At 43.3% G+C, this 144,179-nt stretch overlaps 1 protein-coding gene across 1 annotated transcript; it reads right to left on the bottom strand.

Moving 5' to 3' along the window:
- Positions 1-44,939: 44,939 nt before the first annotated feature.
- Positions 44,940-124,455, bottom strand: LOC145351779 (organic cation/carnitine transporter 2-like). Its single transcript, XM_080201403.1, has 10 exons — positions 123,333-124,455; positions 101,767-101,870; positions 89,172-89,326; positions 83,067-83,238; positions 67,953-68,079; positions 63,590-63,690; positions 60,894-61,108; positions 54,845-55,027; positions 52,365-52,500; positions 44,940-46,787 (listed from the first exon to the last, which is right to left on the bottom strand). The coding sequence occupies exons 1-10, from the start codon at positions 123,720-123,722 to the stop codon at positions 46,703-46,705; spliced, it is 1,668 nt and encodes a 555-aa protein (XP_080057529.1). The 5' UTR covers positions 123,723-124,455; the 3' UTR covers positions 44,940-46,702.
- Between the last annotated feature and the right edge of the window lie 19,724 nt (positions 124,456-144,179).

The following is a 144,179-nucleotide window of genomic DNA, read 5'->3' as shown; positions in this document are numbered from 1 at the left end:
GCTGTGGTAAATGACCTGTACTAATAATGTTTGGTTCTTGCCTGGCTGGGGTGAGCTGGGAAGGGGGCGGGAGGAGGGTGGGGAGATGGTTGGGTGGGGGGGTGGTGGCGGGGCGGGATGCAGAATGGCTTTTGAAAAATGTATAATTATAATGTTGAAAGTGATGTAACTTCAGAGTAGATTTTGGACTGCCCAAGGTCTCTCTCCCAGCCTACATTGGTTAACAAAATAACATTTTGATCTAGAATACTGTCCTGGTTTTAGCTGAGCCAGCTCAATACTTAATCTCTGAAAAAAAAGCTCCAACAAAGATGAAGGCATGTAAAATTGTCGACACTATTGCATGCCTCCCCGATGAGCTCAATGCCTTCTATGCCTGTTTTGAGTAAGAGGCCAGTGAGAGAATGCTCTCTACTCCAGAAGCCTTGGACGAACCTGTATCTGAGATACCATCGCAGACACCTGAGCAGATTTCTTGAAAGTCAACCTACGGAAAGCAACTGGCCTGGATGGAATACCTGGATAAGCACAAAGATCCTGTGGGGACCAGCTGGTGGTGGTATTCGCAGATATCTTTAACCTCTCTTTACACCAATCTACTTCAAGAAGACAACCATCACCCCTATACCAAAGAAAAGCCAGACAGCATGTCTCAATGACTATCGCTCAGTGACATCCATCATTATGAAGTGCTTCAAAAGGTTAGTCATGGCACAAATCAATGAGAGGATGGGCTTTGCTGGAAGGGGTTCACCCTTCCATGGACGGGGGTTGGGGGGTAGGCTCAGTGGGGGGGCACTGCCAGCAGCAGTGGTTCCTTACTGTATCATTGGTGTGGGAGAGTCATAGCACTGCCATTCTCGCACTCCACACTGAGTGAGCATGGTGGTTTCCCCAAGCTTGGGAGCATGAACATAGGGTGGAGGCTCTGTGGGTGAACAAAGTGAATTTTAATGCCACGCATTCAATACAAAGTGGTGACCTCTCGACAGTAGTGCCTATATTCACCCATGCCCACTAATTTCCTAGTGATTCTTAATCTTCCTCACCCTCACACTACGTCTAGGTGGATCCACAACTGAGGTTGTGGTGGCCCACTGACTTCCACAACTTTTTTTCTGAAATGACTTTGCCGGGCGTTCCCCTGAGGGTCCTGGGACTCGGAGGGTCCAGGCCTGCTTTCAGGCAGTTTGGATGTTTGACTGCTGCCCCCTCTGAGGCTGGAGATGTGTCGCTCACAGGGAGGGGGTTGTCAGCTGGGCTGGAGATGCCTGGGGTCCCCTGGCTGGAGGTCCCTGGGCTTTACTGCTCTTGATCCTCTTCCCTTCAGATTCCCAGAGGCCCCTCCGTGGGATGGAGGGGCAGCTGGAATGAAGTCCAGAAGTCCTGCTACCCTCTGCTGCTGACACTCGTGGATTTCCATCAGTGCTTACACCATGTAGTTAAACTCCTGCTCCATGGAGTTATGCCCTTAGATATAGAGGTCATGAGCTGAATCACAGTGCAGACATCTCCTGCCATGGAGTGCTCATCCTGTGCTGAAACCTCTGCTGCAGAGGCCACCCTCGCAGTGTTGGCCTCATTGTGCTGCAGTGAAGGCAGAGGGTGATGGGATTCAGTCTTGTAATCCAAGAATATAGAACATAGAACATTACAGCACAGTACAGGCCCTTCGGCCCTCGATGTTGCGCCGACCAGTGGAACCAATCTAATGACCCTCTAACCTAAACTATTCCAATGTTATCCATATGCCTATCCACTGACCATTTGAATGCCCTTAAAGTTGGCGAATCCACAACTGCTGCAGGCAGAGCATTCCACGCCCTTACTACCCTCTGAGTAAAGAACCTGCCCCTGACATCTGTCCTATAACTCCTACCCCCTAATTTAAAGCTATGTCCCCTCATGTTAGCCATCTCCATCCGAGGAAAAAGGCTCTCACTATCCACCCTATCTAACCCTCTGTTCATCTTGTATGCCTCAATTAGGTCACCTCGTAACCTTCTTCTCTCTAAAGAAAATAACCTCAAATCCCTCAGCCTTTCCTCAAAAGACCTTCCCACCATACCAGGTAACATCCTGGTAAACCTCCTCTGCACCCTTTCCAATGCCTCCACATCTTTCTTATAATGCGGCGACCAGAACTGTATGCAATACTCCAAGTGCGGCCGCACTAGAGTTTTGTATAGTTGCAGCATGACCTCACGGCTCCGAAATTCAATCCCTCTACCAATAAAAGCTAATACACCGTACGCCTTCTTAACAACCTTATCAATCTGGGTGCCAACTTTCAGGGAGCTATGCACATGTACACCAAGATCTCTCTGCTCGTTAACACTACTAAGAGTCCTTCCATTAGCCCTATATTCTGTACTCCTGTTACTCTTATCAAAGTGAATCACCTCACACTTTTCCGCATTAAACTCCATTTGCCACCTCTCAGCCCAGCTCTGCAGCTTATCTATGTCCCTCTGCAAACTGTAACATCCATCCTCACTGTCTCCAACTTCTCCGACTTTGGTGTCGTCAGCAAATTTACTAACCCATCCTTCTACATCCTCATCTAGGTCATTTATAAAAATGACAAACAGCAGTGGCCCCAAAACAGATCCCTGAGGTACACCACTAGTAACTGAACTCCAGGTTGAATATTTCCCATCAACCACCACCCTCTGTCTTCTATCAGCCAGCCAATTCCTGATCCAAACTGCTAAGTCACCCTCAAACCCATGCATCTGCATTTTCTGCAGTAGCCTACCATGGGGAACCTTATCAAATGCTTTACTAACATCCATATATACCACATCAACTGCCTTACCCTTATCCACCTCTTTGGTCACCTTCCCAAAGAACTCGATAAGGTTTGTGAGGCACGACCTACCCTTCACAAAACCGTGTTGACTATCCCTAATCAATTTGTTTCTCTCTAGACGATTACAAATCCTATCCCTTATAATTCTTTCCAAAACTTTGCCCATACCAGAAGTAAGGCTCACCGGTCTATAATTCCCAGGATGGTCTCTACTCCCCTTCTTGAACAAGGGGACAACATTTGCTATCCTCCAGTCTTCCAGCACTATACCTGTAGCCAATGATGACATGAAGATCAAAGCCAAAGGCTCTGCAATCTCCTCCCTAGCCTCCCAGGGAATCCTAGGGTAAATTCCATCTGGCCCAAGGAACTTATCTATTTTCATACTCTCAAGAATTGCTAACACCTCCTCCTTATGTACCTCAATCCCGTCTAGTCTACAACCCTGTATTGCAGTATTCTCCTTGACTACACACTTTTTCCCGCGTGAATACTGATGAAAAATACTCATTCAGTTCCTCTCCTATCTCTTCAGGCTCCACGCACAACTTCCCACTGCTGTCTCTGACTGGCCCTAATCTTGCCCTAACCAATCTTTTATTTTGACATACCTATAGAAAGCTTTAGGGTTCTCCTTGATCCTATTCGCCAAAGTCTTCTCATGCCCTCTTCTAGCTCTTCTTAACTCTCTCTTTATCTCCATCCTGGCTAATTTATAACTCTCCAGTGCCCTAACTGAGCCTTCACGTCTCATCTTTACATAAGCCTCCTTTTTCCTCTTCACCAGAGATTCAACTTCCTTAGTATACCACGGTTCCCTCGCTCAACCACTTCCTCCCTGCCTGACAGGTACATATTTGTCAAGGACTTGCAGTAGCTGCTCCTTGAATAAGCTCCACATTTCAGATGTTCCCAGCCCCTGCAGTTTCCTACTCCAACCTATGTATCCTAAATCTCGCCTAATAGCCTCATAATTACCTTTCCCCCAGCTATAACTTCTGCCCTTCAGTATATACCTATCCCTTTCCATCACTAAGGTAAACGTAACCGAATTGTGGTCACTATCACCAAAGTGCTCACCTACCTCCAAGTCTAACACCTGGTCTGGTTCATTACCCAGTACCAAATCCAATGTAGCCTCACCTCTTGTTGACCTTTTTACATACTGTGTCATGAAACCTTCCTGCATTGGACAAAAACTGACCCCTCTAACGTGCTTGAACTATAGTTTTTCCAATCGATATTTGTAAAGTTAAAGCCCCCATAACAACTACTCTGTTACTTTCGCTCCTATCCAGGATCATCTTTGCAATCCTTTCCTCTACATCTCTGGAACTTTTTGGAGGCCTATAAAAAACTCTCAACAGGGTGACCTCTCCTTTCCTGTTTCTAATCTCAGCCCATACTACCTCAATAGACAGGTCCACATCAAACGTCCTTTCTGCCACCGTAATACTGTCCTTGACTAACAATGCCATGCCTCCCCTACCACCTTCTCTGCTCTGACTGAAACATTTGAACCCCGGAACCTGCAACAACCATTCCTGTCCCTGCCCTATCCATGAAATGGCCACAACATCGAAGTCTCAGGCACCAATCCAGGCTGCAAATTCATCCACCTTATTGCGTATGCTCCTCTCATTATTACACACTTCAAACCACCCTCCCACCTGCCAATACACTGCTATGACCTAGAAACCTTATCCATGACCTCCCTTTTCTCATCCTCCTGTATATTGGAGCTACAACTCAGGTTCCCATCCCCCCTCTGAATCAGTTTAAACCCCCCCAGAATAGCATTGGCAAATTTCCCCCCCAAGATATTCGTACCCCTCTGGTTCAGGTGCAGACCACCCCTCTTGTAGAGGTCCCACTGACCCCAGAATGAGCCCCAATTGTCCAAGTATCTGAACCCTTCCCTCCTGCACCATCCCTTTAGCCACTAGTTCAAATGTTCTCTCTCTCTATTCTTCTCCATGCTATCCTCCGGCAAGGTAACAAACCAGAGATAACCACTCTGTTTTAGCCCAAAGCTTCCACCCTAACTCCCTGGATTTCTGTTTTTTATCCCCGTCCCTTTTCCTACCTGTGTCATCTGTACCACAACTTGGGGCTGGTTCCCCTCCCCCTTAAGGATCTTGAACACACGATCAGAGACACCACAGACCCTGGCACCTGGGAGGCAACATACCAACCGCGAGTCTCGCTCGTTCCCACAGACTCTCCTATCTATCCCCTTAACTGTGGAATCCCCAATCACTAATCCTGTTCTTTTCTTCCCCCTTCCCACCTGAGCATCAAGGACAAGCTCTGCTCCCGAGACCTGTACTCCATGGCTTACCCCGGTTGAGTCTTCCTCCCCAAGAAAAATGCTGTCATCTCTTCCTGATGCTCGTGGCTCTGCCTTTGCTGTTCCAGTAGCTGTGGGATGACTGGGCCCAGGGGCAACATCACTGACAAGAGGCTCAGCAGAGCCCTGGGCCCCAGCAGCCCACCAAGTGCCGATTCCCTGGGATGTCCTCGCCATGGATCATCAGCTGTGCTCACTGGTGATTGACCCCCCCAAACCCGTCTACTTAGTGATATTACCAAAGTGTGAATATCTGGTGCCAGGTGCAGGTGACAGCGGTGGCACCTCTTCCATGGTGAAGTTGGAGAAGTTTCTCCCAGAGATTATGTAATATACATAAATGACTTGGAAGAGGCAGTAAGTGGTGTGATCAGCAAATTTGCAGATGACACTAAGATGGCTGGATTGGCGCGGACAGTGAGGAGCAGTGTCTGGCAATACAACGGGATGTAGATAGGCTGGTATATTGGGCAGATAAATGGCAGATGGACTTTAATCCTGATAAATGTGAGGTGATGCATTTTGGCAGAAATAATGTGGGGGGAGTTATATGATAAACGGTAGACCTATAAAGAGTATAGAAACACAACGGGACCTGGGGGTGCAAGTGCACAAGTCTTTGAAGATGGCAATACAAGTGGAGAAGGTTGTGAAGAAAGCTTATGGTATGTTAGCCTTTATAAGAAAGGGTATAGAGTATGAGAGCTGGAGTCTAATGTTGCAGCTGTATAGAACATTGGTTAGGCTGCATTTGGAGTACTGCTTCCAGTTCTGGTTGCCTTACTACCGGAAAGACGTGGAGACCCTGGAAAGAGTGCAGAGGAGGTTTACCAGGATGTTGCCTGGTATAGAAGGACTGGGTTATGAGGAAAGATTGGGCAAATTGGGGCTGCTTTCCCTTGAAAGATGGCGACTGAGGGGGGATCTAATAGACGTATATAAGATTATGAAGGGTATGGATAGAGTAAACAGAGGTAAGCTATTTCCTATGATAGAGACACATAGGACAAGGGGCCATGGGCTTAAGGTGAAGGGGGAGAGGTATAACACGGATATTAGAGGGAGGTTTTTCACACAGAGGGTAGTGGGGATATGGAATGCTCTGCCAAGTGAGGTGGTGGAGGCAAACACACTAGAGTCATTTAAGAGTAACTTAGACAGGCACATGAGTGGGTTGGAGATGGGTGGATATAGGAGATTGTTCTAAATAAGGGTCATTAACATTGGGGTGTTCCTGGTAAGGCAAATGGATATGGTACAACAATAATGTTTTTTTTTCTCTTTTCATTCACAGGTTTTAAGTCGGTCCGCCTTGTGTCCAGCGAGGGGCATACACGCGATGGGTTGTACTTGGGCAGCTCTTGGTTGTTCAAGATTGGCCTAGTGCTTCATGTCGTTAGTGTGTGCCTAAACTGGACAAGATACTGGGCAAGACGACAGCTCAGTGACTATCACTGTTTGCTGTGCAGACACATGGATTTGAGCCGGTGTCTGTGGGAGTTTGCGCATTCTCCCCGTGCTTGCGTGGGTTTTCTCCGGGTGCTCCAGTTTCCTCCCACACCCCAAAGATGTGCTGTTAGGCTGATTGGTGTAACAAACTGTCCCTAAATTAATCTTCCCTCAATGTGGAAGGGTCATGGGTGGAGAGGGGACTCATAATGTTAAAATGGCGGCGTGGGCTCGTTGGGCCGAAGGGCCTGTTTCCTGTGCTGTGTTGTTCTTTGTTCTTAGCTGCTTGTGTCCAGTGGGTCCAGAGGATGCAAGGATGGTCTGACCTGTTCAGCTGCTCAGAGATGGGAGATGTCTGCTGCCCCCATTTCACTAGCAGTACAAGCATGGCTTCCTCCCCCTGGCCAGCTCGAGGACACACACCTCAAAACCTGTGAGGCATGATTCCAGATGGTTGTGCACACACTCACGCTTGTTGTGGTTGAGTTTGTCCTGCAATAGGGAAAGTGTAGGCGGGAGTGGTGAGTTTGAAGATGGTGATGAGGTGTGGCAGGCATTGGGGCTCGAGTGGGAGCTGCAGTTTGAGAAGCATAGCAGCTGCTGGGAGGAACATGGTGATAGTGGGAGAGGGGGAGGAGATCCTCATGCCCAGTGTTGGTAACTTTTGAGGTGAGAGATGGGGTTGAAGTTGTGAGGGGTGTCCAAAGGGGTTTAGAGAAAGACTGGGAATGGCTTACTTACCTTGCCTGAGCAAAGATCATTTATCTTCTTCCAACGCCGCTGCCCTGTGCTCTTCTGGAGTGTGCTTGCACTGACCAGAGCTGCCACTGCATCCCAGCGGGGAGGCGACCCTGCTGGAAGCCAAATCCTGGAGCGGGCATAGAGTGTGACCCACCCCTGCTGCAATCCATCCAACATCCTGGCAAGGGCTCCCTCTGAAAAGCGTGGTGTGGACTTGGCTGCCGTCCCCTGTAGTTATTATGGAACAAGTACTGGAAAGTTCTGGGGAGCCACATAATCATAGAATCCTGTTGTTGTTCGTCCATGAGGACCACAACACTATTAGTCATTTTGAAGCTGAATGCGGTGCGTCCGCAGATGACTGATCAGGCCAACTCAGGCATGGAATGTCCTGGCACATATTGGACAGAACTTGTGTAGACACTGTAGTTGTTGTGCTGGTGGCTCTGGACTTGCGCAGCTCGCGCTTCAGCAATACGCCTTGCTTCGGAAGCTTGACAGCCCTTGTGGATGAAGCAGTGCCAGGTAGGGCGGTTTTGTGCCAGCGTTTCCCAGTTGGTCGTGTCAATGTCATGCGACTTCAGGGAGGCCTTGAGTGTGTCTTTGTAACGTTTCTTTTGCCCTCCATGCGAGCATCTTTCGGCAGAGAGTTGCCCAAAAAGGAGTTGCTTGGGTATGCGCTCGTCTGGCACGCGGTTGAGATGACCTGCCCACTAGGTCTGTGCTTTCATCAGCAGCGTGTGGACTGATGGTAGACACGCTCTAGAGAGAACTTCAATGCCTGGTACTTTGTCTTGCCATCTGATGCATAATATTCTGCACTGTAGGATTCATAGAATTTGGCCCATCGAGTCTGCACCAACAACAATCTCACACAGCCCCTATCCCCATAGCTCCACCAATTTACCCTGCTACTCCCCTTGACATTAAGGGGCAATTTAGCATGGCCAATTAATTTAACTTTGGACTGTGGGAGGAAACCAGAGCACCCGGAGGACATGGGGAGAATGCGTAGACTCCACACAGGCAGTGACTCAAACTAGGAATTGAACCCAGGTCCCCAGTGCTGTGAGGCAGCAATGCTTAACCACTGTGTCACCAATGCTGCTCCCCAGTGAGTGATTAAGTTGTTGTGGGGTGTGCGAATCAGAGAGAACATGCTGCATCTCGTGGGCATAAAAAGTTTCACTAATGAGGCATAAGATCGCACAGGTGCCATCAACAGTATTCACTCTGATTTTTCAAGTTGGCACCAACATTGCCATTTTTTGGCAAGATTTCACAGTACATAGTTATTTGTTGAGGATTGAGTTTCCTCCAGTGTAACAATAATCAAAAATCTCCCTGAGGCTGATTTCTACAATTGCTTTCACAATGAATGTCAAACCTTGAATGCTGATTCATAATATCAATTGGGTTTACCTTTTAGAATCATTTCATTGTTATCTGATCGCTATTTAGGCATGGCTAATATGCTGACTATCAATTCTTTATTTGCCTTTAGTTTTAAAATTCATATTGCAGATAAATAACATTGCATCTGCAATTAAAATTCGCCCTTAAAGCCAACATGATCAGATGGGGGTAAAAAAATAAGGTTATTTTAGTCTTCGCTTGAGATGAACATTATGAGATCATATATTTTCCTCACCCACTTTGTGATTAACTATAATGTCGCCATTCCTTCATCATTTCCTGTCGCACAATCTCACCTTTTGTGTGTCTGTGAATGTGCTGCTGCTAACATTAACAACCTGTACTCATTTCTCAAAGAGCTAGACGTAGTATCTGTTACTTAAGATTCCAAGATGGGGCAGAATCTTACAAGAATCTGGCGCAGCACCAGTTCTCGTGAGAAAACAGGCACGGAAATTTCCAGCTTCACTGGCCAGTTTTCTCTCCACTTCTTGTCCCTTTCACTCCCAAACAAAAAGAGTGGTTGTGGTTTGTGTCGTCACTCTGGCAAGCTGGGGTCTCTCAGAGCTGGGAATGGGTTCCACTTGGATTGTGGTGGCGTGGTTTGAAAATCTCATGAACAGGGTGAAGATCTGGTCGGGGGGGATCTTTAGTTAGATTCAACTTTATTGAAATGAATGGAAATCAGCTCATGGGAGTGAACCTGATTACATCGCCTGTGAGGGGATGCTGCAAACTGGAAATTGCAATTTCACTGGCGAGGTTTGCGATTGTCAGGTTTCACCAGATCTTGAGTCCCATCGGTGGTCTAGTGGACAGAGGGTGTGGCCTTGCGAGCCCACCCATACATGGCTGTCGCCAAGCTGCTGGTTCTAGCCTGAAAAACAGAGTGATTCCCATTGATGGCGCCAGTGTGATCTTATGCCTCATAAGTGAAACTTTTTATACCCATGAAATGTATCTCTTGACCTGAGCGGTAGAGGCCAGTGGGCTGTCGAGGTACTGATTGCCAGCCCACCTCAGATGAAAGTGAAAACCTGGCCACAGATTAGAGGAACATGCGGTGCCTGAGACCATCATTCCAGCTTTTATGAACACCCCAGGATCTGGCCGTTCATTGGCAGGGCACACGCCGCTGTCTGTTAGGCAGGAGTTAGACATATCGCTGAGGATGAGAGAAGCATCGCTTTGTCCTCACTCCAAGTCATCATCATTCTCCGGCAGGCTGACTCCTCCTCCTCTCCCTCCTGCTCGTCCTCGGAAGATCCCGTTCACAAGCTGCTTCCATGATGAGGTCAAGGCTGACAGTAGGGAAATTGAGATGCAGCTGAATACAATCCAAGGCACTTAAAAGTAACTCCAAAAAGTTGAACTTGACATGACTTGAGACTGACATCGTTCACTGTGGCTGTGAACACGACAATGGGGGATCTCAGGCTTTAAAGTCAAGTTCAGTATGCAATCATCTCCCGGTGTGTTGTCACCTCAAAGGTGCAGAGAGCTCAGGCAACCTGAGTGTTGGCTCAGGTTAAAGCTTTAAGTGAGATTCCTGACTTCTTTGAATATTTAAATGGCTTCCTGATGGTTCCAAACACACCCATGTCAAATCTGGAAGTGGTGGGATGATGTCTGGTTCCCATTCTGCCCTCTGCCTGTGCTCATGTCCACCTCTTCTTGCCAGTTGAATTTCTGCCTCCAGACATTTCTCTGCAGTAAGTGCATATTCAAGTGGTTCCTTATCTTTAAACACTCCTTTGCACTCTCTGCTGTGAGAGCGAGGCAACCATGAGAGAAGTTCTGTTCCTCAGTTTTATCAGCACGAAATAAGCTTTTTAGATTCAAAGTTGCTATTCTCTGTAGTTTGCCTCATTGTCCTTGTACACATGCATCAGCAGACATTTCAGCTTTTGTGGTTATCTTGTTTATGGGATGAGAATTAGGGGATTGTGCAAAAGTTGAGAGGAGCTCCTAGCTTGGGTAAGCAGTGAAATCTGGCAGCATGCTGCTTTCAAAGTAACCTCAGAGTTCCAGTTTACAATGAATGATTTAATATATGTAAGACATAGAAAATTAGAATGGTTTTACAGCAAACTGGACATGGGAACATGTTTTATCACAGAATCCCTACAGTGCAGAAAGGGTCCATTTGACCCATCGAATCTGCACCAACCACAATTCTACCCATGCCCTATTGCCTAAACCCCTCATATTTACCCTGATAATCCCCTGGCACTAGGGTCAATTTAGTATGGCCAATCCACTTAACCAGCACACCTTTGGATTGTGGGAGGAAATCGGAGAACCCGGAGGAAACCCATGCAGACACGGAGAGAATGTGCAAACTCTGCACAGACAGTAACCCCAGGTCTGAATCGAACCCGAGTCCCTGGCGCTGTGAGGCAGCAGTGCTGACCACTGTGCCACTGTGCCACCCTAGTGGTGGCAGTGACCAGGAAATTATTTGATCGTTTTGAAACGTTGTAGACGTGAGCAGGTTGTATCACTCTTTGTATTTAACACTCAGGTTGGGATTTTCCGGCCACGCTCGCCCCAAGGCTGGAAATTCCCATCTGAGGTCAGCGGACATAATCATGGTCCGTCCCCCTCCCGCTACAATTCCTGCGGCAGACAGGACGGGAAAATTCTGCCTTTTACCTCTTTCACTGGGGCTTCTGTTTTATAACTAATGAAACATGCAGGGGAGAAATTAGTGTAAATTACTGCTGCACAGAACAGAGTTGATTCTCCAGCAGCAAGTAGTGCTGTGGGCTGTTACGTGTGTGGCTCATGTGGCTTTCTTCATTGGTGAAGCACTCTAGACAGGCTGTGCAGACCGTGGACCCTGGTGTTGCCTGCCTCACTGAATAAAGGCTAATGGCACTACACAAATTATTCTGTCCCCTATAAACCTGGTATTGATTCCTTCAAGTTGTTGAATACGAAATGCTATGGTGGACAAGAGGGGGGATCTCAGCCTGGGAATTTGCTTCCACAATGGTTAATTCACATAACCATGCCCGAGACCCCGAAGCAACGTGATTTTATCAATGTTTTCAGTAAGTACAACATAAGGGAGTGATCACGCCAAATCTAAAGCTCAGCCTTAACTGAGTGGAGTGTCACTTGATGCTCCCCATTGGGCAGCAGGCTGGCAGACTTGCTATGCGGCACTCTATTATGCTACTCTGGTGCAACAGAAGTCTAGCTCCTCTACCTGTTTTCTGACCACATACTGGCATTTGGGCCCCCGTCTGAGTGAGGGTCGGTGGGGGGCACCACTATGCGGTGGGGGTGGGGGGTTGAGAGAGAGTAAGCAGGTGTAGGAGGTCCTAAGGTTTGGTGGATGATGAGGATGCCATCCCAGGCTACGAGTCACTGTGGGGCTTCAGCACCCCACTGCTAGGACTGCTTGGGTGGCCGGCAGGTATTGGGGCAGAGGAACTCAGATCATTGGTTGCTGTGCCAATGGTGGGGACTGGTGACCTCGTAATCCTAATGGCGTTTTTGGCTGAGTGCTTGGAGTGCCACAGTAGCCAGGGATCTGGCACTGGTGCTTGGCACTGGGGGCCACACAAATCAGGTGATAGGTATTGTCAGTGAATAGTCGGTGGGTCAAAGGGCCTATCTTGCACAGAATGAAGCTCTGTACCTCTGCGGCTGTGGTCGGGATACAGACCTCCCTGTGGGAGGCAGATCATAGACCGAGGAGTCACAGTTGCGGGGTGCAAGAACATTTAACAGTGATTATTTACAGTGCATATTAGCTTATCGTTAACTACACTGTCTGTCTTCATCTGTGCCCTCTTGGTGACCCTACAACTTTTTAAGCTTATGTGGCTTACCACTTTGTCTAAATGACCCCCTGAGTGCATATCAGAGGTGGAGGTGGTCAACTCTGTTCCACAACCCGTGGCCTTGGTGAGTGCCTGTTGGAGGCCAGAACCTGAAGGGCCCAGGCAACATTCGGGTGTCACAGATGTAGACATGCCACCCTGTTCAGCCCAGTGCCCATTAGATTTATTGGCGTGAGGAAGGGGGGATGCGGAAGGGCTGGGGATGGCCGAACCCAGCATGGTCTCCAGCACTTGCTCCTCCCCTGGGATGCCCGTGGGCTCCTGGAACACTCCATGAGATAGAGAAGCAGTGGGAGTGAGCTCCAGAAGCATCTGGATCTCCTGGCGCTGTGAAGGGAAAATCATTTGAGAGAGTAGATATGATTTGTATAGTGCATTATTGGAAAGCAGAGTTCTTCCGTTTACATTGATCTTAAACTTGTCCTTACACTAGTACTTCTGGAAGTTCCCTTAGGGATTCGCATCACTTGGTGCAAACCAAAAATTTTCTTCTTTACGCGATGATTTCTCAGAGAGTTTGATTTTTATTTGTGCTAGAATTCAAAATCAGCAAGCACTATCATTTCATTAATTACAGCTATCTCACTGATTTCTGCCATGATACAAAATTACCAGAAAGAGTAGACAGCAATTACAACAATATCGGGTGGAATTCTTCTAAAAGGTTATTGAAAGTGCCTGCAGCTTCACATAAAGCGACATCTTATTACTCAATATAGACTTTGCAGCAGCTCTGTCACTGAGAACTTGGTAGTGGTAAAAACACTTCCAATTATGTAAATCCTTTGACAGTATTCTGCCTGCTCCTAGGGCCCTGTCCACATTCTGACTCCAGTTCTACTGTGATATCTCCACACTGGTTCTACTGTGTCAAGTCAATGAACAGGCTCGTTTGAATCCTGCTCGCCTTATCTGTTCAGTTGGGTAAGTCACTTGTTCCAATTGTTTTTCCATCACATGCTTTTGACAAGGTGAGCATTTGTTTTAACACATTGCGCTTTTAGATTACAATATCATGTTAACACATAGGATCTCAGAATGAGCTTTACTAAATGCTTGTACTTACTGTTAACAAACCGACCTGATGCTACTTTAATTCAGGGAATTGCTGTTATCTTGCTAAATGTTTCCCATACTATGCAGACACTTTCAGCTAATTTGATCTTATTTCAACCATTTCTGCGTAAATATATATATACATATATATATAAATGGGGGCAGCACTGTGGCACAATGGTTAGCGCTGCTGCCTCGCAGCACCAGGGACCTGGGTTCAATCCTAATCCCGGATGACTGTGTGGAGTTTGCACGTTCTCCCTGTGTCTGTGTGGGTTTCCTCTGGGTGCTCTGGTTTCTTTCCACACCTGATGCTATTTTAATTTAGAGAATTGCAGTTATCTCACTAAAATCTCTCCATACTATGCAGATGTTTTCAGCTAATTGGGGCAGTACGGTGGCACAGTGGTTAGTACTGCTGCCTCACAGCGCCAGGGACCTGGGTTCAATTCCAGTCCCAGGTAACTGTCTGTGTGGACTTCGCATGTTCTCCCTGTGTCAGCACTAGTTATGAAGAATGCACTTAAAGGGCAGAATCTTCCCCATCTATTAGAGATAGGGAATACGGGAGGGATTCGGGAAATCCCGTTGGGGTGGCACCCCAATGTTGTCCCGCCTTTGGGTGAGTTACAAAGGGCAGGCTGCCAGGGGAATTGGCAGCCTGCTCCATGGTGTTGGGAACAGGGTGAACAACAATGACTATGCGTTTGGGAGAGAGGTGGTGCTGGTGAGATCAACGGGGCTGATGGCAAGACAAAGGGAGTGCTGTCATGATAGGGTAGTGGAGGGGTAAGGTTGATGAGACAGGGGCTTGAAAGTGCCTCTAGACAAGGGCGGGGCAAGATTGAAGGAGGAGATGCTGGTGAGTCCTGGGTTGCTGCCAAACCCAGGGTGGGATGAGGAAGCAGGGGTATTGGTGGTGTTATAAAATGCCTTTAAGATATCAGCATGAAATCTCTGGAAGGGAAATGTGTCATGTGATTGAGTCTTTATTTCACTTTTGCTTTTACGCAGAGTGTGCACACAACGCTGATGAACCAAAAGATACACACAAAATCATAAGAAACACATAGCCCTGATGCCTGCAAGCTTTATACATATGTGCAACTCTTCTCATGTATCCTCGCTTAACATGTGAAGCCATGCTGTGTTTGCCCAGCCCAAATGAGTGATTGGTATCTTGTATTTGTACATTAAATAATCCCATGTATTATAATATTACATTAACATAACAGGTTGATCTGTGGTGGTCAGGCAGGTGGCAGCAAGATTAAGTACAGGCACAACATGGTGAATAGCCTAAGATCATGCTACAGACACGAGAAGACTTTTGATGCTTTGCTTCGACCACAACAAACTCACAGTGTTAGAGAGCATTGGAAACACGGCATGGTGACTGTGAAGCAAAGCTTTGGAGCCACAGTGCTCAGCTAGTGCTAGAGTGAAGTGCTGGTAAGCAGACAGATCCCTCATGGTGAGATTGCAGTGGGTAACCTGTTAGTTTCATGCACAGGACAACGCACTAAAAGAACCAGCACTGAGTTACCTCAATCTGGGAAGGTGAGTGACCAGGGTGTGGGCCAATCAACAGCGAGCAAATGAGAGTTGAAAACAAAACCGTCATAAAAATTAGACTGGAGAAGGTTGAAATTAAAATGGGTGGCTTATTGTCTGAGTATCCACAAAATTCCCAAGTTTGAATTGGAATGTATTTGGCCAACTTTTCAAATTCAAAAGGTCTAAACAACACAGAATGATGGTTTCTTGATTCTGTTGCAATGTTTTTGTTTCCAAAGCATATCAGTTAAGAAACTCTTTGTAGCCTTCATATGTTAACAGCAAGTCTTTCATAACTACTTTATAGATAAGTTCATGTCTAGATCTTAACATATGTCTGCTCAATACCACACTGACCCTACGTCTGGGTCATGACCCTTCATATAGCATTGTGTGGGCTGTACTCAATACCACATTAACCCTGAGCTTACCATATATTATGTTTGCCCCTAAATCTTTGTCCCATGAATAAGTAGTTACATTAGATTGTTTCAGGTCTTACATTGTTAAGCATTTACCTTATTATTACAACCTTGATGCGATTCTAACATTATTGTGATAAGAGCATTGACAACATTCCCACTGTCCTTGAAGTAAGAGTTTCAGGCAGTTTAAAAGCCTTAAAAACTTTCCACACCTTGTTGGTCATTCTTTTGGATGAGTGCCTTTCTCTACTGATTCTGCTTCTTGCTGTTGGTTTTCAGGTGGGATTGGTATTCAGGTAGTCACAATATATATTAATGATTTTGATGAGGGAACTGAATTTAATACCTCCAAATTTGCAGATGAGACAAAGTGGGAGGGTGAGCTGTGAGGACGATGCGACAATGTATCAGTGTGATTTGGACAAGCTGAGTAAGTGGGCAAATGCATAGCAGGTACACTATAATATGAATGAATGTGAGATTATCCACTTTGGTAGTAAAAACAGGAATCACAGAATCATAGAAGACTAATTGCAGACGAGGCCTTCAGCCTGTCGAGTCTGCACTGGTGCATGAAATGGCCTGACCTGCCCACCTAATCCCAGTTGCCAGCATTTGACCCATGCCAAGTACTCATCCAGGTAATTTTTAAAGGATGTGAGGCATCCTGTCTCCACCACCCTCCCAGGCTGCGCATTCCAGACCATCACCACCCTCTGAGTAAAAAGGTTTCTTTCTCAAATCCCCCCTAAACTTCCCACCCCTCACTTTTAACTTGTGTCCCCTTGTAACTGACCCTTCAACTAATGGGAACAGCTACTCCCTATACTCCTGTTTGTACAGGGCACTGGTGAGGCTGCAGCTGGAGTACTGTATGCAGTTTTGGTTGCCGCACTTACGGAAGGATGTATTGGCCTCGGAGGCAGTGCAGAGGAGGTTCACTGGGCTGATACCAGAGATGAGGGGGTTGGACTATGAAGAGAGACTAAATAGACTGGGTCTGTACCTGTTGGAGTTTAGAAGGATGAGGGGGGATCTTATAGAGACGTATAACATAATGAAGGGGATGGATAGGGTAGAGGTAGAGAGATTCTTCCTGCTTAGAAAGGACAGCAGGACTAGAGGGCACAGCCTCAAGATAAAGGGGGGGTGGTTTAGAATGGAGTTGAGGAGGAACTTCTTCACTCAAAGGGTGGTGAATCTCTGGAATTCTCTTCCTGTTGAAGTGGTGGAGGCTACCTTGCTAAATGCATTTAAGTCGCGGGTAGATAGGTTTCTGATAGACAGGGGAATTAAGGGTTATGGGGAGAAAGTGGGGAAGTGGAACTAATCCACTTCAGATCAGCCATAATCTTATTGAATGGCGGGGCAGGCTCTAAGGGCTAGATGGCCTCCTCCTGCTCCTATTTCTTATGTTCTTATGTTCCTCATAATCTTTAACATGGAAGGCAGATATAATCTGAATGGCTATGAACTAGGAGAGGGGAATGTGCAACAAGGTCTGGGTGTCCTTGTACACTAGTCACTGAAGGTAAGCATGGAGGTGCAACATACAGTAAAGAAGGCAAATGATATGTTGGCTTTCATTGTGAATGGATTCGAGTACAGGTAAACAAGGCTGTTTTGCTGCAATTTAAAACAAAGTGCCCCCATCTCTTTGCCCCACCTCACCAGTTGGCTGTTTGATCCTTGCCAACATTTTGAGGCTGGAAAAGGTTTCTGTGAAGCCAGTGAGTTTCACACAACTTTTCTCACCTAATCCAGCACTCTGTGCAATTTTTGGAAAATTCCACTCGTGGACTACATTGGAAGATTGGTTCAGAATCAGGTTAAACTTCTGTATTCATCAACTAGAATTCATGTCACTTCAACAAGAGTCTACAGAACCCATAGACACTTCATCCGCAGTCACAAAGAAAAGGGTACAACCCTGTGATTTTTCAAATGCAGTGCTACCAGACAAAATTGCTGAGTTGGCCCTTGCATCCACTCCCATGGAAGATATCCATGTACAACAGTTCACTAATTCCATGTGCAGGATCCATAGTCCTGGCGTGCAAATATAATCAATCCTCCTGGTGTCCACAGATGCCCTCCACTGGAAAATAAAAAGCCAGCAATGACAGGTCTACCAGCATGTTGTGACCTCATGCTGCTAATAATCCACTGAATCAGTAAGACATCATAAGATATATCAACCTCTGAAACTACTATCACCAAAGTTCATGACCTAACATCAAAATGTCCTGAATGTTTTCATAAAATTAGCAGTTTCTAGGGAGCTGCAGCAATGCAGTTGTAGGAGGATGCAAGTCCATTCATTGATCCATCTCATAAGTGATCCATCCAAAGACAAGACAAATTAAAAATTGAATTGTACATTGTTAGAACAGCATAAGAACACTCAGATTAGTACAGCTCAATCATATGTGTCATAAAGCGGACAGGTTATTGAGAGTATGAATGGGAATTTATAGCTGCCCTCATCCCAAAATCATAAACCCCGCCCCCCACAAGATCAACAGACTTTCCATGGTCCGAACCTTGCCCGCTCTGATTCCCAGTGTGGCTGAAAGGTAAAATTCGCCCCTGTGTTTTGATCCATGATGCGTAAATGCTGCTTTGAAATATTGTCCTTATAAGATATCCTTTTTAGAAGAGTTAAATCTGAGATCTGGAGGTGCAAAACAATTCTGCAAGCTTGTTGCTTCGCATGGCTTCCGGTCATTACATCTCACAGGGAAGTCTCAAGAACTTGTGACATTTCATACTTCATTCAGATCACACTGTTTTACAATGATTTCCCGTTCTACTTTCAGAAATAGGGGAGCAACTTTTAAAATGACAAAAAAATGACCAATGTGCACGATGAAAAAGCAGTTATGGAATTGCAGTTAGGAAAATAAGTTCACATTCAACATCCAACAGAAGGTTTGTGGCAACCAGCTGAGTTGTCAAGAATTTATTCAGAACCACGGTCCTACAAAGTCATTATACACAATGGAGCAATGGTAAGGTGCAACAAAGGACAAATCAAATCCATTCCAGCTTCTCAACCAGCGAAACATCCGATTTTATCCAGCTCATGATTCTAAATGTAACCAAGAACAAAATCCAAAAATGACAATCCCACAGGGCACCGTGTGAAACTAAAAAAAACTCTTGACATTGTTATTTATGGATCTGAGCAAACTAGCGGATTATCTTTATACTTAGAGGCTCATGGATTTGTCATTTATGTGCGCTTATGAAATGGTAACTGAAAGTGAACATGCATTGTAAATACTTATAGTTCTTTGGAATGGAGAAAATATCTTTAAACATAATGGGGGATGTTGTAGTTTTCCTTGGAGGGAAATCAGCCATGCCAACACTAGAAGGGAAATGCATCATTTAATTCCGTCTTAGTTTTACTTTTGCTTTGAGCAGAGCACACACACAGCTCTGAGGCCTTCAAGATTTATATGTATGTTTAACTGTTCTAATGTGCCAAGTCTTAATAAATGAATGCACAGAGTGTTTACCAACTCTCTTATGAGTGATTGATGGTTTGTACCTTGTACAGTAAATAAGCCCAAGGTATTATTATATTGTTATATGAACATGATAGTTGATGCTGGCAAGACCAAAGGTAGAGGGGTGCTGGCGACTGGAATTGTGATCTGTGGGACTTGAATCCTCCCCAAAAACTGTTACTTGGATTCTTGCCCCTCCAAAACTGTTAGGAGTCCCCTCCCCAATTGTGACAGGCCAGGCCTAATGCACAAGATAATATTATCTCTGATTTTATCTTCATAAGAAAGCTGTTGAATATCTGCAAACCCCTCCTAGGCATATTTAAGAGCAGATATGCTTATCTATTGGTCGTGTTTGAACTTGTCTCCAGCATAATCTGGCTTTGAAAAGCTACAGTGCCAATGCATTTCAGATTTTAAACAATTACAGTGTTCATTATCAGAAAATATTGGACAGACCGACAGATAGAACTTTGGAAAAAGTTTAATGATTAATGTTAGCATTGTTCAGTCAATTTATGGTGATTCCTGCTTGATCCTTTGCTTGGAGAAGCAAATTGCCACTTACACAAAAGATTCTAAAATTATCAAAGGTACACTCTGACTGTCAAGCCCGGGGGATCTGAGGCCGGGGGTGGAGTTGGGATTGGTGGCTGGAACAGAAGCCTGAGCAGGGCTGGGGTCTAAGCAGGGGAGGAGATCAGTTAGCACAGACTGGGGACCAGAGCTGGGGCTGGGATTAGTCAGGGCAGGACTAGGTCTTGGGCTGGGATTAGTCAGAGAATGGCCAGGGGTTGTGTGAGGCTGCTTCGACTGACACCAGTCAGAGCAGAAGGCTGGAGCTGAGGCAAGAGCCTCAACAGAGTGAGTTAATTAAAATTTTATTTGAATAAAATTTTAGATAGTCAAAAACAATATTTTAACTCCTGTTTCTGTTCACGTTTTACTAAAGTTGTTATTTTAAATGTTGTTTTCCTCAGTCACTGCTGCCTGGTCACCACAGTCAATGTTCTCCTCCTTGTGGCTGAGAGGGCCAATAGGAGAGTCTCCCAGTCAGTGTCCCAGATTTATGGACAATTGGCACCCCAGGAGGAATCAATACAAGACAGGCTAACTTACAGGAAGCTCCTACTAAATGTGGGGTGGTTGGTTACCCTGGGCACTCAGCCATTTGTTTCATTTAAGGCCCCAATGAAGGGCCATTAATCAAATCTGACTGAACTTTCCCAACATCAGTCATGCCCCCCACTGGCAAACACATGGAGACAGGCAACAGAACCCCCTTCCAAAGCCTTAATGATGGAGTTGCAAGGTTGAAACAGCTACAGCTGCAACAACGCTCATTCTTGTGGTGGAGTTCTCCCATCACAATGATGACCCTAACAGGCCTGGGCCCACTTTTTCACAAAGGTTCCACAGCCATCCGAGAGTGCCGCTGTTTTGAGCTTGCTTACCTGTATCTCACCTGTGCCCCATGATTGGATGGCAAATACAGTCAATAAGATTGTTAGTCATGGTCAATAAGATTGTGTGGTTATGTGAGTTGTATTCACCAGCATGTTCAAGAATGGGAAATGGTGCCAATACTCGATTATTTTCTATACTGGCAAGACTCCATCCAATATATGTGCTCTGTCTGATCTGATTTGAACCCATTGGTATCAGTGGGTTCAGACCATTCAGCCCTCTGCCTGTGGTAGCAAGATGTGCCAATGGTCACGTGTCTCAGCAAATGGTGAGTCTTTAATTATTTTGTAGGTCCCAGAGGAGAGGGAGTGCACTTCTGGAATGTACACGAATAGCCTGTATCACTGCCACCTCAAGAAATATCTCTACGCTCTGCACAAATTAGCTTCCTAACTGACTTTGATGTGGGCAATGAATACAAATGCTTGATTTGTTTTAATAAGTCCTCCAATGAAATATTTGTTTTTATGTTGGAAGGAACCTAAACATTGTAAAATTAATTAGAGTGTGTTTTTTTGAAATAAAAAATAAGATCTGCAATAAAAGTTCATTTAATTTTACCTCAGGAGGGCCCTTAGGCCTGCCCATGGTAGATACTGGATGAGTTGGCATGGAAGATGAAAGGTAAAGAGGTGGTGGGTGGTTGACATGGGTTGGCACTAAATTGCCAGAGAGACTATAAAGGGCCATGGGGGTAGCGAGAAGGACATAGATGGGCATAGGGGCTATAAAGGACCATGGCAGTGAACAGAGGAGCCATGGGAGGTGAGTGAAAGGGATGGAGTGGCATGAGTTTGCGTGGCTGAAGCATGGGGGGTGTTGAGGGCAGAAGGAGGTGTGAGGAATGGAGGGTTTTGTTTTTTTTTCTGTTTTTCAGCTACAACAAAGTCCCAGATCTCCCGGACCATTCATTTCCAAGCTAAGTTTGTAAAGCTGGGAATTTTCCCAACTCTGCACTTTGAGCACTCTGCACTCTGAATTTTCCCAACTTTGAGCAAAAATTCAGGCCTAGCGAAATAACATTTATTGCTTCTGATTCTGACCATTTACAATGGAGACACTATGCTCTGTTCCCCCAAATTATTTGCTGTATTTGGTGCTCAGGCTATCATCTGATTTACAATAACTAATGCCCTGGAAATCCACCAATAAAAACAATTTATGGGGTCAGACATTTCTGATGAAACTGACTACTGGAGCATCTCTCTACTTCTACTCCTCATCCAAAAGGCAGATGCGTATACTGGAATAGGTCTTTCTGTGTGTTTATTATGATATATTCCCTGGAAGCATCATCCGATTCGAGTTACCGGTACATCGGGTTCATCTCCAGCTTTGTGTAAGATTGACCTTCTGCCAGCATCACATTCTTGGGATTGGCTATTTATCCAGCTTGGTGGCCCGATGAAGATTATAATCGTATAAAACACAGATGGTCTTGTCTGGTTCCAAAACGGGGACTATCGGTGCTGCCCATTTTGAGAACTGAACTGGATCAAGGATGCCCAATTCCTCCAGCCTGTTTTACTCGGTATCCACATTCTCTATATGATACTTGTCTTGCCCTAAAGAATGGGGAATTTCCTCTGGACCAACGTAAATCTTAGCTTTTAGCCCTTTGATTCTACCTAATTCATTGCTCACATTGCCATATTTTCTTAACACTTCTGGCTGTTACGCCTTCCAACACTTGAAAAATCTCAGCTCAATTCAATTTGATTTCTTTAAGACAATCTGAGCTGAAAAAGCTTGGATATTTCCCTGTCGGTATTATCACTAGGATCTGGGTAGATTGTTGTCCATGGTTTATAGTTACCATTGTGGTGTCTTTTGATTACTTCTCCCATCACAGTGTAATAATCATCTGGGGAGATGAAGAATGGAACAACATGGTGGCACAGTGGATAGCACTGCTGCCTCACAGCTCCAGGGACCTGGGTTTGATTCCCGGCTCGGGTCACTGTCTGTGTGGAGTTTGCACGTTCTCCCCATGTCTGCGAGGGTTTCCTCCAGGTGCTCCAGTTTCCTCCCACTGTCCAAAGATGTGCAGTTAGGTTGATTGGTCATGCTAAATTGCCCCTTAGAGTTCTGGGATGTGTAGGTTAGAGGGATTAATGGATACATATGTAGAGTTATGGGGATAGGCCCTGGTTGGGATTGTTGTCAGTGTAGACTTGATGGGCTGAATGGCTTCCTCCTGCATTGTAGCATTTCTATGATTTCTATGACATCTTCAACTTGGCAGATATGCTCTCCAAGTTCAATGGCTGGACTCCCTCTCTCGGTACTGTTATATATGCTTGCCCATCACAGTGATTGATGCCCCTGTATCCATTTCCATCTTAAGAGGTTTCTCATTCACTCAAAGCAGGTGCAAGAATAGGGCCTGGCTTGCCTGTTTTTAGATTATAGAGAGATTGAATACCAGAATCACTGGTGCCAGGCTCATCTAAGCTATCTACTTGTAACATTTTGGTTGATTGATTACTCGGCCACATTGACTGAGCTCTGCAATGTTTTATCACTTGTCCTCTTTTGTGATAAAGAAAACACTCAACTCCCACTAAACCTGCATGATTCAGAAGCATGATTATCTCCACATCAATAACATTCCCCTTTAAGCATCAATGTTTGATCTCCTCTGCTGTAGCTTCTTGTTCAGTCAGTGGCTGAAATTATTTCCTGCCTTGCATCTGCTTTCCATGTTGACAATTTTCCTGATTAACTGAATCTTGTCCCTGACATTTGTCATAAACTTCTACTTTCTGTTTTATTTTAGCTTTCATTTCATCTGAAATTGAGGGTCATTAGTTTTAGATGGTCTATTTATTCCCTTCAAAAGAATATGCTTACTGGTTGTACCTGGACCATCTTTTCCTTCATTACTGCAATATTTTGCAGTCCCTTGTCCTAGCCTACTTGTGGCAGGTCCCTTCTGTGCCCATCCCAGTCCAATGCCAGCAATTCCACATCATGGCTTCCACAGATGCTATCAGACCAGATTGCACATGACAACAGCAACAACCTTGCCATAACTGGAAAATGCATTGAGAAGGGGAGAAAGTGGCAGATTTACAGAGGACATCTTGAAAAGGCTTTTTTCCAGGGAGAGTAGGGAACATAATTTAAAAACAGCTTCTGGTCTGCTGTAAACTAAAAGTGCCATAGCTGCAGACCAGAAGTAACGAGCCTTCTCTCCATTGTGTAAACTCTAATTCTAACTATAAGCTCACCTTTCAAAGCCAGCTTTGGAAATTCAACAGCAGAAGCCACCACAACTTGTAGACATCTCTATAAGTTCAATACCTTCAGACAATGCAACAGGTATCAGGCTAGCACCAAATATGGACTAAGCTTGACTTAAACTTATGAATTTGTTTCAATTTCATTTGTAACTGACTTTGTGTGTGTGTATGCATTAATAACTGTGAGAGCGATTCTCCCAAAAATATTCTAAATGTCAAATTCACGGGAAAACTGGAGTGATTCATGCTTTTTTTTTCAGTGGGAGTTCACACCAGAATCTCCCACACTGGGAGATGGGCTGGGAGATGTGCATGTGGCGGGAATGCATGTGTGAATCCCACGCATGCCGGATACAAGATTCTCTGGAATCTGTAACAAAACCAGAAAATGCTGGAAAATCTCAGCAGGTCTGACAGCATCTGTGGAGAGAGAATAGAGCCAACATTTCGAGCCTGGATGATCTTTTGTCACAGCTGAAGACAAAGAAAATAGGACAAGACTTGCTTTGGCCAAAGTGAAAAATGATTCATACAATACTTACAATACATTTAAAATATCAGCACATACGTTTCAAAATCATAGTTCCTTGTTTAAAGGTAGAGGTTGGAGGCTGGGGTGCGGGGGTGGGGGTGGGTTGTGTAATTGACCAAGATGTCATAGATGAAAAGGCAAAGGGAATGTAAGTGATGCTGATGAAGGTGCTAATAGTGTCCATTAAGTGATTGGAATGTGTAAATGGCAGAACAGAGGTGCAGAGTATCAAAAGACAACTGGGGCCAAATGGCAGATGGTCCTAGTGGGTTGGGGGGAAGGGGTGGGGTAAATAAGCTGCAAAGTGAGATTTGGAAGCGGACAAATAAAACAATCGAAGAAATTAAAATTAAGAATAATAATACAAATATATAGTAATAAAAATGGATTAAGATAAAAAGAAATGAAATAAAATAAAATAAATGGAAATGGAGTGGAGATGGAGGAGAGAGTTCATGCTCTGAAGTTGTTGAACTCAATCTGGGAGGCTACGAAGTGTCTAATCAGAAGATGCATTGCTGTTCTCCAGTTTACGTTGGGCTTTACTGGAACATTGCAGGAGGTCAAGTATGGACAAGTAAAAAAGACAGCAGGATGTTGTGTTGAAATGGCAAGCAACGGGAAGGTCTGGGTCCTGCTTATGGATGGACTAAAGGTGTTCTGCAAAGTGGTCACCCAGTCTGCGTTTGGTTGCTCTGATGTAGAGTGGATGAATTGGGAGCAGTGAATGCAATAGACCACATTAAAGGATGTGCACATGAAACACTGCTTCACTTGAAAAGAATGTTTGGACCTTGGGTTGGTGAGTAGGGAGGAGGTAAAGGGACAGTGTTGCACCTTCTGCAATTGCATGGGAAGATACGTAAGTGGGGTTTTCAACAAGGTGGCAATTAGACTCAGAAAACCAATGTCACACTATAACATATAAAAATTTATCAAAGACCAGTGATTGATGGGAGAAGTTATCTCGATGGTCACAGATACAGAATATGCGGATCTCTCAGACACATTCTGAAGTTATCAGTAAAAACAGAATAGTTATACATTTTCTTTATCAGATTCCCTGCCCTTCATTAGTCTAAAATTAATTTCCTTTAGCATACACGTTAATACAAATCCCTGTCAAGGACCTCAGTCAACAGTCTTATGCCTACCAGCTTGATGGTGTCTCATTCGTCCATTAAACTCAGATGCTAACTCCCTTTTTGGCGAAAGCTACTTCCCTGTTGCCAGGTTACGGTAGATGCTACTGTAAAGATCAAAGTGGATGTTCCCACCCATTCTGTGCCAAGCTGAACAGACACGTACTCCTGCGTCCAGCAGTATATCTATTATGTGTCCGGACAGTGACTGAACCTACTCATTATTGTTGCAAAATATGTTCCCTCATAAGAATTTTCCAGATATGGGTTTTGCTAGCTAATGAGTTCCAAGACCTTTGGCCCTCAACTATTTACCTTGCCCATTACATCTTTCAGTCATTTGCTTTGGCCAAAGTGAAAAATGATTCATATAACACTTAAAATACATTTAAAATATCAGCATATGTTTTAAAACCATAGTTCCTTGTTTAACTCTCTTATTGCATTCACATATGTGTAAGGTACCTTCTTGCTTTATGAATCATTTGACTTTTTACTGTTAGCTCTGTCAATGTCTTATGTGTGCTGTCTAAAGATGAACAAAAATATAAAATAATCACTTTCAATTCCCCCTTCTGGCTGTTTGGCCAGTCCAATACTAGGTCAGCAATAAATGCATCTAAATAACTATTCTTAATTCTGTAATTGATCTGGCTCTACTATGATTGTCATTGACAATGCTGTGTTAGCTGTGTATTAGATTAGCTGCTCACACAAATTGAATTAAAAAATCCCTGCTAATTTAGAAAATCATAAGGAATAAGTAATAGTAATCTCTCAAATAGGTGATTGCCAGTACATATTCTCACATATTGGGGGTGGGGTGGGGGGGCGGGCTGGGGGGTGCTGGGGGGCGGGGGGGGCAGGGGGTGGGGTGCGGGTGCACGTGGGATTCTGGTTAACTCATCTTCCATTTGAAATGATGCAACTGCTACTACACCTCCCACGTACTTCACTGCTAAAGAACAGCAACATCTTATTCCTTGTACAACCAGGAAGAAAATCAAAATGATTACCATGAAAATCACTATCCCTTGAACTATATTTGTTCTCAGTGAACCCATCCAGCTAGTTGCCCAATACTAAGAAATACTGAGAAAAAGACATTGTTGTTTCAGTTTAAGTACGGGCGGCATAGAGGCACAATGGTTAGCACTGCTGCCTCACAGCGCCAGGGACCTGGGTTCAATTCCCAGTTTGGGTCACTGTCTGTGCACATTCTTCCTTGTGTCTGTGTGGGTTTCTTCCGGGTGCTTCGGTTTCCTCCCACATTCCAAAAATGTGCAGGTTTGGTTAATTGGGCATGGTAAATTGCCCTTTAGTGTCAGGGGGATTAATAGAATAAATGTGTGGGATTATGGAGATAGGGCCTGGATGGGATTGTGGTTGGTGCAGACTCGATGGGCCAAATGGCCTCCTTCTGCACTGTAGGATTCTTTGAGGATTCTATAAGAGGTTTCTCAACTTCCTTCCAAATATGTGCAATCAAATTAGTTATGTTCTCCAAAGTGTCAGGTATGTATGTGCAACCTTTGACCCAATTAAAGCACATGTTCCAACTCTAGCTGCCAAGATGAAGTCTAATGCCATCCGATTCTGTAACACATCATGCGCATTGCAACCATCTCATCACTGATCTCTGCAAGGGTTGTAGCAGTGACACTGGCAACTTGTTCCAAAATCAAGATAAAGGCTTCAGTCTTACATCCGAATATGGGGGACATGATATATGGGAGGTTCCACTATCTGTACCATGTGTTTGTGAAAAATGGCTGGACTGCTATGGAATCCTTGTGGCAGGTGAGTCCTGGTGTATTGCTGATTTCTGACTATAAATGTAAACTTGTACTGATATTCTTTGGCTGTAGGAATTGACCAAAAACCATTAGCTAGGTCCAGCAGACTTGCATTCCAACCATTGTTCTGTAAATTGAATTTGTGTCTTTATATGCCCTGTTTGTGAACAGAACTCCCACTTACCTGACCAAGGAGCAGCGCTCCAAAAGCTAGTGGCTTTTGCTCCCAAATAAACCTGTTGGACTTTAACCTGGTGTTGTGAGACTTCTTACTGTGCTTACCCCAGTCCAACGCCAGAATCTCCACAGCAGTTTAAGCCATGGAACAGTGTTCTGCTCCAATGGTGTTTAGATTACTGGCTGGATTTGCTACAAGAGGGTACTCTTGAGTAGCGTATAGATTTAATGCGGTTAAATCTATAGTTAATTGATAACTTTTGTCAGGTTTCTTTAGTGGCAAATTGGTTGGTCTGAGAGGACATTTTGGTTACTACCCACTGTTTTTCTAACTCTGCAATGAGGTTTTTAACTGCCTGTATTGCCTATGGTTTGAGCAGGTACTGTCTGTGTGGAGGGTGAATATTCCCAGGAATGTTTATTGGAGAGACATCTAAATACCCACAATCCTGCTTATGTTTTGGCCAAACCTGAGGGTGCTGTCCAGCGAGATTTCCCCATATCGTTCCCTCGTCCTAATTTGGTTGAAGAGCTTCTATTCTAAGAATATTGCATCCCTTTTTCTGACCCCATCGATTGCACTTGTATGACCTTTGCCAATTGATTTTGGCTGCTCTGGTATCAATTATAGCACCTAATTATTCCAACAAATTTATATCCAAAAAACTTCCTTCTGTTGAGTATATCCAAATCTGGACCCTACCTTCTAGCTCCAATATAGTCAGCTCACTCAAAAATGTTGCAAATGTATAGTCTGATCAGTTGCTGGTATTTTTATTTCGGTGATAGATATAGATGCCCTGGTGTCTCATCAGTCTGTTACAGTGTTGGCCACCTAACACTGCTTCCACATATATTCAGGGACCTGTATTCCTGAAAGCTGCTAATTGTCACTTCCGATCCAACAATTTCTATAAATCCTCTCCTGTCATTTGAATTGCAATCTGTGGTAGTTGCTGTGGGATTTTGGGCTTGAAATAAGGCTTAAGAGTGAACCCCAAGGGGTGGATTCACTCTGTTGGGACTTTGTCCTTCTTTCCCTTGCCCCCAGCGACCAACAGTTGGGAATATCATAACCCGTTCTCTGACAATTGCTGTATTGTTTCCAATTTCTGTTTCGGCAGTTTCCAGCAATATGTCCTTTTTTCCCCCACATGCAAGGCATGTTTTAGCCCTGGGTTGTTGCTGTTGAGTTTGTGGCTGATCTATGTGTACTGGAGTCATTTTAAGAATTTTCTTCTGACTTGCTTTTGTTCTCGTGGCCCAATTCATTACATCTCCATAAGTGCTTCCTATCGGAATTCCCATATCCATGATTCTGGTCAGAGCTGGATTAAATCCCTCTTTGAGCATATTCAAAAGCATATCATCTCTATTAGGGTCCGAAATCCCTCCGTTGTCTATACAGGCTCTAAACTTTCTCTCCCCATCGTCCTTGATAGATTAGTCTGTTCCCTACTTAACTAAAGTTACTTTAGTCCAGTTTGTCTGACCTTTATCTAACACTCTTCCAATTCCCCAATTATAATGCTCACATCTCTCAGCCTCGTTTGAAAATGTCCAATCTCTTGTTCTGAAATTCTCTGGTAACATCTTCCACACTGGTCCTACTAACTTTGCCTTTACTAAAACCGTTATGTTGTCCAGAGTAAAATGATGAACCTCTTCTAACTCCTCCATAGCCTCCCAAAAAGCCACGTTTTGGTGATTTCTGCATAAGGACCTAAATTGTCCATAAACGTTTCTTTTTCAGTGGCTGTTAAAAATTAAAGTTTATTTATTAGTCCCAAGTAAGGCTTACATTAACACTGCAATGAAGTTACTGTGAAATTCCTCTAGTCATCACACTCCAGCACCTGTTTGGGTCAATGCACCTAACCAGCAGGTCTTTCAGATTGCGGGAGGAAACCGGAGCACCCAGAGAAAACCCAAGCAGACTCAGGGAGAAGTGCAAACTCCACACAGAGAGTGACCCAAACCAGGAATCGAACCCAGGTCCCTGATGCTGTGAGGCAGCAGTGTTAATCACTATACTACTGTGGTTAACGGTATCTCTTGAGAACCAGCAGTAGTTCCTGCATGTCTCCCCCTACCAATGTTTTATGTAGTATGTACTGGTGCCAATTTTAACAGATGATTCCAGTTTTTCCTGATGAAGGAACAACGCTCCGAAAGCTCGTGATTCCAAATAAACCTGTTGGACTTCAACCTGGTATTGTGAGACTTCTTACTGTTCCTATCCCAGTCCAATGCCAGCATCTCCACACCAATTTCCCATGCAGAGGGGGACCTCTATCTTTCTCTGACTCGAGTGTCCTTCCCTAACTTTATGTCCTTCATCTGAATTGCCTGGGAGTTGCGGATACAACCTTGGTGTTATTAACCTTCCCACAGGCACATCTTTAGGTTCTTCCTAAGCAGCTTTCACTAGGGCTAACTGCTTATTTGCTGTTTCTTTCAGCATTATGGCTGTCTGAATTACACTGGCCATTTCATTTTTATGCTAAGACTGTCCTACCCATCATGACTTCCGTTCTGAATCTGAAGCTTCTGAATTGTACCCTTTCTTTATTATTTTCTTGAGTACTTTACTGTTTCTGTGATGACTCCTGAATCAGTGATTCGATTGGACCCCATTTGAAAATGGTACCATCTGTCATACTTTATTTTCCCCATGATGTGGAGATGACAGCATTGGGCTGTGGTGGTCACAGTAAGGAGTCTCACAACACCAGGTTAAAGTCCAACATCTTTATTTGGAATCACGAGCTTTCGGAGTGCTGTTCCTTCATCAGGAGAATGGAGAGGTGGATCCACAAACACTACATTTACAGACAGAGACACAATTGCAAGATAATGGTTGGAATGCTAGTCTTTACAGGTAATCAAATTTTTACAGGTACAGACAATGAAAGTGGAGAGAGGGATAATCACAGGTTAAAGAGCTACATGAATTGTCTCAAACCAGGTCAGTTAGTCAGATTTTGCAAGCCCAGGCAAAATGGTGGGGGTGACATGAACCCAAGATCCCGGTTGAGGCCGTCTTCATGCATGCAGAACTTGGCTATTAGCTTCTGCTTGGTGATTCTGCATTGTTGTGTGTCTTGAAGATCACCTTGGAGAATGCTTACCTGAAGATCGGAGGTTGAATGCCTTTTAGTTTCTCCACAAGATGGCGGTGTAGTCTATGTCATTCCTCCTTTGGGCCATTTCTTTATTCTATCCGGTTCTAACTAACTGTTTTCACTCATTTTGATTAAAAAAATCATTAAAGTTGGATTGGTAAAGGTTTTTCCAGGAGCTGTTAGATTAAAATCTTCAGTCCCTGCTAACAATAAGTACCCCCTAAAAATAATAAAAATTAATCCCTTAACTCACTCACTGGGATTTCTCAATAAGCCTCAGTCTCCTCAAAAATTAAAACTTTACCACAGAGGCCTAGAATGAATTCTGCAAACCCTCCGGTTTTTCTGGTCATATGTCCCAAGCGTGCAACTTCCACATACTCTGCTGAGTCGGACAATACCAGGACTCTGGCCCTGGTTTTCCCATTAGCGTGCCTACACTCATAATTTTATATTTCTCAACCACCTAAAGAGGTGGTTCTGCTGAACAGGCAAATGTTAAAATGATGTTATTGCGTCCCCACATTAAGCGCGACCATTTCGCGTGGTGTCAATGCTCTTGCAAACCCTTTCATTGTTTTGATTGGTCAGCTTATGGATCCAGCAACCAGACACATTACTCCTTTCTAAATACGGATGGTAATACCCATCCAAAGAGATGCATCCAGCTGTCAGACTCTGGTGACTCAATCCCATCATGCATTGTCACAAAAGCTGTTAATGGGGGTTTCAACAAGGTGGCAATTAAACTCAGGAAACCAATGTCATACTATAAAAGGTAAAAATTTGATTAAAGACCAGTGACAAGTGGGAGAAGTCATCTTGATAGTCACTAATACAGAATATCAAGACCTCTCGGACAAGTTCTGAAGTTATCAGTAAAAACAGAACAGTTGTACTTTTTTTTATCGATTCCCCATTCTTCATTAGTTTAAAATTAATTTCATTTAGAATACACACATCAATACAAATCTCTGTCAAGTACCTCAGCCAACTGCATTGTACCTACTCATTCGTCCATTAAACTCGGATGCTGACTCTCTTTTTGGCTAAAACTACTTCCCTGTTGCCAGGTTACAGTAGATGCTACTGTAAAGGATAAAGTGGATGTTCCCACCGGCTCAGTGCCAAGCTGAATAGACATGTGTTCTTGTGTTCAGGGGCATATCTATTCTGTGTCTGGGCAGTGATTGAACCTACTCATCACTGTTGCAAAATATGTTGCCGCATAAGAATATTCCAGATATGAGTTTTGCTAGCTAATGGGTTAGAAATATAAAAATCTTACAGTGCAAAAGGAGACCATTCGGCCCATTGAGTCTGTATCAACAACAATCCCACCCCAGGCCCTTATCCCCATAACATTTAACCTGCTAATCCCTCTAATCTATGCATCCTGGGACACCAAGGAACAATTTAGCATGGCCAATCCACCTAACCCCACATCGTGGACTGTGGGAGGAAAGTGGAACACCCGAAGGAAACCCATGCCTTTCCCAGACCTTTGGCTCTCAACCATTTACCTTTCCCATCATGCCTTTTAGTAACTTGCTTTGACCAAAGTGAACAATGATTTATACAATATTTGGGGTGGCACGGGGACACAGTGCTTAGCACTGCTGCCTCACAGCTTCAGGGCCTGGGCTTGATTCCCGGCTTGGGTCACTGTCTGTATGGAGTTTGCATGTTCTCCCCGTGTCTGCGCGGGTTTCCTCCAGGTGCTCCCGTTTCCTCCCAAGTCCAAAGACATACAGGTTAGGTACATTGGCCATGCTAAATTGTGTCCCGGGATGCATGGCAAAATGAATTAGCAGAGTAAATATGTGGGGTTATGGAATAGGGCCTGAGTGGTTTTGTGGTCAGTGCAGACTCAATGGGCTGAATGGCCTCTGTCTGCACTGTAGGGTTTTTATAAATAAAATACATTTAAAATATCAGCAAATGTGTTTTAAAATCATAGTGACTGCATTCACATATATGTAAGCTATTCTATTGTTTTAAGAATCATTTAACTCTGTTAGCTCTGTCAGTGGCTTATGTATATGTCTAAAAACTAAGAAGAATGTGAAATAATCGCTTTCAATCCCATGGGCATGGGGTGAGGTGTTGGATATGATGGAGGAATGGACCAGAGTGTCCTGGAGGGAATGGTCCCTGTGAAATGCTGACAGGAGGAGTGAGGGGAAGATGTGTTTGGTGGTGACAGCATGCTGGAGTTGGCGGAAATGGCGAAGGATGATCGATTGAATGCGGAGGCTGGAGGGATGAAAAGTGAGGGCAAAGGGGACCTATCTTGATGCTGGGAGGGAGGGGGGAGGTGAGAGCAATAGTGCAGGAAATATGTCAGATGCGGTTGAGAGCCCTGTCCATCATAGTGGGTGGAAAACTACGATCAAGGAAAACATATCAGCAATTTTGTAATGGAAAATGGCATAGTCAGATGCAGCAGAGGCGAAGGAACTGAGAGAAAATGATGGATTCCTGACAGGGAGCGAGGTGTAAAGAGCTGTAATCAAGGTAGTTGTGGGAGTCGGTGGGCTTGTAATGGGTACATTATAATTTATTATCAAAAATTAAGAAAGAGAGGTCAAAGAAGGGAAGAAATGTTTCAGTGATGGACCATATGAAGATGATAGATGGATGGAAATTGAAAGTAAAATTGATAAACTTTTCCAGGTCCAGATGAGAGCATGGTCCAGGTCCAGACGAAACAAAACGAAGGAGATTGTCATCGACTTCATGAAGCGTGGTGAAGGACATGGCCCTGTCTACACCAATAGGGACAAAGTGGAAATTGTCATGAACTTCAGGTTTCTAGTTGTCCAAATCACCAACAAACTGTCCTGATTCCCCCCCATGCCAATGCTATGAGCTAAGAAAGCCGACCAATCCACTTTCTCAGGATGCTAAGGAAGTTCCATATGTCTGTTACAACTCATCAATTTTTACAGATGTAACAAAGAAAGCATCCTTTCCAGATGTATCACAGCTTGGTATGACTCTTGCTCTGATCAAGACCTCAAGAAACTATGAAGGGTTGTGAACGTAGCCCAGTACATCATGCAAACCAACCTCATATCCATTGACACTGCCTAAACTTCCTGCTGCCGGCTTAATTAAGAATTCCATGCACCCCATACATACTCTCTTCCACCTTAATCCATTGGGAAAATGATGCTGAAAGGGTTAATAGTCACACAAGTTTAAAAATCACACAGATTGAAAAACAAAGGTCTTCTCATAAGAGCCTTGATTGAAGAGCAAGCTGTTTCGCCTTTCCATTCCTCGAGAAATGCCTTGGTCAGAGCACAGACAGACACAAAGGCCATTAGACTGGCAAAGCACAGAAATCAGACATCAGTAACTGAGGAGCTCGTCTAAACCCCACTGGAGTGAACTACCCTGACGGGGTGGGAGAGACTAGCGGGCCAGGAGAATTACACTAATTCATTACATTAACTAAATTAAGATCATATGTAAACAGGGATTTAAATTACTTACTGTCTTTCCATCAGTTTCCAGCGCAGATTTTATGGCACTGGAAGATGCGCGTGCGACAGAAATGCATGTGCAAATCTTGTGCATGTCCGGCTGCGAGATTCTTCCATCCTGCTGCGCTAGAAAATTAGCGGCAGGGTGGGAGAATCACCCACAAAGTTTTTGGGGATAAGATAGGCACTTGACATTTGAAAGGCCACAACATTGTTGTTTGAATTTGGGACAATTATGACATAAGAAAAACGTGCTGTTAGCAAGTTACCTTTAAAATGATGCTATTCAAGACACAGACTGAACAATCAAAATAGATTACTGCCTGGAATCAAATAGAAAGATTTAATTTCTGTCTTAAAGATGTTATGAAGCAAACTGAATAAGATTAAGTAATTGAGAAGATACAGACAGGAAATGAAATAGTAAATGGGAATTGGGGTATTGAGTGCAATTCAATTCATTGGAATATTTTGACTTGGCACTGATGTATATCCTAGTGAAAGGTAAGTATAGATGGTCTAGTAAATTGATAGCTTTCTCTTGGTGATATTTGTGTCCTTGTCTGTGATTTTAAGAGAGCAGAATTTGATACTCTGACTGCCACCGAAGGCATCTGGACCATACGTGGAGAGATGGGCAAAGACTTCAAAATTTTTTCGGAAGGTCACCTGAGAGTCAAGAAGGTGTTGACATGATACTGAGGTACTGTACAGGTATGCACGAGTTACATATGAAGTAACTAATATACAAGAAGCCAGTCCAAAATAGATCCATTCAATCGTTTGGATGTACTTGCTATTATACATTTAAGAACACGTCTCAGACATGCACAATACTTGATCAACAACATGGCAATGAAATGGGAAATGGGGCCAAAGGGAAGGTGATCACCCCAAGAAGCAACAGAAGATTCTTACTGGGGATTCACCATGGGACACAGTATATGGACAGAAAAATGTGTTAGATATTATGGGCCGGTGCTAATGGTGAAAGGGAATGGGAAGAAAAACGGCACAATTTTGCCAGCAGTGCACTGTGTGTGCCCAGTACAACCTTGGAAAAGCAATAAAAATAAAACCACATCACCAGCCTCTTCCAGAGAACCTTGGGAACAGATACAGATTGATTTTATAAGTCCGTTACCCCCATCAAAAAGGAAAGGAATATTGCCTAGTAATCATGGATGAATTTATTAGGTGGGTGGAAGCATTCCACATTAGAGATTATGCTGCTTTAATGAATCACAGAGGGGGGAACCAATGCACTGACATTTGGAGGCAGGTACCGACGGTACATTAGAGAATTGAGTGAACAATTTGGTTAAGAAAGAAGTTAGAGACTGATAGGCAGTGCAGGATCTGGAGAAGGGTCAGCAAGTTGAAAAATCAAGAGTACTACAAGTGGCCCATAGGGTGATAGTAAAGGTGGGACTGGAGTGCAGTGATCTCCAACTGCAGTGGCATGGACGATACGAGGTAATTATAACCGATTGTGCACTTGTAAATACAAGGATAGGAAATGGATGCAAGCATTACACTCCGTTAAAAATGTATGAGGGCCCCATAACAAACCTGATGACCACCCAACTAATGGGAAACAACATTAATGTTTTCACAAGTTTCTATTTACTCTGATGACTGTCATGGAATTGTGCATGTCAGCAACACAATGGGGGAACGGGAGTGTGGATAAAGAAACCCAACATCTGGATATCCGATGTTTTTGTTCCCCGAGAAAGGCCAGGCATGACAATCTGAATCTCTGATCCAGACTGTGGATAGTCTGAGATGGGGCTCAGAGATGAAGACTCACAGAGGGCAATTTAAGTATTTAACAGATATACGATTCAAATATTGAGTTTGTGGAAGTATTTATTCAATGTCACGGAACATTGCTTTGAGTCCATATTGTCAAGAATTACGTGAACATGTAATAGATAAGACTTGATTGTAGAGATATTAGATGCTACCAGCTTAATACCTGTGGATATCAAAAACCTACCCCATGCCCAAACACGGGAGAGCTCCCCAGATGGGTTAGGATTGGGAAAGCTGAACTTTACAACGTGGTGTGACAAAGATATCTCTAGAATGTTTTGGGTTATTAGCAACATTACATTTCAGCACGCCACGGTCATCCTAACGCGATTAAATGGGCGGAAATGAAGTTGCAGGGCATCACTGATGATTGTACTTAGTTTTACCCCTGAACAATGAGATAAAGGAGCACACTGGGAAGTATTGGGGAATTGTTTGGAATACAAACTCAGTAGTTAATTCAATACAATCTTCTGAACTGAAAAGCTATTCTTGTCTGGGTTAGAAAGGGACTACAGTATTGAGCCTGTGGAACTGAGTGTGCACTCACCTAAGTAGACCTACGGGGTGAGGGACACCCAGAAATATTTAATCACATAATTGAAGGATAATTAAGACCACTGAGGCCCAAGACAAAGGGTAGGTGTGTAATAATCTCGCCGGTAATCTAATAGGTGAGGTTAGGTCTGACACTGAAGATTTGAGATTTGGAACTATTACCCTGACATTTATTTGTCTGCTTCTACAAAAATAACATATCTCAACCTTCACGGGACAGACGTAAATTAATAGTCACTCAATCAGGAGGTGGTCCAGTGAAGGGGGCTATAATATTCATTATGACACTACCGCAGGAAAATACGTCCAATGAGATCTTTAAGGATAGCTACAGATTCGAATCAAATAATCGGGACAGAACAAAGGGACTGGGTTCACTGAGCTGGATCTAAAGGATACATGACCCATAAAGAGGGCTTGGCATATGTGAGGATAACAGAATGCTGTTCAGAATTAGAGCATTACATAGTATGTGCTTGTCGGACCCTCAAGCCTCTAGGGAACACCAGCAAGGTAATCATCAATATCCGACCATTGAAGGAGGCATTTAAAGCAGTGCAGGTAGACCCCACGCAGTGATGCATAATCACCTTGGAAACACAGATTATACTGGGGGGGGGGGTTGATTTTGTGAAAGTAATCACAGTTTTTCTCTGTAAGTGACTGACTCATTGACTGTGAGACGGTAACGCTTGTCGGGAAAATTGTCGGAATTGGTGCCTGATGAGATGACTCGTTGTAGACTGACAAGACTCTGGGGAAAGTGGTCTGACAGGCCATGACAGAGGCTAAGGAAATTACCCATGAATATGTCAGGGGCTTCAAAGAACAGACCCATAAGGGATGTAAAGAGGTGAACCTAGCCACCCAGACTGCCAACAGATTGATTCAATCAGGAACACACCATTGGTTTGTTCAGGGTATTGCCTAACCAATTGATGGGAAGTATTCAGGACTGGAATGACTCTAGGTATAGGGGTAGTGTCCCATGGCACTCTGAGTAAAAGGGGAGAATTAAAAGCTGAAATTTACAGCAGAATAATTTAGGATGCCTCTCAACGTCTGGATGGCTGGCCACCTGAAGGATTGAGAACGGTATTCTCAACATCATATTGGCCATTTTTGGTGGTCACCCAATGGCCAAAGGGGGGACTGAAAGGGTTAATAGTCACACAAGTTAAAAATCACATAGACTGAAAGACAAAGATCTTCTTATAAGAGCCTTCACAGACAGACACCAAGGCCATTAGTTTGGCAAAGCACGTAAATCAGACATCAATAACTGGAAAACGGGAGTGAGCCACAGATACGAGCTATGAGGTTTTCACGCTGCTTGGATATTATAACGAAGCAAGCATAAAGTGATTGTGATTGGTTTGTGCTAATTACTTGTAATAGATTTTGAAAACTTCAATTGTCTTTTTATCTTGGAATATGCCACTCTGACTAGCTACAGGGATGTGAACTGTAGCTTCCCAGTGTCCTTGTAGCTTTTATTAAAACACCTGTTTAAGAAAACTCTGGTACTTGTCTGGTTACTCAGAGTAAAGTTGTGATCAATGAAAAGGCTGACATCAAAGTCTGCAATAATACAAAAGTCTGAGATTCTTAGGCACAGGATTTACTTACATTTGGAAACAAACAGACTTATTAGTGACAGATGGCATGCTTTTGTGAAGAGGAGGTTGTGCCTCGCTAACTTGATCTGAGATTTTTGAGGTAGTGATGAAGATGATAGACCAGGGAAAGACAGTGGATGTTCAGGGAATCATAGAATCCCTACAGTGCAGGAGGCCATTCATCCCATTGAGTCTGCACCAATCCCACCCAGGCCCTTTTCCGGTAACCTATTTACCTTGCTAATCCCCTGACACTAGGGTCAACTTAGCATGGCCAGTCAACGTAATCCGCACATTTCTGGACTGTGGAGGAAACTGGAGCATGTGGAGGAAATCCATGCACACAGGGAGACAGTTTGTTCTCACTGGAACAACAGAGGTTGAGGAATGACCTGATAGAGGTTACAAGATTATGAATGGCATGGACAGAGTGGATAGTCAGATGCCAAGTCAAGTACTAGGGGTTTAAGGTGCATGGGGAAAAGCTTAGAGGAGATATGTGAGGCAGGTTTTTTACACAGAGGGTAGTGAATGTCTGGAATGCGCTGCCTGGGGAGGTGCTGGGAGCAGGTATGATAGTGACATTAAAGGGGCAACTAGACATACACATGAAAAGGATGGGAATGGAAGGATACGAACTCCATAAGTTTAGAAAGCATCATGATTGGCACAGGCTTAAACAGCTGTACTTTTCTTTGTTCTTTGACACATACTAGCCAACTCAAGAACAGCTTCTTCCCTGCTGTCATCAGACTTTTGAATGGACCTACCTTGTATTGAGTTGATCTTTCTCTACACCCTAGCTATGACTGTAACACTACATTCTGCACTCTCTCCTTTCCTGCTATATACGGTATGCTTTGTGTCATGTGTCAGAAACAATGCTTGTATAACGTATATTAATACATGTGACAATAATAAAGCAGATCAAAGCAAAATAGTCATTGATATATTGGTAAAAGAGTTGTGGGAGGGGCTGGAGTAAGACTGGAAGAAGGAATGTTTCAGATATCCCATAAAGAGACCGGCATAACTGGGACCCATATTCACACCTTTTATTTGGAGGAAGTGAGTGAAAGGGAACCAGGTGGAAGAGTAGGAGGACAGTGCTGAATAAGAAACAATTCAGTGAGACAAGAAGGAATGTCACTGAACCAGGCTAGGACTAGGCTTACATTGGCCATGGGCTGTGTCTCAGAAAAATTACATTTCACAGGAACAGAGGAATTAAAGGTAGAAGTAGGCAAATTCAGTCCTTTGTTCTTGCTCTGCCATTCCTTCAGATCATGGCCGATCTCTTTCTGGTCTCAACTCCACTTCCCTACCTGTTCCCAATATCCCTTTAACCTTTTTTTTATATATTAGAGATATATCTACCTCCTTCTTGAAACCATTTAATGATTCAGATTCCATCGCGCTATGGGGCAATGTGTTCCACAAGTTTACCACCCTCTGCAAGAAGTAGTTCCTCGTCACCTCAGTTTTAAATCTCCAATCTCTCAATCTATATCTGTGATCCCAGTCCCCTGCATAGAAATAATTCATATCCACAACATTTGTCTAGAGAACACATCACTGAAATCAATGTTTCCATCCTCAAAAAAATGAGCATTTTGGAGAAAATGTTGTCCTGAAATATACAAAAAATGCAGGGTGATGACATAAATGTGAGTTGTTTGCCTGGAAAAAAATCCCTTCTTAAAATTTCACAGATCATCTCAGATTAACAAGAGCAACAAGGACTTTGGTGATGCTATTACGACAGATGAAGTTGTTGAGGCAGTCAGAGATTTGTCTTCAGAACAAGTATGTGTGAGAATGATTCAGGCACAGATACTAACATGGATCCTGGAGCCACTGTTCCCATCAGGGTATCTGATTCAAACTCTGATCACTGACCCGCTTATCACACTGCACTGGCACTGAGGTGGCTCTCATTTCAAACTAAGTCTCATATATAATGGCCACTAAGTGCCAAGGTCCAAGATGCAGCAAAGGATTTAGTGCCTGATGATCTGTTTAATTTCCTTCCATGGACACCAATAATAACAAGTGGGCTGGCAAATGACAACCCTCAGGTCCCAGTGGGTGATATCAACAGTCGCTAGGCTGTTTTCTTGTGCCAAGATATCATGAACCTTGGCTGGAAGAGAGGAGGCCCATGTCAAAACATTTGGCTCTGGCAACCATCTAGTTGCTTGGTGAGGATATTCAGAGGATAAAAACCATATGTATATCCAAGAAGGATGCACACAGCTTGGATAATACATGCTTCCTCAGCAGGTTGCTAGAAATGAATAATGATATTTTGTCTGAATGAACTGGTTTCAATACATTGCTTTAGAGAATTTCAATTTTATAGAAGTCAAACATTGATTTCCAGTTATTAATGCAGTTCCTACTGAGCTCAATACAGAGAGCAAATCTTTAAAAAAGTGTTGATATTGCAGACAAACTCAGAATGGATGAGATTTTTATAGTATTAGACCAGGCAATTTGTACGAAGGCCCAGGAGATTCACTGTAGGAACATATTCTTCATGCAGAGGCTAATTTTTTGCATGGGACATTTATAGCTTGCATTAAGAGAAGATTTTCAGATTCTGGTCTTCAGAACATAGTCATCATCTTATGTTAATGATGAGGGGGATAAAGTGGACGTTCAGAGACTACTTCCTCGGGTGAATGTAGCTGTTACTAGGGGGCATAACTATAACGTTCATGGTGGGAGATATAGGAGGGATGTGAGAGGTAGGTTCTTTACTCAGAGAGTGGTTGCAGTGTGGAATGCACTGCCTGCTGTGATAGTGGAGTCGGACACTTCAGGAACTTTCAAGTGGTTATTGGATAGGCACATAGAACACACCAGAATGATAGGGGGTGGGATAGTTTGATCTTGGGTTCGGACATGGCTCGGCACAACATCGAGGGCCAAAGAACCTGTACTGTTCTATATTCTATCTGCACTGGACTGCTGCTTTGGACTGTAGTAGAGTGCCTAAGTAGCAGTTTGGTGACTGAGGAAGTTCAGGGAGAACAAGGTAGTCTTTTCCTTCTCTAGTTTTCCTCAGAAAGAAGAGCAGCAGTCTTGATAAGTAGGACTTGGTGAGTATTTCTATTATCCTTAAGAATCATAGAAACCCTACAGTGCAGAAAGAGGCCATTTGGCCCATTGGGTCTGCACAGACCACAATCCCACCTAGGCCCTACCTCCATATCTGTACCTATTTACCTGCTAACCCCTCTAATTTATGCATCTCAGGGCACTAAGGGGCAATTTTAGCATGGCCATTCAACTTAACCCGCACATCTTTGGACTGTGGGAGGAAACCGGAGCACCAGGAGGAAACCCACGCAGACACAAGAAAAATGTGCGAAGTCCACACAGACAGTGACCCAAGCCGGGAATCGAACCCAGGTCCCCGGAGCTGTGAAGCAGCAGTGCTAACCACTATGCTACCGTGCCACAGTAATTTAAGGGTAAGTCATGACAGAACAGTTCAGCCATGTAGAATGCTCCTGTGCAATTTGGGAAGTCAGGGACACTTCAAATGTTCAAGGTGACAACATGTGCAGGACATGTCTGCATTTTGAAGCTGAAGCTGGGGGATGGGGGCAGTCTGTGGATTAAACACAAGTTAGAGATCTTTGTGAAAAGCACATACAGTGAGGTGGTCACACCACAGGTAAAAAGTGCAGAGGCAAGAACAGTGACTGCCAGTCAGAGCAAACACACAAGGCAAGTAGTGCAGGACAACCTTGGGTCCAAATGTTGTTTTGAATACTGCTGGTTTCTCAGGGCAATGCAGCAAGAACTGGGTCTGTACGATCGCGAGTGGCCCAACTGCACTGGGTTGATAGAGCCGGGTGGTCAGGATGAGGGGAAATGAGTGGGATAGCAGTAGTGATGGGTATTCTGTTGTAAGAGGAAAATATACACATTTCTGTGGCCACAGATGTGACACCAGGATGGAATGTTGCCTCCCTGGTGCCAAGATCAAGCATATCATTGAGCAGCTGCAGGACATTCTGAAGGGATGGCAGGAGTTGCGGAGTTGCAGGTGAATGTATCAGTACCAAAAACACATCTAAAAAGAGGGATGAGGTCCTGGAAGTAGAATATAGGGAGCTAGTTAAAAAGCAGGGCCTCAAAGATAGTAACTGCAGTACAACCTTTGTAAAAAAGAGAAAACTGGATTTCTGTAACAAAGGAATCCTTTACCATTTTCCATTATTTTCTTATTAATTCTTAAACTTCACCATGCAATTAAAACCTCAACCTATGTCATTTTTATTCCTTCATCCTCAACAAATAAACATGCCATTGCTAATTAAAGTGTACTGTTTCTGAGAACAATGTGTTGTGGATCCAACCAGGGATTAGGCTGTTTTGGAAGTGGTAATGAGGTAGAGTAAAAGATCCCTTAGGAAATATGACCACAACAGTGGCATTTAGCATTCAGTTTGAGAGTGATAAACTTGGGTCAGAAACAACTGTGCTAAACTTAAATAATTGTAATTGCAAAGGAATGAGGGGAGAGATGGCTGGAGTGGATTAGCAGAAAGGATGATTAATCCTTGGAATGCAACAGTTGCTCACCATCAACTTCTCAAAGGCAATTAGGGATGGACAATAGATGCTAGTCTAGTCAGCAAGGCTGATATTCCTTGAATGAATAAAAATTTAAAAAATGTTCAGGAATAAGAACTAAATATAGCGAATGATATCAGATAATAAAGAGCTACAAAATGGGACTATGAAAAAACTCTTAAGGATATCAAAATCAACAGAAATAGCTTTTACAACTATGTTAGGAGAACGAGGTAGTCAGAAGAAATGCGGATTCCTTAAACTAATAACTATGATGTTGTAAATAGTAATTAGGAAATGGGGGCACGCTGAATAATTACTTTGAGTAGCATTCACATTGGAGGAAGAGGTCAGCGTAACTGACACGTGAAGGAAATGATTACTGAATCAGGAACAGGGACTCAACAGTGTGACTGTAACAAGATAATAATGTCATTAAAGAGCAATAAATCTCAACAACATGATGCAGTCCATCCCAGTGATTAAAAGTAGGTGAGAACATTTTATACGCCCTGACTGTAATCTCTGAGATTTCTCTTGATTCACGCATGTTCATGTAAAGCTATGTAAAGATGGTGACAGAGAGAAACCAGAGAATTATAAACCCCCGTTAGCCAGTCTCACATCTGTTGCCAGGAATTTATTAGAGTCTATAAAGATAGGGTGACTGAACCAGCATGAATTTTAAAACTGTGTCATGCTGATAAAGGTGATTATACTTTTTGAGGAGGTTATTAACATAGTGAATAGAGGAATATCTGTAATGTTATTGATATGGACTTCCAGATGGCGAATCTTTCATGAGACACTGTAAAATTTGAAGGTCATGGAACTGAAAGCAAATTATTGACCTGGTAGGGAACTTAGCCAAGTGGAATGAGACAGAGTTGGGATAATGGATAGGTACTCTAATTGGCAGGAAGTGGCAAAAGATTTTCAACATGGATCTGTCTTGGGGCCCCAAATATTCACTGTAAATGACTCAGGTAATGGATGGAACAACACATCCAAATTTGTCAACATCACAAATGTAGATGCCATTGTCAGCATTGTAGAGACATAAAATTGTAGATTTCAGTGTTTGGACTCCTAAATTGTTTCTCTTTTCCAGTTTACTGCCAGTTAGCAAACATTCCAATTGATTTCTCATGCCCCTCACATTGCCCCTCAACACTGAACTCCATTTGCCACATCTTTCTCACTCACTAATTCAGTATGTTTGATCATTTCTGCTTCAAACTCCAGTGTGCCATCTAACTTAGGATCATTAATTAGCCAACTTGGACATTTGGTTCTCTATTACATATAAACATAAAAAGACTGTTACATAAACCTATTTTTGGACCAACTTGTGAATTGTATAATTTCATTAATTTAAGAAGTCCATGAGGTCTGCCATAAATGTTAGCTCAATTTGCTTCATGTTATTGATATCTCAATAACAAGAACTGAAAGGGTTTCAGTGAATTCCAAAAATCACACCTAAATTTTGTAACTTATTTTAACAACCATGTGCCTCAGTTGGGGTTGGTTAGCTCAGAGCTAGGCAGCTGGTCTGTGGTTCAGGTTAATGCCAAAACCATGGCTTCAGCCTCAACTTGCATTTCAGGAGCATGTGAAGACATTAGAGAGAGTGCAGAATAAAATTTGCAAAAATGGCACTAGGGCGAAAGATACATTTTCATACTGCAAGTAGTAAAGATTTGGAATACATTTTATGAGAGTGTGGCAGAGGCAGGTTCAATCGAGACAATCAAAAGAGAACTGGATTGTCTGAAAATGAAGAATGTGCAAGGTTAAGGGGAGGAGGTAGGGGGAGTTGCATTGCTCGTTTAAAGAGCTTGCACAGACATGATAGGTCGAATGGCCTCCTGTGCTTTAACAATTTTATGATTCTGTTTGATTCTCATTCAAATGGAGACAGGCTTTTGACCTGCCTCCATGTCCTGACCTTGAGACTGGAATATAATGGCAAGCAAACGTGACAAAAACTCAAGAAAATAGCTCAGGATGAAGCATCAGCAAAGAACAAGGCAAGGATCTGTGTTCAGACAGAGCACACATGAATAAATGAATGAACGAATCCTCCATTACAATCTTATTCCTCACAATCATCAATCGCTTAGCAATCCACAATGAATACCCACACTTCCTAATAAGGTGAATAATTGTAATCCAGAGATCAACAAACAAAAAAGAAATCATTTCAGGAAAATGGTATTGCAGTATAATTGAATTGAACATCATTAATGAATGCATTCACAATTCGCAATCGAACTACGGCTTCAGATAAATGTCCACATCTTGCTCCAGAGGATGATTTTTGTTTAAAAAGACATCGTAAATGTTAATTTGTAATTTGTATCATATGTAATCCCAATAACGCCACCCAGAGTAGATAAAATTGCAATATTTTCTTCCCATCTAAATTCTCATTGACATATCATCAGCCACAAATACAATATTTCCTACCCTTTATCATTCCAATCAGAATATTTGTATCACTTATTACTCCATTTCTTCAATAGTAAAGGATAACTTTTCCTTTTAAATTTAGTTCAGGACCCTGTTGCTGATTTTAAATCTCTTCTCCCTGTATCTAATCTGATGATCTATTTTTTAAAATTTATTTTTGGGTCATGGGCATCATTGGCTGGCCAGCATTTACTGCCCATCCCTAGCTGTCCTTGAGAAGGAATGCCTTGCCAGGCCATTTCAGGGGGCAGTTGAGTCAAGCACACTGCTGCAGCTCTGGAGTCAGATGGCAGATTTCCTTCCCTAAAGCTCATTAGTGAACCAGGGTTTTTTTCACAATCAACAATGGTTTCATGGTCATCAGTAGATTCTTAATTCCAGATGTTTTTATTGAATTAAAATTCCACCATCTGCCATGATGGGATTCGAACCCTGGTCCCCATGGTGTAGCTGAATTTCAGGATTATTGGCCTAGTGATAAGATCACTGGGCCATCATTTCCACATTTGCCCTAATGTTGAGAATTTGGACTGAAGTTGAATGAATGAAGCAGGAGGAACAGTTAACAGGAATAGCAATCAGCTGAAAGGAAAACACTGGTTTGATGTTGCTGTTTCTTTCATGGTCTTTGGCAAAATTGTTCCTTCCAGAAGAAGAAACCAGAGAGAGGATGTGACCCAAATAAGGTTGACATTCGCTTCTATTGCCTGGCAATAATAGGGTACTGAGGACTCAAATGGAGTTGGTAACCTGACTGTCCTATTGACTTCAATGAGGAGGCTGGTGACATTTTGAAGAGTGTTTCTTATTGGGCATACTAATTTCCTGCATGTTTTCAGTGTATGCTCCTGTTAGGAAGCCATTTTAGATTCAAACCTGTAAAAGTATGTGCCAGAGGAGATAGGAACTGATTAGGTACATTGACAGTAATTTTAAGATTATTTTTGTCAGATTCATAGGAACAGGAATACTCCTTTAGTTTCCACAAAAATAATCTGAGCTGCTATTGCCTTACTTACACTCCCTGTCTTTGCTTTCATGTGAGACAGCCCAATATAGCAAGGCCTTAAACCACAGAGCTTGCATCGGAATTTTGCTTGGTGCCCTGCGATATACAAACTGGTTGTAATGAAAGTCAAAATTGTAGCCAATTCTTCATTGCAGAAGTAGATGACCAACTGGCCAGCGAGCTCCACTGATCCTTTGACCAAATATTAAAATTGAGTACATAGCACACTTTTAGCCCAATCTGAAGTACAAAGTTTTGTGTTACATAATAATACATTATTCTTTCTAAACATAAGTGAGAAAATTTAAGAAACATAAAATACTTCAAATTCCTGTCAATGAGTATTTGCCAATGGTCCCTGAGTATATCAATTTCATTGCTAAATATATTTCACAGGAGATAATGTTAGTCCATTATATTAGCTGGAAATAAAGGATTGATTGTCCATTTTTCCATTGCTACTGATCTGTGACCAGGACTGCCTTAAATTTCCTCCTTTTTGCAGACCATTGTAGCGTTTTCTCCATTTCTATAATAGTGATTTCTGTGAGTATCTCTAATTTTGAACCTGCAATCAAATCAAATGAAAATCAATGAAATCATTCCTGTCCTGTTTCACTGGGTAGATATAGTTGCTTTTTTCAAGCAGAATATTCTTATTTCAATACTGCAAAAAGATTAAAGGGTCAGGTAATTTGATAATGGACTTTGCTGAAGTGTGTCATTACTATGTCATCGACTGCTAAATACAAAACACATTAGGATGTTAGGCAAACTGGTAATGCAAATTTTCTTGCCGAAAATCTCCATCCTTGTTCATGGCTGGGGCTCTCCAATGCTGCTGAAAGTGAATGGAGTTTTAGCTGGAATGCCGAAATCTCCGTTTTCATTTGCAACAGGACGGCCATGGATAAGATTGTAGAATCCCGCTTTCTGCTTGTCAGATTGGCACCTTTTATCAAGTTCAGGCTGATCCGAAAAATTAATCTCAATTGGTAGGCGAAACAAGTACAAATTAGCTATGTTCAACAATAAATGAGCAGGAGGAATGAAAAAATATGTCACACGCTAAGTTCATACAGATGTTAGGCTTATTTTCCTTGTTAGAACTGTTGATATGGTATGAAATCAATGTCACTGGAATTCCAGATGACATCTTAATTCTTCTAACGCCCATTGCAAGTTTTGCAAGTAAATCTGCTGTAACTTGTCATATTAACCTACAGATCATGAGATAGTAAGTTCACTGCGAGATCAGTGGTGGGCTGCATGATTAGAAACTTGAGTGAAGGTTCTGCAATTAACCTCAGAAGTTCCTAAGGTCGCCAACCCTTTTGGAATGAAATAAGTTACATGTTGGGTGACTGCTGTGATCATCATGGGTGAAAATCAGAGAGGAATTTATAAAAAGAAATCATAAAAGAACAATTTGTATAGCACTTTTCATGACTTCAAATCATCTGAGTGTTTTCTAGCTAGTGAGGTATGTCTGAGGTATAATCACTATGCTTGAAATGCAGCAGCCAATTTGTGCCCATAATTAGCAGTATGATGATAACCCGACATTCTATTGAGTGTGTGGGGTGCGACCTGAACTCATCCTTCTGATTCAAAGATGAGAGCACAATCAACTGAACCATCGCTGGCATTTTATAATGAGCAATGCTGAAGAAACAAGGAAACTGCTGGTGGTGTAGCAGAGTGTTTAGAACATAGAACATAGAACATTACAGCGCAGAACAGGCCCTTCGGCCCACGATGTTGCGCCGACCAGTTAAAAAACAATGACCCACTAACCTAAACCAATCCCTTTTCGTCCATAAACCTATCCACGGATCTCTTAAACGCCCCCAAACTAGGCGCATTTACAACTGCAGCAGGCAGGGCATTCCAATCCCTCACCACCCTCTGGGTAAAGAACCTACCCCTGACATCCGTCCTATAACTACCCCCCCTTAATTTAAAGCCATGCCCCCTCGTGCTAGATTTCTCCATCAGAGGAAAAAGGCTATCACTATCCACCCTATCTAAACCTCTAATCATCTTATATGTTTCAATAAGATCCCCTCTTAGCCGCCTTCTTTCCAGCGAAAACAACCCCAAATCCCTCAGCCTCTCCTCATAGGACCTCCCCTCCATACCAGGCAACATCCTGGTAAACCTCCTCTGCACCCTCTCCAAAGCCTCCACATCCTTCCTGTGTACTCGTTAGAGTTTAGAAGAATGAGGGGAGATCTCATTGAGACGTATAAGATGATGAATGGGATGGATAGGATAGAGGTGGAAAGACTCTTCCCGCTCAAAAAAGACAGTAGGACTAGGGGGCACAGCCTCAAGATAAAGGAGGGGCGGTTCAGAACGGAGTTGAGGAGGAACTTCTTCACTCAAAGGGTGGTGAATCTCTGGAATTCTCTGCCCGTTGAAGTGGTGGAGGCTGCCTCGCTAAATATTTTTAAGAAGCGGGTTGATGGGTTTTTGATAAGAGAGGGGATTAAGGGTTATGGGGAGAGGGCGGGAAAGTGGAACTGAGCCACGACAGATCAGCCATGATCTTATTGAATGGCGGGGCAGGCTCGAAGGGCCAGATGGCCTACTCCTGCTCCTATTTCTTATGTTCTTATGTTCTTATGTTCTAATGTGGGGACCAGAACTGCACACAGTACTCCAAGTGCGGCCGCACCAGAGTTGTGTACAGTTGCAACATAACGCTGCGACTCCTAAATTCAATCCCCCTACCAATAAACGCCAAGACACCGTATGCCTTCTTAACAACCTTATCTACTTGATTCCCAACTTTCAGGGATCTATGTACACATACACCTAGATCCCTCTGCTCATCCACACTATTCAAAGTCCTCCCGTTAGCCCTATACTCAACACATCTGTTATTCCTACCAAAGTGAATTACCTCACACTTCTCCGCATTAAACTCCATCCGCCACCTCTCGGCCCAGCTCTGCAACCTGTCTAAGTCTTCCTGCAAACTATGACACCCTTCATCACTATCTACCACACCTCCGACTTTGGTGTCATCAGCAAATTTACTAATCCACCCAACTATACCCTCATCCAGATCATTAATAAAAATTACAAACAGCAGTGGCCCCAAAACAGATCCCTGAAGCACACCACTCGTAACCGAACTCCATGATGAATATTTACCATCAACCACCACCCTCTGTCTCCTATCCGCTAGCCAATTCCTGATCCAATTCCCTAGATCACCCCCAATCCCATACATCTGCATTTTCTGCAGAAGCCTACCATGGTGAACCTTATCAAACGCCTTACTAAAATCCATATACACCACGTCCACTCCTTACCCCCATCCACCTCTTTGGTCACTTTCTCAAAAAACTCAATAAGGTTAGTAAGGCACGACCTACCCGCCACAAAACCATGCTGACTATCTCCAATCAATTCATTACTCTCCAAATAACTATAAATCCTACCTCTAATAATTTTTTCTAAAACCTTGCCCACAACAGAAGTGAGACTCACCGGTCTATAATTCCTGGGGAAGTCTCTGTTCCCCTTCTTAAACAATGGGACAACATTCGCTAACCTCCAATCTTCCGGTACTATACCAGAGGCCAACGACGACCTGAAGATCAGAGCCAGAGGCTCTGCAATCACTTCTCTTGCCTCCCAGAGAATCCTGGGGTAAATCCCATCCGGACCATGGGACTTATCTATTTTCAAACCCTCCAGAATATCCAGCACATCCTCCTTATCAACTGTAATACTGTCAATTCTATTCCCCTGCAACCCAGTGTCCTCCTCAGCTATATCCATGTCCCCCTGCGTGAACACCAAAGAGAAATGTTGGTTCAATGCCTCTCCAATCTCCTCCGGTTCCACACATAACTTCCCTCTGCTGTCTATAACTGGCCCTAATCTTGCCCTAACCAACCTTCTGTTCTTGACATACCTATAGAACGCCTTAGGATTCTCCTTAACCCTATCAGCCGAAGTCTTCTCATGTCCTCTTTTAGCCCTTCTTAGCTCACTCTTCAACTCCCTCCTACCCAATCGAAAGCTTTCTAGTGCACTACCCGAGCCCTCACGTCTCATCCGAACATAAGCCTCCTTTTTCCAGATGGGTCCTTTAACCAGATGGGTTGGGTGGAGGCAGGAGGTCACATGATGAAACTTCTGGATTATGTCTGAAGAGAATTAGCACCTTAGTGGTAGCCGGGAGGTAGCACCAGGCACAGAGCTGTGTGTGTAATATTGGGGCTCTCCAGGCATCTCTGCTGGGAAGTGGAAGTATGGAATTCAAAGCTCCAAAAGTCAAATATCTCATCATTGCTTAACATCTTGACCACTTAGCTCTGAAACTAGAGATGATATACAGTAAAATAATATGCTGACAGGAATTACAATGAACTGAGTCTCATGGATTCCAATAAGACATATCTTCTGCCCTTTCGATCCTTTTCTTCCTGCTCCTGACCACCATCCTTCCTAATGCCAATGCTCTTCAACAGTTCATAGTTCACGCTATATAAAAAAAATTACTGCAGACGCTGGAATCTGAAACCAAAAGAGAAAACGCTGCAAAATCTCAGCGGGTCTGGCAGCATCTGTAAGGAGAGAAAAGAGCTCTTTTCTCTCCTTACAGATGCTGACAGACCTGCTGAGATTTTCTAGCATTTTATCTTTTGGCACTAATTCACTTTGTCCTTTCAAAGTTATCATCACAAAAAATCAAGCCTTGATCTATCTATTTCCTTCAACCTCTGATTTAATCTGTTCCCCTCACCCAAGCTCCTTGAACATTTTGTTATTTCTGAGTAATGGCGACTCCCTTTCCCACAATTCCCTATCTGACTCCTTTTTCGGTATGTTTCTGCACTGTAAAGCCCCGGTCAAAGGCACTGTTTCTGTGACTGTGATCATAAGGCATTATCCTTCCTGTCCTCCTTAACGTCACTTCAGCATTTGACATACTAAATCATGTCATCTCCCTCATTATATTCATTGCCCATCTCCAATTCATTCTCCAGTGATGTGCTTTCTTACCAGTTATGACACATTTGATTCATCTTTAACAATTGTTTCACCTTCAACTGCTCCTCAGTCACCTCAGTTCAACTATGGTTCCCAAATTTGGGTTCCTGAAGGATGTGAAGGGAAAGGTTAAAGGGGTTGGGGGTTGCAAAGATAACTGGCTTGGGAGAAGCACCATGGCCCATGATTTCTCTCCGTGTTCCTTGGTGGTAGCTTGAAAGTCCAACCATGTCACTGGGAATGATGTCTTCTGCTGAAACTATAAGCAGTCAGGCATGGCCCAGTGGGATGGGCAGGAAGGTTGGATCTTCCTGCTGGGGTGCACCTCTGCTGCAGGTTGGTCCCTCTGTAGGGTAAAGGGACTGAGCAGGAGCAACTCAATTCTGGGCAGCTATCAGGTTCACCAGGGATACCTGGCAGCTTTACCACATGGTGTGGCCAACTCACACTACCCACCCACCCCTGCCCTTCCTCAATCCCCACAGATACCAACATGAGGTCCTTAACTGGCTATCAATCCTTCCCCCTCTGGACTTAATTGGGTGAAAGGTGATGCGTTTTTTATCCTGTGGCTATTCTTGCCTCCTAGCCATTACAAGGGATAGGAAGGTGCCTAAATTTTCCAGAACACCTTTGCCAGCCTCTCATTCTCCATACACTGCCATTAAATCCAGTTCTAACTAAATCCCACTCACCCATAGCTTCCATTCTTGCTGGGCTCTTATATTCCACGATAAATTGAAATTAAAATTCTCATTCTTGTCAACAAATTTCTGCAAAACCTAACTTCTCCTCACCTCTACAGCCTTCTCCACTCTTTCGTCCTTTGAACCTGGTCTCCACACTATTCCCAACACAACCTGCTCAATCTTCCCTTGCAGAAAATTCAGCAATCCTCTTCGGAATCCCCTCTCCAAGTACTCTCAGCTCTTTATTTCTCTTGCCCAGTTCAAAACACATATCTTCAACCAGGTTTTTGATCATCTCTTCTAATGCTGTCACTTGGGAAAGACGTTCGCTCCTTTTCGCCTCTGTTGGGACCTCTTTTACATTAAAAGCATTACAGAAATATAAGTTGATCAGAGCAGAAATTGAGAAAAAAGACTAAATCATAAACATTATTTACACTTACATCTTAACTTTCTGCATCTGGTCAATTGTTTCTGGGAGAGGAACATTGCGCGTTTCGGGCAGAAACAAGACCAGAATTGATGAAAACACTGTCAAGCCTCCCATCAGAATAAAGGGGAGAAACTCATGATGAATGCCTGTGAAAATATAAACCATAAATTATAAGATGAAAACTGGCATATCAACATTAAATCATAGGCGATACATGTAAACACGTCTTGTGTTCAATAACCACCGTTTAATGTTTATTCAATGTAAATATGTTTAAACAATATGAGGCTATTTCCATTTCCATTTTTTCCTCTGCTTGTTTTTGATTCTTTGTCAAGCAGCATCTCCTAATGAAGAGGTAGGAAACTGGAGAACTGGGTTGGAATTATTTGGTTTTTTCTTGTACTTTCAGGTGGAAGCAACATGGATAGATTAGGAATTTAATCCTTGATTTGTTACAAGTTCTAACTCATGAACCTTCCTTTCTGTGATGCAGTGCATTAAGACACCAACATGCTGCACCATGGTTTTAACTATTTTGTGTGCATATTTCAGAATGTCCTGCACACCTGGGCCAATGCAATAATTGTCAAGTTCTTAGTTTCAGCCTAAAGTAAAGAGTATTGTCAGAGATGAAAATGAGCTGGTAATCCATTGGCAGGATAGGTGCACCAACATCAGTGTTCTCATTCAGGTCAACATCACCAGCACAAAGTGTTGGCCATACTTGATCAGCTCTGCTGAGTGGGACACATCGTCCACATGTCTGACATGAGATTTTCCATACAAACACTCTATTGGAAACTTCGATATGTCAAGCAAGCTCCAGGAGGGCAGAGGAAATACTTCAAAAACTCCCTCAAAGCCTCCTTGAAAAATGTAACATTGCTATAGATACCTTGGAATTGCTGATTGTTGCCTTAAATAGGGAAAAAGCATCGGGATGAAGTTGAACATCTTGAGTTTCTTTGCCAAGACCAAGCTGAAGCCAAGTGTTGAATGTGAAAGGAACATATGACAGTCCAGGAAGCCACCCACCCATTCCTCTAACCAATTTCTGCCCCACCTATGACAGGGGCTGTTGGTCGCACATTGTACACTGGACTCTGCAGTCACTTGAGAAGTTATTTTTAACGTGGAATCAAGTCATCTTCAATTCTGAGGAGCTATCCAAGAGAATATATACATATTCACCCAGATTTGAACACATTGAAATTCACAGAAATGCTCACTCATAAATGCATATGCAGAAAACATGGTCATCAGACATTTGGAGATGAAATATCATTTTATATAATACCTTTGTTGACTACAGAGTGCCCGATCAGGTGGGCCTCCTCCAACACTGAGTGTGCAAAACTAAGCAGGTCACCTGATTTTACCAGGCAGTATCCTGCTGTGGTGTAGTGCTGCCCTGATCTGCGCGTGTGGAGCAGGACTCCTCAATTGGCCTCTGGCTGGAAAGGCTAAATTCTACCTTTCCCACACCTGAATAACTTAGATGTTGGGAAGACGATGGACACTCCATCCTGCTGCCTTGACTTCCAACTCTATGGTGCATCCAACCTCCCAGATGGCCATAGAAGGCGGAATCATTAAATTATGCCTATTGAGTCACTGAGCATGAGTGGACTATAGCCAACCCAGAATGATATCACTGTTAAGTTCTTCTGTCAGGATTCAGGTGAGAACTTCACTGGAATGGCATATAGGATGCTGATGGGCATGTTCACAGAGATATTTGATACTTTGACAGACTTGCCACAGAGACTGTTTCCACTGTAAAGGAGCATGGAGAGTCTGGCTTAACCTTGAAACAGGGATTTGTGCAGAGCTTGGAGCTTATCCCTTCTAGTGTGGAAACAGTGGTGAACTCAATGATCGAACTTGTAGACCCAGCTGTGATGCAGCGTCTGATGGGTGATGTCTCAGTTTCCATTACAGCACAGACATATGCCAGCCAATGTGAGTGCTGAACTGGGAGCTCAGACTGTAATCATCCATTCTTTTTGTCATGAAAGTCTACTGCTAATGAGGTTGTGAATCTCCATACACAAAGGGGCCTACAGGCTCTCACAGCAGTCCAGCAATCAATGCTCCAGCAGATAATTTAGCTTTCTGAGACATCACCAATTTAATAGTGACAGTTCTGTGAAGCATAATCCTGCTGTCCTGTCTCAGGATTATAGCATTTATCCTCCCATCACTGCCATACTACACCATCAGTGGCCTTGCTGTTGCCTGTCAGCCAGCCAGCTCAGACTACTGCCTCCCGTGTTGAGGATGTGTCTGTTGTCTGAAACCATGCTTTCTGGGCCCAGAATGTCCCAAGACCAATATGCTTTAATGACTCTCTCATTCATTCATGGGTTATATACTCGAATAGTATGAATTTGAGAATGGTCAGTTGGTTTGAGTTAAAACAAGAAAATGTGTTAGTTTCCATACATAATTCATAAATTACATATAGAAGTTAAACTGATAACTTACCAAGATAAAAAATGTAAGGTGAGATGATGCTGCCCACCCTGGAGGCTGTGGAGCCCACTCCAACACCCATGTTCCTTACCGCGGTTGGGTACAGCTCAGCAGTGTGAACATAAACCATGGAGAAGGCACTTGAGGTCCCAAATTTTCCAATCATCACCAACATGGTGGCAAGTGCTGAAAGGTCTAGAAAAAAATACAGACTGATAAATTTACGGAAAGCGGACTAGTTTACAAGTACCTGTCTGTAAATTTCAATACACTTAATATATGGACAGATTTTCCAAAGACGTGCTATTGGCTCAGACCATAAGACGTGGGAGCAAAAGTAGGTAATTCCATCCATCGAGTCTGCTCTGCCATTCAATGAGGTCATGGCTGCTTTGGTGTATTCCTTATCTCCACTTTTCCGCCTTATCTCCAAAACCCTTAATTTCCTTACTGATTAAAAATCTGTCTAGCTTTGAACATTCTTAATGACCCTCAGCAGTTAGGTATTCAGATTAGGAATTCTTGATGGTGCTTCCAAATATACATCCACAATTTTCCAACATATGTCCCTAATGGATGAGGTTCTGCACTGAAGGCACGCAGTCATAAAGTTGGCCCCTTAATCCTGATATTATAATTACTGAGTTGAAAGGAAAAGACGCCTCAACCATTTGGCTTAAATTCCAATAACTTGAATATATATATATATATATTTATAGCATCTTTTAAAGGAGATAAGAAGTTTCCAGCTGCTGTATGGAGATGGAGCAAACAAATAAACACTGAGAAGAGATTCGAAAGGGTAACCCCATGCTTGCTCCCCATTGGGTGATCAGGTCACATGACCCTTCTAATGTACGCTTCTAAAGGGGGCCAACTACTGCACATGTCAAAGACTGAAAATAGATGGACTAGAAGGGAAATTTTATCGTAGTTACAGCCTCATAAGATGTCATTTGTGAATTAATGAGATCCACTTCGGTGCCTTGGCAGGGGTAGAAACCTGACTGGGAAAATTCAAACAAGCAGTTCTAAGAAAAGTGGGGACAAATTTGGGACCCAGCAACACAACTGGGGGACTTTTGGAGAGGAAAGGGAAGTAGGAGATGGGAAAGTAAGTTGCAAGGATGGAAGGGCAACTGTTAAGTGTTTGAGGAATGATGATAGAAGATTTAAAACAGATATCTGCAGGAAGACTAGGACATGTTCAGATGTCAGGTGATAAGTAGAAAATCACACTCACGTCACCCAGAAATAACCCAAAAAGACAGAATCTAACCATCTCCCTCTGACATATATTATTTCTGAATGCACAACCAAAAACAATATGTGAATCAACATTGTCTAGACATGTAATTGGACCATCCACGTAAGTACTGTGAAAACAAGAGCAAGTCAGAAGCTAGAATTCTGCGGGTAGTACCTCACCTTCTGACTCCCCAAAGCCTGTCCACCACCTACAAGGAACAAATCAGTGGTACGATGGAAAACTCTCCATTGTCTGGATGAAGGCAGCTCCAACAATACTCAATAAACTCGATTCCATCCATAACAAAAGTAGCCCACCTGATCATTACCTGAACCACCACGTTAAATTTACTCCCTGTACAACTGGCATGCCGTGGCAGCAGTTGTACCTAAAAGGTGCACTGCAGCAACTCATCAACGCTCCTTCAAAAGAACCTTCCTAACCCATGCCACTTAACTTCTAGAAGAACATGAGTAAAATCACTACCTGCGCATTATCCTCCAAGTCACATAATGCACTGACTCAGAACTACATCACCTTTCCTTCAATGTTGTTTGGACAAAACCAGGTAAACAAAAACCTGGAACTCTCACCCTAACAGCATTGTTTTTGTACCTACACTATATGGACTGCAACAGATTAAGACGGCTTGCCACCACCTTCTCGAGGGTGAATAGGGATGGGCAACAATTTCTGACCTTGCCAGTGACACTCACAAACCAAGAACAAATAGAATGGAAATTCTTTGTTTAGACCTCATGCTGTTCACTTCATGAACCTTCAGTTTGTTTGGTTAAGGAGATGCACAGTTGTTCACTCAGTTTCCAGGTGCCCTGTAGAGGGCACTGTCCCATTTCAATCTTCCATTTGAAACTACTTGTACACAAAATATAATGGAATTTAACCAGGATGAATGTTTTGAAATAGGACATCATTGCGGATGAACTAGAAATGGTCGAGAGCTTCAAGCTTTTAGGTGTCCAGATCACCAACAACCTGTTCTGGCTCCCCCCCATGCCTACACTACAGTTAAGAAAGCCCACCACCTTTCTTAGAAGATTAAAGAACCTTCAGTTTGTTAACTTTCTCAGAAGACTAAAGAAATTTGGTATATCACCTACGACTCTCACCAACTTTTATAGGTGCATCATAGAAAGCATTCTTTTTGGTTGTATCACAGCTTGCTATGGCTCCTGCTCTGACCAAGACCACAAGAAACTACAAAAGGTCGTGAATGTAGCCCAATCCATCATGCAAACCAGCCTTTTATCCGTTGACTCTGCCTACACTTCCCACTGCCTTGGAAAAACAGAATTTAAAAACCCCATGTACCCTGGACATATTCTCTTCAACTTTCTTCCATCAGGAAAAACATACAAAAGTCTGAGGTCAAATACCAACCAACTGAAGAACAGCTTCTTCCCTGCTGCCATCAGACTTTTGAATGGACCTACCTCACACTTTCTCTACACCCTAGCTATGATTGTGACACTACATTCTGCACTCTCTCCTTTTCTTCTCTATGAACAGTATGTTTTGTCTATATAGCATGCAAGAAACAATTCTTTTCATTGTATACTAATACATGTGATAATAATAAATCAGATCAAATCAAAGCTTTGTGTAAGAAAGAAGCTGTAGACATAAGAAAGTTGGTGTTGTGGTATGCCTTTAAGTGCATATGTCCATAAACTGTATATATCAGTAGAGAAGATATAATGGGACCCAGCACTTGTATTTGTCAATTGACCATGTAAGATATGTTTGTAAGAACCCTCAAGTAGCATGTATATACTACTGTAATCTTTGAATAAAGAACACGCAATATAGTTTACCAATGCTACTTGAGTGATTGGTGAATTTGTTTTAGAAGGACAGAAGGAAATACGTTTGCAAAATACAGTGATGCACATATGTGATGACTCCTAGAGTTCATCAGCTTTCAGGAATATACTGTGCAAATGGTACTTCATATTTATAAATGCTTAAGTGCAAGGACATTACACAGGTGCAATAAAATTCATGGGGGAAAACTAAGAAATAGGAGTGAGTTAGAGCAGATTTGTCACAAAGTAGTAATAAGAAAGGATGCAAAGGGACAGGATCTCCAGTTAGATGGGAGCTTCAACAAACATTTTATAGAGATGTTTGTGGCAAAAACAAAGATGAATTTAAAAAATACACTTTTAGTTATGTTTTAACATGACCGATTATTTTGAGGATCGTTGTAAGCTGGCCGAGAATTTAGTTTTTAGTTTTGGGGGATTTAGGTGGCTGCTTAACTTCCTATTTTAAGGGGCTAACAAAGTCAAGTTGCCATTTTGTAATAATACCTTTTCTAATTAGTCATTTTTTGATTTGAACCAATGTTGTCAAACTACGCAATATTTCAGTACACCAACCACTGTATTGTAAAGTGGCAGGGGACCAACAACAGATGACAATAGAAGACCTACTCCAATTTCTCTGTAATTGATAAATTTAGCTATTAATCAGACAGTTAATAAAAGTAGGATTATTTTTCTTTTTCTATTAACATTCTTACGTTAAAATTTAAGTCTGAGGCTTAAACATGCAGTAACAGAAAGGAAGCTGCAGTGTAGCAGTCCTATGAAATGATCATTCTAAAAGGAAAATAGATAATCCGCAGTAAAAATAATTAATGGGGGACAGCAATGATTTCACTGGGGCAAGAGCGGAGCTGGGCTGGTTAGACTGGAACAAGATGTTAGCGGGAAACACAGTGGGCAGGATTTTCTGGCCATGCTCGCCCCAAGACCAGAAAATCCTGTCCGAGCTCAACAGACATTTGCATAGTCCGTGTCCCGCCCAGTATAATTCCCGTGACAGGCGGGACGGGAAAATTCCGTCCTGTAGCTGAAAAATGGGCTACCTTCAAAACAGAAATGGCCTGGACACATTCAAGGGAAAGGTAGGGAAAACAAATCCAGTGCTCCCCGAATATAAAAGGAGAGACAAATTTAGATAAGGAAGAAAAAGTGTGCTTATAACAGATGTCAGGTGGAAAATATAGTTGAGAACCGAGAGAAATTCTGAAGATTTAGAGGGGAGGTGAAAAAGCACATTAGAGAAGTGAAGAGGGATTATGAGAAAAGACTGGCAGCCAACATAAAGCAGAACCCTAAAGCCTTCTCTAGGTATGTAAATAGTAGAAGGGTGGTAAAGGAGGAGCAAGGACGATGAGAGCCTGAAAAGAGAATTTACACATGGAGGCTGGAGGCGTGGCTGAGGGATCAAATGAACACTTTGCATCTGTCTTTTCCAAGGAGGTGGATGCTACTTAGGACATTGTGACAGATGAGGAAATTCTGTCGCCAGTAGGGTTCAAGGTTGATAAGGAGGAAGTGTTGAATAAACTGTTAGTATTGAAAGTTGACTGGGTCTGAATGAGATGCATCGGAGCTTATTGAAGGAAGTGAGAATGGAAATTGCAAGGACACTGGTCATAATTTTCCAGTCTTCTCTTCACTCGGGGAGGTGCCAAAAGACAGAGAATTACAAACGTTATGCCTTTGTTCAAAAAAGGTTGTAAGTAATAGCCCCAGCAATTACAGATCAGTCAGTTTAACATCTATTATTAGTTAGGTTGTTTCGCAATACTAAATTCAGGCACTGGAGTGTGGCAATTAGGGGATTTTCCCAGTAACTTCATTGCAGTGTTAATGTAAATCTACTTGTGACTCTAATAAATAAACTTTGCTAAAGGACTGTTTTAGTTCAGTGGCAGGGTGAAAACCTGATTGAAAACATTTAAACAGATAACTGCAGGACACATGGGACAAAGGTGTAGAGGTTGCAGCAAATTCAAATCTTTGGAGGAGGTAAGAGAACAGGATGAAAAGTTGATTGTGGGTATTTTGAGGAAGGGGTTAATGATTGTGATTTCAAAAGAAAGAGGAATTGTGCTGAATGATGAGGATGTATTTCCAGTGTCAGTGATTATGGGAGCCTGGAAACAAAGTTGCGTGGTCGGAAGTGAACCAGCAAAACTATGTCTGGTGCATTGTATATCTCACTGGCACTCTGAAGCTCAATGGAAACCCGAACACATTGGCGCATTTTCTCGCGGCAGAGAGGACTCACTATTGGCTGCCGGCAGGCATTTCCAGTCCTAGCGAAGGCAATTGGCATTTGTGTTGCTCAGAAGCCATGTTGGGAAATCCGCTGGCCAATGACGACCTGCCTACACTGCCGAAAATCTGCCACGGGCCGCTGAAAAATCCTGGCATGTGTATTTAATTCTTAAATTAGCTTAATTCTCTCAAGATAACACATGTCAAGTCCACTCATTGCTGTGAATCTTTAGTACATAGATGGAGGTGCTGTGTATTGCAGGGGTTGGAGGTAGCAGTAATTGTATACAGGATAGATTAATGCATAGCATAACATATATCATATTCAAGTTGTCTTCATTTTCAGTCGTTCCACATTATGATTCTTGGATAAAATGTAGGATATTTTTCATATAACCAGGGATGAAAAAGTGATTTGGTGATTCAGTTCTTTTGCAGATGCTGATGTTAAGTTACATATGAAATGTACAGAACTGGCCTGTGTTAGTCACCCACCAGTTTTGCCTCCCTCACTGTTCTGCTCTCAGCATCTCATTCTTGCAACATAGCTAAGATCAATAAAATTGTGATAGGTCTCCATAGTTTGTGGAACAGTGCGCCTGAATGCTAAAATCTCTTAACGATTACTCCACATATTTTAATACATCATGAAACGCTGCCTTGAAATATTTAGCAAAGTGGTGTTTTGATCATTTTAACTGCACCATAAAAAAATTACCTGAAGGTATGAGCTGGATGAAGAAAAGGACAATTCCGCCAAGGAAAAGTATGCCTGAAAGGCTGGGCCTTCGGGGAAACTTCTGGAGAAAAAGCGAAGCTGATAAATAAGCTGGAACTTCAATAGCAGCAGAGAAGAAACAATTCAAGTAGTCATCACCATGGAGATTGGGTGTGCCCAAGGACAGACCAAAGTATTCAGCTGTTAGAATCATCCTGTAAAGAAATAGAAAAAATTATTGTAAGCCTTTTAAGTTTTTCTCCCAAGTCTCTTGTAGAATTTTGCTGGGAATTTCTTTCTCTTTCATGTGTGTTCCCTGTTCTTTCAATCATTATCCAACAGATAGCAGGCCTGTATTAATCTCAAATAAAAGGTGAACAGAAACATTCCCTTCAGCTCACTATTCTTCCAAATTTATCTCCCTCCATTGGGGAACAGCAGCACCCCTATTAGAATTTCAAACTCAAATGTTGCACACATAGCTGTATGTACGATTCCATTCCAATTTAGAACATAACATAAGAACATAAGAAATAGGAGCAGGAGTAGGCCAACTAGCCCTTTGAGCCTGCCCCGCCATTCAATAAGATCATGGCTGATCTGCCGTGGCTCAGTTCCACATTCCCGCCCTCTCCCCATAACCCTTAATCCCCTCTCTTATCAAAAACCCATCAACCCGCGTCTTAAAAATATTTAGCGAGGTAGCCTCCGCCACTTCAACGGGCAGAGAATTCCAGAGATTCACCACCCTTTGAGTGAAGAAGTTCCTCCTCAACTCCGTTCTAAACCGCCCCCCCTTTATCTTGAGGCTGTGCCCCCTAGTCCTACTATCCTTTCTGAGCGGGAAGAGTCTCTCCACCTCTATCCTATCCATCCCATTCATCATCTTATACGTCTCAATGAGATCTCCCCTCATTCTTCTAAACTCTAACGAGTATAAGCCTAATTTATTCAGCCTCTCCTCATAGCTCAACCCCCTCAACTCCGGCATCAGCCTAGTAAACCTCCTCTGCACTCCCTCCAAGGCCAAAATATCCTTGCGTAAGTACGGCGCCCAAAACTGCACACAGTACTCCAGCTGCGGCCTCACCAATGCCCTATACAGCCACAGCAAGACCTCCCTACTTTTATATTCAATCTCCCTCGCAATGAAGGCCAGCATCCCATTCACCTTCTTGACCACCTGCTGCACCTGCAAGCTGGGTTTTTGCGACTCATGCACAAGGACCCCGAGGTCCCTCTGCACCGTCGCCTGCTGCAGTTTTTCTCCACGTAAGTAATAATCCTTCCTACCATTATTCCTACCAAAGTGGACCACCTTGCACTTGCCAACATTAAATTCCATTTGCCATTTCCTGGCCCATTCGCCCAGCCTATCTAGATCCTTCTGTAGACTCTCACCTCCCTCCGCACAATTTGCCTTTCCACCAATTTTGGTGTCATCAGCAAATTTCGACACCCTGCACTCTTTCCATTGGCTCAAGGAATAACGCAGTATGTTGGCTACCAATGATCCACCCAGCTACTGAGAGGCTGAGAAAGCAGATTTCTTTTTCTCCTACATCAGTACTACAGATCACAGAATGAACCATTAAATGGGTCCAGCACAGAAAGAGGCCATTCAACCTGTGATGTCTATGCTGCCTCTCTGAAAGACTAATTCACCACATGCCACTCACTCACTTTCTTCCCCACAACTCTGAATATTCCTTTCCGATAATAATCCTTTTTAGATGTTCAACTGAACGTTCATCACATTTTCAGACAATGCATTCCAGGTTTTAACTATTTGCTGCATGTAAACTTTTTTCTACGTACCAGCATTGCTTCTTCTGCCAATTATATTTATTTTTTAATCTTAAATTTATTCAAATATTTCCACTGCTTCACACTCCAACAACTAGGTTTTAGTGTTATACTTCCATCCCGGCATACTTGATATACTTAATTTTGGATGTAATATTCTGAAGTATCTCTCTTTTGTGGTACTGTTTAATATTATATCTCCTCTCTTAACATGAATTTAAAGGTTTCTGAAATAATCCTATAGTTACAAAACAGAGAAAGAAAAAGTAAAAGGAACTCTTCTAGTTCCAATAAAGAGTCATATTGGACTCAAAACATAAACTCCATTTCTCTTTTCATATCTACTGCCAAACTTACTAAGTTTTCCCAAAATTTTCATTTCTTAATAAAGAAAAGATACGCATTCTTTGTAAAGGGAACACAAGGGAAAATCCAGAATCACTGCCATTGACTCCTGCAGACCTTGTGAAGTTGAGGAAGTTCCTTCCTTTGTATAGCAATCCATATACTATACTTTGTATAGTATATGGTACCTGTCTGTAGGAGATTGTGACCAGGGGACTGATTTCTTTGCTTGGGAGGAAAGGGAACATGTTGCTGTAAGGGAAGCTATGTACATAAATATGATGCAAGGTCCAATATTAAAATGTACAAATAAAGAGGATTTCATAGAGAACGCACCCAAGTGAACTTGTGCTCAGATATTCTTTGTTTTTATGAGAGTGTTCAAACATAAATGAGACTAACTGTGTCACATTAGACTTATCCTGTTGATTGCTAATACTTTATCCACTTTTGTGATGTTTCATAATGTGGGAGTAATTGTAATCTGTTGGGCCAAATGGCCTCCTTCTCTATTATACTATTCTATGATTCTATGGAATACTCACCAAACTAGAAGGTTAATGATAGTGATGGTTCGGATATTACGGGTTTTAAACAAGTGAATAAGTGAATAAGATTGTTTACTTTTAGCCTTCATATCTTCAAGCTGGAAGGAAAATAGAGAGGATTCAATATTATTGCTGATCATTAGGGAAAAAAAATCAAGATTATTATATTTTACTATCAAGTCATATTGGGTATGGATGATCCAGAAAATCTTTTTGATAACGGTGCCCTAGAAAGGATCAGCTCCAGAAAATCTTTTTGAAAACAGTGCCCTAGAAAGGATCATACCTGTGTGTTCCTTCATTCCTTGCCTCTTTTACCAATTGTGCTGACCTTCACCACTTGTAGATAAGCGGGGCTCAGAATAAACCTCCATTTTATTGATGTAAGGACATGTCATATTACTTTTTAAAATCTTAGTTTTTATGAACATGGGATAAATAGGGAGAATGTAAACGAACGTGGTGATAAAGAAAATGACTATTGATTTGCAGTGACTCCCTGCAGACAAGGAGTCACTGCAAATCCTTTAAAGACCCTTTCAACATCCGTGAAAAGCTATATCACAAATGTAGTGGAAAGCTACAACCACAGCCTGAGCATGAGGCTCGAAGGGCTACATGGCCTACTCCTGCTCCTATTTCTATTTCCTATTTCTTATGAGCACAGATAAAGCCACTGGATTACTAAAAATGCATTTCAGGTGCTTGGAGGTATGGGGGCGCCCTTCAGCATTCAATAGCAGCGTAGATGTTCTCTGCTGTGCACTGCACAACATTTTGCTGAAGACTGGAGACACGTGAGAAGAAAGGTGAACACCACTCTGAGGAGGAGGGAGAAGTGAATGTATAGGATGAAATGGTGCCCGATTCGCTTGCACCTGCTTGCCCAAATATGAAGGACTTGTCCAGGTACAACTCAGATACCCTGAGTATCTGAAACCTTATTGCACAGCAATACCCTCCCTCAAACACAAGCTATTCCCAGACTGAAAAGATCCTGCATTTCATTCACACCTTTTGCTCATTTTATACTCTGGTTGTACCATTCCTCGTAAGCATAATGTTCGTTTGGAAGGCAGGGGCAATAGCGGAGATAAATGGACAATGGAGATTTTGAATAAAGTGTTATATTCTATTACAAGTTGCAACACACAACGTTTTTAAAATACACCAATGAGTTTCTTTGTTCAATTATTTTCTGACTTCTATTTACTGGTAGACCCTTGGCTCAAGTTTACTTAAATTTAAAAAGTATATGTTTATAAAATTACACTCTGCATATTACATGTATAAGTTTGTGGTTTCATTCCAAACATGAAACAATGGGGCTGATTCTCCCAGTTGGCTGCGCTGCTTTTGGGTGGAGACTCAAGCAGAGGATGGTTTGCAGGCTTCCTGCGGGTCCCACGGCCTTTGCGATTCTCCGGCAGCCGGATTCCTGGCACCATCAACTCCGCGCCAGAAATTGGCACAGAGCTGCATAACTTATTTCTATCCCATGTGTGAGTGCAGATTTGTGAGGGAGGCTTTCAGGGGGCTGACTTCTTAGCAGCCATCCTATGGACTGAACCATGAGGAAGTGGCTGGGGAGTCCTGCAGCAGCTTTTAATTAGGGTGCCCTGCTGATGAAAGCAATCAGCTAATGGTTGATTTGGCTGCCCACCACAAAGCGGCCATGGAGAAATTTATTTCTAAAACCCATGGGAAATTTATTTCTAAAAATATATCTAAAAATGCAGCACACAAATCCAACACTGCTGCTGGCGGGCTAAATGTCGCCTTTCCCACTGCACCAAAACATGGAAAAGTTCCATCCATCTTTCTAATATCTAATTTCTAATATCTTTCATCCCAATCCTTTATTTTCTCTTTCAACTATTACTTTATTCATGTGAATCCCTTAATTCCATGTGCTAGGATTTGCTTCAAGCCGTTCACATAGTACCTGGTGCCTGGTATCTTAACCAAAGTTTTCAGACATCCATACCAACTTTGTTATCTATTTTATTTACTTCAAATAATTTTCGAAGGTTAGTCAGCGTAACAGGTCTTTTGCATATTGAATGATATAATTCACATGTTTGCAAACGCTTATTAATTTCATCCTGCATTTGTGACTCTAGTAGTTTACCAAAAACTAAACTAATTGGCCTATAATTTCCTGTTACCCCAATTCTTTTGTTTTGAAGACAAATTATTAGATTATGGAAAGGTCCCAGCAGATTGGAAAACTGCACCTTTCTGTTCAAGAAATGGGGGTGACAGAAAATGGGCACCTAACACAGAAAATGGGCAACTATAATTTGTAATTGGGGAAGTGTTGGAACTGTTATTTTGTTATTTAGGAAGCAGTAGCAGGATATTTAGAATACAGTATAATCAGAGTCAACATGCGCTCAAAAAATTTTTTGGAGTTCTTTGAGGTTGTAACAAGAAGGGTGGAAAAAGGAGCAGTAATTGTCACGAATTTGGATACAACGTAAAATGTTACTGCATAAATTAAGAACTCATGGTGTTGGGAACAATTTATTAGAATTGTTAAGAAGTATGAACTTAGTAGTCTGTCCATGGTATTTTCTGGGCAGAGGCCAAGGACTCGGAGTGCAAGCATGCCCAAGTTCTGGCGCATATGTGGAGTAGGACTGGCATTCTCCACCCAGCATTCTGAATTCTTCAGGACTATGGCAGTGATCATGATCTGCGCAGTGATCGTTGAATGGGCTCCCAACCATGGGGCCCATAGTGGTGAGGAAAAAAGGTATGCCCATGTAAGTAGACATGTTGGGAAGCACAACCGGCTTTAGGCAGAAGTGCTGTTGTTGGCAGGCTCGAGGTAGTAAAGTCATGGAGAAGTTCTGGGGAATGTGCTGCTCAATGTTGGAAAGGGTTAGTGCTCAGAAGAATCCTTGGTAACCACTTATAGCTTGTTGTAGCTGGAGACTGGATTTTGTAGAAACTCAGGGGCAGTGCCAGCTCAGTGAAACTAGCAGCCTGCTAAACAGTTAAAATTATACCTGTAATTGCTGGATTGCAGCTATGTGAATCTTGTGGAAAGCAGTCCTCGGAAAAGAGATTGATTCATCTGGTGGTATGTCGTCATTCAAACAATCTGAATCAGAGTGGCATTTGAGGGAATGCAGTGGCTAGATCTTTGAAAGTCGAGTCTTCCAACTTCTCATGAGGGAGACAGAGCTTCCACAAGATTGGGCAACATTCAGCCCTGGGCTGATAACATGGCAAGTAACATTCATCCACACAATTGAAAGACAACAACAATCTCCAGCGAGAGATCTAACTGTCTCCCCTGAGCATTCAGTGGCATTGCCATTGCTGAATCTCCCACCATTAACATTGTGGGGGCAATCATTGCCTAGAAACTTAACAGGGCCAGTCACATACATACAAAAACAGATTGGAGGTTGAAAATTCTGTCGCAACCTCCTCGCTCCCCAGAAGCCCATCTAATTAGTTAGGAGTGTGATGGAATAATCTCCATTGCCTGCAAGTGTAATTTCAGCAACACTCCAAAAGTTCAGTCCAAGATAAGGCAGTCTTCTTGATTACTAACCACGCATCACCTTTAACATTTACTCCTCCACAATCAGTGCACAGCGACAGCAGTGTGTACCATCTACAAAATGCACAGCAATAGCTTGCCAAAGTTCATTGTAAGAATTGAAATGAAAGGAAAGCTTAGTGTAAACAAAGAATCTAGTCATCGTTTGGGCTCACTCTAATACAATACACATCTTTATGAACTGAGGGAAGAGTGCAAATGTGACCTCATACCTAAATTATGAAAAGGTACCCAACTGGCACAACAATTTTACGCAGTAAGTAGGTAAGACTAAAAGTTCAGCCTCAGACTGGTGTTGAATTAATGGCCATTGGAACAAGACAATCAGACTCAATGGGAAAAAGATTGTGAAATGGTTAAATAATCCAATTCTGTATGTGCTATAGTAATGAACGAAACATATCATATGTGATCTCTCACTTGCACAGCTGATGGCCCTAAAGTTGTCCTAATACCCCAAGGAAGCTAAAACAAACCAGCCAAAATTCTCACTGTAAATGCTATGTGCTAAATTTGCTTTTGGGTGAAGACAGAGTTGAACTCTGAGATCCTTAATGGCTAAATGATGTGGTAGTACTCACACTGTAAAACTTGTGACCCCTGTAAAGTTTATTTATTAGTCACAAGTAAGGCTTACATTAACACTGGATTCTTCAGGGCTATGGCAGTGATCATGATCTGCGCAGTGATCATTGAATGGGCTCTCAACCATGGGACCCGTGGTGGTGGGAAAAACCACCTGCAGATTTGAACAACCATGCAAGAAAAAGTGTGTACCAGTACCTCAAGTTCATTGAAGAGCACCGCTGGTGGAGTGACACGATTCTTCTTTGCAGCTTTTCGGAGGATTGCTTCAGCCTCCTGTACTCTTCCCTTTACCAGTAGCCAGCGTGGAGATTCAGGGATAAACCTGTGATAGAGTACGTTATTTTAAATAAATATTTAATTATTCATATGTATATCCTGATATGGAGTATAGAAAGAGAGATCTAAAGGGCAAGCAGAAATTATAAAAGATGTATCTTTTGTCTTTATCACCCAATTTTATTAAGTATCGTGTGAAAACAAAATTCCAGGATAAGGATTACCCATTTCTGACACAACACACTCGATTTTTATTCCTTTAATCCAAATTTTTGTTCTGTAAGCAGCAAGTAATCACCCCTCTGGTTTTGTTAAGACAGGATATGATACCCAAGTGGTAATAATGACAATCCACTGGTTTTAAAACAAATTCCTGGAGAATGTGAACATCACAGCTGGGATTCTCCAAAAAAAATTCAAAGCCCCTGATTGGCATGAAAACGGGAGTAACTCATGCCAATATTTTTCAGTGGGATTTTCAGATTGAATCTCCCATGCTCTGTACATCAGAGTGTCCCGGCGGGATTTCCTCTGAAAAACAGGGGGCGGGGCCTATTCCTGCTGGAGAGATCGGCAGCTTAGCATTGAGCGGGCCACTGCACACGCGCCAATCTGTCAGTGCTGAGATCGGCACATGCGCAGTGGCCCCGCACTGACAGCCTCCCGATTGCTGGCCAGTCCAATCACCAGCCAGCCCTGTAACCCCTCCTCCATTGCTGCCATTGCCAAGCACCGCACCCCCCCCCCCCCACCCACCACTCCAGTGCAGGCCTCCTGGACCTCCCCAGGCCAACCCCAATGTCCCCACTCCTTGGCTAATCCCAATCTCCCTGACCCCTCCACTCACCCAGCCAGTCCCAATTACCTGAGCCCACACCCCCACCCCCGAAAGTCCCAACCCTTCATCCCATCCAGATGGCCAGCCCCGACTGCTGTACTCCCTCCTACTGCCACCGATCCCAAATATAGAGTGGCAGCAGGGCATCCCCACCCCCACTGACCCAACAGGCCTCACCCCCTTAGTACTGACCGATGCCCGGTGGGCAGTGCCAAGGTGCCTCTTGGGCATTGCCAGTTTGCCCCATGGGCAGTACCAGGGGCCAGGCCGCATGTCTGATTTCACAACCTATCATTATCTCAGTGGTGTGCTATTAGTTCAGTTTGACTAACAGCTCCAAACGTTTATAATGTCTGTGATGTAGAACTGTGATATCCAATGCTTGTTGTTTTACAGGAATTGATCGCTGTAGGAATTTAAGTGCAGTGAATGAGTTTTATCAATGTGAGTGTTTTTAATGAATTCAGCAATACACACTTAAAGCGCTTCATCTCAGAAATCAGTAGAGTCGGATTTCGGGCAGGTAAAGTGATATTTGACTTGCCGCTGTCAATGGAAACAGTGGCTTTCTCCACCACCTGTACGGCACTGTGTTTAGAAAATGCAGAGGCAGGGGTTTCGTGATGGATCGCTCATCACTGACTTCCCCTCCCCACCACAACATCTTGCCTTCAATAATCCTTATTTAAAAAGGAGTCCCTGCACAGAAATAGCACTCTGCGTAGGGACAGGAAGCTCCCAGAGAGGTCTGGCTACCGAATAGATGCACAATGTTCAGTTGATTGATGCTTCAGCAAACCTCCACATCTGCCCCACACCACATGACAGATTGATGCTAACATTTCCAAGGCAGGTAGAATTCCACCCTAGGTGTGGTGACGGGCTTTGGCCACTCAACTGCACTCTGTACTCCTAACACAAATGCAGACATTAGGCTAACCTATACTCCCAAGCTGTAATGCACTTGAAACAGGACAGTTAATGTGCAATGTCTAATGCTGGGTGTTCGGAGTGCCACACTCTGAGTGATTCATGCCCACCTGTCGCAAGAGGATCTTTAAACTTGTCCAATGGTTCTGCAACCTCATAGCTTCATTCTCCCTTCCCCAATGTCGATCACAGCCAGGATTTACTTCTCTGGGAAATACGCCGAGGGCCTGCTCATGAGACTATTTAAACTTGTCACTAAGCACACCAGCCCTGATTAGGACAGGATTTTCCATGCCCATTGGGAGATTTTTGCAATCTAGACACTAATTTTCTGGCCACGCTCGCCCCAAAGATGGAACATTCTGCCCAAGGTCAACGGACATTTGCATGATCTGTATCTTGCCCGCTAAAATTCCTGTGGCAGGCAGAATTCCGCTCCAGGCGTGCTGATGGGCAGGAAAGGTGGAGCGGAATCTGCCAGCTTTCAAGACAGGTTTGCACATCAAATTGTCTGTTTTTCAGTTCAATAAGTACGCCTGAACATGGTGCATGTCCTGCTGTTACCTCATTGGCTTATATTGCCAGGAGCCTTTTTAAACTGCAGCCGGTCACCCATTCACTCACTGCTGCCCAGGACTCGACATGCTGACCAGTAGAATGGTCCCTGAGAGAGCAAAGCATGCTGATCCAACGTTTAGCAACTGGGGGCACTCCTCCAGGCAGTAGAGGAACTGTGGGACATGGGATGTAACCTTCCCCCATGTTGAGGGCCAGAAGTCCACCAACCTCATCTTGGGAACAGGTCGCCAGTGCAATCAGCACTAATGTTCCCCACAGGACAGGAACCATCCTGAGTAGGAGCTAGATAAATGACCTCATCCACTCCACCAGTGTAAGTCTATCTTCTCTTCATTCTCAACTCACATTCTCACAAACCCATCAGGCATTCACAAAGTTACAGTCCACAGGGATTCACACATTATCACCACAAGTGACATCACCACTGATCCTCACACACTGTAGCATCTTCATCTCTTGTCACATCCTGCACAACTTGCACCCTCAGATCTTACACCTCATCACCCACAGAAGGCAAACATGTTTACTATCTACTTAGGCTCCCTCCTGCTCAGTCTGCTCATGTGTCTTTACGCTGGAGAAGATCGCCCATAGCAACAGTGAGAGATCTCAAACCAGAAGCGCGATGTCCAATGTCAGGCCATGTGTTAGATTTGAAGAGCAATTAACAGAGCAGGCCAGTGGGTTCTGGGGCCTCGCAGCAAGGGCGAGATTGGCAGCTCTCACGTCAGTAAAATTATTAACAACTCCTCAGGAACTTTGCAATGTTGGTCACTTGCAGCCAATGGCTCATTCACCAGAATCCTACTACCCCACCCGCCATACGAATCGGAGCAGGCGAGAGGCGGACAATGAGAAGGTCCGTCGACCCCAGGCAAGATTTTCTGGTCTCGGATCGAGCAAGGCTGTAAAATCCCGTCCATTATCTCTTCTCTGTTGGAAGACGAAGAGAGTCATAGGCAGACAGCCCATGAACCCCAGCTCCTGCACCACCTATGTAGGCCTGATCTCTCTCTATCTTCCATCTCATCTTGAAGATGGAATCACCTGACGAAGGGGCAAACCCTGAAAGCTTGCAAGTTTACTATCAATTAAGTCAGTTGGACTTAAACCTGGTGTTGTCAGACTTCTTCCTCTCTTTCCCAGCCAGTCTCCTGCCCCCATACCTCCCCCTAGCCCCCATCCCCTCCAATACACATCTCCAGTCAAGGTTTTGTCTTCCAGCTTCATACCAGCTTTCTGTTGGTCTTGCTTGAAAAGCCTTGGCTCTAGATTCCCGATCTCATTTAAGCAGCTTTGGCAAGGAGTCAGAACAATGGTGAGCTCAGTGCAGTGAATGGTAGGCGAGCGCTGCGCACACACACACTTGGAGGTTACTGCTGTTCATTAGACGTATTTGTCAATCACACTAGTACAACTAGCCACTAGTGTGGCTATTTGATCTGGAGTTGGGGAGGTGATTACTAGTTAGCTGGGGTTTTAATAAGTATTCATGAGATTCAGATGCATGTAAATATAGTTTCTAATATGGCACAGCAGGCAACATGAGCTGCCATGAACATAGGAAGAGGAAAATTTCAAACCAGTAGGAAAATAACTCTTGGCCAAATGCTCAGTTTTCTGGTCCTACCAGCCGCCATGCCTGCCAAAGGTGGGACTAGAAAATCTTGCTTTTACGATTCTTATTTTATTTCTTCTTAGTATGGGTCCTGTGATTGGCCCATGGTGGATACTGGTTGAGCTGGCACTGAAGGTGTAATGACAAAGGGTACTGGGGTCATGGGTTGGCATTAGTTGGCACCAGATTGACATTGGGGCTATAAAGGGCTATAGGTTGGATGGAGGGAAATAGGTTAACATGGAGTGTATGAGGAATCATGCATGGTGGGTGGAGAAAAATAAGCTGACGTCAAAGGCCCTAGGAACCATGGAGTGTGGGTGGACGAACATAGGTTAGCATTGAGAATATAGAAGCCCTGGGGGTGGGTGGCATGAGATTAGCATGGATGAAGCATGGGGTTTGTGTGGAGGTGAGGTGGTGAAAGGATGAGGGCTGATTTTTGTTTTATTGCTGCTAGGACAAAGTGCCAGATCATTAAGGCCTGTCTTTTGCTAGGTTGCCTCTACCTGTGCTGCCACTGAACTGTTTACGGAGACAGTGGACATGATTCCAGCTATCACCCACTTTCCCCACAGCCCACCCCCTCAAAACCGAAATTCAATTGTCCTGGGTACTTTCCCCTAGCTGGATTTGCAGAAGAAGGAATCTATCTGACTCCGCGCTCCGGACCAAGGAGTAAAATTAAAGTCATAGAATCATAGGCCAGGATTTAATGTAGCTGATGGGAGTGTCGTCCACACTTTGGAAAACTAATAGGAGCTCCACGTCGCATCTCTCCAGGAGGCCTGATAATATAACATTCCAATCAGGTGCTCACCTCCTGTCTGATTAAGTGAAATCGCACCCTGAAAGTTGCTGCTCAAAGACTGGCAGCTCTCCAATACTGACCCCACTGCTTGTACTGTAATGGGGCCTATCACGAGAGTTGCTGACAGATCACCAGATAAGAGTTGAGTGTGGATGAGATATGGGTTGCGGAGCAGAACCCATGGACAAACAAGGAAGGGGACTTGGATACCAGGGCAAGTGATGGTTTCCTATGAACTCTCCATTTCCAATACTGGGTGCCTCGATTGAACAAAGACTCCCTTGAATACCAGCAGCAGCAGTGGTAGGATGAAGCACTTCATTGATTCTTAAGTGGCATCTAAAGGTCTCAAGTGGCTGCCCATAAGTCATCTTACCAGGACTTGATCAGAGGAAGGTGGATGGATCTTCACCCCACACACTCTCGCCTGATCACATGCGCCCCCCCCCACCACACCCAGTCTCCCATCTTACACAGGGAGGAGACCATTAAATTCTGCACATGGAGCCCTTACTGTACAGAAGCTATTTGGCCTATCAAGTCCATGCTAGTTCTCTGTAGAGCAAACCAACAATTCCCATTCCCCCATTCTATCCCCATGGATCACAGGTTTATTGATCTCAAGTACCCATTCCCTTCTGAAATAATTGATCTGATTGACATCCACACACTCACCAGCAGTGAGTTCCAAGTTATTATGATGCTCTGTGTAAGAGAATTCTTCCTTACATCCCCTCTGTGCCTCTTGCTTAAAGTCTTGAATCTGACTTCCTTGATTCTTGTATGAATAGCAACTTTACTTTGTCTACCTTATCCAAACCTGTCATAATCTTCTACACCTCTGTATAATCTTCTCTCACTCTTCTTTGTTCTAAGGAGAACAAGCTCAGCTTCTGCAACCTAAACTGGTTGCTAAAATCCTTTATCCATAGAGCCATTCTGCTAAATCTCTTCTGCATTCTCTCAAGGACTCATGTTTTTCTCATCCAGAACTAAACAAAATACTTTGCTTGTGACCTATTCAGAGCTTTAGCAAGGTTCTGCATAATCTTTCTGCTCTTGAACTCAAGACCTCTACTTATGAAGCCCAAAATCCCTTAGCTTTTTGCTAATTATTCTCTCAATATGTCCTGCCACCTTCCCAAAGATACATGCAAATGAACGCTCAGGTATTCTGTTCCTGCATGCATCTTATCAAATGCCTTCCTAACGTCCAGATATATTACATCTACAAAATCCCTGCTATCCACTTGGCACCTTTGAAGAATTCTAGTAAATTAGTCAAACGCAATTTACCCTTCACAATACCACGCTGACTCTGATGGATTGTATTTTGACTATCCAAATGTCCTGTCATTACTTCCTTAATAATGGATTTTAACAATTTCTCAACAACAGATGTTAAACTAACTGGTCTATAGTTTCCTACTTTCTGCCTCCCTCTCTTTCGGAATAAGAGTGTTACATCAGCATGTTTCCAATCCAGTGGAACCTTTCCCACATCCAGGGAATTTTGGAATATTATAAGCCATGGATCCACTATCTCTGCTGCCACTTCCTTTAAAGATCCTAGGATGTAGGCCATCAGGCTCTGGCGATTTGTCTGTCTTCAATCCCAATAGCTGGTTGAATACTAATTCTCTCTTGCTGATTGTTCTAAATTTCTCCCTTTCTATTGCCTCTGCATGATCTGTTATTATTGGGATGGCACGAGTCCTCCACCAGGAAAACTGTTGGGAGAATATCAATTTAGCTTCTCTGCCATTCCAGTGTTCCCTACTATTAACACCTCTGTCTCATCCTACAAGGGACCAACATTCACTTTAGCTACTTGCTTCCCTTTTATATACTTATAGAAGCTTTCATTATCCTTTTTATATTTTGCACTCTTTCTTTCATAATAAGTACTTCTCCCATAATAAAGACTTGCTGTTAACATACTTAAGGCTATAAAGCCGATTTCATGGTGACAGTGAGTGGTATCAAAAGCCCTTCACCTTACAAGAATGCAGAAAAACAAAGGAAAAGGGCACCTTTAAGAACTTGAAACTGAAACAAAATCCAGAGAGAGAACAACTTGAAAGTAAAAAAGTGATGTTTTACTTCAGCATAAGACTGCATTAAATCTCCCATGGAAGTCCAGCTTCAGAAAACAGAGCTCACAGCTTGTAAAGATGAGTTAAAATGTTTTAAGTTCCAGGCCAGCAGTTCCTTAGAAACCTCTTTTTCATTCATTCAGTAGAAGCACAGCTTGGAAGAAACTTGACTCTAATCCTGATGAGTCTCAATACATGGATTCAGAATTTGGCAAAGACAAATAAATTAAATTAGCAATTAATCTTCTTCAGGTACCGCACCACTGTCTGACTTCCTAAATAGCCTGCAGTTATTTTCCACGTGTCTCAACTTGCAACGCTATGCTGCTATTTAAATTAAATCGGCGATTAAATCTTTGCAGCCATATTGGACCCTTCTTCTACAAATAGAAGCACACTGCCTCCATTTTGGAAAGTCCCCCAAAAAGTGGCAAGTGTGGAAAGAGCCAATGAATGGAGACATCATCTTGAAAGCCTGCAATCTCCTAAAGCTGCACCCACACTTTTTAAAGTCTTCAAAATGAATTATAATTCCACACTTACAGCTCCACTAGGATTCACCCATGGTTTGGACCAGTCACAGAATTGGAGTGTTAGGAGGAAAAGATTTTTAAGATACAGCATTGCCATAAGTCTACATAAAAAATCAGAAGCAGAACAAGTCAATACACTTCTGAACTTGTTGGGACAATCGCCAATTAGGGCGGCACGGTGGCACAGTGGTTAGCACTGCTGCCTCACAACTCCAGGTACCTGAGTTCGATTCCTGGCTTGGGTCATGGTCTGTGTGGTTTTTGCACATTCTCCCCATGTCTGCATGAGTTTCCTCCGGGTGCTCTAGTTTCCTCCCACAGTCCAAAGATGTGCAGGTTAGGTACATTGGCATGCTAAATTGCTCCTAAGTGTCCCAGGATGCATAGGGGGTTAGTGGGGTAAATATGTTGGGTTATGGGGATAGGAATGTTGTCAGTGCAGGCTCAATGGGCCAAGTGGTCTCCTTCTGCACTGTAGGGTTTCTATGATTCAGTCAGCATCAATGCACAATACGTCACCTGCCAAATTTGATGATACTTTAAAATTCTTCAATGTTTATTTCAACCTGAGTGCCAGTAAAATATTGGAGGGAGTCAAATACAGTAAGAGTCTGCTCTTCGTCAGCTCTGACAAAGAACAGACTGTTATTGTATTTGGCTCTCTGATGAAGGGTCACTCTCACTCAAAACGTTGGGTCTATTTTTTCTCCACAGGTGATCTCAAACCTGCTGAGATTTTCCAGTATTTTGTTTTCATTTCAGATTCCAGTATCTGCAGCATTTTGCTTTTATAATAAAAGTCCACCTGCCCAGTGATCTGTTGATTCTTTCATAAACAATATATAGGCTGGCAGAAAGATGTGAATATTATGATTTGAAGTCTGAGCTCATCCAAGACAGAATCATGATGGGTGTTGTGGAGATTCACTCCATGACTTCCAACAAACTAAAGATGACCTTATCTTAGTCAAGGCAATCCTGTTAGCTAGATTCTCTGAGCTACGTCATCAACACAGGACCATCCTAAGTGGGAAATACATAATTTGGGGCAAAAAAGAAAAACACCCAGATCATCATGTCAGGTCACAGAAACTCAGGAACCATCCAAGTCATGGAAAGCAATTCCTGCACTGTCCAGCAGAGCAACCTTCACAACGCTGTGATGCATGTTCATGGAAAGTCGGTGTCCTGTGAGTGCTGCCCAATACTTCCACTGCAACTGATGTGGTCACTTTGGTAAACTATGCAAGACAAAACCCCAGCACCACACAGACATCCCAAAGGTAATCCAAGAGGTTGAGACTGAAAATCCTGAAGACACACAACCATATTTCTTGTGCGATATCAGAGAACACAGTTCTTCACTTTAGAATGCTGACATCCTGGTAAATAATGGTCATTGAACAAATTTTAAATTAGATTCTGATGCCAGAGTGACAGTCCTGTCAGACAAGAACCCATGGCTCCAAGACCTCTGGATTCAAATGACGGACACTCCACTTTATGCAGTGGGGACTTCCAGTCATTGGCATGATCCTTGAATAACTGGTTTGAACTGGTGTATGTTATCAGGAATCAGCCTTTCCCTCTTCTGAGCAGAAATGTCTGTGTAACTCTCAATCATCAGATGGCAGAAGATATGAAAACTACGAATTGTTAGTTAGCCAAAATAACACAGTCCTGAATCCTCAAAAGCTAAAGAATATTCAGATTCTGATTTCACTAGTGACCTCTTTGTGGAGTAAGTTGTCCATCATCATTCCAAGTCCTAGAAAGTACCCACTGGTCAAACCAATCTACCGCACACGAGATTACCATAGCACCTCCAGTGAAAGTTGTACAACAGTCTGAGAAGCCTCTACTTACACCCTACATTGATAGCACAGTTGATAAACACACCAACCACTGTGCACACATGGCAACATCTAGTTGGCATGCCACAACCACAAGGGATGGTGGAACCTCATATCAGTCTTGCCATCAAGAACAATAAGCAAAGGTGCTCATGTATGCACCCTTCTACAGCCTCAGAGAGCTTCATGATGGCCAAAAATGAAAAAAAGGTGTGAAGGCAACAAAAAGCAGACGAATATAATTTTCATCCACAGAAATAATAAACAATAACAATAATCATGCACCATCAAACCAGCCAGAATGGTTTAACATCAAGACATGGAAGAAACAGATGGAATCATACCCAATGCAAGTCCAACCTCCAAGCCAATAGCAAGAACCAGAACTATCAGGGCTAACCACTCCCCTGACAGAATGACAAATAAGATATAGAAGGGCAGAGTTTAAAGGAACCCAGACCACTGAAACTAGGGTCAGCCAAGAGGTGGACAAAGATGCGTAAAGACCTAGGATGGAGTCCACTCAGTGTGTGTATCTTCTACTGTGTATATGTACATAGTAATGAATTGTTCATGAATAATTGCTGTTAAGATACTAAAGTCTAGGAAGCCTATTTCATGGTGTCCAAAGCAGCATTCTTCACCCACCAATGATGTTAAACTGGCTGGCCTGTAGTTGCTAGAAGATACTGAAAACCTTTCTTGCATAAAAGTGTGTCAGATTTCAAAGCCTAGAATTCTCTGGCATCCCTGGTATCAAGGGAAGATTGGAAGCTTATGGAAGCCACTCATTTGCTTTAGCAATCTGGGATGTAAGTCACCTGGGCCACCTAACTTATGGACTTTAAGCTTATCCAGCCTTTCCAGTGCATTCACCAATCATTCCTCCTCCCCGCCGCCCCCCTCGCCCCACCCATTACCTCTACTATGTCAGCTTCTACCAATATTTTGTCAAATTACACTTCCTTGGTAAATAGTAATAAAAAGTTTTCACTAAGTACTCTAGACTTGCCCTGTATCTCTAAATATATATTAATTTCTTTGTCCCAAATAAGACTCATCCCACCTCTTTCTATCACCTTATTATGCACATATCAGCAAAGATTTTTGTGCTCTTTCATGTTAACTGTCATTCAATTCTAATATTCTCTCTTTGTCAGCCTTACCTTTCTTTTCATTTCTCCTCTTAACTTGTATCTGACTTGAAGAATTAACCTGACATACATCATGCACTCTTTTTCACTGTTTCATCTATTTTTCTCTATCTCCATCAGCATTCAAACAGCCTTGACTTCAGTTCTTCTATCTTTTGCCCTGTGCCTGGAACATATCCTTCTTAAAGGTCACACATTGTTATGTGACTGTTTTTCCTGTTGGCATCTAGTTCTATTTCGTGCGGGCTAGATCCCTCTCATTTTATGGAAGTTCGCTTCTTCCAATTTACAAGTGGTAATTTACATAGTCCTTTTCTCTTCTCCATTACTAATTTAAATCTTATGATAAGGTGATTACTCTTACCCAAGTGTTCTTCCATAGACACTCAGGGCAGGATTTTATGGCCCTGCTCATCCGGAAAATGTAAAATCCTGCCCAAGGTCAACAGACCTTTCCATGTTCCGCCCCTCGCCCGTTCTGATTCCCGGGGCAGGAGAGGTGATAAAATTCATGCCTAGGTCCACTTGCTACATTCAATTCCTTGGCAACAGATCTAGTAATATCTCTTCCTTATTTGGACTAAGGATATATTGGTTAAGAATGTTCTCCTGAACACATTTCAGATGTTCCTCACCCTCCTTTCCTAACTGATAGTTAGTTCTTATCTATCTCTTTGATTTTCCTGCAGACATTTGCTCTTGCCTCTCATTATTTCGACACCTATAATACACCCCAGTAGCCTGATGATGCCTTATTTCTTCTCAACTTTAACTATATAGATTCTGTCGTTGTTCCTACTCTGCCTTTCCTACTCTTCTGATGACCACTCATCTATCCTGAGCTCTTTCTGCCGGCTTATCAGATGGCAATGTGCTCTATGAGTATTTCTGAGGACTCAGATGAGAACTTTTTTGGGATGGTTTACAGAAGAAGGTCGAAGAACTTGCACAATGAAATACTTAGTAGACCTGCCAGAAAACCTGTTTAGGTCTCTCGATTAAAGTATTTAGTGCCTGACTGATGCACTGGATATCAGGGTCACAGGGGAGCACTGAATGCTACCTCCTGCCTTTGCTTCCAAATCACCTGCAGGCCTCTCCCTTTGACCCCATGTAACAAACCACAATTATCCCCATCCATCACTTACCTTTGTCCTTGGTCACTCCACAGGCCTGGGATTCCATACAGTACTCTTCTGGCAGCAGTCACAGTCTTCACTGTGGTATTACTGAGTGATGAGCTGCCTGCCTATGATTGGCTGACAGCTCTAGGTTGGTGAGATTTCCACCTTCAGAGACCTGATTCCAGAGGAAGACCTGCCAGTGCCTGATTAATAAGTGGTTCAGCAGGCTTTCTGGAAGATCCTCAATGTTTCAACAAATCTTTTCCATTAACTCTACTTCTCCCCACTGATATTGCCAGATTTTGAGTATTTTCAACATTTTTGCTTCTATTTTGCAGTTATAGTCCACAGTGCATCTTTGAATACTTGCCAGAGAGCAACAGAGAATGCTGAGTTGGAGACAAGCAGAATACAAATGCCAACTTATCAGATGGCGAGGTTCTCCGAGAGTTCTGGTGCAGAAGACTCAGATAAGAACTTCGTTGGGATGGTCAACAGAAGGGGGCCAAAAGCCTTACACAGTGAAATACCTGATACATTAGCAGGCCTCTCAGAAAGCCTGTGTGCAATGTAAAGGCATTGGGAGATGTCTGGGATTACCTTGGCACATGGCTTTATGCAGAGCTTGGAGCCCTTGTTCAGAGTGGAAGGAATGGCCAACTGCATGAGAACACTGGCAGACCTATCCAGGTTGTAACATCTAATGGTTGCAGTCTCAACTTCAATTGAAATGCATAGAGAAGCCATCTAACATCAGGCTGTGGCAGTTGGCATTCAGATTCAAGTCATGCAATTCAACTTGCTGTCATGCGGGCTTAAACTTGCCTAATGCAAGCTCAGCTTGCTGCAACAGAGGTTCATGACCACATTTTTTGGCACATGCCATACCACACTTCATGCATTCATTAACATAAAACAATTCTGAAAACCATTAAACACTTCTACAACCACTTGTAACCGGTAGAAGTCTAGTAGCAGCACTTAAGCCAGTAGAAATCAATCAGTATCAAAACTGAAATCAGTTATTGAGCCCTTTCAATAGCACAGGTAATGGGATTGAGTGTAGTTGGTGGTTTCATGAAAAATTCCCATGAGAATATGGTGTGGAACCAACTAGGGATAAAGCCATTTTAGATACCGTACTAGTCAGTGAGGCAGGGTTAAGAGTGATTGGGGTCCCCCAGTAAAATGACTCCATAATGTTAATTACTGAAAAGACTGAGACACTGGAAATGTAAAGGGTGGGGTAAAACTTCCTAGATTGTGTTCAGCAAAATTTTCTACAGCAATATGTGTTCAGTCCAACAAGAAAGGATGCATTGTTGGATCTGGTTCTTGGAAATATAAATTAAATGTCTGTGAGGGAACATTTAGGAGACAATGATCATTATATTGTAAGGTTTAAGATGATGATAGAAAAGGAAAATAGGCAATTCAGAGCAAAAATAATTAGCTGGGGGAGAGCTGACTTCATTGGGCAAGACGGAGCTGGGCAGATTAGACTGGAACTAAGGTTGGCAAGAAAAACTATAGGGCTACCTTCAAAACACAAATGGGGCAGACATAGTCAAGTGTCAAAAATCTTCATCCTCATTCTTGGCTGGGATTTTCCAGTGTCGCTGAAAGTGAATGGAGTTCTGGCTAGAATACCAAATTCACTATTCTTACTTGCAGCGGATGGGCACAAATGAGATAAGAGAAGCCTGCCAAAGGTTTATTCCCTTAAAAGGGATTTTGAAAATCCTACTAAAAAAAATCCTACTAACTGTCTTGGCTTGAGACAATTCAGACTTCTTTAACATGTGATTATCCCTCGCTCCACTCACACTGTTCGTACCTGTAAAAACTTGATTACCTGTGAAGACTCACATTCTAACCACTCTTCACATTCCAATCTGTAATTACCTTTCAATTGTGTCTTTGCCTATATATGCCATGTTTGTGAACCTACCTCCGCTCACCTGATGAAGGAGCAGCACTCCGAAAGCTTGTGTTTCCAAATAAACCTGTTGGGGCTTTAACTTGCTGTTATGAGACTTCTTACTGTGCCCACTCCAGTCCATCGCTGGCATCTCCACATCATGATTACACACAATAATGAAGCAGTCTTGAGGGGTGGTACATTTTTCTCCTGCTCCTATTTCTTATGTTCTTATGAAAAATTGGGTCTACAGAACCAAATTTTGTGACTGATCTTTTAAAAATATCATCACAGCAAAAGGTACATTCCCTTAAAAGAGATTTTGCAAATCCTACTAACAAATGTATGTCTAATATAGGTACCTGGTGGTCTTCTCCCATCAAATTGCTGCACTTTGCATATTGAGTCTGTGAACTATGTTACGTGGCCAGGGTTCTCGTGAGGCCATTTGCTAGTTTGCCTCTAAATAGCTCTACAGAAACTGGTGATAGTATCTGCAATTGTTTTCTTTGCTAACTAAACAATCTACCAATATTCACATTGGTCTGATGGATAGTTAACCTCACACCAAGACCCTAAATCTATCTCCTGATCTGTGGTTGCTAACCTCTCTGACATTGAGAGATATTTCTGACTCAGTACACTTTGCTATCTGAATTCTGATCAATGGAACTGACATGAAACCTTGGCGTTGATTTTCTCAGAGCTATGGGGACCCCTCAGAGATTCCAAAATGATGTATGGATCCCTGATCTGGAAGTTTCACCCCTGTTTTTGACTGATCCCATTTTAATCCATAGAGGAAAGGGGGTGGGTCGTGACTCACGTGAGAAAAATCTGAATTCAATATGGCCATTTGATCTCAGTGCTGAGTTCAAGACAACCCCATTTTGGGGTGACAAGGGAACTCATCTGAACTTTGGGAGACACAAATTTTTAGAGTAGTTGGGAATGCCCTTGAAGGGCAGATAAGGCCTATATATTTGAACTATCTCGCTGCAGAATTATTTTAATTTCCAGGCCTTTAAAAATTAAAAAGAATTAGTCAACCTATGAGGGGTTAACAAAAAACATTCAGGCTGTTCTTTAAATCCCAGTCCTTTAGTTTAGAAGGAAATCACTGTCAGTGAGCATTTAAATAAATCTATTGTAGCCATTAAAGTAGCTATTTGTTGACATTACTCAAAGGGTTACCTTCTGTTTTCCACAGCCTATCATCATCTCAATTGGTGGGGGGGGAAGGGGGGAGAGCGGGAGGTGGTGGTGGTGGTGGTGATGGTGTGTGCAGGTGGACTCATATTCACAGTATGGTATTATAATGAACTGGCAATTGATTCCAATCAATTATTTCCTAGGCAATTTAGGTGAAAATTATCCACACCGAAGCTTCAGCCTCACAGCCAAGGAAGCATCATCTCACACTTAAATACACTGTCAGTGCTGATATGCATCCTTACTCTCATCCAAGTTGGACTTCCAATTTTTGTTTCATAGATGGAGTCAATGACATAGGTTAATGGCAATTAAAGTTCTTACATAGATTATTACATGGGTTAAGGTTCCAATTCCTACCTACCACCACAAAGGAATGTACAGCAGGCTGGGGAGAGACAAGATGAAAAGCAACATCCGCCAGCTTCGTATGAAGTATGCAATCAAAGGCAGGGTCATGTAGCCGAATGCATAAAAAATGCAAATTCCTAGTGTACCGAATATAACCCGAGTGGCTTTCCCCAAAAGTTCTGATCCTGTAAGAAGAGAGTAACCAGGTGAAGCACAACAGTATTGCGAGTTACTTTCTACTTTTCTTTCACTCCTGTAAGAAAGAGAGTTGTTTAAGAAATTGTATTTTTAGAATTGTAATGGAATTAGCTGGCACAGCATTAATTCCCACTGAAAAAATACATAAAGCATAAGAAAAGAGTCAAGGACTAACACAAGGTAGAGATAAAGGTCACAAAGATTGCACTCCTGCATTGAGGTCACGAGACTCTAAAGCGTTGCTGAACCGATAGCAGGAAGCCTTTTTGTGCCTTGCATGAAATAAATAAATAAGAAGTCTTTAACTAGCATGAGGGACAGGGAGACAGATAAAAGCAAAATGCTGCAGATGCTGGAATCTGAAACAAAAACAGAAGATGCTGGAAACTCTCAGGTCTGAAGGCATCTGTGGGGAGAGAATAGAACCAACGTTTCACGTCCAGATGACCCTTCATCAGAGCAGGAAGACAGTGTCAACTTGGGCATCTGTCTTGTATTCATTAGTCAGAAGGATTCAAATGAATAATTCACGAAGGGTAAGCTATCATCCACTGGAAACAAAGGCATAAATTGCAGATGGCATGGTCTCACTTCCCACCATTCAAACAGTCTGAGTGTCTTGCCTTCACTTCACGTTCAAATTTGCATTAAGTAGCTGCAGGCGGGGTTTAATCTCCTTACACACGCGGAAGTTCCACTGAGAGATTGGCTAGCAGCTCTGCAACGACAGCACTGTAGTGGATAGAAGAAGAAATGCATAATTATGTCTGAGACTAATTCCAGGCACTGGAGGCCCAGGTAAGTTCAAAGGGTCCAAGGGCAGAGGGATTAGGCAAAGTCTGAGGGGGCACAAAAGGTATGATAGGGATCTCAGGGGGGAGACTGGGGAGGTGGAGGAAGGAAGTCAAGAAGTTACCAGACCTTAAGGGGAGGAGGGGGGAATGGTGCCCTACTTGAGAAGGACACTTCTGATGGAGGTACACCACCACACTACACCTCCTTCTGGTCCGAGATGTAACTCTGTTGATCTGTGGCCTTTTCCCACAAAAGTTCAATCCTCTGGCCAGCCTAAAAATTGAGGTTGTGTGAGGACCTTTAATTGGAGGACGGGTAGGTTTCTGGTCTGAGGCCTTGCCTGCCACAAAATGAGATTTTTGCTTCGTTGCGGTGGTGGGAACCTGGAGGGAATTCTGTTTCTTTACTTGAAGACTTACAGGTGGGGGAGCGTTAAATTGAAAGGACAGGATTCCCTTCCCTGGGGGTGCGTAGAATTCTGGCCAAAGGGTATTAATGGGTGCAGGGAGAGCAGAGACTACCTTAGTTGGACAGCTGCTTTCATCAGATGGAAGTCGAACCAGGAAAGTTAGGGAAGAGTTTGGTTTTGAGAACAGAATATTGCCATCACGAGTTATTAAAGTCAAGCTACTGAGATTAAAGCACTCCAATCGTCCATATGTCCTCTAGGATCAGTGAAACGCTCTTAACTATCACTAGTTGTATACTTCCCTTGTCAATTTAGCTAATATACCATAATAAAGCTATTGCTTCTTAATAAACTACCTAAAGTTATGAACGCTCAACTAACTTTCTGAGGTATCTGTGGTTCCTGAATCCAAAATCTTACACTGTCTATTATTGCCACTCTGAAAGAAATGTTGCTTTCGTGTTCAGTACAAAAAGCTTTTCAGTAATAAAATTGAGCGCCTGATTAAACACAGACCACAAACCCAACCCGTGCGAGAAATCCTGACTGAAATTATGCCATTCCACCAGATTCTCTATCTCTTTTCTGTACTCTGACTCGTCATTATTTGAGATCTGACCCACTACGGTGGCATCATCAGCAAACTTGAAAATGGAGGTGGAACAGAATTTGGCCACAGAATCATAGGTGTACAAGGAGAATAGTAAAGGACAGAGGATTGCGATTCTCCATTTAAAAAATAAGTGCCGCCACCAATGGGAAACTCGGAGTGTTTCTTGCTCGGCATTAGCAGAACTTGCCAGGTGGTATTCAACCACCTTTGACAGTTAAAAACATCCGAAGTAGGAAGCACGTCAGCCTGCCCAACTTCAGAGAGATCGGGGCGCCATCTTTTAAGGGTGTCCTAATATCAGAGTCATGTTACAGGCCCCCCTTCCCTTGACATGAGATGGTGACAATGTCCCTGACAAGGCCTACACTGCAACCTCTCAGCACCAAGGGGCTACCTTCTCCAACCCTTGAATGAACAGCTAACACCCCCCCATCACACAACACAGGCATGAGGATGACTTACCCCACCCATTTACGCCAGTCAATCCTCCAACTGTAACAAACCCCCCCACCTCTCCCACCAAACTACAGACACACTGATGTGGGATCACCAAAGGCATGCAGACTGAACCATATGTGGTGAACCAGACTGAATAGATGTGGTGAAATAGGACTTCAGGGTTAATGGGCATGAAACAATGATCTCTCCCGGAGCTGTCAGTCAAAAAGCTTTTCACAGCTAAATACACATCTGTTCCTTTTGTAAGCCAACCAGGCTAATGCCCTCTATGATGTGATTTGGACTGTCAGTCAAACAGCCTTATAAAACTCAATGTGAGTATATAAACAACGCTAATGGAACAAGTGAAACTGACAGCTTCCTGTCAATCAAAGCAGTTCACAGAGATCAGACAGAATCTGTAGCTTATTCAACCTCGAAAGGAGGATCTCCCTAGTGAAACTGACAGCCTCCTGTCAATCAAAGCAGTTCAAAGAGACAAACAGAAGCTGCAGCTCATTTAAGCTTGAAAAGGTAACTCGCCCTGGTGAAATTTACATCTCTTGTCAATCAGAGTATCACAAAGGTGTCTGGTCACATCTGGGGGTTCTGAAATCAACTAAGGGCAATCCTTTCGTAGAGTGGAGTGCTGCTGTGGCTTTGAAGGTTTCCAGGTGTCCAGGGGACATGGATATTGATGTGACCAGGCCACTTCAAAGGTTTTGCAGTACATAGACAACAATAAAGATTTTTACAGAAAGTTGCTGAGATCACCATCCTAAGAGTGATCTCTATGTTTTGCAGGACAAGAAAGGGAAGTCCAGCCACCAGACACCCATCCTGGGGGACAGTCTGAGGTCAACCCCTTCAACCAAGCCTGAGCCCACCCAATGCCCAGGGCCCTTACCTGGAGCCAGGCTGCAGTGGGGTACATAAGCACAGTACTTACCTTTCTGTCTTCCACCTCAGAGTCCAAGACGCCAGGTCCACGCTTGTCAAGACAGTACTGTTTGGCACCAACAGAATTTCTGGCAGGGGGCATGGCAGCATGACAGAAGGGGAATTAATCGGGCTTCCAACCTATGAACTACATTCAAATTTATGTATAACAGCTGACATCAGGTTCTCACCCACTCTGGCTGAGAACCTAATTTTTACAGGTGCAGTAGACTGGGAGTGGGATCAACATCCGGCATGCATCCTAATTTGGCCCTCTCATCTGATTCAAACGGCCATCGGGAATCCTGCCTTCTCTAAGGTGGCCTTAGAGAATCACCCCCAATATCTCATGGGGTTCTGTGCTCCAAAGATCTGGATGACCAAGAAACATCATCACAGTCCCGCAGTTGTGTCATGATGATTTGACTGTATCTATCTCGAGAGAGAGATTTGAAACAGATGTCTTTAAACTCTAGGTTGGAGTCAAGCAAGACTGTGTAATAGCTTCCACGGTGTTTACAATTTACTCAACAGTGGCTATTCACCTCATCAAATATCAAGTGACCTCTAATATCCCTATTAAATAGAATCTAAATACAGAACTCTTTAACACCTCAATCGTCCCCACGTCAAAACTAAATTAACAACCACATTATCCAGAATTTACAGATGACTGTGGTGTTGTCCATTCTGCATCTGTCATGCAAGTCACTCTCAAACTCTGTTATTCTGCATATAAGAAACTTCTTGAATGTTGCCAAAATAAAACTCATGTCAACGCACACTTGGTCAGCCAAATATTTGACCTATATACGTTGAAGGAGAGACTCAGGAATATGTTAAGTACTTCCCTACACCATGGCAGCCACCTCTCTCAAAAGGCCACCATTGATGAGGAAATCCTATAGTGATCAGTTACACAAGCTCAGTTTTTGAAACCATGGCAGCACATATGTGACAACAAAGACCTCCTCATGTCACAATAAGTTCTAGTACACAGAGTAATTGTTATTACCATACAGAGAGGATTGAGCATATGACACTAAGAACACAAGAGAAATTCAATCTGCAATACCTACTCCACATCTTCCAGATTCAATGAGACCACTGCTGAATAAATGTAAGTGTCCTTCTTGAAGCCAGCTCCACAAGCATTCAAGTAAAATCCTTCAAAATCAATTTTGATGGACCGGAGACTATGTCCTGATGGCCAGAAAGTGTCTTCCCCATCAGGTCTTATTTTCTCAATGCTGAAAATGCTTCAAAGACACTCTGAATTATCATTAATGATTAGGATGAACTTAATACCAATCGTTCAAAATGCTGACAACATGCTTTGTCAGAAAATCTTAATGATGAGGCAGTTCAGCAGCAGAGAAGGAAACAAGAAGAAGCAAATCTTGCACCCTGGATTCCACTACCTTGTGGGGCAGTCTGTCCTATGTGCCCAAAGATCTTTGCATCAAGAATCAGTTTGTTTAGTCATATGAAGATCCATGGTAGAAACTTATGACCTTGAGTGGATGTTATTCTCAAATTTAGGGACAATCGCTGCTGATTCAACCCTCAGCTCCAGCTTTGATGCTTAAGTCTCCACCAAAGACATCACTGCCTTTCATTAAGGCCACTGTCGCAATATGGCCCTCAACCTTGCTCCCAAAGTCCAAGGCATGCAAGCCTTGGACAGATATAATGGACAACTCGTTTAGCCATTTACTATCAGATTTTGCTTGTTTCCAAGATAACCTAAAATTATAATGTTATGATCACAGTTCCCTGGCTGTTCCCTACTGACACTTGATTCACTCGACCAAACTCATTTCCCAGAACCAGATCCAGCAACGCCTACTTCCGATTGAGCCAAAAACATCTGATCACACTTCAGAAACTACTCTCCCTCTCTGAGAGTACTCTCTGCCTACCTGACAGATCCCAGTGCACTCTGGGATTATTATCCCAGCCTGTATTAGGTTAATTGAAGTCCCAAGTGATCTAGGTCAGAACTCAATGCAACTGTGACCCAACCCATTTTGTGTCCTGGCACTGCATTCCTGTCAGAAATGGACTAGGTTGGATTTTGCTGGCTGTCACTGGCCCTGACAATAGACTAGGAAGCCAGTGGCAATATGCTTCAGCCATACGCAGGAGCCTTATCTGGATTTAAAGTCAATCTTGCAGCTAATGTGATAAGAGGCTGCCTCCAAGAGTTGCTGGGCAACTAGAAGGACTGCAACTGGCTTAGAGATCTAGCAATATATGCTGACAATACATGAGCAACGTAAATAGGATTTGAGGGCACTGGATCCAATAGGGAAGGCGCCAATGATGATGAAGGGAATGGTGTGTGTGATAGTTCTCGAAGGCAGCGGGGAGGGCGTGGGTGGGGGGGGAGTATTTGGGAGTTGTTGCCAGAAGGGCAACCATTGCCACTAGCGACCCAACCATGGACCATGGAATGCCTGATTATAGGAAAAGCCACCAAGATTTACCAGGTAGTCTCCCCACATAATGAAGGGCCTACCTGCTGCTGGTTAAAAATTAGCAGTGGTAGGAAAAATCCCTTAAATTGGCAACCTAAGTGTAGATTCAAACTTGTATGGGTGCTCTATCAGTCTTCTGGGCTGATATCCAAATGAGTAGAACTTGGTGTCATGCTAAGAGTGACAAAATCATCAAAGGTATCGATCGAAGAGCTAAAAATTGTACTGAATTTTGAGGATACTTACCAAGAACGAAGGCAGATACCCAGTTTGAAATCTGTCCAAGGCCCACAAGGAAATTCAGAAAGCAGAATATTTCCCAGTTTGGAGAAAATGCTTGAATTATGCTGAATCCAGTTTGTACAGCCATAGTTCCAAACATAACTAGTTTCCTCCCGAATCTGCAAAGCAGAAACAAATGAAGTAAACCTCATGCATCTAGATGTTCACATGCTAAACCATGCACACATTTTTACATACAAATGGAAAATGGTATGCATAACGAATTGGCCGGAATTTTACCGGCAAGCTCACTCCGATTCCTGGGGCAGGCAAGGCTCGGAGAACGGCATTCTCTGTTGGCTTTGGACGGGATTGTACAAACCTCGGGCTGATGTACGGTAAAATTCCGCCCATTGTTCCAGTTACACAGCACACACACACATTCACATTGACACAAACTTTTAATTTATACATAGATTTACAGAAAAATAAATGGGAATCAAAAATCCATGATCATTTTGACACATGCTTACTGTAACTTTGGCAAGGGTTCACAAAAGGATTAGAAATTAAGCTGGGACCCAGTGCTTGTCCATGGGTTTGTGGGGTGGCATGTTAGATTGTATTCTTTACTTACTACCCCCAAAAAATCCGTTAGTAAATGAAGCAGCAAGCCTGGAGATGCAAGCAGTAGTTCTCATATCTCTGGCTCTGAAAGACCCAGTGTAGGATCAGGGGAGATCTACCTGCCAAACAGTAGGCTCACCTGGGTGGCTGGGGTGGTAGAATTCTATCTTGTGCCCTGAAGAAATGGATTTCAAATGTTGTTTTCACCATGCAAAGCAGGACATAACAACAATTGGAAGATGCCTACTCAGACAGATCCCAGCGCACCTTCTCTAACCAGCCACTCTTTCGATGAACCTTCCAGCCACTTTAGCAAGCGTGAGTCTGAGTTTATCCAAGTGGCTATTTTTTTTAAATGTAGTCTGGGGATATGGCCATCATTGACAGGACAGGCAATTGTTACCAATCTGTAATTATCCTGAATAACACCTTAATACAACTAATTGGAGATGCATGGAAGTCAGGCCTAGTAAGGACATTAGGTTTCCTTCCCTAATGGACATGATTGAACCAGTTTGGTTTTAATGGCAATCCAACAGATCTACTTTTATCAATATGAGCTTATTTCCACATCTTTTAAAATGTCACATTTTCATGCTCATGTTTTATTGAAATATTAGTCAAGGCCTCTGGAATCCTAGCTTAATAATATAACCACACCATCATTCCCCAATTATTGGCAGGGTGTTCTTCAATTTGTGGCATCTGCAGCATTTTGCTTTTGAAGAGGTGACAGCAACTGTCCTCAGCATCAAGGTAACATCTGATTACACCAACAAGAAAAGCACACAAAACAATAATTTATTGAGGCTCCGTAGGAAAACCCCCAAGTGGCAGAAATTATATCTAACACAAAAGATGGTGCAGTTGTTCAGAGGCCAGTCACCACTGTCTTGGGATGTCACCACAGGAATTGCACAAGGAAATATTCTCAGATACCATTAACGGCCTACCCTCACGTAAGGAGTTGGATTGTTTATCGATGATTCTACGATGTACAACTCTTAATGAAACATGCTTTAATCTAGCAGAATGTGGTTAATATTCAGCCGTGTGCTAACAAGCGGTAGATAATATTCATGCAGCACATGTGTCAGGTAATGACTACCTGTAACAAGAGAAAAACCAACTATTTCTTCTTATATTTAAATGACACCACTATCACTGAGTTCAACAGCCTGATGGTCACCATTGGTCAGGGGATTAACTAAATTGGTTATATGAACATTGAGCCAAATCTTCCAGTCTCCAAGCCTTCAGTGACCAGCCATACAACTGAAGATATACATCACAGCCCTGTGAGAAGCCTGGTGCATGAGCCTACATGGGAATCACTTGGGAAGTTTAACATTCTGATGGACAATTCCCCTGCTCCCCAGACCCTCCATGAATGTCTCCAACTCCAAGTTGGAGTTGAAGATTATGGGTAACTCTGCTGTGCTTACCTGGATAGTTACCTACAAAATGTTAGACAGATTAAAACCTGGGTAACTTCACACTCGACACTCCCAATAACTTCTCTGATTCCCCCTCACTACCCCAAGTACACAACTACATTCTGAACGCTCCAACCTCCCCACCCCACCAACCAAGTACCCCACCAACTATCTCAGACCTATACCTATTAAGCCCTGACCGCCCAAATACCCCACAGACCTGACCTGATTACTGTCCCTCGACCAGCTGACTACCCCTTCCTGACTCCTGATCACCGGGTGATCCCGGGCCTAACTATCCCCATCCATCTGACTACTCAGTCATTCACCTGCCTACTTACTCACCCACCTACCCACTCATCCACCTCAGTCATCTCGTCCATCCACCCTTATTACCAACCTATACGTTTACCCACTTAGCCATTCACGCACTCATCTATCCACTCACTCACCCATTCATTTGCTAACCCCATTAAGTCTCATGGCACCAAGTCAAACAGGAAACTTTTTGCTGATTATCAGGTATTGTCCAGGTCTCTCTGCACAGCAGCGCTGCAATTTTTTTTCCATTTAAATAATAGTCCCCATTTTGCTGTTATTCCGACCAAAATGGATGACCTCACATTTATCAACATTGTACTCCATCCGCCAGACCTTCGCCCACTCACTTAGATTATCTATATCCCTTTGAAGACTTTCAGTGTCCTCTGCACACTTTGCTCTTCCACCCATCTTAGTGCCATCTGTGAATTTTGACATACTACACTAGGTCCCCAACTTCAAATCATCTATGTAAACTGTAAACAACTCTGGTCCCAATACTGATCTCTGAGGCACACCACTAGTCACTGATCGCCAACCAGAAAAATACCCATTTACCCCCACTCTTTGTTTTCTGTTAGTTAACTAATCCTCCATCCATGCTAATACATTATCCATAACACTGTGCACCTTCATCTTATGTAGCAGTCTTTGGTGCGGCACCTTGTCAAATGCCTTCTGGAAATCCAGATACACCACATTCACAGGTTCCCCATTGCCCACTGCACATGTACGTTCTCAAAGAATTCCCCCAAATTAGTCAAACATGACCTGCCTTTCATGAACTCATTTCTTCCTTGATGATAGATTCAAGCATTTTCCCTACTACAGAAGTGAAGCTGACCAGCCTACAGTTACCTGCCTTTTGTCTACCTCCTTTTTTAAACATTGGTGTCACATTTTGCTATTTTCCAGTCTGCGGGAACCACCCCAGAATCCAGCAAATTTTGGTAAATTACCACTAGTGCATTTGCTATTTCTCCCGCCATGTCTTTTAGTACCCTGGGATGCATTTCATCAGGACCAGGAGACTTGTCTACCTTTAGTCCCATTAAGTTGCCCAACTCTACCTCTTTTGTGATAATGATAGTTTCTAGGTTCTCACCTGCCATAGTCTTCCTGTCATCAATTTTTGGCATGTTATTTGTGTCTTCCGCTGTGAAGAACGGCATAAAATACCTGTTCAATGCCTCAGCTATTTTCTCATTTCCAGTTATTACATCCCCCTTCTCATCCTCTAAAGGACCAATGTTTACTTTTGCCACTCTTTCTCGTTTTATATATTTGCAGTAACTTTTGCTTTCTGTTTTTATATTCTGAGCTAGTTTGCTCTCACAATCTATTTTACCTCTCCTTATAGCTTTTTTTGTGGCTTTCTACTGATCTTTAAAGATTTCCCAATCCTCTAGGTTCCCACTAATCTTCGCCACTTTGTACGCATTTTCTTTCAATTTGATACCCTCCTTTATTTCCTTAGATATCCACAGCTGATTATCTATTTTTCTACAATCCTTCCTTATTACTGGCATATAGTTTTGCTGAGCACTGTGAAAGATCGCTTTGAAGGCCCTCCACTGTTCCTCAATTGCTCCACCATAAAGTTTTTGCTCCCAGTCGACCTTAGCCAACTCCTCACTCATCCCTTTATAGGGATTTAAATGTCCTTGTGCAGGAATCTCAAGGAGTTGGTTTGTAGGTGCAGCAGGTAATTAAGAAGGCAAATGGAATTTTGTCCTTCATTGCTAGAGGGATGGAGTTTAAAAACAATGAGGTTATGTTGCAGCTGTATAAGGTGCTGGTGAGGCCACACCTGGAGTACTGTGTATGGTTTTGTTCTCCTTACTTGAGAAATGATATACTGGCACAGGAGGGGGTTCAGAGGAGATTCACTAGATTGATTCCGGAGTTGAGAGGGTTGGCTTACGAGGAGAGACTGACTGGACTGGGGCTTCATTCATTGGAAGTCAGAAGAATGAGGGGAGACCTTATAGAAACATTTAAGATTATGAAGGGAATATTTGAGATAGAAACAGGGGAGTTGTTTCCACTGGCAGGTGAAACTAGAACTAACAGGCATAGCCTCAAAATAAGGAAAAGCAGATTTAGGACTATGTTGAGGAGGAACTTCTTCACACAAAGGGTTGTGAATCTGTGGAATTCCCTGCCCAGTGAAGCTGTTGAGGCTACTTCATTGAATGTTTTTAAGGCAAGGATAGATAAATTTTTGAACAGTAAAGGAATTAAGGGTTATGGTGAGTGGGTGGGTAAAGTGCAGCTGAGTCTACAAAAAGATCAGCCATGATCTTATTGAATGGTGGAGAAGACCAGATGGCCTACTCCTGCTCCTAGTTCTTATGTCCCCCTTCATCTGATGAATCAGTACTCCTCCATGTTGAACGCCACTTGGTGGAAGCACTGAGGTTGGCAAGGGCACAGAGTGTACTCTGCATCAGGGATTCATTCCACTGTCCATCACCAAGAGTGGTTCAAGCATATCATCACAGACATCACTGCTAAACTGGGATTGAGGCAAGTGATGAGGAAACCAACAAAAGGGAAAAACATACTTAACCTCATCCACACCAACCTGCCTGTCACAATAGCCTCTATCCATGAATGTATCATTCCTTGAGATGAGGTCCCATCTTCACATTGAGGACACACTCCATCATGTTGTTTGGCACTGCCACCATGCTAAATGGGACAGACTTTGAACAGATCTAGCAACTCAAGACTGGGCATCCATGTGGCACTGTGGGCCATCAGCAGCAGCAGAATTGTACTTGACCACAATCTACAACCTTGTGGCCTGGCATATCCCCCGCTTTACCATTACCACCAAGCCATGGGATGAATCCTGGTTCAATGAAGAGTGCAGCAGGATACGCCAGGAGCAGCACAAGCATACCTAATAATGAGGTATCAACTTGGTGAAGCTACAACACAGGACTACTTGCTGCCAGCAGCATAGGCAGCAAGTAATAGACAGAGTTAAATAATTCCATAGCCAACAGATCAGATTGAAGCTCTGCAGTTCTCCCACATCCAGCAATGAATGATGATGGACAATTAAACAACTTACAAGAGGAGAACACTCCACAAATATCCCTATCCTCATGATGGAGGAGCCCAGCATATCAGTGCAAAAGATAAGGCTGAAGCATTCGCAACAATCTTCAGCCAGAAGTGCCGAATGAATAATCTATATTGGCCTCCTGTGGAGGTCTCCAGCATCACAGATGTCAATCTTCAGCTAATTCAATTCACTCCACATGATATCAAAAAACAGCTGAAGGCATTGAATACTGCAAAGATTATGGACCCTGACGATATTCCAGTAATAGTCCTGAAGCCATGTGTTCCAGAACTTGCCACACCCCTAACCAACTTATTCCAGTACAGCTACCATACTGGCATCTACCCGGCAAAGTTGAAAATTACCCAGGTATGTCCTGTACACAGAAACAGGACAAGTTCAAGCTGGCCATTAACTGCCCCAGTTTATTCTTGATCATCAACAGATGGGGTCATCAACAGTGCTATCAAGCAGCACTTACTTAGCAATACCCTGCTCATGGATGCTCAGGGTCACTCAGTTCCTGACCTCATTACAGCCTTGGCTCAAACATGGACAGAACAGCTGAGCGCCAGAGGTGAGGTAAGAGTCACTGCCCTTGACATCAAGGCAGAATTTAATCTAGTTAAGCGTAAGGAAACCTGGCAAAACTGGAGTAAATGGGAATCGGAGGGAGAATGTTCCATTGGTTGGAGTCATACCTGGCACAACAGAAATATGGCTGTGATGACTGGAGGACAATTATCTCAGCTTCAGAACATCACTGCAGGAATTCATGTAAAAATATGGTACCAGACCTGTATAATATTAGGGATTTGATTTATTATTGTCACATTATTGTTTCTTGCGTGCTATACAGACAAAACATACCATTCAGAGAAGGAAATGAGTGCAGAATGTAGTGTTATAATCATACACCCTAGCTATGACTGTAACACCACATTCTGCACTCTCTCATTTCCTTCTTTATGAACGGTATGTTTTGTCTGTATAGTGTACAACAATACTTTTCACTGTATGTTAATACATATGACAATAATAAATCCCCAATGTTAAATAAGTTTGGCTTCATATTTTTGACATGGAATGCTTCAGTATCTGAAGAGTTGCAAAACTTTTGTTTATTTCCAATAACCAGTACACACTCCCTTTTTTTTATTCCATGGTGTCTTTATTTAATCTCTCCTGTTTGGAGAGATAGGAGATGAGGAGTGGGGGCAGTTGGATGGGTGCTGGAATGGAGGTTGGGGGTGTTGGGCAGAAGATTGGGATTTGGTTTGGAGTGTTGGGAGGTGGTTGGAGTGTGGTAAAGGACAAGGTTGGGGGGAGGGGGAATTTGTGGGGAGGTTGGAAGGACATGGGGAGAGTTTGAAGGGGGGAGGTTGGAGGAGAGTTTGTGGGTGAGGTTGCAGGGGGGATTGTAGGGGTGACTGGGGTGGGACTAAGTTAGAGAGGCAAGAATGGAGGTATGATTGTGGGAAAGTTTGAGGGGGGCTGAGGGAGAGATGGGGGGAGAGTCAGGAGAGGTTGGAGGGAAATTGGAGGGGAGTTTGGAGAGGGTTTGGAGGAGGTCTCGGGGAACTTGGATAGCTGGTGTGAATGGGAATTTGGAGGAGATGGAGGAAGTTAGAAGAATTTGGGTGGGAAGTCGGACGAATAATTTGGGTGGGGGGGTGGTTGGATAGGAAGGGGCAGAGCATGAAGGTATTGGAAGAATTTCAGGGTGGATAGGCCAGGAGGTTGGAAGGTGAAGCAGTTAAAGGGGGATGCCCTCCAGCCGCTGAAGAGAAATGGGCGAAGTTAGAAGAATTTGGGTGGGAAGTTGGAGGAATAATTTGGGTGGGGGGGGTGTGGTTAGATAGGAAGGGACAGAGCTTGAAGGTATTGGAAGAATTTCAGGGTGGGTAGGCCAGGAGGTTGGAAGGTGGAGCAGAAGGGGAATGCCCTCCAGCCGCTGTGGAGAAATGGGATTGCAGGGATCACCTTTAGCACTATAAAATTAAATTCTGTACATTTTCCAAAATGAGAAGCAGCATATAAATCAGTCTAAATTTTCATTTATAAATTAGACAATTCTGATGACATGATGTGCCGATGTACCAGGGGCTTGAGTATCTTCCATCTCATCAAAATAAACGTAAGAACCTAAAAGCTGGGAGTGATACAAAACAGGGTGTCGACACATTATCATCCATTTTGTTACTCTTGAAAAGTCTGGGAATTAAATCCCTATTTATCACTAAGAAATTGATTAAAGGAGAGCTTTACAAATCTCTATCCCAGGGTTTCCCAAACTTTTCCAAACACGGAACCTTTTTGACCTCCAAGGTGTACTGAGGGAACCCCTGAGAAACATTGTTGTTACGATGGAAACTGAACCAGAAAACAGCCATTGTTTCCATGCAATAGGTGCAAACAAACAGCAATTTAAATTATACAAGTCTTCTATTTCTTGTGTGCATATATTTACTATAATTAAAAAGCTCTCATTAAAAACATACTTACAATTTTTAATGGGAGGCGTGTAGCTGCTCCTTTGGTTCAAATGGGAAGAATGCTGCTGAAATGTTGGATTCACCCACTGGACACAGACTCACACATACTCACTCAAGTCACACAGTCAAGTCACACACACACACACACACAGACACACACATACACACACACACACCTGTCTTACACATCCATAATCACTCTCATCTCTCGAGGCTCGAGGACTTCAGTCTTTTCTCCAGGCTCTCCCCCTCATATGTCCCATTTCCATCCAGCTTCACAAGCCCAGCTTCCTCCTTGCAGGCACTGCTTGCAATCCCGGCCCTCTCTCCCCTCCTCATAGGTCCCACTATCAGTACCTCACAGGTCCCGCTCTGCCCTCCAGCAAGCACCACTCCCCCTACCCCTATGCTCTACTCCCTTCGTAGGCCCAACCCCACCTCCATCACGAACCTGACTATTCCCCTTCCCATCCTCGAAGGCACTGTTCTCTATCTATCACACGACCCACTTTCCAACCCTCGCAGGCATCACTCCCCTCACCCCCACAGGCCAACTTCTCCTCCCCCCTTGCAAGCCCACTCTCAGCTTTGCTCCTTCTCAACACTCACCCTGATTGACACAATTTAAATTTCATGCTGTTCTCCCTCCTTTGCAAGCCCTGCTCTCACCATTGCTCCTCCCTGCTCACCCTGACCAATACAATTTAAATTTTGTGTTGTTTTCAACTCGTCCAAGCTGGAAGAAGCCAGCCTCTGATTGGACGAGCTGGAAACAGCACGAAAGTCAAATTGTATTGATCAGCCTGGCTTGTCCCAGAACTCCAGTTATCCATGGTACCTAGGCTGGAAATCCCTGCTCTACCCTCGCCTAAGTTCATTCCACCTTGCACCTTCCAGTTTAAAATTTAACCAAAAATGATCACACAGTTTCCTATGTTTCCTCATGTTTATGAGGTTCATGACTATGTTTCCTCCGGGGTTGAGAATTCCTGATCATGCATTATAACTTTGACAGAGAAAAATATGATCGAAATCCCTGAATAAGAGCGTAAAGGTCCTTTAAAGAAGCCGGATCCTATGACTTAAGTGCTTCTAGAAATGAGTTCTCACTGAATTTTATGCTGTTGGAATACTTATATATTAATGACATTTTTTTTGCCTGTTTCCATCAAATCTCAAACAAAAATTAGAATAAAAAGAAATACTATATGCATATTTATCGAGTACAAATGTTTTGCAACATACATGGAACCTCTGAAGTGCACAATGTACAACAAAATTGTATGACAGTAGGATGGTACTAGGGAAATCAGAATGGGCAGTTGGATTAGCTACAGAGTGAACTGTGTTGTAAATGTGATTTCTTTATAATCATGTTCCGAACATTTGATTGCTCTGTGATGAATTATCCTTAAATAATCGGCATTGGGCATCCAATTTCACCACTGCTAGTCACTCTGCCTACTGCATACAGCTGTAATGAAAAAAGACAAAACCTATGTTACAGCACCTTTTGCAATGTCCTAAATAATTTTACAGCCAATTAAGTATTTTTGAAATGTAGTCACTGGTATAATGTAGCCAATGTTACCAAATAGCAGAGCAGTCTCAAAGGGCCCAGTGGCCTACTCTTGTCCTAACACAAATGTTTATATATACAGAAGCAGGGATGTGCTGTTGCAATTATACAGGGTCTTGGTGAGGCCACACCTGGAATATTGTATGCAGGTTTGGTCTCCCTTTCTGAGGAAGGATGTTCTTGCTCTCGAGGGAGTACAGCCAAGGTTTACCAGGCTGATTCCAGGGATGGTGTGACTGATTATGAGGCGAAGTTAACTAGGTTAGGATTGTTTTTGCTGGACTTCAGACGAATGAGGGGGGATCTCAGAGACTTATGAAATTCCAACAGGACGAGACAGGATAGATGCAAGGAGGATATTACCAAGGGTGAGGGGTGTCCAGAACCAGTGGTCAGTCTGAGGATTTGGGGTAGGCCATTTAGGACAGAGATGAAGAGACATTTCTTCACCCAAAGACTGGTGAGCCTGTGGAATTCATTACCACAAGAAGTAGTTGATGCCAAAACATTGAATGTATTCAAGAGGCAGCTAGATACATCACTAGGGGTGAATGGGATCAAAGGTTATGGGGAGAAAGCAGGATTATGCTATTGAGTTGTACGATCAGCCAAAATCATAATGAATGGCGGAGCAGGCTTGAAAGGCCAAACGGCCTCCTCCTGTTCCTATGTTTCTGTTCTGAATGTATGAGTTGAGCTGGACTAAATGGCATTTGTCACCTATAATGATTTTATGAACAGAAGGCAGAATCATGGTTGGAGCATATTTTGTTTACTCTGAGCAGCTTTGCGGCATGAATTTGCCAGGACAGGAGTGCATAACGGGTTCGGAGTGAATCAATAATCTGTTTTATATCGCACATGACTTTGAAGAATTTTTTCCACTGATGTTAATCTTGTCCTTTTGTCTGCTTACCTATTACCCTACTCTAAGTTGGTGCTTTTTATGAGTTTTTCGAGCTATTAAAATGTTGTGATCAAGGTGTGTTTCATAGTAACATTGGAAATATATTGTAGTGAGAAGCAACAACAGGCAGAGTGTTCAGACTTGTTTATCAAGAAAACATGGATACAATTGTGAACCATTCAGTATTTGTCTTCTGGATTCTTAAAACTTGTATCGCAGAGACAGTTGTGGGCTCCAGAGTGTGAAGATTTAAGTTATTTAATCATTCCACCATGAATTGAATCTTTCCCCAAGATATGAATTCACTGACATTGTCTCCATATGGCACAATGTGAAGGACGTTTTAATGAGGACAGAGGCTATCAATAAAATCAGTGTTATTGTCTGCAGTGTTATAAATAAACCAATATGATATTTTCTTGTCAAATTAACAATATTGCATGTCTGTTAAAGTAAGATTTGCATTCTCTGGTTTGTTTAATAGCTGTGGTGAGAGTGCACACAAACTAATACTGCACTATGTTGTTCATGCTCTTAATATTAATGACCATTGCTGTATATGTCAAAAAAATTGCAACCAGATGCCAACTGAACTCATTTTACTGAACCTTTCTGTGATTGTTTGGTGAATTGATTAGTGAATTTTGAAAAGGATAAAGTATCATGCATGATTGAGGGGATTGGGGAGGGGGGGAATTAAATTTGGGTAGGAGTGAGGAAACAAGAAGACCAGAAGCATGAGGTACATCAGGGCCCATAATTTCACTCCCTGGTCCTGCTGCAGCAACTCACACAATGCCTACAGTATGGAAGGAGGCCATTCAGCCCATCAAGTCTGCATCGACTCACTGGCAGAGCATCTTACTGAAACCTACTCCCTAACATCGTAAGCCCACGCATTTACCCTGCTAATTTCCCTAACCTGCACACCTTGGGAACCTAAGGGACAATTTAGCATGGTCAATCCACCTAACCTGCACATCTTTGGAGTTTGGGAGGAAACCGGAGCACCCGGAGGAAACCCATACAGACATGGGGAGAATGTGCAAACTCTACACAGGTAGTCAGCCAATGCCGTAATTGAATCTGGGTCCCTGGTGCTGTGAGGCAGCAGTGCTAACCACTGCTACCGTGCCGCCCAGTGCAACTGACCAAGGCTTCTTTGATGGCATCCTCCAAACCTGGTGACTTCTATCATCTAGTAGGACAAGGACAGCAAATAGATGGGAATACCACCAGCTGCAATTTCCCCCAGCTACACACTATCCTAACTTGGGACTATATCGTTATTCCTTTGTTGTCAGTGGGCCAAAATCCTAAAACTCCCTTCCTAAAAGCGCTGTGTATACATCTACCACGTGGACTGTAGTGGTTCATGAAGTCTCACAACACCAGGTTTAAGTCCAACCAGTTTATTTGATAGTAATCCCACAAGCTTTCAGAAACGGTGTTCCTTCGTCAGGTGTGTGGAAGATTCTTGGGTCAAGTGTGTGGAGTAGGGAGGGGATGACAGGATCAAAGTTGGGGTGAGTGACAACTTGCATGGGCACAGTATGAGTCGTAGAGCATTTTAACCCTGGTCACCATATTCCACTTGTCTAAACCCTGGGGAAAAAGCGGTGGAGGCTGGCTGGTAAAAGTGAAATGTTAGGTAGGAGGGACCATCCAGACCGCAAGAGAATGGTCATCAGCATTAAACTAGTTCACAGTAGGTATAGAGGAAAGAAGATCTGGAACAGAGAAGGATTAAGGTTTCCTTGTGGGACTCAAACACAATTTTGTCCCTTCTGGTTTACAAGGAATCTCATAAAAGTTGTAAATATAATGACCTTGCTTCTCCCCTGTCCTGGGTCCAAGTGGCAATAGCTTCTCCTAATGTGGTCAATATTGTGTACAATTTACATGGTCCAAGATTAAAATCACTTTGATTTTTGAATTGTGTTATCAACTTCAGATTTTTGAAAATTTATGAGGAATAACCTGCCTACAGCAAAAGTCTCACATGCCTCCTGAAGTTCAGGGATTAAAATAGTGGCCATTGAAGATGAAGCACTTGTAGCGAGTAATGTGCTTGATTCCTTTTTTAACACCCCTCCCTCATGCCTATTCGTGTCAGGAATGGAGAGCTAAAAATTGGGATTAAGACTTTGCCAAAGTTGAATAAAGAAAAGAACTCACCTGTCTGATAATTGTCCACAACAAAAAGAACCAATCAGCACTCCCACGAAGAAAACTAACATAGAAAACGGCCCTTTCCAGTCATCGTCACACACCAAGTCCCACTGAAACGTAAAGAGAAATAAAAAATTCCACATCCGTGGTTTGGAAAAACTTACAGAGAAACCATTTTACTGCATTGAATCTAAGAATGGAAGGATAAAGGACACACAAAAAGGTAGTTTAGCTTACAAAGACTGTCAGCCTGAGGTTGGTGGCAACACATACACTTCCAAACCTGTAGGTTCAAATTCCACTCCAGAGCCTTATGCATATCCCCTATGCTGACAATTTAGTTCTGCTGAGCTGTTCAAATGTGATTTTAACTGCTCCTTTAGGTAGACGTAAAACATTCCATTGCATAGATGAGAAGATAGTTTCCTGATCAAAATGTCTTTCTCAACCAACACTACTTAGACAGATTATCTGGTTGCTCACTTCACTGTTGTTTATGCGTTGTTACTGTCACATTTCTCTGTGATATAGTGACTTCAAAAGTAATTCATTTGTTGTAAAGTGCTTTGGGACATGCTAGTGACATATAAAAGGAAGCTCTTTATAATTCCAACAGAAATTATGCAATTTGCATTGTTGTGGAATGTCCCAACTATACTTCACCTGTTGAAGGAAATAAATAAAGCTACCTGTCAAATTTCCAAGGTGGAGCAATGAATTTTTTTCACATGGCTTGAAGATAATAGAACTCTATAAAGTGAGTGTTAATCAAACAGTTCATATTACTCATAAATAGAACTCTTACAGGTGCAGCAAGATTCGGATAATCATAATCCATAGGAATTTTTTTTTATACTGACATTTGTAATCATCAGTTTTGTTTCTGAACATATTGTAATTATTATTCCAACTCTATTTTGATTTCTCTCTCATTGATTTCCATAACTATATCATTAGGCCCTTGACCAGGGTGGGCAAAATACGGCCTGTGGAACATATCCAGCCCATATATTACTCCTGTCCAGCCTGCAATGAGCCCTGTACCAGACTATATTCTTCCGTTCTTAAAACAAAGACCAGACTGTTGTGTTTTAATCAAAACGGTTATTTAAAGATAGTTGAAGTAATAACTTTTGGGGGACTTTTAATTTATTTTATCAAGAGAACATTATACAGCAGAAAAACAATGCAGTTCTGCATGCAGGGTACAGGCCTTTGACTGGTTGCTATGATTATGTTGCTAACTATAGCAGCCAATAGTTTAGCATGGGAGGAGTCGTGCAGAAATTAGTTATATAGTTTTCAGTTTTGTAGGAATCCGCATTCATCGCACTTTAGTGCGATACAAATTTGAGTTTATCAAAGAGAATAGTAGACGCTGAATACCAAGTATTTAACAAGGAGTGGACTTCAAAATATATTTTTATAGATGTAGTAGGGAAAGCTATATGCTTAGTTTTCAAAGGAAGTGTGCCATATTCAAAGCACACAACAAGCGTAAATATACAGCCATATATTTACCAGTCATGCCAAACAGATCTGACAAAGAGAAAGATGATCACGTGAGATAGTTGCTTGAATGAAAAAAGTGCAAAGAATTTTACACCACAAGATGGAATTATCAAAAACAGCAAGCCATTCTCTGAGGGAAAATTCATCGCTTGTGGAGCAATTCAAGTCAGTGCCACTTTTGAGGTTTTAAGCATCGTTCAGTGAACAGCACTTTCTGAAAATCAAGGCTCATGCCCAAAAGATGCTTGTACTGTTTGGGACAACTTAAGTCTGTGAACAGATATTTTCTGTTATGAAATTTAATGAGTCAAAGAACAGATCCACCAAAAGTTATGACCATCTTGCAGCAGTGCTCTATGTTACAATGGTAGGGATGACAGGGATGATTCTCCTTGTCTGCTGTGCTGTTGGGACACATCAGTGGAGGCCCCTGAGCGTCTCCGGCTCCAAGATTTTTGGAGTCATCAGCCTCATGCCGGAAATCAGTGTGGAGCTGATTTCCATATTTAAATTTCAGGACTGAAGTCTCCGGGCCTGCTAGCATCGCCCCCAGGGTAAGAATAAACCCTGCAATTCATTCCTGCAGGGTTTACTCTTGCTCCCCACTAATGGGGAACAGGCAGCCGACCTCACTGGAGGCAACAGAGGCCTTCCCAAGAGGTCAGGTGAAAGGGGAAGGTGCTCCCTGGGCAGTTCAAGCCTGGTGCCCGGGCACTGTCCAAAAGGCAAACTGGCAATGCTCAAGGGGTACCTTGGCACTGCCTACTGGGCATCAGGCAGTGCCAAAGGGAAAGGGGCAGAAAGGGTGGGGTTTATTGAGGTGGGGCGTATAGGTGGCTGATCGGTGGGGGTTGGAGGGAATCTCGCTACCACTCTGCACAGGGATTGTGGGCAAAGGGAAGAAGGGGGTACTCAGGGCTGGCCATACAGATGAGAAAATGGGGGAGGTCAGCCTGCCAGGTTAGGAGAGGTGGAGAAGCAGGGTCAGAACTGCCGAGAGGAGGGTGGGGGGACATCGGGGCTTGCCTGCAAAGATCTGGGAGACCAGCGATGTGGGGTCACAGAGCTGGCTGGTGATTGTGAAGCCGGCAGTGTGGGGCCACTGTGCAGATCCCTGAAAGTTGGCACCCAGGTTGATAAGGTTGTTAAGAAGGCGTACAGTGTGTTAGCTTTTATTGATAGAGGGACTGAATTTTGGAGCCATGAGATCATGTTGCAACTCGGCGCTGATAAACTGGTGCATGTGTAGTACCCTGCTCAGTGCAATGCTGCTGGCCTCTGCTGTGGGAATAGGCCCCGCCCAATAACTTTCAACGTGAATCTCACTCTGTAATGCTCAGCACGTGGGAGATTCATTCTGAAAATCACGCTAAAAAAATTGCTGGAAGTTATTCCAATTTTCACACGAACTCTGCATTTAGAATTTTTTGGCAGAATCGCCCCAATACTTCGCCTCTCTTGTCGATACCTACAAGAGATTTTCTTCCTCAGGTTGCATAAATAAGCTTTGTTTAACTTTTATTTTAATGGACATTTGGACAATCTGACATACACAAACTCACTAGTCACTCTTCTATAATTATCACCCAAAACTGTCATAATGCATCAAGTTTAAATGGGACGAACCATTTGCACCTCATGAGTTCAAAAGTTATTTAGATGGCAAAGTAATTTTATTACAAAACAGCTCGAGATGATGTACCAAAATTCTTGTGTGGCTTGTCCATGAAAATTATTATCCACTCATGTCCTTGGCTTGGCTAATGCTGATCTAGATTTTATAGATGCAGCACTATCTGCTATGTTACCCAGTTGGCTGTTCCACAAATGTGAAACTTGGCAAGACAGTTAATAGGCTATTCAACGAAGGAGATATCACGGCTGAGGCTGATCCACATGTACATTTTCCAGCTGGAGGTACTGATTAGCAAACAGACATTGAAGCCCTGACAGATTGCTCCTCTGCCAAATTCAGCACATTGATAACAAAAGCAAAATATTGTGGATGCTGGAAATCCAAAATAAGCACAAAAAAACTGGAAAAACTCAGTCATCACAACAGAGTTCAGTTACGAGTGGTGTACCGCAGGGATCTGTTTTGGGGCACTGCTGTTTGTCATTTTTATAAATGACCTAGATGAGGGTGTAGAAGGATGGGTTAGTAAATTTGCGGATGACACTAAAGTCGGAGGAGTTGTAGACAGTGAGGATGGATGTTACAGTTTGCAGACGGACATAGACAAGCTGCAGAGCTGGGCTGAGAGGTGGCAAATGGATTTAATGCGGAAAAGTGTGAGGTGATTCATTTTGGAAACAGTAACAGGGTTACAGGATATAGGGCTAATGGAAGGGTTCTTGGTAATGTCGACGAACAGAGAGATCTCGGTGTACATGTGCATAGGTCCCTGAAAGTTGGCACCCAGGTTGATAATGTTGTTAAGAAGGCGTACGGTGTGTTAGCTTTTATTGGTAGAAATATTGAATTTTGGAGCCATGAGATCATGTTGCAACTGTACAAGACTCTGGTGTGGCCATGCGTATAGTTCTGGTCGCTGCATTATAAGAAAGATGTGGAAGCATTGGAAAAGGGTGCAGAGGAGGCTTACCAGGATGTTGCCTGGTATGGTGGAAAGGTCTTATGAGGAGACTTGAGGTTGTTTTCGTTAGAGAGAAGAAGGTTAAGAGGTGACCTAATTGAGGTATACAAGATGATCAGAGGGTTAGACAGGGTGGATAGTGAGAGCCTTTTTCCTTGGATGATGATGGCTAACACGAGGGGACATAGCTTTAAATTGAGGGGTGATAATTATTGGCTGTCTAATAGGAGGCAGAGAGTAGGTATCAATGGGTGCTATTCAGATTAGCAGGTGGTGACTAGTGGAGTGCCCCAGGGATCGGTGCTGGGGCCGCAGCTATTTACCATTTATATAGATGATCTGGAGGAGGGAGCTGAGTGTAGGGTGTCGAAATTTGCTGATGACACAAAGATAAGTGGAAAAGCAAATTGTGCGGAGGGTATGGAAAGTCTGCAGAGGGATCTAGATAGGCTAAGCGAGTGGGCGAGGACCTGGCAGATGGAGTACAATGTTAGCAAGTGTGAGGTTATCCACTTTGGCAGGAATAATAGTAGGAGGGACCACTTTTTAAAGGGCGAAAAGCTGCAGCAAGCAACGGTGCAGAGGGACCTGGGGGTCCTTGTGCATGAGTCGCAAAAACCCAGCCTACAGGTGCAGCAGGTGATCAGGAAGGCAAATGGGATGCTGGCCTTCATAGCGAGGGGGATTGAATATAAAAGCAGGGAGGTCTTGCTGCAACTGTACAGGGCACTGGTGAGGCCGCAGCTGGAGTACTGTGTGCAGTTTTGGTCATCGCACTTGCGCAAGGATATTTTGGCCTTGGAGCGAGTGCAGAGGAGGTTCACTAGGCTGACACCAGAGTTGAGGGGGTTGAACTATGAAGAGAGGCTGAATAGACTGGGCTTATACTCGTTGGAGTTTAGAAGGATGAGGGGGGATCTTATAGAGACATATAAGATGATGAAAGGGATGGATAGGGTAGAGGTAGAGAGATTCTTCCCGCTCAGAAAGGACAGCAGGACTAGAGGGCACAGCCTCAAGATAAGGGGGGGGGGGGTGGCGCAGTTTAGAACAGAGTTGAGGAGGAACTTCTTCACTCAAAGGGTGGTGAATCTCTGGAATTCTCTGCCCGTTGAAGTGGTGGAGGCTACCTCGCTAAATATATTTAAGACACGGGTAGATAGGTTTTTGGTAGGCAAGGGGATTAAGGGTTATGGGGAGAAAGCGGGAAAGTGGAACTGAGCCACTTCAGATCAGCCATAATCTTATTGAATGGCGGGGCAGGCTTGAGGGGCTAGATGGCCTACTCCTGCTCCTATTTCTTATGTTCTTATGTTTATGTTCTTATGACGGATGTCAGAGGTAGGTTCTTTACTCAGGGGGTAGTAACGGCGTGGAATGCCCTGCCTGCAGCAGTTGTGGACTTGCCAACTTTAAGGGCGTTCAAATGGTCATTGGATAGGCATATGGATAATATTGGAATAGTTTAGGTTAGAGGGACATTAGATTGGTTCCACTGGTTGGCACAACATCGAGGGCCGAAGGGCTTGCACTGTACTGTAATGTTCTATGAATGTAATCAACTTGAAATATTAACTCTGTTTCTCTTCATAGATGCTAGCTGAACTATTGAGCTTTTTCAATATTTTTTGTTCTTATTTCAGCACATTGTCATTTAATTGCAATCAGTAAATTAGATATTGATATCTAATTGGTTGGTTTAGTTCAATCCTACAAGACATAGTACACTCGCCAACTGAGCCTCCAAGGTCAGAGTTAAACTTTTCTAAAACCATTACCAAATTTATTTTGATAGGAAACTGTTTGAGAATGCTGCATGTCTGTGGGAAAAAAATGAATCTACCGTTGCTTAAAGCTTCAAGGTTGCTTCTCAGCGTTTAAAAGACTGAAATCATTTCCCAACTTATTATTTCACTCGCCGCCAAAAGTAAGTTCATTTGTTGAGTAATCATTTCCTAACTTGAATTACGCATAAACTACAAATGAAGACTTGAATTTTGAATAAAATTTTCAGGAGGTTGAATCCTGAGATGAAGGGTTTACCTGATGAGGAAAGATTGAGCAGGTTGGAGTTTAGCTAATTGAAGTATTAAAAAAAATGATAGTACTGAAACATGTAAGATTCTGCGGTGGCTTGACAGGATAGATGCCAGGAGGATGTTTCCTTCATGAGGGAAATCTACCATACGATTCAATTTCAAAATTGAACCACTAGGTTGAGTGGAGGAGGACTATGAAGAAAGGTTGAACAAGCCTGGATTGCTTTCATTGGAGCGCCGGAGGATGATCAAAATAAATTTGGGAGGATGAGGAGGGGCCTGATAGGTATTTACAAGTTTATGATAGGCTTGAGATAATATGGACGGTCGGAGTCTTTTTCCCAGGGTCGAAGAGTCAATTACTCAGGGGCATAGGTTGAAAGTAAGAGAGTGGGAGTTTAAAAGTGATGTAAGGGACAAGTTTCTCACACAGAGGGTGGTGAATGCCTGGAACGTAGTGCCAGAGGAGGTGGTGGAAGCTGATTCTGTAACAACATTCAAGTGACAACTGGACAGGTACATGAATAGGCATGGAACAGAGGAACACAGACCACATGGAGGCAAGAAAATACTAGATTAGAGAGGCATTTGTGTCGGCACAGACTTGGTGGGCCGAAGGGTCTGTTCTTGTGCTTCACTGTTCTTTGCTCTTTGAGGAATTGGCTGCCACTGGAAAATGTAGCACTAGGTCTCAATAACCTCATCCTCCACTTTTACTCAGCAGAAGGAGCCCTCCCACCCACACAGAATTCTGCCCATTGTTTTTGGTCCCCAATACAAACTGCATTTCCTAGCCACAGATGCCTCCCTCTGCTTAGCAACTGTCTGAGGCTAACCCAGGTTCACAATCTTATTTTCATTTTTGATGCGACTCTGACAACATCTCCACGCTGTCACTAATATGGCCTTTCCTGTTACTGGCGTCACCTGACTCCATCCCATCTCAGTGGCAGGTTGCACGGTGGCGTATGTTAGCTCTGCTGTCTCAGTGCCAGGGACCTGGGTTTGATTCACAGCTTGAATCACTGTGTGGAGTTTCCACGTTCTCCCTGTGTCTGCGTAGGTTTCTTCTGGGTGCTCTGGTTTCCTTCCACAATCTGAAAGACATGCTGGTTAGGTGCACTGACCTGAACGGGCACCAGAACATGACGACTAGGGAAATTTCACAGTAACTTCATTGCAATGTTAATGTAAACCTTACTTGTAACAAATAAATATACTTTACTTTTAAGCCCATCTTCTGCTGAAACCCATATTCATGTTTTTTTCACCTCTAGATATGACTATTCCAATGCATTTCCAGACGGCTTCCCACATTCTATGCATTTGACAATTTGTAAACTAGTGTTTATCCAATTCTCTGCTGCCCTGTCTTAAAAGACAGAGTGGTCCATTCATCCTCATCCTGTTCTCATTGCTCTTATTTGGCTCCCAGTTATGCAAAGCCTTGTATTTAAAAATTTCACCCTTGTTTAAAAATCCCTCCACGGTCTTCTCCCTTCTTTTCTTTTCATAAGAGATATCTGGATTACTCCAATTCTGCACTCTTAATCATTTCCAATTTTACACATTCCACCATCAACTGCCATGTTTTTAGCTGAGAAGGCCTTAAGTTCTTGAATTGTCCTTTCCTAAACCTTTCTGCTTTTCTATCTTTGTTTCCTCCTTTTTTTGAAAAGCGTTTTACTCCATCATTAAAAGTTACAAAGCCAGTTCTCAGAGTGGACCGGGCTAACCCAAATCCATTCCTTGCTTGCTCCAAAAACCAAATTCAAAATCCAATTGAATCCAATTATGGTCCCTACAAGGAAGACAAACAAGATCCAAGCTGAAAAGGTTACATCCTATCTTGGGCTTGATCTGACACTTGATCTTAGGTCAAGGGCTTTCCTCCTTTAAGGTGCCTCTTAAAACCTACCGTTTTAATCTCCTTATGTAGCTCAATGTCAAAATTTTATTTTACGATTCTTCTGTGAAATGTCTTGGAACATTTCACAATATGAAAGATATTATATAAATACATCCAACATGGCGGTCAAACAAATACATGCAGGCCTTCACCAATGCTTTGCATACCATGAATGCCACCTCCAAGAGGACTGATGAAATCCCATAAATATCCATCATCTTCCTGATCTGCAGCAAAATTCTCTCCAGTTCACTGTCAGAAGTGAAGTGCAGTTAGTCCATGACATGGATGATGATGAAAGGGGATGTGAAAGTGAGTACTCAACTCCAAATGTTTCCACTTCTCACCCATGCTCCAACATCATTCAGTCAGTACTGCCCAATGTTGGGATGAGCAAGTCTTTGCTTCCTATCTGTTGGCCAATCTTCCATCCATGTCAATATATTACTCCAAACTTGCATACTAACATATTGTGTACCACTGAATGTCTTTTTGGAAATCCAAGCTTATTACATCTATTGATTCCCCTTGATTAAACCGACTTGCTAAATCCTCAAAAAGTTATAATACACTTGTGAACCATGATGCCTTTTTTGTGAAACCATATTGATATTCTCTGACCATGCTATGATTTTCAAAGTACATTGTTAAAATGCTCCTTATTAATAGAATCCAGCATTTTCCTGTAACTCCTTTCTTATCAGAGTAAAAAGGCTGAAACATTCACAATAATCTTCTACTATAAGTGTAAAGTGGATCACCACTCAGTCTCCTCCAGAGGTCCCCAGCATCAGAGATGTCAGTCTTCAGCTAATTCAATTTACTCCACATGATATCAAGAAACGGCTGTAGATACTGGATACTGAAAAGGCTAAGGGTCTTGGCAATATTCCAGGAATAGTACTGAAAATTTGTGTTCACAAACTTGTAGCACCTCTACCCAAGGTGTTCCAGTTCAGCAACAACACTGGCATCTACCCAGCAATGTGCCCAGGAATGTCCTGTACACAAGGACAGGACAAATCCAACCCAGTCGATTATCAGTCCATTCTCAATGATCAGTAAGGTGGTGGAAGGGGTAATTAGTAGCACCATCAAGTGCCACTTGCTTAGCAATAACCTGCTCACTGTTCTTCAGTTTGGGTTCCATCAGGGCCATTCAGCTCCTGACCTCATTATAGCCTTGTTTCAAATATGAACAATAGATCTGAATTTCACCAGACTGAGTCTGGCTTCCAGAAGCCCTAGAAAGACTGGATTCAGTGGGGAATCAGGAGGAAAACGCTCTGTTGGTTGGAGTCATACCTAGCACAATGGAAGGTGGTTGTGGTCTTTGGCTGTCAATCAAATGTTCTTATGTTCAATCATTACAGTTCCGGGACATCATTGCAGGAGTTCCTCAGGGTAGTGTCCTAGGCTCAAACAGCTACAGCTATTTTATCAAATACTTTTCCATCATAAGTCAGAAGTGGAGATGTTCCCTGATGACTGCATAATGCTTAGCACCATTCACAAGTCCTCACATACTAAAGCAGGCCATGCTCAAATGCAGCAAGTCTTGAAAATATCCAGGCTTGCACTGATGAGTGGCAAGTAACATTCACACCACACAAGTGCCAGGCAATGACCATCTCCAAAAGAGAGAATCTAATCGCAGCCCCTTGCCATCCAATGGCTTACCATCACTGAATGCCCCGCCATAAACATCTTGGGAATTACCATTGACCAGAAAATGAACCGGACAAGCCATATAAATACTGTGACTACAAGAGCAGTCATGATGTGGGAATGCCGGTGTTGGATTCCCACATCATGACTACTATCGACACCGCAAACTGCCGGATCCAAGTGGAGAGGATCTCCAAGAAGATTGCGCATGTCGACACAGACATCAAGTTTTTACAGAGATGCAAGAAAGCAGACAAGATACCAAAAGTACTACAAGAGCAGGTCAGAGACTCGGAATTCTACAGTAACTCATCCCTCGACTCCCCAAAGTCTGTCCACCATTTACTAGGCACAAGTCAGGAGTGCCATAAATATTCTCTACTTGCCTGGATGAGGGAAGCTCCAACAACACTGAAGCATTTAGGGAGGTCAAACAGTTATAGGGAAGAAATGGGAATATAGTAAGACAGGCAGATAAAGTGAAAGATCTTGGTGTACAAGTACACAGTTCCCTAAAGGCAGCAAATAGCAGTTCAAATAGACAAGGTTGTAAAGAAGGCATATAAATGTTCTTCTTTACTGGCACAGGTATAGAATAAAAGAGTATAACAAGCTGGTGAGGCCACATCTCTGTTTAGTTCTGGTCACCAAATTTTCTTTTATTCAGTTGGGGGAGGTGAGCGTTGTTGGAAAGGCCAGCATTTACTGCTCATTCCTAATTGCCCTTGAGGGGCATTTAAGAGTCAACCACATTGCTGTGGGTCTGGAATCACACGAAAGTGAGACTAGGTAAGGACAGCAGGTTTCCTTCCCTAACAGGCATTAGTGAACCTGATGGTTTTTTTTAAATGACAATCGACAATGGTTATCATGGTTGTGATATGAATTTTAATTTCAGATTTTTAACTGAGTTTAAATTTCACCATCTGCCATTGTGGGATTTGAACTTGGGTCTCCAGAGCATTATCCTGGGTCTCTGGCGTACTAGTTCAATGACAAAATCACTACACCACTGCTTCCCATTACAGGAAAGATGTAATTGTTCTGGAGCGAGTGCAGAGGACGTTTACAAGAATGTTGCCAGGACTAGAAAAACGTAGCAATGAGTAGAGATTGAATAGCTTAGACCACAATTTGCACACTGCTATCAAGTCACTCTCCAGCCTTCGTTGGAACAAAGAAAGCTGAAGGGTGACTTGATGGAGTCATTCCATTGCAAAACCCAGTCAAAATTTCCTTTTTGTTCAATTGCATTCCACTAGAATGCCTTGGGCTGTTTTCTTGTGTTAAAGGAGTGACATAACTTCATGCTGTTACTGAAAAAGTGAGGAGAAATTACTTCTCACAGAGGGTGGTGAATCTGTGGAACTCAATGCCCCATAGCTCGGTAGAGCCTGAATTATTAAATGGCTTCAAGAAGGAGATTAATATATCTCTAATAAAAATTGGGTTAAAGGGGTATAGGGAACAGATAGGGGGGTGGATTTGAATTCAGGGAGATATCAGCCATGATCTGATTGAAGAGCTGAACTTGCCTACTTGTGCTCCTAATTTCTATATTCCTTCGTGAGGCAGGCACACAAAAAAATCATTAAAGGTTTCTAATTTTTAATGGAAAGAAGATTCAGGGACAAGGATATTCTGCTCTCATTTGTGATGTTGTGACAGGTGGGAATGGAAAATCTCATAATATCACAAACATTGATTTTAAGGTGCCGTTAAACGAATTTATGATTGTCCACTCCTCCCGACAGCAGTGAGATTTTTTGCTGCTGCACATCTGGAATGTCATTTCCATCAATTTGGATCTAAGAACATAACATAAGAACATAAGAAATAGGAGCAGGAGTAGGCCATCTAGCCCTTCAAGCCTGCCCTGCCATTCAACAAGATCATGGCTGATTTGAAGTGGATCAGCTCCACTTTCCCGCTTTCTCCCCATAACCCTTAATTCCCCTGTCTATCAGAAACCTATCTACCCGTGACTTAAATATATTCAGTGAGGTAGCTTCCACCACTTCAACGGGCAGAGAATTCCAGAGATTCACCACCCTTTGAGTGAAGAAGTTCCTCCTCAACTCCGATCTAAACTGTCCCCCCCCCTTATTTTAAGGCTGTGCCCTCTAGTCCTGCTATCGTCTCTAAGCGGGAAGAATCTCTCTACCTCTACACTATCTATCCCCCTTCATTATCTTATACGTCTCTATAAAGATACCCCCTCATCCTTCTAAATTCTAACGAGTACAGACCCAGTCTATTCAGTCTCTCTTCATAGGCTAGCCCCCTCATCTCCGGTATCAGCCTACTGAACCTTCTCTGCACTCCCTCCAAGGCCAATATATCCTTCCGCAAGTGCGGCGACCAAAACTGCACACAGTACTCCAGCTGCGGCCTCACCAGTACCCTGTACAGTTGTAGCAAGACCTCCCTACTTTTATATTCTATCCCCCTCACAATAAAGACCAACATTCCATTCACCTTCTTGATCACCTGCTGCACCTGCAGACTGGGTTTTTGCGATTCGTGCACAAGGACCCCCAGGTCCCTCTGCACCATAGCATGCTGCAGCTTTTCACCTTTTAAATAATAATCCCTCCTACTATTATTTCTACCAAAGTGGATAACCTCGCACTTGCTAACATTATACTCCATCTGCCAGGTCCACGCCCACTTACTCAGCCTATCCAGATCTCTCTGCAGACTTGAATTTCATATGCTTTTCCACTCATCTTCGTGTCATCAGCAAATTTCATCCTCCGACATTCAGCCCCCTCCTCCAGATTATCTATGTAAACAGTAAACAGTTGAAGCCCCAGCACCGATCCCTGCGGTACTCCACTGGTCACCAACTGCCAACCAGAATAGCACCCATTGATTCCAACTCTCTGCTTCCTATTAGACAGCCAATCCATTATCCACGCTAACACCTTACCCCCAACTCCATGCACCCTAACCTTCTGCAGCAACCTTTTGTGAGGCACCTTATCAAACGCCTTTTGGAAATCTAAAAACACCACAACCACCGGTTCCCCTCTGTTGACCGCACTAGTCACATCCTCATAGAAATCCAATAAATTCATTAAACACGACTTCCCCTTCACAAATCCGTGCTGCGTCTGCTCAATCAAACCATTCTTTTCTAGGTGCCTCACTATTTCTTCTTTGATGACAGATTCTAGCATTTTACCAACTACAGACGTTAAACTAACTGGCCGGTAATTCCCTGCCTTTTGTCTGCTACCTTTTTTAAACAGCAGCGTAACATTAGCCGTTTTCCAATCTTCCGGCACTTCCCCGGAGTCCAGCGAATTTTGATAAATAATTACTAAGGCATCCACTATCACCTCTGCCATTTCTTTCAGAACCCTGGGGTGCATTGTATCCGGTCCCAGGGACTTGTCTACCTTCAGACCCGTTAGTCTATCAAGCACTACCTCTCTAGTGACAGTTATCGCATTAAGGCCCTCATCTCCTACCATCCTTCTATCTTTAATATCCGGCAAACTATTCGTGTCCTCCTCCGTGAAGACCGAGGCAAAAAACTTATTTAAAGCCTCAGCCATTTCCTCATCTCCCACTGCTAAATCCCCCCTCTCATCTTCTAAGGGTCCGACATTCACTCTCGCCAGTCTCTTCTTCTTTATATATTTGTAAAAACTTTTACTGTCTTTTTTTTGTATTTAGAGCTAGTTTAGCTTCATACTCTATCTTTCTTTATCACCTTCTTAGTCATTCTTTGTCGATTTTTAAATCTTTCCCAATCTTCTAATCGCCCACTATTTTTAGCCGCTCTGAACACATCAGCTTTTAATTTAATACTCTCCTTCACTTCCTTCGATAACCACAGCTGGTTATCCCTTCTCCTACAGTCCTCCTTTACCATCGGAATATATTTCTGCTGAGTACCGAAAAAGATCTCCTTAAAAATCCTCCACTGTTCCTCAACTGTCCTACCAACCAATCTGCGCCCCCAATCTACATTCGCCAATTCTGCTCTCATCCTATCATACTCCCCTCTGTTCAAACAGAGGACACAGGTTCGGGACCCTACTTTCTCATCCTCCATCTGCATCAGAAATCCAATCATACTATGATCACTCGTCCCAAGAGGATCCCTCACAAGAAGATCACTAATTCTACCTGCCTCGTTACACAACACCAGCCCTAAGATAGCTCACTCCCTCGTAGGTTCCGTCACATACTGTTCAAGGAAACTATCCCGACAGCATTCCAAGAACTCTTCCTCAAGCCCACCATGTCCAATTTGGGTCATCCAGTCAATACACAGATTAAAATCCCCCATAATTATCGCTATTCCGTTTCTGCATGTATCAATTATTTGCTTGTTTATAGCCCGCCCCATCACACCCACCATCGTCTTCCTCCCCTTACTATTCCTTATCTCCACCCACAACGATTCCACGTTTTGCTCTTTGAAGCCTATATCTTCTCTTACTACTGCCCTGATATTATCCTTAATTAACAGAGCTACGCCACTCCTTTTTCCTCCCGTCTATCCTTCCTAAACACCTGATACCCCTGGACATTCAGCTCCCAGTCCCTGCCACCCTGCAACCACATTTCCGTAATAGCCACTACATCATATCCATTTGTGCTGATTTGCGCCATTAGCTCATTCATTTTGTTCCGAATGCTTCGTGCATTCAGGTAAAGTGTCTTTATACAGGCCTTTATCTGGATCTTATTTGTAGCCAGGACAAGCCAGGACACTAGCTTGGCTAAGACGGCCAAACTCTCATTGACCTAAGGTGGCAAGGTTATTGGCCAGCTTAATAGATGTACAGTCAGAAAATTGCTAGGCAGGAACTCACATGACCTGAAAGTATGGCTCATAGTATGGCTGCCCTATCATGGAGTTCCAGGACATATTTACCTTTGCTATGCATTAAAACTTCTGTCCTCCTACTTTATTCTTTCACCTTTTAATCATGCATACATAATGGAAGAACAGTAATGCCTCAATGTCACATAGACAAGAGTGAACATGAAATGGTCCTACGAAGCAAGTGAATGACATACCTTCCACAAATAAAATTATACACATGGTATCACTGGTGGTAGAATTGATTTGAAAACAACCAGACACTGTGGTGAAATGTATGCAAAATACACAGATGACATACCCATGACAGCAATGTCCATAACAGTGGGGCAAGGAACCATGGTGTGTCACTGAATTGACTACAATACAGCTCTTAATAAAAAGGAAGAATGCACATGAGATGTGGGATGGGTGATACTCAACTTACAGTGGTGCACATAATGTACAAATTCTAAACACCTGTTCAAGCATTGTGCTCCTAAAGTTTTGGGGCTATCTTAATCACATGACTACGTCCGGGTGCATCTCTGACACCCACAGCGGAGGTGAAGGCATCCTGCTGACTGTGATGCCCTGTTGTCTGAGATAACCTTGGTGGGCAGGGTCCTGTCCTGTTGGGGGGCAGGTGCACTTTCATCGGCCTGTGAAGCTAGAGCTGAAGGACCCCTGGAAGAAGGGATTGGAAATAGGTGGACACTCCTGGAGTCACCTTGGTGGATGGCCCCAAAGCTGCTGGTCGTCTTCCCTTTCGGTGTCCAGGAGCTATTGGCTGACTCCTTAAGGAAAAGGTATATTCACACTGCTGGAGCTCAGGTAGGTTTGGCTGTCTTAGCCAAGCTAGTGTCCTGGCTTGTCCTGGCTACAAATAAGATCCAGATAAAGGCCTGTATAAAGACACTTTACCTGAATGCACGAAGCATTCGGAACAAAATGAATGAGCTGATGGCACAAATCTGTTTTTGGTAGGCAAGGGAATTAAGGGTTATGGGGAAAAAGCAGGAAAGTGGAACTGAGCCACTTCAGATCAGCCATGATCTTACTGAATGGCGGGGCAGGCTCGAGGGGCTAGATGGCCTACTCCTGCTCCTATTTCTTATGTTCTTATGTTAGGTAGCAATTCAATGATGCAGTTCAACCCATGCAGTAGTGCAGGACCAACGTCCTAGACCAAGGTTTTCACGGTGACTGCCAATGTTGACCTTAATGCGCTGGCATGCCAGCATTATCAACTTAGACACAAGATGGATTGACTCCACCATCATCCCTTGCTCTCTGAGGAGTTTGACTGACATCTCTTCCTAGTATTACACAGAAACATAGAAAATAGGGGCAGGTGTAAGTCATTTGGCCCTTTGAGCTTGCTCTGTCATTCAATATGATCATGGCTCATCCTCTATCTTAAAGCCATACTTCCACTGTCTCCCCATACCCTTAACACCTTTAGAGTCTAAAAATATATTTCCTTTGTAAATATATTCAGTGACTTGGCCTTCACAGCCTTCTGTGGTAGAGGATTCCACAGGTTCATCACCCTCTGAGTAAAGAAATTTCTTCTCACCTCAGTTCTAAATGACCTACTGTGTATCCTGAAACTGTGACCCCCTGACACACCATCCCAGCTCCAGCCAGGAGAAACCACACCCCTGTATCCAGTTTGTCCAAGCCCTGTCGTCAGAATTTTATACTTTTCAATTAGATCCCCTCTTGCCCTTCTGAACTGTAGTGAATATAGGCATAGCTGATCCAATCTTTCCTCATAATACAATTCTGCCATCCCAGGAATAAGTCATGTGAGCCTTTGCCGCACTCTGTGGCGAGTATATCCCCTCTTAGGTTAGGAGAGCTAAACTGCACTCTATACGTCAGGTGTGGTCTCACCAAAGCCCTATATAGCTGCAGTAAGACATCCCTGCTCCTGAACTCGTCTTCTTACAATGAAGGCTATCATACCACTTATTTGCCTTAACTGCTTGCTGTACCTGCATGCTTGTTTTCAGTGACTAGTGTACAAGGACAGCCAGATCCCTTTATGCATTAACATATATATTAAAATATATTCAACCTTAATCATGGGGTCATAGTTAGTGAACATGCCTGATTTCAATCTTATGGCCCACTCACCAGCCCAGGTTGCCCATCACTGATTTAAATAATACTCTGCCATTTTGAATTTTGTACCAAAGTGGTTAACTTCAACTTATCCCTGTGAGGACCCCACTAGTCCCCGTCTGCTGTTCCAAAAAAGATCCAATTAGTCCTACTCTGTTTCCTCTCTGTTATCCAATTCTCAATCCATTCCATTATATTACCCCCAATCCCATGTGCTTTAATTTTGCACACAAACCTTCAAAAGCTGTCTGAAAATCCACATACGAGAAAATGCCCATGATTGGTGCTGCAACTCCAAGTGACTAAGGACCGGGGTGAGAGGCTCATCATCTGACTTGGACTTAGCAAATTCCTAGTCTAAGTACAGATAGTCTCAAATGTCTCTCCTCTGCCTACTGTGGGCCAGATTTTCATCTTGAACCGGCTCTAGATCTAGGTCCTATTGAGATGTGTGTATCTGTGCTAATGGAGAATGTCGGTGAGTGCTGTGATGAGTCTTCCGCTATGTTGTCCTCAGCTGAGATACACTTGAGGGCTGGATTCGAGGGCTTAGCTAGATGAAGATCTCAAGTGCTTGGCAGAGAATATGGAGATTATTGGTACATGTCAGCCAAATAAAACAAACAGCATTGCTCTCACAGTAGCTTTGACACAACTCTTTCCTAAACTGTTGAAGCTATGAGGCCAGTTCGTTACCCTTGACAGCTCTACACCACATTCATCACTCTCTGTGGCAGGTAGTGAAATCCAAACTGTCTTTGCAACACCCCTTTCTAAATTTATGGCAAATCTGAGATTGTAAAACCAATGATTGTGTCAAACCAATTGAGGTTCGGAAAGGAAAACTTTGATTTAAACAAATTAGATAAATCGTTTAGGACTGGAGAGGGAGTCAGCATGAATTTGGAAGGGAACAAATCCAGAGAAACCATGGCTATATGTTGTCACCCTCTGGTGACTGGGAGCTAGGTTTCTATGTGCAATGTAACCATTTTTATAACAGTGTTTTGCATTGTTTGTACTGTGGCTGCATTAACGTTCAAAGCTTCTTTGTTATTGTGGATTTGTCTTGGGATTTGAGAAGAGATCTTGCTGAAGACAATGGACTTCTGTTCAAAATACCTTTACTTCCATTAACTATGTACAAGGTTATTATTTTACCTTTCTGGTGGCGTTGACTTCACAAGATGAGAAGGCACGCAGGCGATAATCAGTCATGTAGGCGATGGTACAAACATTCCAACAGAAGCAGTATTCAACCTGGGCAGAACTCCTTTCTTTGCAAGTAATATTAGCAAGACTTATGTTGTGTTCCTCTTTTATTGAAGCATGGTCAAGACGTCATCCCTCTGGCTGTGATGCTGCCTATACCCATCAGTACACTGGATATTGTCCTTTGGAATATTTCAGTGGCAGATGTGATGCCAACGATTATACAATCAATAAAGAACCGTCGAAAGGACAGAAAAAGTGGTTAGGAGTTTTGACCCCTGATCCATTGGCAACTACCAGAATCTCCACTGTTGGCATCAAGTGCAGCGTAGATTGTACTTTTCTTTTTGTAAGATAGGCCAAGTTGTCACCTGCCAATGCCATTAAGTGGGCATGACCTCTTCCTTGGCGTGACTAGACAAATGGGTTTAGCATCTGTCTTGAGTGTAATGTGATACATGGTCTTCAGTTTACATAAGCTTTTAAGAATGTGGGAAATTCCCTTCTAAATTGATCATCTTGTGCTTATCCTTTAGCAACACCAGCTTTTATAAGCAGGTTCAGATCTATGCAGACTTTTCTGCTTAACAAAGAGCATTCTTGACTCTTAGTAACAAGTAAGACCTTAAATTCCAAGATCACTAGCGTCAGTTTGGTGGGTAGCCCAAAGTATGCATTGTGAAGTCTTCTTCAGAGTTGCCCAGGTAAGGTTTGCATGGCAATTGCCCAGAATTGCAAACTTCTCCTGGGTAACAGCAGTGCACTGGGAACTATCTGAAAATGCAATTTAAATGGCCACTTTTAATGTTTCTGACTGGGTGACAGCAACAGTCAGCCAAATAAAGTTAGAAGAATTAAAACCACTTTTAACTTCTGGGTAACTATTGTACAGACCTATAGAGCCCCACAAGACTGCTCCCTTCCTCCCTCCATTCCAACCCCCCAACACTCGATTACGTCCGCATCCTCTCCCTCACACCCATGCCAGAACCCCTCCCCCAGGGATCCCACCAACACCCAGCACCGCCCTTTCCCCACTCCATGGCTTGACAATACTGAGGCCTAATTTCACCCCTCTCAAGGCATAGCACTACATATTCCAATCTGAGCTCCTGACCTCCAACTGCCACACTCCATATCTCTGATCTTCCCCCAGCTTCCAATCCCCCCAGAATCTGCCTCCCATGACCTCTGATTATCCCAAGCCAAATTCTAACCACTCATCTTAGACAATTCCCTTCTCCTGAGCTGCCAACGCTCTTTGAATTTCAGTGGAGCCATGAATGACCTTGTTTATGGCAGTGAGTGCCACTACAAAAGGGACATGGCCTCCTTCACTTTGCCACTCCTGGGCTATGAAACTGGGCTTTGGGAATGCACTGCATTTTTTGGATCTCACTCTGCCTAAGTTGCCATTACATAACTCAATTTATTCCCAAGGTCTTTCTGTGGGAGAATTATGGATGCACAGAGAGATCTGTTCATCAGTGCACAGATTCCCCTGTCCAACCTCATTGTTATTGAGAGAAAAAAGAATCGCTCTGCATGTACAGTTGGAAATCCAAAGCCTTCGTAGGAATGCAGCCAACAAACCTCAGTTGGTGTTGATGATGACAGATAATAGACCAGTCAATGCTACTTGCTACTTAATTGTCTCCGTTGTCAGCTAGTGCAATATTTGCAAATTCATCAGTTACCAGCCCTGTAGCAGAAGTTAATGAATCATGAGATCTAAATGTCACAAGGGTCTTTCGTTCTGCATTAGCTCTGATTTGCCTTCCAGCTGTGATCCTATCATCCATGGTGAACATTGTCCACCCATCCAGCCTGTTCCTGCAATCTCTGAAATACCAGCTAAGCTATTCACAGCTCCATTGGTATCATAAATGCCAGCTATGGAGTCAGTCACGCAAATTCCTTTGTTGGGTCCACATTCTTGCCCCAATTACTGACTTTGGGACAGATCCCTGAGCTGTCCCTGTATGTGTGGATACTGATATCTCATCCAGGGTCATGGTCTTTATTGCCTACCCCACTGTTGTGGTCCCCTGCATAGGCTTCTGATTTGGAGCTGCCATCTGATCCAGTCTTGCCTTCCAAATCCCAAGCTCCTGATCTTAATTGAATTTCCAACTATACAGGCAGAGCGTATTTTTTCTCAATAATAATGAGGTTGAACACGGGAATCTGTGCATTTACAAACAGATCGCCTTCTGTGTCCGTAATTCTCTCACAGAAAGATCTTGAAAACAATTGAGTCATGAGATATGGATATGATCGGTGCAGCTAGTGGGCCGAAGGACCTGTTTGTGCTGTAGTGTTCTATGTAATGGCAACTTAGTTTGAGCGAGATCCAAGGAATGCAATGCATTCCCAGAGCCCAGTGTTATCGCCAGGAGTGTCAAAGTGAAGGAGGCCATGTTCCTTTTGTAGCAGCACTCACTGCCATAAACAAGATCATTTCTAACTCCACTGAAATTTAAAGTATCTTGACAGGCCAGGGACAAGGGACTTGTCCAAGTGGCTAGGATTTGGGCAGCACAGTGGCATAGTCATTAGTACTGCTGCCTCACGGCGCCAGGGGCCCGGTTCAATTCCCGGCTTGGGTCACTGTATGTGCAGAGTCTGCACATTCTCCTTGTGTCTGTGTGCATTTCTTCCCAGTGCTTTTGTTTTCTCCCATAGTCTGAAAAACATGCTGGTTAGCTAAGTTGGCCATGTTAAATTCTTACTCAGTGTACCTGTACAGGTGCCGGAGTGTGGTGACTAGGGGATTTTCACAGTAACTTTGTTGCAGCGTTAATGTAACCCTATCTGTGACACTAATAAATAAACTTTAAACTTGATCATACCATGCTGGCTTACTCAGCTAAGTGTAGCACTTAGCCCTGCTTTAAGATGCTCCACTCTTCAGATACTTCCCCTAAAATCCACCTAGATAATAGATATTATACAACTGATTCTGGGCAGAATAAACACCAGTGGCTCAAGGGTAGCTCAGCCTTATGAAATGTGTTTGTAAGCCCATTCATTATATACACCATTTTCTGTGATGCCTATGCATGTGTTTGGATTGCTATCACAAATATGTTTTTGCTTATGTTTATGATCTGCATTCTTTGCACGCATGTCATTTGAGGGTGTATTTTGATGGCAGGAATCCAGGTATACTCATCTTAATTTTTTTTGGGGGGGTGACTTATTGTTAGTAAAAGATGGGAATTTGATGTAAAGAGAAGGAAGGCTTCATGGCGACTATAAGTTATCGCCTTCTGGTGGCTGGGAGTCCATAGCCACGTGCGTGTGACCATTTTGTATCATTGTTGTATACTGCTTCCTTCCTGGTTGCATCAAACCTCGTAATTCGTGTCCACCTCGTTAACACGGTTGCTATTGTGATCCTGTGCATACCTGAAGGATAAACACAGCCTACTTGTGCAGGATTTAAAATTCAAAACTCAAACGCTGAGCAATGCAAAGGGTTAAAAATTGAAACGCATCTGGTCCGATCCATACAAGATAAAGAATTGCAGGTCATGTTTGGGTTCAAATTATTCTACTCATTTTTGTTGCAAAATAAAGCAGAAAAACACAGAACCAGAGATATTTTAGTCATCTTCACAACAATCTAATCTCAGAGTCCCTACTGCCAGTGTAATGATTGTGTTCCTTCAGTCACTTACCTCGCTGACAATGGTGGAGATGTACTGATCCTTACTGTACTCCCAACCATCCAAACAGGGCTCCTGTTCTAGCTCAGACATATTGAAGGAATCTGGATCGGGAAATGTCTGCGAAAGATTCACGATCACATCCAGCCGGTACCGTCTGCATTTGCTGTACTGGAGTTTGCCCTTTTCCAGTTGCAGGGGGATAGTCCTATTGATCCACGCTTCACTCAGATTGAGATTCCCGGGAATTACACAGCGATGCTCTGGAACATCCCCGACAAAAACTATAGACAACCCGCAGAAACCATTGGGAAAGATGCTGAGGCTCAGGAGGAAGAAGATAACTTTCTGGTAGGGTCCCCATTCTCCGAGGAAAGCGGTGATTTCATCGTAATCTCGCATGCTGGTGACAGTGGAGGGAGAGACTGGCAGCGATTAACTTCCGTAGAAACTGCACGCAATGTGCCGTTACAGGGCAGAGCGGAACTTGAGTAATTTCAAACTCTTTAAATCTCAATGGTTTCCACCTATAAATATTAATCCCATCTTCATCCCGCCCTGAGAGAGCTCCTCCCAATCCAAATGTACTCTTTGAGAGAGGGGCTGTTTTAAATAAACGATTTGCTCGCCGGCGATGGGGGGGGGGGAAGCTTAAAAGCGTGAGTTTTATTTTAAATTATTTGGAGCAGGACAAACATCCAGCATCGTTGTTTCTGGCTTGGAGAACTTGCCAAAGCCTCATGATTATATTCACACGGCAGGAGGTAGGTGGGTGGGGAAACGGAGGAAGGGGAGGGGGTCTGAATTGGAACATGTCTTTTGAGGTTGGCTGTGTGGGGTATGCAGACATCCCAGTCATTCCACAGCACAGAAGCTATAATCTCCCTCCCACCAGAAGAGAAAATTGCTGGAAAATCTCAGCAGGTCTGGGCAGCATCCGTAAGGAGCGAAAAAGACTCGAGTCCAGATGACCCTTTGTCAAAGCTGAAAACAAAAGGCACGGAAAGTGGGAAATCTTTATACTGCAGGGTGAGGGAATGAAGAAAGATAGGCACACGAAAGACATCATTTCCCTCTGCGATTTAAACTACGTCGCAGAGAAGGACTGCGATAACGTCCTGCTCTTCAAACACAAAAGCGTTCCCCCCCCCCGAAAAAAAACACATCCATGAATCATCTTTCGGTCGCGGTTAAGGTGGAGATCTTCCTGATGGTTTTTTTTTCCCACTAGTAGAGGCATCGACATTGTTTTCCATCTTTCTCCCCGCCCCGTTTCTGGAGCATCTTTTGTCAAAAAAATACATTTGTTTCCCCTCATCAATATTCCCTCCTCCTCCCCGGATAAATTTAGACTATTTCTCTCGATGGCGAGCCACACCGATATCCCCGAGAGCGTTAGTGAGCGGCTTCACACAAGAGCCCCGGCGGGCCGAGCAGAGGCAGCAGGCAGGCACGCAGGGCCGGTCCTCCAAGATGCCGGCTCCCTGATTGATGTCTCTCCTCGTTGCTAAGGGCGGGCAGGTCTGAACGGCGAGAGCGCAAGCGCGCTGCGGGGCGGCCGGGGAGGGGCGTGGTCCCGGCTGCCCCTTCTCCGGGGGGGGGGGGGGGGCAGGGAGAAGGGGGATGTAGACCCCGCCCCCCAGTGATGTCCCCGCCCCCCGCAGTTCCCATTCAAAGAAAGGGAGGGCGAGCAGCCAATCCCAGCCCCTGGGCAGGCAGCGTTGCTCAGCGTTTAATTCCCCCTCTACCCCACGACCCCTTCCTCATCCCCTCATTTGCCCCATTTCCATCCTCCCCTTGCCTCATCTCTACTCCCCTTGTTTCACCTCCATTCTCCCCCTTGCCTCTGCTCCGTTCCCGTGCCTCACCCCCATTCCCCCTCTACCTCTCCTGTCCCTTCCTCATCCCCTCATCTGCCCCATTTCCATCCTCCCCTGGCCTCATCTCTACTCCCCTTGTTTCACCTCCATTCTCCCCTTTACCTCAGCTCTGACCCCCATGCCTCATCTCCAACCTCCCTGTGCCTCACCCCCATGTCCCCTTCCTCACCTCCTCATTTGCCCAATCTCCATCCTCCCCATTGCCTCATCTCTGCTCTGCTTGTTTCAGCTCCATTCTCCCCCTTGCCTCACTCCACTCCCCATGCCTCACCCCCACAACCCCTTGCCTCACCTCCATCAGCCTTGTTGCACCTCCAGCAGCCTTGCCTCACCCTCATGCTTCGCCTACATCCTTGTTTGCCTCACCGGTTTGCCTCACCCCATGCCTCAGCTTCTCCCCCCTTTGCCTCATTTCATGCATGACCACATTCCCCCTTGGCTCATCCCCACCACCCCTTGGCTCATCCCCACCCTCCTCCCCTTCCCTTCCCTTCCCCCCTTCCCTCCCCTTCCCCCCTTCCCTCCCCTTCCCCACCGTCCCCTGCCGCTCCCCACCCTCCTCCCCCCGCTCCCCCACTCCCCCTCTGCTCCCCCCCACTCCCCCTCTGCTCCCCCCCACTCCCCCTCTGCTCCCCCCCACCCACTCCCCCCTCCACTCCCCCCCACCCACTCCCCCCCACCCACTCCCCCCCACCCACTCCCCCCTCCACACCCCCACTCCACTCCCCGACTCCCCACTCCACTCCCTCCTTCACCCCCCCACATCCTCCTCTCCTCCACCCTCCTCCCCCCTCACCCTCCCGCAGGCAGGACAGAAAACAATATTTAAATACAGAGAGTGCAGAAGGCTGCAGTAGAGGGATCTGAATATCCTCGTACAGTGAGCAGGTAGATTCAATTCTCGAACGCAAAGAGTTTGTTTCACTGAACATAATTAAGGCTGAGTAAGACAGCCTTTTGATCATCAAGGCAGTCGACTGTTATGGGAGACAGACAGGAACATAAGTCAAGGCCATAGTTAGTTAGTCTCACAGCTGTTAAGAGTTTATAATTAGGACTCAGATGACTGTATAACTGGAAAATTTTCAGTCGATCAGAGAGAGCCAACATGCATTTGCAAATTTATGTGTTATATGCTGCCTGAATCTGATTACTTTGGTCACCTCTTCAAAGATTTTAATGCACAGATGAATGTGTATGAATGTTAGTTATATGGACTTGTAGAAGATAATTGATAAAAGCATTTCATAAGAGACAGTTAGCTAAAATTGAAGATCATGGAATTGAAGATAAATTATTGATCTGAAACTGGCTGAACAGCAGGTGACAAAAAGGAGTGATAATTCTCTAACTGGCAGGATGTGACTACTGGTTGCCCACAAAGGCCCCAAATATTCACTGTATTCATTAACAACTAAGAAAATGACATGGTGGCACAATGGTTAGCACTGCTGTCTCACAGCTCCAAAGGCCATGGTTGAATTCTGGGCTTGGATCAATGTCTGTGAGAAGTCTGCATATTCTCCCCATGTCTGCATGGGTTTCCTCCAGGTGCTCCGATTTCCTCCCACAGTCCCAAAGACGTGCTAGTTAGGTACATTGGCCAAGCTAAATTCTCCCTCAGCGTATCCAGACAGACGCCAGGATGTGACGACTAGAGGATTTTCACAGTAACTTTATTACAGTGTTAATGTAACCCTCCTTGTCACATGAATAAATAAACAAAAACCGGGTAAAACACTACACAGGGGTCTCCCATCTGAGACCCTCAGAGCATCATTAGTCTTTGAAGTTTTCTTCCCCAGCAGACAGCAGAGGCTGGGTCAATAAATATATTCATAACATTAACGCACTATATATATATATATATATATATATAAAAGGTTTAAAGTTTATTAGTGTCATACAAGTAGACTTACATTAACACTGCAATGAAGTTACTCTGAAAATCCCCAAGTCACCACACTCCGGCACTTGTTCAGGTATACCGAAGGAGAATTTAGCATGGTCAATGCACCTAACCAGCACGTCTTTAAAACTGTGGCAGAAAGCTGGAGCACCCAGAGGAAACCTAAGCAGACATGGGCAGAACGTACAAAACCCACAGACACAAGCTGGGAATTGAATCTGGTTCCCTGATGTTCTGAGGCGACAGTGCTAACCACTGTGCCACTGTTCCAGCTATATGTGTGTTGGACAGATTTTTGATTGACAAGGGAGTCAAGGAGCCAGCAGAAAAGTGGAGTTAAGGCCACAATCAGATCAGTCATGATTTAATTGAATGGCAAAGTGTGCACAGGGGGTCAAATGACCTACACTTCCCCTTATTTCTTACGTTGTTATATTTAAATTTGCCAATATCACAAAAGTTGGTGACACTGTAAGCAGTGTTGATGAAAGTGTAAAATTACAGAGAAATTGGTAGATAAGTGAGTTGACAAAATGGTGACAAATGGATTTCAGAATAGGCATATGGAGGTCATTCTCTTTTGGATCCAAAATTTATGTAACAAAGTAGGGAATGTAGTGTAGATTTACTGGAATGGTATTTGGATTCCACAAGTTAAACCATGAGGTGACATTTTGAAAAACAGAGTTTTATTTCCTGGAATTTAGGAGGAGGAGAAAAGTTAAACTTTATTTGTCACAAGTAAGGCTTACATTGATCCTACAATGAAGTTACTGTGAAATTCCCCTATTCTCCACCTGTTTGGGTCAATGCACCTAATCAGCACGTCTTTCAGAATGTGGGAAGAAACCAGAGCATGTGGAGGAAACCCATGCAGACATGGGAATAACATGCTAACTCCACACAGAGAGCGACCCAAGCCATGAATTGAACCCGGGTCCCTGGAGCTGTGAAGTAGCAGCACTAACCACTGTGCTATCATGCTGCCCCGGTGGCACAGAAGGTGCAATTTGATCAAAGTTTTCAGCGTATCAAATTAGAATCACAGAACCCTACAGTGCAGAAAAAAGGCCTTCGGCCCATGGAGTCTGCACCGACCACAATCCCTACCCACATATCCCTACATATTTTACCTGCTAATCCCTCTAATTTAAGCATCTTAGGACACTAAGGGGCAATTTTAGCTTGGCCAATCAACCTAACCTGCACATCTTTGGACTGTGGGAGGAAACCGGAGCACCTGGAGGAAACCCATGCAGACACGAGGAGAATGTGCAGACTCCACACAGACAGTGCCCCAAGCCAGGAATCGAACCCAGGTCCCTGGAGTTGTGAAGCAGTAGTGCTAACCACAGTGCTACCATGCCACCCACTGTGCTAGATTGGGAGGAATTTCTTGTGCAAATTGTGGAGTCCAGGTTTATGGAGTCTAGTCTAAAAATTAGAACAAGAAATTGCAGGAGAAACACTTGATCGTACAAACAATGGTAGAAATTTGGAACCCTCTACTTCAAACAGGAACAGATGATAGATGTAATTACATAGACTTAGTTCTCATGTGGGACAACAGGCAGAAATATTCCACCACCAGCTCTGATGTAAGTGGTGCACAGGGGAGGGGGCTGAGGACGGAATTCCTATTCCATTGAAACAGAAAGTGAAGTCATATAGGGCATCATATATCATTACTTCGCCTAAACTGGCTCACGCTGGTAGTAAAACAGTGAGTGGAACTTTACAGCCATGCTCGCCCGGAAACTGGAAAATCCCACCTGAGGTCAATGAACTGTTCCATGGTTTGCTTGTTGCCTGCTCTAATTCCCGTGGCATCTGGAATGGGAAAATTCACCCCTGTATGTCCCATTGCCCTCATATGCCACTTAGTGTGGAACATGATCCTGGACCATCACTTCCATTGTGCAATTGATGGGTTGTGCACTTTCTAATTTGTTCACATTCAAATTCATTCAGATGATTTCAGCAAATCAGCACATGTGCCCCCTGGCTCCTTTCGAGATGTGCCTTTAAATCCATGCCATATGTGGAGTTCCTCCATTGGACCACATATGGAGGAACCTTTTACATGGAAAATAGAAGCCCTGCTCTGTCATTCATAGAATCCCTACAGTACAGAAGGAGGCCATTCAGCCCATCAAGTATGGATTGACAACAATCCCACCCAGACCCTATTCCCATAACCCCACTGATTTATCCTGGTAATCCCCTGACACTAAGGGGCAATTTTTCCTAGCCAGTCCAGCTAACCTGCACATCTTTGGACTGTGGGAGGAAACTGGAGCACCCGGAGGAAACTCACGCAGACATGGAGAGAATACGCAAACAGACAGTCACCCAAGATGGGAATTGAACTTGGGTCATTATGAGGCAGCACTTCTACCCCATGGTTATGGATGATCATCAAATTCAATACCTTGATTCCACCTTCCTCCTCCATATTTCTTGATCCTTTTAATCCCAAGAGCTATATTTAATTTCTTCCTGAAATCATGCAACATTTTAGCCTCAACTGCTTCCTGTGCTAGTGAATTCCACAGATTCACCACTCTCTTGGTGAAGAAATTTCTTCTCACCTCAGTCCTAAAAATTTACCCCTTATCCTCGAACAATGACCTCTCGTTTTGGACTCCTTTACCATCAGGGGCATTCTTTATGAAAACAAAATGGCTCCAGAGCGTGGTGACCTCTTGCAAGATGTGTCCAGCATACCCTCTAATTCTATCTTTTACTCTCGTTCTGTGCTTTTAAACGTACATTCTGTACCCTCTCCTTTCCTTTATATATGGTGTGCTTTGTCTGTATAACATGAAAGAAACAATACTTTTCACTGCATACTAATAATGTGACAATAATTAATCAGATATAACCATGTGAGAATTTTATAAATGTCTGAGCTCTCTTCTCACTCTTCTAAACACCAATGAATATAATCCTAACCAATTTAGTTTCTCCTCCTATGACAGTCCTGCCATTCTCGGAATCAGCCTGGTAAACAATCACTGCCCTCCCTCTGGAGCAAGAACATTATTTCCAAGTACACCAAAACCACGTACAATATTTACTGGTGTGGGCTCACTGACGCATATATAATTGCAGCAAAATATTCCTATTCATAAAGGTAAAATGCTTCAGGTGCTGGAATCTGAAACAAAAGCAAAAATGTTGGAAGTTCTCAGCAGGTCTGACAACATCTGTGGAGAGAGAATTGATCCAACATTTCGAGCCTGAGTGACCTTTCATCAGAGCTCTACTCATCGACAAACTTTGCCATACACATTCTCTCACAATATTCCAACGTCAAAAAAGCTCTAAGCAACCGACTGTTTGAAAATCACTAGAGAAAAAAACAGATCACAAGGAGCCAAACAGCATTTAAGTGATACAGGCAATGACTTGCAAACACTCAGATAAAAGAGCCACACTCTCAGCACGTGGCAGGATGTACACCACAATTGGGTTTAACACTTCCAATATCCACTTACTGACAGACATTGGAACACAGACAGACAAAACCAAACATAGGCAGAAAATCAGTCAACACCAGGTTCCTTTTACCGTTCACACAGTATTTAAAATATACTGTTAACTTCATCTCTTATACCTTCTCCTATCCATTTCCTATAGCCCCAAAAACAGGATTGGTGTGCAGGAGAGGCATCCAGACGCACAGCCCCCACCCCTCCCCACTGGGTTCAGCTCTTCCTCCCTGCTGCCTTGCTCTGCGTTTCTTCATCATGATGTGGGGAGGCCAGCGTTGGACTGGGGTAAACAGAGTAAGAAGTCTCACAACACCAGGTTAAAGTCCAACAGATTTATTTGATAGTAAACACCACAAGCTTTCGGAACGCTTTCCTTCATCAGGTAAGTGGAGAGTTCTGATCAGAAACAGGGCATATAAAGGCACGCAGAGTTTACAGAATACTGGTTAGAATGCGAGTCTTTTCCTCTAATCTGCTATTCAAGTCTTAAAGGTGCAGACAATGTGAGTGGAGATAACATTAAGCCTCCACTTCTTGCCTTCAAACAACTGCACAACTTCAAACAGACCATTGTCCGCAGCAAACTACCCAGCCTTCAGGAGAACAGTGACCACAACACCATACAACCCTACCACAGCAACCTCTTCAAGACATGCCGGATTGACACGGATGCCATCATCTCATGTGAGAACGCCATCCACCAGGTATACGGTACATACTCTTGCAACTCGGCCTGAGAATGTGTACAAGGTAGATTGAGAAGAGGAAAGGATTAAAATTGGGATGCGTATTTAGAAATCAGTTGAGGGATAAACTGGTTATTGGCAAGGGCCTGAGGTGAGGATGACAAGGCTCACTGAAACTAATGATCATGTTAAAGAAACTGCTAATAGGTAACTGTGGTTCTGGCTTCGGAGGGCAGGACCTTATCGATTGGCCTTTCGTTCGTGAAAGTAATCTAATCAGAAACTTTAATAGCCATGTTCTTATGTGGCTATCGCCTTTTGTTCTTGAAAGTAATCTAATCAAAATGTAACAGTACAGCTATGCCCTTATTGGCTAACAGAAGTATGTGAATGTATCTCCGTCTTGTATAACTGAAACTGCTTTGTAAGCCAGAAAGAGACTCACGAACCCATGCTTGATGTGCATGGTCTAGCGATCTCTCCTCCGATGCAATAAAGAAGGTTTGCGGAGAAACCTGTGTCTCATCAGTTTTTGATCCGACTTCTGAAAGTGAATTCCACAATTGGTGAGCCAGTCAGGAGCCCAAACGCATCGTACTGGTCGATCGGCATCAGCAATTGAGATGGGGCGAGGAAGGACAGAGATGGACGGCGCCACAAGGCAAGATTAACCTTGGTCTCTCTCTACCATCCTGCACTTCTATCTCAATCCCTTCGGTGAACTAGTAACTATCCTACAGGCTCCTCGAATCTGGACATAAGACAGTCGGAGAGATACAGGTAACAAGAAAGTGGAGGGATCGAGTGCCCCACATGTGCCTGGAGGTTAGAGTCCGCATTTAGTACATTCAGTACAATTGGTGAGCCAGTACCAAAGGGTTGAAGTCCCTAGTAAGAAATAAGTGGGTTAACAAGAAAGAGGTTTGAGTCCTCAGAGAATTAGGCAGTTAACTTCTCGGTCGTGGGGGTTTGAGTCCCTGTAACGATTGAAATCTAATAGAACTGCACGTATGAAACTACATCCTGCCTTAGACTGGTTGTTAAGAGAAGAAATCTCCCACGTGAACGTCAGGACCCTGAAGTGGACGTAACAGTAAGACTGTGCAGTCCGTATGGGTCAAACTTTAGATAAGGCGGATCCATCCACCCCGCTGGGGAAATTAGGCAAGGAAAATCCACAGGATGGTCAGAAGTATCGGAGATTAAGTGCACAACTAAATAAGAAATTGGTTAACACATTATGGCCATTGGGAGGTACTTGGGATTTAGAGAAGTGTAAAAAGGCAGAGGAAGAGGTATGGAAATCAAATGCCTCTCAAAAGTGGAAAAACCTTATGTCTGGATGGACTAAGGTAGCTACTAGATTAAATGAGAAATCGAAACAAAATTCATGGCAGGTTAATGCAAAAAAGAGAAACATACCCTTGGCGGATGATACTGGCAATGTTAGACATTGGCAAGTGTTAAAAGCTTTATGTGGAATCCATGATACAGTATAAAGGTTAACGTGAGGCCTCGTGTTGTGACTGATTTTGAAAAACAAATGGGGCCCATGGATATGTCTGGATTGCAGGCCCTCTTTAGTAACAGGAAAGAAACCGAGACTGAGGACTACATCATGTCCCAGCTGCATCCTACCGCGCCCAAGGGCATCATCCTCAGACCTCCAGCCAAAATTTATATCCCTCATCTCCTTCCATAGAGGGATCACTCCCTCCTCCTTACTCTCCAATCAATAATCCCACAACTCTCCCCTCTCTGGAGGGCCAGGACCTGGTACATCGGGAGTACTCACCGATCTGATAGCCGGACATACCCGCAGCCAGACTAAAGTTAATGCTGATAAGACACCCGACCCTGCCCAAAGACTAAAAACATCTCGCGCCCGATCGGAAAGAAACAAAAGGGCCACAGAAGAAGATTATATAATATGTATGTGGGAGACTCAAACCATACTGATTCCTCCTCCTCGGGGACAGAAACAGAGTCAGATTCTGGTCCGGAACCTCAGCAGTCAGGTTACCCCTCTAGGCAATTCCCTATGCGACAGGTCCCTAATCGTAACCTTGACGGCGGGCAACCAGGTACTGTTGAGGTTTACGTGCTGTGGAAACCACAGGAAATATGGATGATAATGATTAACACCCCTGACAAAAAGACCAAGCCCGAGGATTTTAGGAAGTGGGTGGTTCGAGTCCCCCACATGTGCCTGCAGTTAGAATCCTCAGGTTTATTTAGTAAGAAAGTGGAGGGTTTGAGTCCCCAACATCAAGGTTTTGGTAAATTAAATCCGGGAGGTTTGAGTCCCCCGGTGGCTGGGGTTCGAGTCCCTAGGTCGGTAGAATTTGAGGTTCGGGTCCTCTGAGATGTAGTAATGGGTGGGAATTAATTAGGAAATATTATAAATTAATTGGCTACTTAATGTCCTTCATTCCTTAGGGTATGTAATTCCCCCTGCAAAGGTAAAGACGTGCCAGACTGAAGTGCGGTTTTTAGGTGTACTGCTTAGCAGGTCCAACCGCGCCCTTACCCCAGACCGCACATCCCCAATCCTCCGAACTCTGCCCCCTATATCCCCAAACAGATGTGCAAGTTCCTGGGCCTCGTCAACTTCTGCCATCAGTGGATCCCTAACGCAGCCTGTCTGACCAAGCTCCTCAGTTCATTAGCCTCTGCAAAGGCACCTTCTAAGTTTGCCCTCTCTACGAAGCAATTGGAGGTGTTTAATGGCCTCAAAACCTCCTTATCCTCACCACCTGCCCTGGGCCGTCCCCTGTATGACCGACCATTCCAGTTGTATGTATCCAATGTCTTCGACTGTGTTTCAGCTGTGCTGATTCAGTTTCATGGCGACCGTAAATGTTTGGTGGCTTACTACTCATCCCCTTTGGATCCAGTAGCCCTTGGATATCCCCCATGCGCATGGTCTAGCGATCTCTCCTCCGATGCAATAAAGAAGGTTTGCGGGAGAAACCTGTGTCTCATCAGTTTTTGATCCGACTTCCAAAAGTAAATTCCACAGGCCAACGTTGTCTACCTAATACGTTGCAGGAAAGGGTGTCCTGAGGCATGGTACACTGGGGAGACCATGCAGACGCTATGACAATGGATGAAAGAACACCGCTCGACAATCACCAGGCAGGAGTGTTCCCTTCCTGTTGGGGAACACTTCAGCTGGGGTTGAAATTAAGTAACGAAAGGCAGAAGAGGAGATCACAGGAGTAAACTTCAAGGATCACAGTCGAGTATAATGCCAGATTATGGAGAGTAAAATGGAGTGTGAGGGTCAATGGGAACAAAGTGCCAGCAAGGTTGAGGAGCAGCCCAAAGATGTTAAGGCAGCTTACAAGGCAACAGAAAGATAGGCAGCTGAAGAGGCTGACCACAGCCTGTGTAGGGAAAAGATCCAGAAGCTGACCCTAGTATTAGCAGTGGTCAGTGGTATGGCCAGCCTCACAGATGTGGAGATGCTGGCATTCAGCCTCCGATCTTCGCGTAAGTGTTCTCCAAGGCGGCCTTCATGACACATGACAACGCAGGATCGCTGAGCAGAAACTGATAGCCAAGTTCCACACACATGAGGACGATCTCAACCAGGGTCTTGGGTTCATGTCACACTATCTGTAACCCCCACTAACTGTCCTGGCTGGAGACAATACACATCTCTTTAACCTGTGCTTAACCCTCTCTCCACTCACATTGTCTGTATCTATAAGATGTGGTTACCTGTAAAGACTCGCATTCCAACCATTATTTTGTAAATTGAGTTTGTGTCTTTATATGCCCTGTTTGTGAACAGAACTCCCACTCACCTGACGAAGGGGCAGTGCTCTGAAAGCTTGTGGCTTATGCTACCAAATAAACCTGTTGGACTTTAACCTGGTGTTGTGAGACTTCTTACTGTGCTTACCCCAGTCCAACACCAACATCTCCACATCCGTGAGATTGGCCATACCACTGACTGCTGCTAATACTAGGGTCAGCTTCTGGGTCTTTTCCCTACAGAGACTGTGTTCAGCCTCTTCAGCTGCCGGTCTCTCTGTTGCCTTATAAGCTGCCTTGACATCTTTGGGCTGCCCCTCAGCCTTGCTGGCACTTTGCTCCCATTGACCCTTGCACTCCATTTTACTCACCTTAATCTGACATTGTACCCTACTGTGGTCCTTGAAGTTTACTCCTGTGCTCTTCTCTCCTGCGTTTCGTTACTTAATTTCAACCCCAGCTGATCCACCGCAGCTTCCTTCTCATTTGCCATGTTCTCCAACTCCCCCTTTACCTTCTGTACTTGCTTAAGTTCCCCTGTTAGAATCTGAATTTGTTTTTGAATACAGAGTGGCCAAACTGCTTTCTCTTTTGATTTCTGAGGTAAGTGGCTATCCCCATACTCCACTGCCTTCTCCTCAGAGCAGTTTGCACACATCTAATCCTGCACCGAGCGTACAGAAAAATTCACATTACCTCCTTCATACTTGGAATTCCTATTCTCAATGAGGGTTTTTGCCCTTGGCCCTGTCCATGATTTGTCCTTAACCTTAAAGTAATGCCACGGTCACCACATATGTATGAGACACAGGAATGAGATAGAGAATCTGGTGAACTGGTACGGCGCAATAACCTTTCCCTCAATGTCAACAAAATGAAGGCGATTGTCATCGACTTCAGGAAGCATAAAGGAGAACATGTCCCTGTCTACATCAATGGTTGTCATAATGGGGATGAATTAGAAATGGCCAAGAACTTCAAGTTTTTAGGTGTCCAGATCACCATCAGCCTGTCCTGGACCCCCATGCTAACACTTTAGCTAAGAAAGCCTACCAACGCCTCTAATTTCTCGGAAGATGAAGGAAATTCGGCATGTCAGCTATGACTCTCACCAAATTTTACAAACGCACCATAGAAAGCATTCTTCCTGGTTGTATCACAGCTTGGTATGGCTCTTGCTCTGCCCAAGACCATAAAGAACTACAAAAGGTCCGTATGTAGCCTAATCCATCACACAAACCAGCCTCCCATTCATTTATTCTGTCTACACTTCCTGCTACCTCAGCAAAGCAGCCAGCATAATTAAGGACCCCATGCACCTCGGACATTCTCTCTTCCACCTTCTTCCATTGGGAAAAAAGATACAAAAGTCTGAGGTCATGTACCAACTAACTCAAGAACAGCTCCTTCCCATCTGCTGTCAGACTTTTGAATGGACTTACCTTGCATTAAGTTGATCTTTCCCTAACTATGACTGTGACACTATATTCTGCACTCTCTCATTTCCTTCTCTATGAACAGTATGTTTTGTCTGTATAGCGAGCACGAAACAATACTTTTTACTGTATGTTAATAGATGTAACAATAATATATCAAATCAAATCAAATCAAAAGGCCCAAACTCCTATTTACTCTCACTGTCAGTTCTTGACTTCAGGATTTTCTTTTTGTTTTTATTCCAATTCAATCCAATCAAGTCCAATTCAGAGTCTCAACAAGTTGAGACATTCCCGATCCAAGTTGACAAGACAGGGCTCTCACCTCCTGTCTTGGGCTTGATCTACATGATCTAAGCTGATTGGAGTAGGTATAGCTCCTCCTCCAAGGCTTGATCTCATTTGCATCTTAGCCAATAGGCCGAGATGCCGCTTTTAAAAATTGCTTCAAATGAAGCTGAAATGTAATCTAATGACTTCAGCCAAGCACAGCATGTCCACACTACACATGATCTTAGCCAAAAGGCCGAGAAGCAAATTTTATAAAGGGCAAAATCTACACAGACACGGGGTTTTAGACTCTATCACAAACGTGCTCATTAACACAAAAAAAACACTCCTAATGCCCTAATACAAGAGCTCAATAGTGGTGCAATGATCCAGGCAACACTTGAAGCCACTTAAAAAATTTCTGTGAAAAACCATAGGAAAAACCTTATGTTTCTGCCCAAATCTCAACTCAGATTCCCTCAGGATTTAGTTGCTGCCTTTCAATTATCTTTAAACTGCAGCCCCAATATACCTTTAATCTGGCTGATTCTTATAACTCCCCACACAGTTGGTCCTTCAGGCTGGAACTGTAGTACAGGAATCAGGTTCACCATTTCAGACTGTCCTTGGGACTGAAGTGCATGACTATCTTCTCTATTAAGCATTTATCAAAAAAAATCAAAGCATATTTCCTATTGACATCCTGTTTGGATGGTCAGTGCAAAGCACCTTTTAATCTCTTTTAGCCTAGTTCCTGCCTAGGTCTAGAAACCCATTCACCATGATGTTATTCCCATGACTGAAACAATGGACCCCATTCAGGTTTGAAGTCTCTGGGTCCCAAATTGATATGTATGTGATAAAGTCCAATTCTCCTTAGCTGTTGTTGATGTTTGTTTGTATAATGGCTATTGTCTGGAGCCACCAGCTCTGATGGTCTCCCAGTTGCCCTCTGGTAAGCCACAAGACAGTATGGCATTCAGGAGTGGTATATTAATATCTTCTAAGCCTAATGCAGTGATGCCAGCCATTATCCCCAGACCAGCACAGCACCTTCAAACTCATCACAGGAGTACAGCAAAGCTGCCTACTCTCCTCATTTCTTTTCTTTTGGTTAGTGATTTCAGGAGGAAGGCAATGATGGGTGAAACCTTGGCATCCTGTGGCAATATCATTAGTTCACAGATCTGGATTTCATCAAAATGGCTGTTTTCTCTTTGAAATGGTACTGGCCCAGTGTTTTCACACATAAAGTAAAAAAGTAAAGTTTATTTATTAGTCACAAATAAGGCTTTACATAAACACTTCAATGAAATTACTGTGAAATTCCCCTCATTGCCACAATCCTGTTTGGGTCAATGCACCTAACCAGCACGTGGGAGGAAACCAGAGCAGACATGGGGAGAACATGCAAACTCCACACTGACAGTGACTCAAGCCGGGAATCAAACCCGAGTCTCTGGCACTGTGAAGCAGCAGTGCTAACTACTGTGCTTCTGTGCCGCCCAACATAATCACCATGTTATGAAGATTAACCCCTTGCAGTGCAGTTGAGGTTTGGCCTGTTTGTTTGCAGTGTTTATGATGATGAAGCTTTGAGATTTTATATTTAATAAAAGTCCAGTTGGGGGAAATTCTACACTGCTTCATTGAAACCCCTTTTGCTCCAGCCCAGGCGGTGTTCACAAGACTGAATTATTCCTCTCTGATTTGCATATTTTTTCTCACTGTCCCCTTCCAGGTTTTGGAAAACCTTCCCATTTAACATCAGTGCAGTTTTTAACAAGTGTTATGTCCCTCTGGTTATTTCAATTTTGTTTTGGAGCTTGATGGTTATCTTTCATCTCCAGTCATCCGGAACATCCTCTGCAATCAAGATTTTGTTGAATAGGTGTGGTTTTGTGACCTTAGCTGTGATGGTGTTCTTGCCGCATTTTAAATCTCCACTGGTATCTTGCTGCTTAGAATGTTTTGTTTTTCAAGCTTTTGATGGCTCTTTGGACCTCTGATCTGGCCATTTCTCCCAGATCGACGTTAGATGTAGTGTTGTCATCAAACTCAAATGTGCAGCTGGGAGAGGATGCCAGATAAATTGTAAATTTTAAAACTGAGATTGATAGACTTTTGTTGTCCAAAAGTATGGATGGATTTTCAGGCAAAATACAGTAACTGGAGTTAGGTCTCAGATCGGCTATGGTCTTATTAAAAGGTGGAACAGACCCAAGGAGCTAAATAGCCTGCTCCTGTTCCTATGCTCCAAGCAATTTGCCTAATGTCAATTCATTTAACAACATGGGTTTTCTTCTTACTGATCACATGTGCAGTGAAACACATATTTGAACGCATTGCTTGTGAACCTCACACACCAAGCACAGAGACACTGATTAAAACTGGCAACGGCTGTATCAAATTAAGCTGACACATGAGGAATGCAAGCAAAACAGTTTCTTAAACCTCTTGAGAAGTGTGAGAACAATCCATTTTTGTTATGGGCATTGAATATAAAAGCAAAGAATTAGCCAATAATTGTTCAATGTAACTAATTTTAATTGAGGGAACAATTTAAGTTCCTGCTCTTCTAGTTCAGTCTGATTCCACAGAAATGTTGAACAGATCAAATATGTTGCATGGATTTTTTTTATTCATTCATGTGATGTGGGTGCTACAGTCAAAGACAAATTGTTGCCGCTCCCTAATTGCCCATGAGAAGCTCATGAGGAGTCACCTTGAATGACTGCATTTCATCACAGTGCTGTTTGGAAAAGAGCTGAGGGTTTCTAAGGTGAAAGAACAACAGTATTGTAGCTAATTAGAACAGTGAGACTTGGAGAGTAATTTGCTTATGTTGGTGTTCCCTCTGTTTGCTGTCTTTGTCTTTCTATCTTTCTAGATGGCAGTGATTTATATGTTTGGAAGGTGCTATCGTGATGAGTTGCTGCATGCATCTTGCAGATGGTGGGTTGGAACCAAAAGTCTGCACATGCAAAGCCTTTCTGAGAGCAGCTATGCCTGAGTTTAGGAACAACGGGAGGCTTTGCTGTAGAGGGCCATAGCATGATTGTGTTCTCAATCACCAATTACAGATTTAGAGGAGGCTTTTATTTATGTGTTCTTTCTAGTCCTGTTTACAGACTTATTGAGAAGATTTAATCCTGCAATAACTGCACCTGTTAATTAGGAACTCAAACATATCACAGTTCTGAACTCAATTTTCAGGTTCATCAAAGCTTTGGATCGAAATACTTGTTGTGACTTGTTACATTTTATACTTGAATCTTATCATCCCATGTAGCAATCAGAACAACTCTGCAAAATGATTGTAAACTCAACACAAGAAGTTAACAAAGAATCCCTCCAATCACACTAATAAGGGTTTCAATTATTTTGATAATTTATTCAGATTATTAAATCTGTAATTTATTTTAATAACTGCAGCCCTCCATTGCAGCCTTGTTACTCATACTCATCAATCCATAATCAGAGACTTAATAATCATGCTTCTGAACAAAGAGAATAGTTGTAATCTTGAGATCAACAAGCAAAAAAAATCAAAAAAATTATATTGTAGTATAACAGAACATCATTAATGACTGCAATCATAATTTAACAATCTTGTTTCATACTGTGGTCTGATTTATGTTCAAAAAGGCACTATAAGTATTAGTTTATAATTTGTACCATGTGTAATCCCAAAACCCCCACCCATAATAATGGATAAAAATGTATTACTTGCTTCCCATCTATATGTCATTAGTCACTAGTACAAAATTCCCTATTCTTTATTATTTAAATCAGAATTTTTTAAAATCCCTTATTACTCCATTTCCATAATGTTGTGTTAATTAAATGATAACTATCTCTCTCAATTTCAATCCTTTCCCAGTGCTTATTTTAAAATCGCTTATCCTTGTATCTAATTTGATGATCTATTTCCCATGTAGTGCCAGCTGTGGGAGTTTGGGTTCTTGCTGGAGGAATGAAGCAGGAATAATAATTGATGGAATAGCTAGGGCTATGAGCTGAAAGGAAAGGAAAGGAAAGGGTTTGTTGCTGCTGTTTGGGTCATGGTTATTGGCAACATTACTCCAGCTGGGAGAGAATACAGAGGGAGGATATGATTCATTTGAGTTAGATTTTCACATCTATTGTCTGGTGCCAACTGGGTAAGCTATGGATTGGTAGCCCAACTGTTCCATTAGTACCAATAAAAAGGTCAGTAATATTTTGAAAGGAACCTAAGTTGGACACCATTTTTTCCTGTATGGTTCTTTTTGGCTCTATGCCACATTTTGTGTGCAAACTGGGAGTCTTGGGACTGCAACTGTTATTTTGGATAGAAACTGCTTGTGTGTTGTGGTGACGGGAGTCAATAATGTGTGTCCTTAAGTTCATGATTATTTTTGTCAGGTTCGGGGGAGCAGGCGTACTCTTCTAGGTTTCACAAAAAGATGAAAACTACTAATCTGGAACTTCACCACACATGTGCTCATGATCTTATTTCTAGCATCTTGCACTATAGGGAGACTTCAACCAGTGAGCAGCATTGGGATTCCCCTGTGTTCCCCACAACGTGGCAGTTTGATGTAAAGGAGGTCAATGCCTGAAAACTGCAGACCTGATGCAAGTGACCATTAGCACAGCTGATGCAAGTGACCAGCTCATTAGCACTGTCTATTGTTCTGTTGTCCAAATGGTAGAATCAACCTCAGAGTACACTTCTCACCCAAGCTCTTACTTCCAAGAGAAACATAAAATGGTGTGGCATCCTGTTCTGAGTTTTTGACAATTGAGTATCTCAATTGTATATTGCAAGAAGAGATAACGTTCCATAAACTGAAAAAGAAACTGATGCGGCATGGTGGCACAGTGGTTAGCACTGCTGCCTCGTAGCACCAGGGACAGGGGTTCGATTCCCGGCTTGGGTCACTGTCTGTGTGGAGTTTGCACTTTCTCCCTGTGTCTATGTGGATTTCCTCCGATGCTGCAAAAGGTGTGCAGGTTAGGTGGACTGGCCAGGCTAAACTGCCCCTTAATGTTGGGGATTAGCTAGGGTAAATACATGGGGTTAAGGGGAGAGGGCCTGGATGGGATTGTGGTTGGTGCAGAATCGATGGGCTGAATGGCCTCCTTCTGCACTGTGCATTGCCAGTTCGAGTGGATGATGTTCCTTCTCTGGAGAGTGTTGTTCCTGTTGTTCCATTTCCATTGCTGGGGGCATTTGGACCTTTGGGAGTGGTCATTCTGTATTCCATACAGCTCGAGATCCATCATTCTGACCAGCCAATGACAGCGAAGGAACAGCTTCTCCAGCTGCTCGTACCTGCCTGTGGTTGCACCAGTATATTTATTTGTTCATTTCCACTGTGTCCGATCACCGTGACAATTTTCCTTCACATGACCTAACCTGCCATGTGGGCTGACTCCTGCTAACAAGCATTGTAGTTTTGCACCTTCATTAGCTCTCCAATGCACAGTTCTGGTGGTCTTGCCAAACAGACATTTAACTTTCTGCCGTTTCACATTGATATTGTCCACTCATCCATTACTACTTCTGATTCAGTAGCGTTTTTTGCTATTGGAATAGTTTGTGTGTGATGTCACATTAGTCTTTGAACTTCACTGCTTTCCATACTTGCAGTCAAGAGGCCCTACTCTCTCCCTTGTTACCCTTTTGCCCTTTATATATTTGTAGAAGCTCTTTGGATTCTCCTTTGCCTTATCTGCCAAAACAATCACGTGTCACCTTTTTACCCTCCTGATTTCTCCTTTAACTCTACTCCTACACCCCCTATACTCTTCAAGGGATTCACTTGATCCCAGCTGCCTATGCACATCATGTGCCTCTTTCTTCTTCTTGACCAGGGCCTCAATATCCTGAGTCATCTGGGGTTCCCTACTTCTGCCAGCCTTGCCTTACACTCTAAGAGGAATGTGTTTATCCTGAACCCTGGTTAACACATGCGTGCCACTTACCAGACATTCCTTTGTCTTCCCACATACCCTCCCAATTAACTTTTGAAAGTTCCTGCCTGATACCATCAAAATTGGCCTTGCCCCAATTTAGAATTTTAACTTTTGGGCCTGACCTATCATTCTCCATAGCTACATTAAAATCAATAGAACTATGGTCACTGGTTCCAAAATGATCCCTCATTAACACTTCTGTCACCTGCCCTTCCTTATTTCCCAAGAGGAGCTCAAGTTTTGCCCCCTCTCTAGTTGGGCCATCCACTTACTGAATGAGAAATTCCTTCTGAATACACTCAACAAATTTTTTGTGTGTTTTGCCACTTGAGGATCAACTTTTGTGCATCTGTAACTAGACTCGCTCAATGTCTTGATTCCTTTTAGTGATTTTCACCATTGCTGCAGCCTTTTCAGTTGACTGGGAATAGTGTGGAGATGGTCTATAGTGTTGAATTTCCTGATTCTTTGTTAAGGGGTTAAATTCTTCATTTGTGAACTGAGGGTCGTTGTCACTCATCACAATATCCGGAAATGAAGTGTGTTTTCAGACATTGTACTTTGTCTGCTGTTGTCATTGAAATCAGCTGGTGTAACTCGCAGTAGTCAAAGAAAGTAACCTACAATGAAACATAATGAAACATAAACTATAGTGAAGAAGTCCACTTACTGTTTCATCCATGGTCTGTCTACAGTGCCATGCATCAACAATGGCTTTCTAGTTAATTTAGCTTGGTACTTTTTACAAAACATCACACTGGCTGATGTGACCTTTAATTTCATAGCTCATGTTTAGCCTGTAGAACACTTCTCTTGCATTTCACAGACTTAGATTCAATATCTTAATGTTCCTCAGTATATCTCCTCTCTTCTGGGGGTTGATGAATCTATTTCCTTTGTACAAGATGCCATCTTGGAAACTACCAATTCATCTCAGCATGCCCAATATGTTGTTGTGACCTCAGGTGTGTCCTTACTGCTTTCAGATAATCTTTTCATCACTACTTCTCGTAGCACTTGGCAGTAGTGGATTTAACACACTCACACTCACTTTCATTTCTGCAGCACCCTCCCAATGTTCACCCCTGGCATGAACAATTACGATGTGGAGATGCTGGCTTTGGACTGGGGTTAGAAGTCTCACAAAACCAGGTTAAAGTCCAACAGGTTTATTTGGTAGCACAAGCCACTAGCTTTTGGAGTGCTGCCCCTTCATCAGGTGAGTGGGAGTTCTGTTCACAAACAGGACATATAAAGACACAAACTCAATTTACAAAATAATGGTTGGAATGTGAGTCTTCGCAGGTAATCAAGTCGTAAAGGTACAGATGATATCAGTGGAGAGAGGGTTAAGCACACAACCTGTGTTTAACGCTTTCTCTACTCACATTATCTGTTTGTGAACAGAATTCCTGTTGGACTTTTACCTGGTGTTGTGAGACTTCTTACTGTGAA

The sequence above is a fragment of the Carcharhinus amblyrhynchos genome, chromosome 13 (assembly GCF_965287045.1).
Source record: "Carcharhinus amblyrhynchos chromosome 13, sCarAmb.v2.hapA, whole genome shotgun sequence".
Lineage (NCBI taxonomy): Eukaryota > Metazoa > Chordata > Chondrichthyes > Carcharhiniformes > Carcharhinidae > Carcharhinus > Carcharhinus amblyrhynchos.
This window is presented reverse-complemented; position numbering and strand designations above follow the sequence as displayed.

Coding starts and splice junctions, on each gene's coding strand:
- LOC145351779 (XM_080201403.1), bottom strand. CDS start 123,722: ATGCGAGATTACGATGAAATCACCGCTTTCCTCGGAGAATGGGGACCC. Junction 68,080..83,066: donor CTGTACATTCCTTTGTGGTG/GTAGGTAGGAAT, acceptor ACTCTATCACAG/GTTTATCCCTGAATCTCCAC. Junction 52,501..54,844: donor ACCTTACATTTTTTATCTTG/GTAAGTTATCAG, acceptor ATATTTTCACAG/GCATTCATCATGAGTTTCTC.